Source organism: Phyllostomus hastatus, unplaced genomic scaffold (genome assembly GCF_019186645.2).
Source record: "Phyllostomus hastatus isolate PE091 unplaced genomic scaffold, TTU_PhHast_1.1 phas_scaffold_317, whole genome shotgun sequence".
NCBI classification, from domain to species: domain Eukaryota; kingdom Metazoa; phylum Chordata; class Mammalia; order Chiroptera; family Phyllostomidae; genus Phyllostomus; species Phyllostomus hastatus.
In genome coordinates this window covers 23,666,874-23,811,052 of record NW_025334023.1, presented here as the reverse complement: position 1 = coordinate 23,811,052, position 144,179 = coordinate 23,666,874, and positions in this window count along the sequence as shown.

The window sequence follows — 144,179 nt, the reverse complement described above, 5'->3', positions numbered from 1 at the left end:
AAATATATGGCACTCCAAACTCTGTCACAGCATCTGCTTACAAACTCTGTCACAGCATCTGCTTTGGGAGAACCTAATCTGTGACAGTTTTACCAGAAGCAGTTGAAAAATACAGGTGATACGGTTTTATAGCTAAATCACTAGCCACCTGGCTGGCAATAAAGGCTTCATCATCCATGGTAGTTGGAGTACAGGCTGTGCTCGGCCCAAGGTGGCAGTTCTGTCGCTAACCCCAGAGATAAATAATGATGGTGTATGGGTAGAAGGGAGTACATTAACTGACTTGTCAGGCATTTGAGACATTGATAAATATGATTAATAATTTCTAAAGAGAAAATGAGAATGTGAGGTAAAAAAAACTAACACCTGAAAACCATGAGTAAAAGCCTGAGGGTCACTTCGGTTGCACATAAAGAATCTCTAACCCCCTCAAAGGGAGGACAGAGAAAGCTGAAAACCAATAACAGAACTATAGTTAGACTTCAAAGACAGCTAAGCACCTAGCCAAAGTGAGTATATTGTGCCAAGATCAGAGCTCTGGTTAGTGAGAGACCCTAACACATGAGTCTTACGAACCTTCTGAGGCTGTAGATGTGGTTGGTCCATCTGTTGTAGGTAAGAGGTAGCACTTCCTCTAAACTAAAGCACAATGCAGAGGAATATTTTTGTTCTCACAAAGCAAGTCTCTTATGATTATTAGAATTTATGTGGCCAAATGAGTTAAACAGAAATCCTTCCTTTTTAGGTTAAATCTGTAAGCTATATGCCTTTACTACTGAAAACAGAATTATAGGGCATCATATTACACAGAAATCAATAGTAGATTTAATCCATTAACTTTTAAAATGACTATATCCACTATTGATTTTTTCACAATTAAGTAAATATAAAGTCACTTATTTTTTAATTTTCAATAAAATAATCAACTCTACAGTAAAAAATACAAATAAAAACTCCAGAGCATCCCCCTTCAGGAATTTCCCTATGTACTATTTTGCCCACTTGGCCTATAGATAGTGTTAAATCACACAACAACTTAAATGGGGACAAGCTGGGCCTGGGAAGAAAGAAATGGGCTGTACCATAAAGGTACTGTAACATTTAGTTGTCCTTCACCTGGCAGGAACCATAGGAGTACACATGAAACCTTATTCTTAGAGTGCTTAAGGAAGCTGGGACATAAAATTTGTTGACTTAGGAGCACTCTCCTAAAATCTAGCATTTAATAGTATGACTCATTATGAGCATGGCTTAGAGAAATGTGGAAAAAGCAATGTCTTTAACAAGTAAAGTTGTAACACAGATGGTAAAAGAAAAGATTCAAAGGCTGAGGGAAGTGGGCATAAGGAGTGTGACCAGAAGATCTGCTGGATGACTGTGCTTCATGGGAAGGCCTGGGAGACACACATTAATGAAGCCTACACTGAATGCCCTGGTGAGTGGGGCACCAGCATCACAGAATACACACTGTAGCTCTAAACTACTGGCCAGGGCTGAAAATAGGAAACCCTGTTGCAAAATTCAGATAGTTGATTGCAATGAAGATAAGAGAATCCCAAAATTATAGAGGCTAAGTGATGCTAATAAACTGTCAGAAGTCAAGGGGAAACAATGATAACAATGATGGGCAAGATTTCGGAGGCAGTCAAGGACGAATGATTCACAAAGAGTTATGAAAGTACTTCATAAACCACAATATCTTGGTCGTATAATAGATATGTATCTAACTTGTTTAGCAGAAGAAATCAAGAATGTGGTCTCATTCTCTCCTTTAAAAAGTCATTCAACATACAATATTATATGTCAATTATATCTCAGTAGAGATGGGGGCAAGCACCTACAAAATATAATAAGTGATGATCCTTTGATATACACCTAGATATGAGTCAGCTCAGCTTTTTTTTAAATCCTCACCTGAGGATATGTTTATTGATTTTAGAGATAGAGGAGGTGTGTTTGGGAGGGAGGGGAAAGAGAGAGTGCAAGAGAGACACATTTATGTGAGAGAGATAACCAGCAACCTAGGTATGTAGGGATCGAACCTGCAACCTTTTGGTGTAGGGGATGGTGTTCCAACCAACTGAGCCATCCAGCCAGGGCAAGTCAACTTAGCTTTTAAACCAGGAATCCTGCTTTAATATGCATACTGCATATTGACAAAGCAGTATGTCCTCAGGAAGGAAAATCCACTGAAAGAACACATGAAGACTTTAAGTTTCCAGTCTAATATGTAAGCAGTTAACTTGGCACTCCATCCTAAGAAGTAAATCTGAATAAACTTTTTTAAAAAGATATTTGACTATGGGATGCCAAATGATATATATCAAGAATTGTCCATCATGAGCTGAGTCCCGCCATAGATCATATAAAACCAGTAGTAATCCATTGTATGATGCAAACAGTGTAACCAGGGCAAAGGGGAAAAAAATAAGGAATAGACAGGACCAGAGGGCCTAAGTAAGCTGCGTAAGCACGTAGCTCAGATCTTCCTGACACTCACCACAGTTGCACAGACATCCATTTCTCAACTCACAGCAATGGCTGTATGGACAACCCTGCACCACCTACTGAAAGAGAAGGAAACAGTCCAAGATTGGTTTATGGATCGATGGGTTCCGTGGGTAAATACAAACTTAAAAGGGGGCAACTTCAAAACAGCCTCTGTTGCACAGGAGTGAAAGGGCAGCCAGAAGTAAGTGACTGATGCCTTCACCTCTCCTAGATATTTCTTAGGCACGCAGATCCCCTTGAGCATGTATGCAGCCTTTTATATCCCCAGGAATATGTCAGATATTTTCAAAATTGCCTATGGTTGTCTAGTTCATCAGGATTTCATTTTAAACTTTTAGCCAGGCACTTGTTTGCCCTAAATGATCACAGGACGCTGTGATATTGCTTACATATTGTATAAATCATGTTAATGCCCGAGAGGTGAGATTTTGTTTGTGTTTTGTTTTGTTTTAATCCCATTATGCTGTCTCTGAGTGAAATCAAATAACCACAAAACCCAGGATATAGAGATGTTTCCCAGGCCTTGCAAGTTTTAACAAATATGAACTGTTTTTAGCTCATGGTGCTTTCACTATCAAAGCAAGTTACTCTTCTCTGTTAGCTGCAAGGCCTTTTCATGGCAACCAGACCACAAAACTGCAGAAAGAGGTAGGGCAGGGATCTCCCAAATTAAAGTGCTGTGGACCCTGCTTTCTTACCCAGATGCAATAGTCTCTTTTGGTAGATGATTTAAATTGTTTCTGTGTCTTCAATTAATTAATAAAATTCTGACATGGTTAATTTCAATTTTTTGTGTGTGCAGTATTTTTATTACCTTTTGTGGGCAAGTTAATTCATCAAGGTCCTTAGTCTGACATTTCTAATGTCTATCTCATCATCTTTTTACTTTTAATTTGTTTGTGTCTTTATATATCAACTCATTTATTGCAGGAAGCATACACTTGGTTTTCTATTTTATAAATGTGACAATCTCATCCTTTTAATTAGGGTGTTCATTCCATTTATATTTCATATGAACACTGGTGTAGTTTGGATAATTCTAGTTTCTTTATATTTGTATTTCATTGGTCCCATTTTTATTCCCTTCTCTCCTTTTTCTTTAATAATTTGGATTGAGAGTACTTTATATGCTTACATTATATCTAATTGATTAGCTTATCTATATTGGCTTATTATATTAACTATAGCTCTATATTTTGTAATTTTTTAAATCTGCACCTGAGGATATGGTTATTGACTTAGAAAGAGAGGAAACAAGGTGGGGGCAGAGAGAGAGAGAGAGAGAGAAACAGTGAAGTGAGAGAGAAACATCGATTGGTTGCCTCCTGTACATGCCCCAACTGGGGATCAAACCCACAACGTAGGTATGTGCCCTGGCTGGGAACTGAACCCACAACTTTTTGGTGTATGGAACGACACTTCAACAAATTGAGCCCAGCCAGCTCTCTTTATTTTGTCATTTTAATTGTCATTTTAAAGTGGAGCCTAGTTAGCCCTTGAAGCCCTTTTCAGTAAGTACCTTTTTTCTCAGGGTCTACAAACTTTAATAATAGTCTACCTTATTATGATATTATGGCACTTTACATGTAGCACACATACTTACAATAGTATATTCATTATTCAGCTTATACTTTTATGACATGTAATAAATTCCATAATACTTTGTTTTTATTTTTGTTTAAAAAGTCAGTGATCTTTTTTTAATAGTTTATTTTTCATTGTAGTTTTTCTTTTCTTAAGATATTTTTATTGTTATTCTTACAGTTATCCAAATTTTCCCTCTTTGTCCTCCCCACACATCCTGCCCACCATTCCTACAGTCAGTCCCCACACTGTTGTCCATTTTCATGGGTCATTCATATATGATATTTTTACTAGTCCTTTCCCCTTCTTTCCACTATTATTCCTCTGCACCCTCCCCTCTGGTCACTTGTCAGTCTCCATGTTTCCATGCCTGTGGTTCTATTTTGCTCAATAGTTTACTTTGCTCATTAGATCCCCTTTGTAAGGAAGATCATATGGTATTTGTCTTTCCACCTGGCTTATTCCATTTAGCATAATATTCTCCAGTTCATCCATGCTATCACAAAAGATAGGAATTCTGTCTCTCTTTTCTTTCCTTCTTTCTTTCTTTTTCTTTCTTTCTTTCTTTCTTTCCTTTCTTTCTTTCTTTCTTTCCTTTCTTTCTTTCTTTCTGTCTTTCTTTCTTTCTTTCTTTCTTTCTTTCTTTCTTTCTTTCTTTCTTTCTTTCTTTCTTTCTTTCTTTCTTTCTTTCTTTCCTTTCTTTCTTTCTTTCTTTCTGTCTTTCTTTCTTTCTCTCTCTCTCTCCTTTCTTTCTCTTTCTGGTGCATAGTATTTCATTGTGTAAATGTACCACAGTTTTTGATCTATTCATTTACTGAAGGGCACTTAGATTGTTCCCAGCAGTCGGCTATTATAAATAGCACTGCTATGAACACAGGGGTGCATAAGTTTTTTGAATTGATGCTTTGGGATTCTTAGGGTATATTCCCAGCAGTGGAATCATTGGGTCAAAAGGCAGTTCCATTTTTAGTTTTTTGAGGAAATTCTGTACTGTTTTCCACAGTGGGTGCACCAGTCTGCATTCCCACTGACAGTGCCACTAATGTTTTCTTTTCTCCACTTCCTCACTGGCACCTGTTATTTGTAGATTTATTAATGATGGACATTCTGACCTGTGTGAGGTGGTATCTGATTGTAGTTTCAATTTTCATCTTTCTGATGGCTAGTGGTGCTGAGCATCTTTTCATATGTCTACGGGCCATCTGTATGTCCTCCTTGCAGAAGGGTCTATTCAGGTCCTTTGCCCATTTTTTAATTGGATTGTTTGTCTTCCTGGTGTTGAGTCATATAAGTCCTTTATATATTTTGGAGACCAAACCCTTGTCTGAGGTATCATTGGCAAATATGTTCTCCCATATGGTCAGTTCCCTTTTTATTTTGATGATGATTTCTTTAGCTGTGCAGAAGCTTTTAATTTGATATAGTCCTTTTTGTTAATTTCTTCCCTTATTTCCCTTGCCTTAGGAAATATATTGGCAAAAATATTGCTACATGGGGTATGTGAAATTTTACTGTCTCTGTTTTCCTCTAGAACTTTTATAGTGTCACAACTTGTATTTAAGTCTTTTATCCATTTTGAGTTTATTTTGGTGTATGTGTAAAATGGTGGTCTAGTATTTTTCTTTGTTTCATATATTTTTTCCAATACCATTTATTTCCCTATACTTTCTTCCACCTCTGCCCATTCCCCTTCCCACTGTAATTACCACACTGTTATCTGTGTCCATGAGTTTTTTTCTTTTATGCTCCATTCCTTCACCCCTCAACACCCTACTCCAGAAATGTCAGCCTGCTCTCTAGCTATGAGCCTGTCTCCATTTTGCTTTGTAGTTCAATTTATTCATTAGATTTGACATGTAAGTGATTTCATGGTAGTTGCCTTTCTCTGACTGGCTTATTTCACTTAGCATAATGTTCTCCAGGTCCATCCATGCTGTCCCAAAAGGCAAAAGTTTCTTCTTTTTTATAATCAAGTGACATTCCTTTGTGTAAATATCCCATAGTTGTTTTATCTGCTCATCTACTGATGGACACTTGGGCTGCTTCCAAATCTTGGCTATTGTAAGTAATGCTGAATGAACATAGGGGTGCTGATATGCTTTCAAATTAGGTTTTCACGTTTCTTTGGATAAATTTCTACAATTGTTGAGTCATAAGGCAGTTCCATTTTTAATTTTTTGAGGTAACTCCATACTCTTTTCTACAGTGGCTACACCAGTCCGCATTCCCACCAATAGTGCAAAAGGATTCCCATTCTCCACCTCCTAACCAGCACTTGTTTGTGGATTTTTTGATGATAGCCATTCTGACAATTATGAAGTGACATCTCATTCTGTGGTCTTTTAAAGACATTTATATGAGTAGAAAATATTCATATATTTATCATGTAGTTATTTCTGGTGCTCATCATTGCTTTGTGTAGAGCTCATGATTGCTTTGTGTAGAGTCACAGTTCTATCTGATATAATTTTTCCCACCTAAAGAACTTCTTCTAACATTTCTTTTCTATAGGCCCATATGCAATGAGTTCTTTCAGTTTTGGATATCTTTTTTTAAAAGATTTTATTTATTTATTTATAGAGAAGAAAGGGAGGGAGATAGACAGAGGGAGAGAAACATCAATGTGTGGTTGCTGGGGGTCATGGCCTGCAACCCAGGCATGTACCCTGACTGGGAATCAAACCTGCGACATTTTGGTTCTCAGCCTGCACTCAATCCATTGAGCTACACCAGCCAGGGCTCAGTTTTGGATATCTTAAAAATCCTTATAATTCATCTTTGGAAGATACTTTCTCTCAACACAGGATTCTAAGTTGACAATTTTTTGATGATTGTAAATGCTATTGTATCTTTAATTTTACTTTTCATGCATAGAAATACAAACAACTGTGGTGTGCTAATCATTTGTCCTGGAGAGTTGCTCAACATCCTTATGTGTTCTAGTTTTGTAGAATTTTGGGGGCTGCCTACATAGAATTTTATGTCACCTGCATATAGGAGATGTTTCATTTCTTGCTTTCCAATTAGAAAGTATTTTATTTCTTTTTCCTTCCTTTTTTGTACTGACTACAATTTCCAGCATATTGTTGAAAAAAAATGGTGAAAGTGGATATCTTTGTCTTGTTCCTGATCTTAGTGCAAAAATATCCAGTTAGTCACCATTATGGTTTTAACTGAGGGAGTTTTGTAGATGCAATTTGTACAGTAGGAAGAATTCCTCTCTAATTCTAATCTGCTATTTTTTTTTTTTTTAACTATGAGTGGGTATTAAATTGTGTTAAATGTTTTTGGGGGGTTTTTTGCATCAACTGTTATGAACATGTGATTTTTATTCTTTAACCTGCCTCTGTGGTAGATTAATCTCATTCAGGGTTCAACCAAAGAAGTAGAATCAGTAAGCTATATAGTTTTGTCAAATCAACTGATAGCATTGTATGCTGCTAATTTGTTTCATTCATTCACTGAAAATATATTAATACATTTTTCCATTGTGTTGTAAGCATTGAAGTAATAGTTAAAACAAGTTCTGTTTTCAGGATATAGTAACAGTGTAGTAAGTGCTAAGACAAAAATGTGTATGCAAAGCTATTATCACAGAATTTCTTCAATTGAGTTCCGAGAGACTTTTGAATCATAATCATCAAAGAGTTTGTTAAAAACTGCAGATTCATGACATCCACCAGTCTTTCAAGACATAGTATGTCTGACTTAGGAATCTCAATATTTAGTAAAAACTACTGACTGAGCTGTAGAACCAAGAGAAGATAACTTGTAAGTGAGAGAAGTTGCCAAATAACAAAGCCCCATTGAACTACTTGATGTATTTTTGATATCTTCAGTCTGGACCTGATGAGAAATGGGAAGCCACTAATGTAAGTTATTTCACTCTAAGACAAGTTTGCAAACATCTTGGCTAGTATGTACCCCTGCAACTCTATGAAGGATAATAAAATTGTGCTAATATTAAACAGATGAGTAGTTGAAAAAGAAACTCTACTTGTCAAAAGTAAGATGGCATCCTGGCATTTTCTCAAAGTCCTTCCCTCAAAAGTAGTATTTCCTTGTCTCTTTTTTATCGTGCATCTGCCAAGGTGTTTTCATTAGGATTTCCAATTCTGACAAGCTAAAGGATGGCTGAGAGCTTGCTGGCTTGAGGGTTGATGCTGAAACATTTTCACAGTGTGTCATCTATGTACCACAGTGCTGTTAATCTGAGCATTCCATGACCCTTCCTTCCTGAATTCGCAATAAGCACAAAGGGTCAGCAGAAAGCATCCCTGATGGGCTGATCCATCAGAAGTTCCTCAGGAGGGGAAGAAGCTATAGGAAAGGGAGCTGAAAGTTGCCAACATGCAATTATAACCTCTGAACAGGAATATGTCTGAAACACAGGATTCTCCCTCTTCATACATGTTGTTGCCGTGATGGGGGCCTTGGTGCAATGCATGGCTGGCAGCAGACTGCTCACTGGGGTAATCAGGAGAGAACCAACACTTTCAATGAAGCTCTATTTCCTTTAATGTGTTGTTTTTCACTTTCATTTATTTCCTGAGTTCCACCAGCTCATATTCACTTTCTTCTTCATATTATAACCTTCTCTTTGAAGGCCTAGAATTTATTTTTGTATTCTTGTTTAGGAAATACTACTGTTTCTTTTTTATTTTTTAAAATTGTGTTTTAAAATGTTCTGATCTTTTCTATAATTTACAGTGTATTATTTCAGAAACTTTTGTTACACAAATAATATTTCCTAAGCTACTTTCTTTATAATGTTACTGATTTTGAAGTGGGACTTTTCTTCTAATTCTGCTTTATTCTTTTTTGTGAAAAGTACTTGAAGGGAGGGGCAACAAAAATGAAATAGGGCCATCATGGCAGAGCTCCAATATTGGTGACCAAGATATGCAGGACTGAATTTCTGAGGCTTTTGTCATTTCACAGTTACATTCTTGTCAGTCACTCTTCTTTTTTTTTGTGAGTGCTACAGAACTCATAAGTAAGGGTGAATGTTTTGCAAACTTAACTGATTAAAAAATATACTGGTTTGCTAATTTATACCAGTGATGCATGCTAGGTCATCTCAGTCCAGAAATGCAGAAGATATTGAAAGTACAGAGTCAAGCACTATTACTTGCAAATATTCTGATACTTAGAATAACTATAAAATTCCTGTAGTGTCAATTATATTAATCTATTTTTCAATTTAATGAATATTTATTTTTAAATTATTGCTCACCCAGCATAAGCAGGATATAGATTTACTATGATAAAAATATAAGAATCATTTGATTGTATAAAAAGGGAATGTTTTAGAAAGTTTCATGAATTATCTGAAAAATAGAAATAAAAATATTTTAGCTTTTAACATTATCTTTAAAAAGTCAGCTCACACCCTGGCTGGTGTGGCTCAGTGGATTGAGTGCTGGCCTGTGAACCAATGCGTCGCAATTTCAATTCCTAGTCAGGGCACATGCCTGGGTTGTGGGCCAGGTCCGCAGTTGGGGGCATGTGAGAGGCAACCATACATTGATGTTTCTCTTCTTCTTTTTCTCCTTCCCTTCTCCTCTCTAAGAATAAATAAATACAATCTTATAAACAAATTAAAAATCAACTTTTGTTGAAACCAGAAAGAGAACACACAGCAAATAATCTGTCTCATATTTCAAGTTATTTCAGGGACAGAGGAAATAATCACAGACATAAGAAATTTTAAAAGAATCATATTTAGTAAAATACTAAAAGTTATATAAGTGAGTTTGAACAGCTGAACTAAATAAACACATTTTTGAAGATAAAGGACCTTGCCTAAGTCCATGTGGATGAAATTGAAAGTTTAAACAAATATTTTCCACATATATAAAACTGATAGCAAACCACTGGAAGAATAAGAAAATCACGAGTCCCAGGTTGTATATTATATTGGTGCAAAAATGTAAATGCAATATTAAACAAATGTAATTCAGCAGCACATGTAAAACAGAACGTGACATGACTAATTCAAGAAAGTAAGCACCATTTTATATTAAATAATAGATTGCTAAAATTCATCAGATTAATATACTAAAGGAAATTTTAATTGTGCATTGACAGTTTAAAATGGTATTTAATAATATTGAACATTATTTTGACATTATTTTTAATAATGTAGGCAACTATTTTTATTAAACAAATTATACATACAAATCTATAATTATGTTTGAATATTATCTATTCTATAAACTTTGTTTCATGTAATTCAAATTTTATGAATATTTTGAAGCAAATGATTAAGTTTCAAAAATGTTTTCTCCTATCAGAAGGGTATATGCCCTGGCTGGCGTAGCTCAGTGGATTGAGTGCGGCCTGCAAACCAAAGTGTCACAGGTTCAATTCCCAGTCAAGGCACATGCCTGGGTTGCAGGCCATGCCCCCCAGCAACCGCACATTGATGTTTCTCTCTCTCTCTCTTTCTCCCTCACTTCCCTCTCTATAAATAAATAAATAAAATCTTAAAAAAAAGAAGGGATTTCCTTAACTATGGAATGCTTTATAAAGATATAACTGGTCAGTCTAGCAATGTGCATAGAAAATAAATGTTTAATCTATGGATTTCCTGTGCATGGCTTTCAAAATAAAGTCATTTTAAACTATGCAACTATCTGAGTATAAAATGGAGATGTTTAAAGACCATTTTTTTTCTATTTAATGTAGCTATATACATTAATTAGGGAACCTCATGTTCAATGTGGGCAAGAGTACATCTAAAGCAGCAAGAAGGACAAATGAGCCGACAGTCCCTTATATCTCCCAGCTACAGCTGTGCCTTGGGGTTATGTGTAAACTTGAAATATTTAGTAAATCTTGCTACTTGGTAAGATCTCTGATTTGTGTATGTGATTTGAGCCTGTGTATTTAAATATGTCGCTATTAGAAAACTTTATTTTCCAAACAACATAAAGTGATATAAATTAAATACTCCTAAATAAGCTTTCAACATTAGCTTTTATATCTTGTGTTGATTTGGAAACCTATATTTGTGCTGATTGGGTTTAGTTTTCTTTTGAAAATTAGTAGTGTTAAGTAATGTACTTTTCTGTGAATCTCTCTTACATTTTGGTGATATCCATTTAATTTCACATTCTTTTCTATTTAACATTACATTAGTTTGGGCCTGTGTTGCATTTATTTATCCTGACTGTAAGCATTGAAATAGAAAAGAATTTCAATTGCTTCCTTTACTTGGTGGTCTGAAAAATGTATTAATGTGTATAAATGTGAAGATTAGAGTTTGAAAAACATGCTATAACCCTGAAGATATAATATATGTTGTCAATAGAACATTTGATTTGGGTGGTAAACACACAACACAACATACAGATGATGTATCATATAATTGTACACTTGAAACCTATATAATTTTAGTATACAATGTCACCCCAATAAGTTTAATATAATTTTAAAAAGTGAAAAAAAAACACGAAAAAGGAGATTTAGGCAGCCAGCCACATGTTTCCTAAGCTGAGTTTAGTAATTGGAATTACAATAAATTAATACAAAGCCTCAATTTGCTTATTACACATAAATGGAAGCTGCTACTTACATGTGGGCCTTATAATAATGGAACAAGGTATCAAGCACACAATAGGCAAGATTGACAAATACAAGGATGTTGATACTCTAAGCCAATTTGTAAATTCAATGCAATCCCAATGAAAATCTTAGAAAGCTATGATAAGATTTCTTTGGCTATTATAAGCTAATTTTGAAGTTCATATGAGAGACCAAACATCAAGAAATAGCCAGCTCTCTCCCAAAGGAGTAGAAGATGGGAGAATCTTCCCCTGCAAGGTGTCAAAATTTTTCAAAATTATAACATGAAGACAAGTATTAAAATTAGAGCAAAATAGAGAAACCTAGAAATTTAATTTACAATGAAGATGTTATTCCAGATTACTAAAACCAAGGGACTATTAGATAAAGGCTTCTAGGACAATTAGTTATCAGTATTAAAAAAACGATGTTTATCTCTACATCATGCCATGCAAATAAAACAATTTCACATGGAGCAAAGACATAAAGGTATAAAGCAAAAACTAAATTAGATTTTAAAAGTTCTCCTCACAAGATAGGATGGCTTCAATTAAAAAAATGGAAAATAGCAATTGTTGCAAAAATGTGAAGAAATTGGAAACAGTTGTATTTTGTTGGCACAATAAATTGAAAAAAGGTTCAGTCATTTTGGAAAATATCCTGGAAACTCCTCTAATGTTTAAACGTAGACTTATTATATGACCCAGCAAATCTACTGCTGGGTATATGTCCAAGTGAGTTGAAAATATAAGTCCACAAAAACTTCTGAGTATTTATAGAAGTATTATTCATAATAGCCAAAGAGTGGAAACAACACAATTGTCAATCAACTGATGACTAAACAAATGAGGTGCATCCTTACAGTAGAATATTTATTATTCAGTCAGAAAAAGAAATGAAATTCTGACGCATGCTACAATATGGATGAACCTTGAAAACATGCTAAATGAAAGAAGTGAGATACAAAGACCGTATATTGTACAATCCCATTTATATAAAATGTTTGGAATAAGCAAATCCACAGAGACAGAAAGTAGATTTGTGACTTCCTAAGTCTGTTCATGTGGATTGACTGATGATTCTTTTAGGAATGAACAAAATGTTCTAGAACTGTAGTGTGGTGGTGGTTGTGGTTCAGTACTATTTGCTGCTTTACCATCTAAAATGTTGGGGAGGGTGCGGCTCTAAAGGCATAACTGTAAGCCATCCACCCCGCTCTACTGCTGTGGATAGGATCACCTAGCCAAACAATGCTCTTTATCGCATGGATCAGGAAAATTTCCTGCTTATCCCTGAGGCACTGGTTTCAGTTCTTTTCCAGTTTCTGGAAATTTTTAAACAAATCAATCACATTCCTTTGTAGGAACCAAGAATCTCTCCACCCCCTTGATCTTACAAAGCCTGCCTCCCATAGTCCCTGCTTGCTCACTGTCCCTGAGTAAAGCTCCAGTGTGTCTGTGTGACATGCTGTGCCCTCCCCCAGAGCATGAGTGTGTGTGATTAATGAACTGATTTCAATCTCATCTGCCCAGGGTTAGGTGTCAGGTGCTTGGCCATCCCCATAACGCTAGGGTGGGACTTCCTCTGTAAACAGAGAGAGTAGGGTGAAAAACAGGCAACCAAAATATGGCTGTACCACATTGTGAATATACTAAAAATGACTGAATTTTATGTTCTAAAAGTGTAATTTTTATGGTATGTAAATTATAACTCAAGTAAAAAAGAAAACTGAGATATTCATACCATATATTATAGTAAGTTTATACATATAACACATTAAAAAAAAAACCTCTACAGATCATCAAGTAAAATTCCAATGGTCCAAGAGAAAAAAATGTGCAAAAATATACATGAGACATTTCACATAGGAGGAAAAATAGAAATAAAGAGTAATTGCCTGTAAAATACAGGTCAGGAGTTTTAGCCTAGTAGGTAATCAGGAGAATGAATTAAGGCAAATGAGATAATGACACTTCGTTAATTTGAAATTTTAAAAATCAGGTAAAACCAAATATTGGCAGAACTGAAGCAACAGTAACTCTTGTTAACTACTTGTGGAAAGACATTTTGGTAACAAATTTGGACAACAATTGTGCATAGACTGAAGTTAATACATATGTATCTTAAGTCCTGTGATTACACTTGTTTGGATCCTGCTCATGTGAGGTGACACCTATAGGAATGTTCATTGCAGAGTGTTTTCAACAGCAATAAGTATATAAAGGAAAACCAAACATGAGGACAATCAATAGGATACTTAATACATAATGATCCATTGACACCATGTAACACTATGGAATGGGTAAAGATTAATGACGCGATGCTACACAGAGCAACAGAAAGCATGCTAGTAGATTGAATGCTATTAATAAAAATCTGACAGGTTGAGTGCTAAGTCCACAGGTGCTTGTTTTGTTTTACAACTCATGTATGTCAAAGTATTTTCTTTGGTATATATCAAATTTAAATGATTATTCATAAAAGAGAGAGAAAATAACGTGCAAGCACTGAATATAAATCACTGGAGAAATTTTACTGAAAAAGGAAGCAGAGAGGAACATTTGTTAGAAGAGAATGTGAATTCAAGAGATTTTTTAAAAAGATAAAGATACTGGTACATGTTGTGGTATGATAGAAACAATAGAACAGAAAGAGAAAATTGATGATGCAGGAGCAAGAGAGATTAATTACTGGTTTCTTTTAGTGGAGTAGACTGAATGGGAAAATTTTATCCACTGAAATTCAAAGGAAAACTGGCATAATGACTAAAGCAGTTAGTTTAAAAGTCTGGTGGAAACCTGTGAATTCTCTTCTGATTTTGTTCTATCTGTGAACCTGAAAGCAAAGTCACCTGCTGATATCGAAGCAAGTGCAAGGAAATGCAAATTTGAGAATAACAATTGTGTGGAAGAAACAATTGTGTCAAGACAACAACTGTGTTGAGATTGTAGGCTAGTGAGTGGCTGGCACCAGTAAAGCACACAGCCCTGAGGCAACAAACACTACTTCACTTCTGTCAGCCTGATGGGGGACGATCTTCTCAGCCTTGTTCACTGACCACAATTCAGACTCAAAGTAACAATCTACTTTTTTCCTTTTGAAAAAAGTCAAGTATTTTACTAACAATAGTGTTTTACTAATTGGCAGATGCGCCATCTATAGGCCAGTCCAGCACTAGGTGCCAACATATGAATTACCCACTGGAGGCTGTAAACAAAGAGTTTTAAAGACAATTGTGGACACACACATGTTTAAATGAATGAGATTACAATGGGGAAGAAAAGGTGAACATATATGGAACGGAAACATAAGAAATCATGTACATGTTATCCATTTCTCTCTGCTCTTGTTTGCACTTGCAGGAACTGCAATGTGCTGCAAAGTTCCTCATGGTTCATGTGAGGCAGCATCAGATGTTTTTGATACATTATTATGAACAACCCTTGTCAGGTTTGTGTGGCAGCTGCCATTTATGCCCTCTTTTCATACCTCACTGCACTTCGTATGGGTCCCACTGCATTTACTAGGTATTAAGGGGGTTTTTTGGACGTTGCTTCTATGTTCTACTCCAGTCACAGTGCAAGTCTTTTTCTAGCTTAAGATGCTTTCACACATTGGAATCCTCAAGCTGCCGAAACTCTGAGTAACATATTGAGTTAGAAAGTATAACCTATATAAGTGCTGTATAGTTAGTGACATAATATCATCTTAATATATTAGGAATATCTTTCAGTTAGAATAATATATACGGTTGTTACTCGCTGTCTTGTGCACTTTCCCTTTTCTCAGGCTCCTACCTCTAGCCCATCGACCTACAACATATGGGATACACATGCACATACAGTTAGTCGCACACACATATTCCTCCATTAGATCCATATTTACTATCTTCGGAACACAGCTGTGGAAACACCTCACCCAGGAACAATGTTCAATAAAGAAATTGACCAATTAATCATATGCAGAAAAACAATGTGTGTCATTGAAAACATATTTAAAATAATTTAATATTTATTTTTCTCTCCATTATTTGTGAATTTTGTGATTTTTCAATACCAAAATAGATGTATCAGATTTTTTGAAAAAAGAATAAAAGAGACCCTCTTTAAAGGATCAAATGTCTATTACGAGATTCTCACATCTTTGGATCACAAAAACCTCTTCGCACTATTAAAAGTAACTGAGGCCCTGGCTGGTGTGGCTCAGTGGATAGAGTGCCAGCCTGCCCACCAACAGGTCATCAGTTCAATTCTCAATCAGGGCACGTGCCTGGGTTGTGGGTCAGGTATCCAGTTGAGGGCGTGTGAGAGGCAGCTGATCTATGTTTCTCTCACACATTGATGTTTTTCTCCCTCTCTTTCTCTCTCCTTTCTTCTCTCTCTAAAAGGAAATAAAATCTTAAAAAAAAACAAAAAATAAAATAAAAATTACTGAGAACCTAAAGACCTTTATTTTTAAAATGTGGGCTATAGCTATCAATATTTGCTATATTGGAACTTAAAACTGAGAAACTTTTAAAGTATCTAAACTTTTAAAATATCAAAACTGAGAAATTTTAAAAATAAAAACATTACATACTAACTTACATAATATATATTAAAATAATTATTTTTTTCAAGATAAAAATATAAAAAATGTAGCATCAATTTTTACATTTTTGCAAAACTCTTTGATTTTTGGTTTAATATAAGACAGCTGGACTTTCATAGCAACTTCTTAATTAAATCCATTCAATTATGCTGTTTCAGTTTAACTATATAAAGAAAATATAGCCACAGAGATATGCTAGAAAAAGAAGGAATATCTTGATGCATTTTTCATGGTATGATGGATATATTTCTTTGGTATTACACAAAAATTAGCAACTTTTTAAATAGTGTTTTCTTAAAAGTTAGTTAAAGTGTGGGTTTTGAAATCTTATTAATTCATTTAACATATGCCAAATTCAAAATGATAAAAATAATTTTCCAGCCCTGGCTGGTGAGCTCCATGGAGTGAATGCCAGCCTGCAAACCAAAGGGTTGCCAGTTTGATTCACAGTTGAGGCATGTGCCTGGGTTGTAGGCCAGGTCCCCAATAGGGGGTGTGCAAGAGGTAACGACATATTGCTGTTTCTCTCCCTCTCTTCCTCCCTCTCTTTCTCCCTCCCTTCCCTTCTTTATAAAATGAAATTAATAAAATCTTTAAAATATTATTTTCCAAAATTCTAATTTTCCCTCAAGAGCTTGAATTTTTATCATTGGTCAGTATTACTCTCAGTTGCTTTTCTTGAAAACACAGGTTCACTTCATTTCTTTTCAAAAGCTTTTCAGCTAAATACCAAAACGCAAATAACTATGGCTTATCAATCAGTCTTTCTTTAAAAATAAAAATGGTGTTACATGAAAAAAAACAAAACAGCTATTTCAGTTCACAACTCAAAGCAACATACCAAGCACTTGACCTGGAGGTGACACTGCATGTTGGTGCATAGCACGTCTCATGTTTCACACAGAATGTTCATGAGGAAGAGGTGTGCTCCAGGTCTCATGTTTGACACAATCAGTATGCTTTTTCTGCTTTATCAAGGGCATTCTTCATCAAAACTACTTTGTATTTGTTTATTTTATTTATTGTTTAAGTGATTGCTTCTGAGAAAGTGGAGGTAATGAATACACAGATAATATAGCTTGAGTCCACTTTCTTGATTCATGAAAAGGCACCAATAGTTTTACCATCTTTGTTTTTTCACCATCAAGGCAACAGCCAGCATGTGAAAAAAGCAAACAACTGGCTTAGTGTCGTAATAAAAAGTTGCCATTGCAGTCCCCTACAACTTTGAGACTGGCTAGAAGTCTGTGGGCCATACTATGAAAACCACTGGTCCAGTGTAAACACATTAAATGACCTTCTTTTTTTTCTTTTTCTTTTAAAGATTTTATTTATTTATTTTTAGAGAGGGAAGGGGGGGGAGATAGAGAGAGAGAGAGAAACATCAATGTGCGGTTGCTGGGGGTCATGACTTGCAGCCCAGGCATATCCCCTGACTGGGAATCGAACCTGCGACACTTTGGTTCGCAGCTGGTGCTCAATCCACTGAGCTATGCCAGCTAGGGCTAAATGACCTTCTTTGATAATAAACCCAGAAGAGATGTTTGCACTTTGACCAAATGATGAGGAGCTTGCACTATTTCCAGAAAGGAGACAGTGTAACAGGCCAGATATTTATAGTCAAATACATGTAGATTTGAATTCTCATCATGTGACTTAGTAGTTCTACAACTTTAGGCAAATTATTACATTCTGTTTGTTGTTGTTTTTTTCATCACTAAAATTTTTTAGGGATAGTGTAAGACTAAAATGTGACTACACACTAATGCACTCACATACACACAATACCTGGCATACAGAAAATGCTTGAAAGATAGGAGTTTCTATTATTTTTGTGGTTTCCAACAAGACATATGATTAATGACATTGCATATTTTTCATTCTTCTACCCCACATTTAGTAAGATCAATTACAGATGAATGCAACTTTCAGTAAAAGAGCCAATTTTAACATACGGGCCATGACAGGTGATTCATTCTAAAGATAATAGCACTGGAGAATTAATACAGTTAGGGTTATAGTATTCAACTGTTTTGAAAATAAGAATATGATTGCATTCCATCACTGTGCATTCTTTTTTGTGCATTATTTCAATAACTGACTTTCATGTGAGTCACTGTGATCCAAATCAGAGTAAAATGCCACAGGAGTTGGTTGAGGTAATTAGCATGTCTGACACCACAAAAGAATAATAAAGGAAATGGGCACTTGTTTCTTATTTTAGAAAAGTTCTTCACATTTAAAATGATTCAACTGTTGTAAGAATTCAAGGAAAATCAAATTTTTATCTTTGTTCTATATAAGATTTAAAGTGTGAAAATGAGAATAGCACAGATATATCAAGATTGGGCTTCCTTTTTTTTAGACCCATTTCAGTTGCTATTAGCATTAAAAGATTGCATGAGAAGATAAAGGATGTTCAAAGGGATAGTGAAAAGGCCATTAACTTGGGAGTCAGCCTGGATTCATGTTCTAGCTCTGTTCCTTGATCTATGTATAACTCCAGATAGTTCTTTAGCTCCCCTGAACCCTGATTTCCTCGACTGTAAGCAAAATATAAAATAATCACCTTATGGTGCATCTGAAGAAATAGATGAGATAAACTATTTAAAGCGAATAGCATCTTCATATGGAGTAAGTGTTCACTAAACAGTAATTTTTTTTTCTGCTTGTCATTGTAAAAATATTAAGGTTAGAAGGCTTCCTTTCCTAATGCATAACCCAAACTGTCCCTGGTTAAACACTCTCTCACAAAGTAGATTGTGGAATAAATATAAGGTTTCAATTCCATTTCAATAAGAATAAAGATCTTAGCAAAAGGTAAGTAGCTGTTTTCTTTTCTATAGACTTATAGAAATATAGAACTACGCTGTTAAGATTTTTAATTAAAAATTAATGCAATTAGCCTTATCTTTGAACATTATTGGTGTGAATCAAAACAGCAAGATGGTACCACTAAATATTCTGTTATAACCTGTTCCACCCCTACAGAGTGCTCATCCTTGCTCTTGGTTCCCATATATTAGTTCCCATTACCTTTTCCACGTGTCCTGTGATTTACTAAAATGTTTATTGTTCACTCTTCCCTGCTAGAATGTAACTAAGGAAAGAGATGTTGTTTGGAAGTGCCTGAGTATTTTGAATGAAATAGGTAGAAAAAATGTGTGGAACAGGATTATTGTTTCAAGACATTTCAGACTACTCTAACAATGTAACACAAACTGAGTGATTTATTTAAAAACAGATACACTGTTTATGGTTCCAGAGGTTGGAAGCTCCATATGGGGTTGAGGGAGAATGGTCCAGTTCTTGTTGAGGGCTCTCCTTCCAGGTTGCAGATGCCTGTTTTTGCCTTATATTATCCATGGCTACTAACAAAGAGAACTCTTTGGGATCTCTTTTATAAAGGCACTAATCACACTTATGAAGGCTCTACCTCGTTTTGTAATTACTCCCCGAAATTCTCATCTCCTAGTGCCATTAAAGTGTGGGTTCAGATTTCAACAAATAAGTTTGGGAGAGGAGGGCACAGACATTCAGTCCAAAACAATATTCTGCTTCATTTTAAATTAACGAAAGTATTCGTTCACTGTTATAAGGAAAATATTATAAAATATTATTCCAAAAACAATAAATATATTTCCCAACCATGATAATAAGAGCTATAATTTATTGCATCTTAATGAATTTATACTGATAAATATTATTGAACAGATTTTCTGAGCTAGGCAATATGCTTAACAGATATTGAATCATCTGATATCGAAGACATGTGAAGGTTATCAGAGTAAATTTATGATGTAAAACTTGTAGAATTCCTCGGCTGGCGTAGCTCAGTGGATTGAGTGCAGGCTGCGAACCAAAGTGTCGCAGGTTTGATTCCCAGCCAGGGTACATGCCTGGGTTGCAGGCCATAACCCCCAGCAACCGCACATTGATGTTTCTCTCTCTCTCTCTATCTCCCTCCCTTCCCTCTCTAAAAATAAATAAATAAAATCTTTAAAAAAAACTTGTAGAATTTTATTTTTTTCTATTCCATTTAGAATACGAAAAATCTAATTTTATTCCCACTTCTCAGTAATCACCTTCGTGGAGATTGGGGGCCGTGCCACAACTCTCTTGGGAGAGACTACCTGTCTTGCTCATGAAACTTTCCACAGCTATATAATATTTGAAAAAAATTCCCTTGTTATCTGAAATCACTTATATAGGTGAGCATCCATTTGGGAACAACATCCAGGTGAGGAATATTGAAGCTAAATAATATGGTAAACTGATATTACTCTAGGTATAAACTCACTTTATAACTGGGACTTAACCCACTGCTGCCTGCCAGGTTTTCTCTCCACCACCATCAGGGTGACGTCACAGTCCTTGAGGCACATCGCCTGGACCAGGGCTGGGTGCATTTCAACAACATGCTGAAAAGTTTTGGGCTTCATTTCTTTTACTCTTTCATTTTGCAAATAATTATTGAACATTTATTTAATAAATGCACTCTCTGGAAATGAAGGGAACAATAACAATATTCTGAATTTTAAGAACTTATATTCTAATAGGTAGACAACCCTATAACAATAACACTGATGTAGGATAATTACTCTAATAGGTTATATACAAGGGCAGAAACTTCAAACTTTATTGGAGGAGTAAGTAATATCTTCAAAAGATGTCTTTTCAGAAAAGAGATTCAAGTGACAATACTTAGATTTCAAAATACTAGTGAAGAGACAGCATTTCATAAAGAGGAGACAGTACATAATTAGGTATTCAAATTACACACACACACACACACACACACACACATACACACACACTCTGAAAGCATATAGGTAGTTCAGTTTTGTACTGTGGGAGATCAACCCAGACAGCAAGGTAAGGGTCAGACTATGAACATTATGTGACATAAGGGAAATGCGATTAGAAGGCTTTCAACAGTATGCTTGCTTCCTGGATAATTCACAAATACCTGACAAGAATATATAATTAAAGTCAATCATTTATAATAATAATTTTTAAAAATGTTGTGTGAGATGTTCCGTCATTTTAAGCCAAGTTAAGATTGAGTTAATTTATTTTGGGAAATGAAGCTTTGCTAATTAGGTTTAGCTCTCAGGCCTATGGCAAGTTGTCAGTATGGATTTTGGTGTGGAAGGCAAGGGACTCCTTGTTGTACTAGTCTGTGGGAAATCTTGCCTTAATTGCTGATTTGCAGAAAAGCACCAAAAGCTTCTTCCAGTCTTTGATGAACAATTAACAAAATGGTAGCTGACACAAAGCAAGCCAAATTTATAACATGCTAACATACAACTCCAGGTATTTTTCTATGAACAGAAACATCAAAATATTCTTAAACCACAGAGATAAAGTGCGACTGTCTGCTTAAACATGGATACTCACTTTGTGTTTTTCCTCTTTGATAGTGGTGTATAAAATTCTGAAGTGAATACTTGTCCACAAAGCTGTAGAGAGTATCAGAAATAATTTCTTTCCCTTTCTATACTCTTGCCCTCTGTTTCAGCCAGATGTTCTTAATTATCTCCATCTATAAACTTCAGTCAAGTTATTCCTGGATATTGACCATTTGCCTTCCCAAGAAGCAAATGATCTATAAAAATCCTTGACCTTAGTTACAAGTGTTTTATTTTCATTAACACTTTCCACATAATTCTACAATTCTTGAAGATGATTTGATTCTTGTGTGTTTACATACATTTTGAACTCTTTATTAGGTTTCTTCCAGGTTTGTGTCTATCAGGCTTTGGTTAGCCACTTTGAGTTTAGTTAATATTCTACTTTGAGTAGCTCATACTCTCCTAACCAAACTTTTTTATAATGGTTGCCTTATTTTTTCCAACTGTGAGAGTACTTTCTGAGGTCAAAGGATGTTCCAATGCCCTTAATTTACTATTCATTGCAAGATTAGAGTGACGGGCATCTTCACGTTTGTTTGCTTCCACCTGTAGGGGAGATAGTGTCAGTCAGGCTCTCTCACCAGCCTGGATAGGCAGTATTCCAGCAGCCTTGAGAATGGGTTTGCGTGCACAGAATCATGCTTTGCTATATATCTTGGCCCGTGCCGACTTTCTGTGCATTTAATACATAAGAGAGTTAGGGTTTCCCACTGTGTAATACTCAGTTTGCAATATGCGTGGATTTCCCCATGTAATCTTAAATAAAGACACATCAGGCATTCCCAAGGCTCCGGGAATTTTCTTCCATCTGCCCAAATCACAAGTGAACATGCCCAGACTTGACAGGCTACCAGACAATTGTTGCTCTAGGCAGGATTTGTTGCAGTATGGTTTGAATATGGAGGAGCCTTTGGGAACCCCAGAGGTGAGCCTGGATGGGTGGCCAGTCACTGGATGTGGTATCTGGTGGCAAGTCTCCTGGCAGTGTAGGCCCTGCCCCAGAATTGGCCCCATATTAGTGGCACACCAGACATGGTAGAGAAGGTCCTGTGGGTGGTCAGGGAGACCCTAGAAAAGCCAAGTTCACAGGCAGCCATGGGGGCCATAGGCTGGGTGTTACTTTCAGCTTTGCAAGCTGAGATGGAGACTCTGCTTTGCAATGCAGCGAAGTTACATGAACTCCAGGGAAGAGAGGAAGCCCTGGAGGCCCGGATCTGCACCTTGAAAGGACACCTCTGAACATTGAAGCAGCGATGATCCCCCTTCCCAGTTGTGGCAGATGAGTTGGAGGAGGGAGGCAGGGAGGAACCGAGTTCCCTGAGGGACTGCCCAGTGGTGTTACAGAAAATAAAGTCCCAACAGCACCTGGCACCTGGGGGAGATCCAGCTGGTCCTGCCGAGATGATTGAACACAAAACCTATCGTCCTTATGGACAAGCTGAACTGGTCGATCTTGTGAATCTGTTTCACCAGCTTCTCAGTGGCCATTAGCAGTGGCTCCTACGCCTTTGAGCACAGGGGTGGATAGCATCACATGCACTGATAATGAGATGGAAAAGTTAGCTTCCATCACAACTCACCCCTCTCTGTCCCAATGGCTGGACAATAGCCAGCGGCATAGTCGGGGACAGGGCTCACATTCACTGTTGGAGTAGTTCATGGCAGCTATTCACACAGTCTGGGCTGATGTGGGAGATGTGCCAGACACAGTGATCTAATGGCAGCCCTTCTCTGACTTAGTGCAAATCCTGTGGGAGTTGGGCATGCACCAGGCTATGTTCAATCCCAACACCCAGGGCCCTGATGATGAGTGATTTATGCAGGGATGTGGGATCTTGTGTTGCAACATGCCCAATCTGCCTCTTTCGGATCCCTCATGGCAATCTTGGCACCATTTTTCGGTAGCCACATTAATGACATCACCACAATAGTGGCAAGTTTGGAGGAGGTGGAGACTCACAGGCAGCAAAAACGAGTGTGACTGGTGTCCTGTACTTGCTTCCTCTGTCTTGCAGTCAAAAGCATCCCTGTGGGAGTGACCAGGACACAAATGTGGTCAGACCTTTTAGGGGATGGAGTAGATTGAACTAAGAGTGATAGGAAGCCAAATGCCTACTTATTAGAACTTTGAAAACAGCTGGAGGATGACTAGTGCTTCCTGTGGCCCCAGAAGAAGAAGGTGAAGAGGAGGAAGTCTGAGGATGTGACCCAAGAGGCCCATCCAGTCTGGCTGGAAGACCACCTGGCTGTGCCAACCTCCCAAGAAGAGGCAGGAGATCTCCTTTTGAATGGACATTTGAATGGGGGGAAGGCCAAGAGACCCATCTACAAGGGACAAGTGGGGGCCAGAGGCTACACATTGAAATGGTTATCCATTGGTCCCCTACAAATGTCCAGTGGGTCCTGGCTTTAGTAGACACAGGAGCTGAGTGTACCCTCCTGTATGGAAACCCTGAGAAGTTTCTGGGGCCTGAGGCCTCTATTGATGGTTATGGGGGACATAGTGTAAAGGTGAAGGCTGTGAAGCTCTCTCTGGGTATTAGGCATTTGCCCCACTGTGAGTACACTGTTTATGTGTCCCCTATACCTGGGTATATCCTGGGTTTTGATGTGCTCTAAGGACTATGGCTACACACCACTGCAGGAGGAGTTCTGTCTGCAGGTGAGAATGGTAAAACCTATTCTGTGGAGAGATGTCGAGCATCCCCCTGTACAGTTGCCACCTCCATGTTGGGTAATGGTGGTGAAGAAATATTGGTTGCCCAGGGAACATGAGGAAATTACAGCAACTATAGGAGAATTGGAAAAGGTGGAGGTAATTAGGGCCACTCACAGCCCCTTTAACTCTCCCGTGTGGTCAGTGAGGAAGCCTATGGCACATGGAGAATGATGGTAGATTACCGGGAACTCAATAAGGTCATTCCCTCAATACATTCAGAGGTCCTTTCTGTGGTAGACTTGATAGACTGGCTAACTAATGAGCTGGGAACTTACCACTTTGCAGCAGATCTAGCAAATGCCTTTTTCTCCATTGATATTGCTCTGCAGAGTCAAGATCAGTTTGCCCTCACATAGGAAGGCCAACAATGGACTTTTACAGTGCTCCCTCAAGGGTACTTGCACAGCGTGACCATCTGTCACAGGCTTGTGGCGGAGGACCTAGCTAAGTGCCCACAGCCTCTAGAGGCATGCCTATTCAATTACATTGATGACATCTTGCGAACCAGTGATTCCCTTACAGAATTAGAGAAAGCAAAGTCACAAGTGTTGTCACTCCTGAAATCATGTGGCTGGGCAGTCAATGAGGCCGAGCTGCAAGGGCCTGGATTGTCTTTTAAATTCTTGGGGGTTGTCTGGTTGGGTAAGACAAAAGTCATCCTGATGCGGTGATAGATAAAATTCAGGTGTATCCTACCCCTACTACTGTGAAATAGCTCCAGACATTTTGGGCCTGCTGGGGTACTGGAGAGTGCTTGTGTCCCACCTCACTCAAGTTGTTCACCCTTATATGCTTTAGTGAAAAAGGGAGCAAACTGGGACTAGACCCTAACCTCAGAACAAGAGTTCCAAGGAGCAAAGCTCATCATTAAATGTGCTTATACACTGCATGCTCTAGATCCTGCTAAACCCCATGAGCTAGATGTGCATGTGACACAGGAAAGCTTTGGGTGGGGTCTGTGGCAGCAATTAGAATGGTTAAATCAACCCTTGGGTTTCTGGTCCCAACTATGGAAGGGAGCAGAGGTACGGTACTCTCTGATTGAAAAGCAACTGGTTGCAGTGTATGTTGCCCTGTTGGCCATGGAGGCTATAACAGGAACTGCTCCAATGACAGTTAGGACCACATATCCCATTGCAGGGTGGGTCCGGCTCTGGATGGCCAAGCCTCACAATGGGATGGATCAGACATTGACATTGGCTAAGTTGGGGGCTTATCTGCAACAAAGGATTACTCTGTTGACTTAGCCCTCCAAGGACTGAGTTACAGGAAATGTTGGGCCCTGTTACCTATGTAGATGAAAAATCTACTGCTCCTGTCCCTGTAGAAGAAATGAAAGCTAGCTCCTTCCAGGAAGGGTGAGCACCTGTTCCCTCAGATGCATGGTACACTGATGGGTCCAGCAGGGGCCAGCCTGCTATGTGGACTGCTCTGGCAATTCAACCAGAACAGACACGATCTGGTTTGACAGTGGCATAGGTCAGAGTAGCCAATGGGCAGAACTGTGAGCCATGTGGCTCATGGCTGCCAATAAAGCCCTGCCCCTGACTATTTGCACAGATAGTGGGCAGTGTACAGGGGCTAAACTAACATTGTGGAACTCTACATGGCATGCAAATCAATGGATGGGACAATGCATAGGACATTATGGGAACAGGCCTTGTGGCAAGACCTCTGGGAATTAGGCCACCAGAAGCAAATCACTGTATATCATGTGACCTGAATGCACCCCTTCTTTCTCCTGAGAATGATGAGGCTGATACTCTAGCCAAGGTGTGCTTGCTGGAAACGGTGCCTACCGGTCCTTCAGGAACATAAATTGCCCAGTGGCTACACCATTGCCTCTTACATGCTGGACAGAACACCATGTGGTATACTATAAAAAAACTGAGGGTTACCTATCACCTTAGCAGGGGTACAGGATGCTTGTGATCTGCTCATAAAAGCATCCCTGGAGACCTGTGGGAACTTCTGATCAGGTGATGCAGGGACAAGAACCACTGACTTAGTGGAAGGTTGATGTAATCAGACCCCTCCCTAGTTCAGAGGGGTATAAATATGCAATCACATATGTGGACATGGCTATTGGACTTTTAGCTGCTTACTCTGCATAGCACCCAGATCAGAAAGCAGTAATTGCTGTGCTGGAGCATTTATGTGCTGTTTATGGGTGAGCCTTGATCATTGAAAGTGCTCAGGGGATGCATTTTACTGTGGTCTTGGTGCAACAGTGGGCCCAAGACCTGCAGTTTGATTGGAAGTTCCATGTGGCCTATCACCCCCAAGCTGTCCAGATGATTGAACAATACACTGGTGTCTTAAAGCAGGGCCTGTGAGCCATGGTTGCCACCCTATGTTGGGGGGCTGGACAAAATGCTTATGGACTGTCCTCTGGACTCTAAATGAGAGGAGTAGGAGAGGTGTCCCTGCTCCAGTGGAAGCACTGCTCCACTGGACTGCAGTTCCAATTCAGCTACAGGTATAGATAAAGGATGCTTTGTTGAAACCAGGCAGGGGGAAACAGGGAAATACTCTCTTGCTGCAACTGAGGGCCTAGAGAAAGGACAAACAGCCACTTGTATGTGGCCTTAGGTAATAAAAGTCCCCCACACGCACAGAGTGGCTCTTATTGCCCCTTAGAGAGAAGGGGTGGATAGAAACTTGCAAGTAGTGCCCTAGGTGATTGTGACCCCCAATCTTAAAGGTGACATACCCAGTGACAGAAGATGACAAAATGCTTTTTTGTGGCACCTTTGTGATTTCCCAATGGCCCATTATGAGTTTTCCACTGTCATTGCAAGTAGATGCTGAACCCCCAGTTAAGGCACCAAAAATATGGTATTTGCATTCAGGAAAGCCCCCTCTGCCAGCCACTGTCTTGTCAGCTGACCAGAAGCTTGCTTGTATATTGCCTGAGGGTTGTGACTTGCTTTTACTGGTGCCTATAACTGCTCTGTCTTTTTACCCCCGGGGTGCAAAGTAACACCTTAATGGACTGGGTTCATACCTATGCCTCAGCAGCTAACCAATCAGCATGCTGGGCCCACACTGAAATCCCCCCTGAGCATGTCTGCCAGCCTCCCATGGTGCCTCTCTCTTGTTTCTGTTTCAAACTGCACTTGGTTTCAGAACCAGTGGAACAGTGAACATCCCTTGGGGAATGTGACCTGGACTGATAGCTATGCTGGGGCGAAACACTGGTATGACCAACCCCAGCTGTTAAGCAGGGATTGGCTACTCCATGTGGGATGGCTCAGGGTGGCTCATGGCTGAGGCCGTGGGGCTGGCTGGGCCAGCTCACCTTTGTATTGAGAAACTCAAAGGACCAGCCCAGGTGGCCTGGACTCTCACAGGTCTGTGTCAGACTCAGACTCTGAAGCATGCCTGGGAGGTACAGAATGATGTGTGGGCTGCAGTTCTCATGGGGCTCTCTGGATATGTGGCTCACATGGGTGGCCTTACCTACCCGGAAAATGGACCGGCCATTGTACCTGGGGATGTCCCTATTTACTGCTTGAGTTCAGAAAACTCTGGCAATCTGCTCAACCAATAAGGAAGCATTTAAGGTGTGACACTGGGTAAAGCATACTCCCTGGTGGTATTACCCATTAGCTATTTTTTCTCCTCAAGTTGCTTCTATACTCACCAAAAATTGAGATAACTGCTTTGGCTTTACACACTGTTCATGTGTTGAATGCAACACATGATTCCTTAAGCCTCTTAAATGAGGAAGTGTATCAATTAAGAAAAGTAGCCTTGCAAAATCGTATGAATTTGGGTATGCTTACTGCATCACAAGGTGGGGGTGTGCCCTAGTAGGGGCTCAATGCTGTGTAAATATTCCTGATGTCCACCACAATGTTAGTTAAGCTCTATGGACATTAGCTACTGAGACCTGTGCCTGATAGGTGGTCCCCTGCAGGAATGATGGGCATCCCTAACCACTGAATGGCTGGGGGTCTTTGGGTCTGCTGTCTTGGGAAGCAGCACATACGTTTTGGTCGCTTGTTGCTGTAGCCTATACTGCTATTGTGGTATATGGGTGCAGGGCTCTGCCCTTCTCGCCAAGGGACCCTCATGGAAGACATCCTCCCATAGATTGTATGGTGAGGAACTCTGAAGGGGTGGATTGTAGGGAAAATGGAGTTGGCCAGGTTTCCTCACCAGGCCCGATAAGCAGTATTCCCCATAGTCTTGCAAATGGGCCTGCGTGCGCAGAATCATGCTTTGTTATATAATTATCTTGTCACCCTGCCAGCTTTGTGTTCGTTTAGTATATGAGGGAGTTGGGACTTCTCACAGTGTGACATGCAGCTTGCAGCATGAGTGGATCACCCCACCCTTGAATGAAGGCGAATTTTCCTCCAACTTCCCAAATCCTGAGTGAACCTGCCCAGCTTTGAAAGGCTACAAAACACCACCGAAGTGCAGTTTTGAACAGAAGCAAGTTTGGATTTGTATTTAAATCAGTTTAATCAAAGATGATTAAATCAGTCGGTTGAAACACTTAGGAAAATTGTTTATGAGTTAGAATTTGAGGAGGACTTCTCTGAGCATTTTGCATTTTATTCATGTAGAGGCAACCAAACCGGAGGATATATTTCCAGTGGGCTACCTCACTCTTATGCCTGCCACCCTAGACCTCTTCTCCCTCTCAGCATGCTGTCTCATCATCTAGGGCCTCTCAAAGCAGCTTGGCTTCTTCTCACAGCATGAAGGTCTCAGGGTGGTCTGTCTTCACACCTGACAGCCAGCTTCCCCATAAGGAGTATTCCAAAAGATCTAGGCATAGGCTGAAAAGTTCTTTATAAACTAGCTTTGAAAATGCCAAAGTTTTCCTTCCAATACTTTCTATTGATCAGTAAGACAAGCCCAGATTTAAGGGAAAGAAGAAATAGATTTCATCTCTAGTGGAGAAATGACATGCATATACTCAGGGGTAATATGTAGCCTGAAGGTCATAAACTAAATACATTGGTTAAAGAAAAGCTGTGAAACTACTTTGTCAAGACCTTTATTATTAGAAAATTAGAAAGAATAATAAAGGGAGTTGGGAGAGCTGTTTCTCTTGTCATTCCCTTATCCATTTTATAGGTATAAAAACTTCTGGATTCTTGGGTTGTGGTTTTACATGTAAGGTGATTAGTAATAACTATTCTGCCTTGACAACAAATAAAAAACTGAACAAAGTGAAAAATCAATAATTCTTCTTGGCTCCTTAAGGGAAGGGAGGACACAAGGAAACCAATGATCCCCAAGATTAAAGACAAGGAATCACAGCTTACCAAAACAGAGACTCACCAGCATAAACTGCCATGGGAATTGGTGCAGAGGTAGGAAAACCTGAATTATAATTGATGAATACTGGAGATCAAAGTGGGCAACTCTCAGAGTTAAAAACTCCAGGGGTCTTCAGTCATGAGGAGGACAAACAATACTAGGAGATTTAGCTCGAGGAGCTCCGCCAGGTTTCCAGTGTAAAGATCAGAGAAATATCTCCTTGGGCTTCTGACACAGGGAGGGAAAGTGAACCATTTTGAAATTCACCACAGCACTCTGCTCTTCTTAACAAGGTCTGCCCTCAGGAGACACTGGTTAACCAGAGCACACCTGCAGGTGTTATCAGAGGCTAACTGAGCTTCGGGAAGAGAAATACCAACTCCAAGCTTCTCTAGACATCCTGTTCCACCCAAGAGGAGAGAAAATAACTGAAAAGCATGTGTGAAGTTCAAAGTTGAGAAATACAAGCTCACTAAAAGACTGAGACCTAATCATAGGTGGATAAAATGCTTAGCCTCCCCCAACTCACACAGCATTACTACAGGCTCATTTACAAAGTTTTCTTTTACCCAGTATATTATGTCCAGATCTAAAAAAAAATCACATTTCTTAACAAAAATTTTTTTTTGAAGAGACACTCAGGGATATTAGAATTCTCAGAGTGGAAATTTAAAACAACTATCACTAATAATTTTTTTCCATTAGGATAAAAATTTATCTCTAGTGGATAAAATAGAGAACATACAAAACTGGACAATTTAAGCAGAGAGATAAAATCCTAAGAATTAAAAAAAATGCTATAAATAAACAGAGTAACAAAAACAAAGAATGTCTTTGATGGACTTACTAGTAAAGGTGTTGGCTGAGGAAAGAATATTTGAGATTGATGATATAACAATATAAATTTTGAAAACTGAAGAGCAAAGAGAACAAAGATTGAAAAAGAAAAAAGAATGGATTTTCCAAGGACTGTGAGGCAACTATAGAAGGTGTAACATATGTGTAATGGGAACGTCAGGATAAGAAAGGCAGGCACAAGAGAAAGATTTGGAACAATAATGACTGAAAATGTACCCAAAATAATGTCATGCACAGATCCAGAAAGCTGAGGCACCAAGCCAGTTAATGTTGAAACACTACACTGAGGCATATCATTTTCAAATTACAGAAAATCAAAGATAAAGAAAAAAATACTGAAATAAGCCAGAGGACAGAAAATGTCTACCTTTAGAAGAACAAAGGTAAGAATTATTTTCCACTTCTCCTAAGAAATCCTGCAAAAAAAAAAAAAGAACTTGAAATACTTATATCGAAAGGAAAAAAAAACACCCAACCCAAAATTCTTTACCTTGTAAAATTATCCTTCAACAAGATAGAGAAATAAAGGCTTTCATAGATGAATAGAAATTGAGAAAATTCATTGCTTGTAGATCTGCTTTGTAAGAAATGTTTTTAAAACACTCTTTACAGAGAAATAAAATGGCATGTCAGAAACTGACATCTACATAAAAACAGGAAGAACATCAAAGAGGAAATAACTGAGAGTAAAGCAAAGATGTATTTATTTTTCTTATTCTTAAGTGATTTAACACATAATTACTTGTTCAAAATAATAGCAATAGTGCATTTGATTATGTATGGTTATGTATTAAAATTCCAGAAATTCTTGAGGCAAAATAGTTACTGCATTGTGAGGAAATGAAAAAGTAAATGCAAATTGGAGTAATAGATGAATCAATGTTCTTGAATATGAAATATTTCATGTTAATAACAATATTTTTTAAAATCTAAAAGACTCAGAAAAGCCAACAAAATATTGAAAAAGAACAAGGTTTGAATAGTTACAATAGCCTACTTAAGACTTACTATAAAGCTACAGTAATCAAGAAAGTGTAGCATTGGTGAAAGAATAGGCAGATCAATGGAACAGAATAGAGTGATCAGAAATAATGCAACACAAATATAGTCAAGTGGTCTTTGAAAAAGAAACAAAAACAATTTAATGAATAAAGAATGGTCTTTTCAACAAATGGTTCTACAACAACTAGACAGACACGTGCAAAACAATAAACATAGACAGATACCTTATACCATTCACAAAATATGACTCAAAATAGATAACAGACTTAAACTTAAAACTCAAAACTATAACAGTCCTAGAAAAATCATAGAAAAAAATCTAGGTGACCTTGGGCTTGAGGATATTTCAGGTATTATATCAAAGGCATAGACATGAATAAACTGGATGATTTGAAGTTATATAATTAAAATTAAAATTTTTTTTCTATGAAAGACTATGTAAAAAGAATGAAAGGATAGGTCATGAACCTCAAGAAAATCTTTGCAAAACCCATAGAATGTACAATACAAAGACTAAACTCAAGTGTACATTATAGACTTTCATTAATAATAATGTACTAATATTGTCACCAATTACAAAAATGAAGTGTACTAATGGCAGATGTTAATAAGAGGAAAATTGTGTTAGGGTAAATAAGGGGTAAATAGGGTAAATATGGGAACTTGGTACATTCCACTCAATGTGTAATTAATTTTTTATTGAGAAAATATCTCTAACAAACAGGTAATTAGAAAATTACCCAATTTATATCAAGTTATGCAATGTTCTTCTAAATAACCCATTGATGAAAAAATAAATTAATCTAGACACAAATTAATCTATGAAAATATTTTTAAGTGAAATAAAAATTAATATATCAAAACTTTAGTATGGCTAAAACAGTGAAATAAATAACCATACATTATAATATTAAAAATAATAAAAACCAGAAAATCAATTACCTAAACTTTCATATGAAGAATCTTATAAAAATTTCAAAATTAAAGAAAATGATGAGGTGATAAAACAGTATTAGAAACTAGTAAAATAAATCTTATACCCACATTAAAACATGAAATTATTTCTTAGAATATGTTTATTGTTTTAGCATTTAAAAAATTATGTCTGTACCAAGTTTGTAACCAAGTCTGTATTACAGTTGTCCTGATATTCCCCTCTTAATCTTGCTCCACGCAGCACCCCCACTCCCTCAGGCAATCCCCCCACCATTGTTCATGTCCATGGGTCATGCTTGTAAGTTCTTTGGCTACGCCATTTCCTATACTATCCTTCACATCCCTATGGTTATTCTGTAAGTACCTATTTGGTCTTCTTAATCCCCTGGCCTCTTCACCCATTCTCCCCTTGCCTGCTCTCATCTGGCAGGCTTCCAGTAAAAGAGAAACTTCTTTTCTCTTGCTTTTAACAGTCTCTCCTTATCTTTAACCTTTGACCTTTTAATTATGACGTGTCTTGGAGTGGACATCTATGCATCCATTATAATTGGTACTCTTTACACTTCCTGGACTTGCATGTGTATTTCCTTCACCAAATTAGGGAAGTTTTCTTTCACTATTTTTTCAGATAGATTTCAAGTTTCTTGCTCTTCCTGTTCTCCCTCTGATACCCCTATGACACAAATGTTGAACCTCTTAAAGTTGTCCCAGAGGCTGTTTATTACTATATTCATTTTTTAAATTCTTTTTTCTTACTGTTGCATTGTGAAGTTTTTTGCTTCCTTATGTTCCAAATCATTTATATGATTCTCGACTTCATCCATTCAACTGTTGTTTCCCTGTAAATTGTTCTTTATTTTAAGTAGTGTATCCTCCATTTATGATTGGGTGTTTTTTATGCTGCTGAGGTCCTCATTAAGTTCCTTAAGCACTCTTATAAACAGTGTTTTGACCTCTGCACCTGACAGATTGCTTATCTTCATTTCATTTTGCTCTTTTTCTGGAGTTTTTATCTGTTCTTTCATTTAGGCCATGTTTCTTTGTCTCCTTGTTCTGATAGCCTCCCTGTGTTTGTTTCTATGTATTAAGTAGAGCTGCTTTGACTCCATGTCTTGTTAGAGTGGCCTAATGTAGTAGGTGTCCTGTAGGGTCCAGGGGCAGTCCCCTCTATCACCCAAGCTGTGTACTTAAGGTGCACCCTTTCTGTGGGCTGAGTACACCCTCCTCTTGTTGAGCTTTGGTTGTTGTTGGCAGACAAATGGGAGGGATTTACCCAGGCCAGTCAGCTGCAAGGACTGGCTATGACCACTGACCACCAACCTTCGCTTTCTGAAGGATTAGCTGTGGAGGGGCAGGATGGTGTTGCTCTGATATGGTCTGTAGCTGTCCACTCAGTATGTTGGCCCTTGTGTTTTCTGGGTAGTGTAGGCCAAAGTCAGCTACCACCTATTTTGCTTGGGGTACCATGCCTAAGCTGTAAAGCAAGCTGAGATGGCTGCTAGTTGTGCTGGGCTTGGAGATTCCCAGGTAAAGCCAAGCTGTGACTCTAATCTGTCTGCTAAGGCCCACTGAAGCCAGCTGTTGCTTATTTGATAAGGTTTAGGAGCCAAGATGAGCCATTCTTATGGAAAACAGCTTGGGTGGGCTGATTAAGTTGGGTAGGATAGGACCTTTGTTGATCACACAAGATAGGTCACACAGTGTTACCCAGGTTGATGGAGTTTCAGATATGTCACCAGCCTACTGGTTCTGTGGGGGGAGGGCTCAGCAAAGGGGCAATGGCCTCTGCCAACCCTAGTGCCAGACACTTCAGTCTCTTCCTGTATACCACTCGTGCCCTTCAAGATGCCTTCCCAGTGCTGGAGCTCAGAGGGAGTAAATCTGAGTAGGTGAATCCATGTGTGGGTTCCTCAAGAGGAATTGTTTGGGGCTCCAGCAGCCTCCTCCACTGACTCAATACCTGCTGGTTTCCGCAGCTAGAAGTTGTGGGGACTTATCTTCCTGACACTGGAATCCTGGGCTGGGGGGCCTGGTGTGGATCTGGGACTCCTCACTCTTGAGCTACCCCTTCTGAATTTTTATCCACACAGGTGTCTGCATCCTTCCTATCATTCTGGATGGATGTGGTGTCTTCAGTTTTGTAGTTATTCAATTCCATTCAGCTTGATTTCTGACATCTTTAATGGTGGTTGTTCTATATTTTCACTGTAATTTTGATGTGGTTGTGCAAAGGGGTGAGCCATGTCTGCCTATGTCACCATCTTGACTGGAAGCCCAGAGTCTCTTTTAGTGACTAAGCCTAACAGGTAGCTGGCAGGCAGAGGGAGGCAGAGGCAAAACTCTGGATACCTTAGGCCTTTTGAAGAACTTCCCCAAGGCTTGCTGGAAGCCAGCCCTGGTGTGCAGCTTGGTCCTTCCCATGCACATCCAAGCCCAGCAGAGGCAGCCACAAAGTATGGGTTATTTTATAGCTCCAAATAGGTTTCTCAGGGCCAGTGACAGGAAGTATCTGAATTGACCAGCACCAAAAGGCCTCAGAAACAACATACCCAGTGGCCAACTTCAGATAACATCAGAGCAGGATCCAATTACCTTAACAAGTAACATATCCAAAGGTAGATATTGTCAGGCACCAGAACCTGCTGAGGTGAATTCTGCCTCATGTGATCAGCACCTGCACAGCAGCTCATACACTGTGGTTAGGGTAATCTTCACGATAAGCCATCCTGAAAGTCAACCCTATGCAAAAATGGACCAATAGCAGTCACCACTAAATTACAACAGGACAACTTATATAATGCAAACAAGGGACATTCCTGGAGCACTACGTTCAGGTGATCAAGGAGACTGTGCCACCAGATCCTCAGGACACCTAATACATAAGGCCACCCTACCAAAATTGGGAGACACAGAAGATCTACCTAATACATGGAAACAAATACAAAAAGGTGGCCAAAATGGCAGACAAAGAAATATGCCCCAAAAGAAACAATGGGAGAAACTTCCACAAAAAGACCTAAATGCAACAGACAAGCAATCAACAACTGTGGAATTAAAAAATGATTATAAGAATGCTCAAACCAGTTAGTGAGAACTTCAACAGAATGAAAAAAAGACACAGAAGGCTTAAAAAAGAATCAGTCAGATATGAAGTATACAATATCTGAAATAAAGAATATACTAGAAGGAATCAACAGAATGTTAGATGAAGTAGAGGACAGAATCAGTTACTTGGAAGACAAGGTGGCAGAAAGCACCCAATTGGAGCAACAAAAAGAAAAAAATAATTTAAAAAATTAGGACAGTTTAAGGGACCTTTGGGGCAATATGAAGCATAACAACATCTGCACATGGTATTACCAGAAGAGAGGGAACAAGGGATTGAAAACTTACTTGAAGAAATAATGACAGAAAATTTCCCCAACCTGGTAAAGGAAAAAGACAAACAAGGTCAGGAAGTATAGAGAGTCCCAAACAAGATGAACCCAAAGGGGCCCACATCAAGACACATCATAATTAAAAAGGAAAGTTTAAAGACAAAGAGAGAATCCAAAAAGCAGCAAGAAAAACACAGTTACCTACAAGAGAGTTCCCGTTAGACTTTCAGTTGATTTCTCAGCAAAAATATTGCATGCCAGAGGAATTGGCATGGAATATTGAAAGTGATGAAAATCAAGGACCTACAACAAAGAATACTTTACCTAGCAAAACCATCATTTAAAAATAAAGGAGAAATAAATAGCCTCCTAGACAAGAAAAAGCTACAAGAGTTCATTACCACCAAAAGACTATTACAAGAAACATTAATAGGACTTCCAAAGAAGTAGAAATAAAAAAAGAGAAACATAATTATAGAGAATACATGACAACAAATACATACCTATCAATTATCATTTTAAACGTAAATAGCTTAAATGTGCCAATCAAAATACACAAGCTAGCTAAATGCTGAATAGATAACAAAACAAGACCCATATATATATGCTGTTTACAAGATGCCCACTTCAGAATAAAAGGCATAAAGAGACTAAAAGTCAAAGATGCAAAAATATATTTCATGCAATGGGACTTGAAAATAAAGCTTGGGTAGCAATACTTATAGCAGACAAAATAGACTTTAAAACAAAGGTTATAATGAGAAACAAAGAGAGGCACTACATAATGATAAAGGATTCAATATAACAAGAGGATATAACCCTTGTAAATGTTTATGTACCCAGCTTAGGAGCACCTAAATATATAGAACAAATTTTGATGGACATAAAAGGAAAGACAGAAATGAAGTCATAGTTGGGGATTTTAACATCTCATTGACATCAATGGATAGGTCTTCCAGACAGAATATCAACAAGAAAATGGCTACCTTATATGACAAACTAAATTACAAGGATTTCATTGATATCTTCAGAGCATTTCATCCTAAAGTAGCAGGATATACATTCTTTTCAAGTGCACATGGAATGTTTCCTTGGGTAGACTACATGTTAGGACACAAAACAGGTCTCAATTAATTTAAGAAGATTGAAACCATATCAAGCATCTTCTCTGACCATGTGTGAAACTCGAATTGAGTTACAAGAAAAAAACAGAAAAACAGTCAAACATGGATGTTATGAATGGGTTAATAATGAGATTAAAAAATAAATTAAAGGATACCTTTAAACAAATGAAAATGGGAACTCCACAACACAAAATCTATGAGACACAGGGAAAGCATTCTGAAAAGGAAATTCATAGCATTAGAGGCCTAACTCAAGTAACAATAACAAAAAAATCTCAAATAAACAATCTAACCTTACACTTTATGGAAATAGCAAAGAACAACAAACAAAATCCAAAGTGGGTAGAAGATAGTAAATAACAAAGATAGGCGCAGAAATAAATGAAACAGTCTTTAAAAAATACAGTACAAATATGAATGAAACCAAGAACTGGATCTTTGAAAAATCAAGATTAATAAACCTTTAATTAGACTTACCAACAACAAAAAGAGAGAGATGGTAAAAGGATTAAGCAACAAAACAAAACAAAAACAAAAACTCCTCATAGACACAGACAACAGTATGGTGATTACCAGAGGGAAAGGGGGAAGGGAGTAGAAGAGGGTTAAGAGGGCATAAATGGTGATGAAAGGAGACTTGACTTTGAGGGGGTGAACACAATACAACATACAGATGATATATTATAGAATTGTATACCTGAAACCTGTATACTTTTATTAAGCAGTGGCACCCCAGTAAATTCAATAAAATTTTTAATAAATAAATTGTGTTAGATTAAGAAAAGGGAGAACCTGCCCTGGCTGGCGTAGCTCAGTGGATTGAGTGCAGGCTGCGAACCAAAGTGTTGCAGGTTCGATTCCCAGCTAGGGTACATGCCTGGGTTGCAGGCCATAACCCCCAGCAACCGCACATTGATGTTTCTCTCTCGCTCTATCTCCCTCCCTTCCCTCTCTAAAAATAAATAAATAAAATCTTTAAAAAAAAGAAAAAAAAGAAAAGGGAGAACCTAAATAAGTTGACAGAAATGAAAAAGAAGTAACAAATTATACCTCAGAAATACAAAGGATTACAAGAAAATATTATGAACTGTATGCCTATGAATTGGATGATCTGAACAAAATGGATAAATTCCTAGAAATATACAATCTTCTAAAACTAAATCATGCTTAAAGAGAAAATCTTTTAAGACAGATTACAAGTAATGAAATCAAAGTGGTAATCAAAAACTTCCAGCAAACAAAACACCTGGAAGGGATAGCTTCACAGGTGAATTTAACTGAACATTCAAATGAGAACTAACACCTATGCTGAAACTATTCCAAAAAATACAAGAAAAGGGAAGACTTCCAAGCTCATTTTACAAGCCCAGCATTACCCCAATTCTAAAACCATGTAAAGACACTACAAAGAAGGAAAATTACAGGCCAATATCCCTGATAAACATAGATGCAAAAATCCTCAACAAAATATTAGCAAATCAAATCCAGCAATAGTTTAAAAAGATCATACACCACAATTGAGTGGGTTTAGTTTTCTGATGCAAGGTTCGTACAATATTTGCAAATCAATTAATGTGATATATCACATAAACAAAATGAATGATAAAAATCATATGATCATATCAATAGATGCCTAAAAAGTTTGACAAAATCCAACACCAATTTATAATAAAAACTCTCAGCACAGTGGGAACAAAATGAACATACCTCAACATAATAAAGGCCATATATGACAAACCCATAGCTAATATCATACTCAATAGGAACAAGACAGGGATGTCCACTTTCACCACTCTTATTCAACACAGTACTGGAAATCCTAGCCACAGCAATCAGACAAGAAGATATAAAAGGCATCCATATTGTAAAGGAAGAAAGAAACTATTGTTAATTGCAGATGACATGATACTGTCTATAGAAACCCTAAAGATTCTACTAAAACACTACTGTAACTTATAAATTCAGTCAAGTAGCAGTATACCAAATAAATATCCAGAAAACAGTTGCATTTTTTATACCAATAATCAACTGTTAGAAAGGAAAACTAAGAAAATAATCCCATTTATAATTGCATCAAAAAATAAGATACCCAGGAATAATTTTAACCAAGGAAGTAAAAGACCTGTTCTCAGAAAATTGTAAGACACTGGCCCTGGATGGTATGGCTTAGTGGGCTGAGCACTGGCCTGTGAACCCAAGCCTTGCCGGTTTGATTCCCAGTCAGAACACATGCCTGGGTTCTGGGTCCCAGTTGGAGGCAAGTGAGAGGCAACCATACATCAATGTTTCTCTCCCTCTCTTTCTCCCTCCCTTCTTTTTGTCTAAAATTAAATACATAAAATCTTTTTAAAAAAGAGAAAATTGTAAGACATTGAAGAAAGAAACAGAAGAAAATTCAAATAAATGGAAGCATATATTACACTCATGGGCAGGGAGAATTAACATTATTAAAATGTCCATGCTACCCAAAGCAATCTATAGGTTCATGGCAATTCCCATCAAAATATCAATGTTGTATTTCATAGAACAAGAACAAACACTCCAAAATTTATATGGATCTTAATAGCCACAGAAATCTTGAAAAAGAAGAATAAAGTTGAAGGGATCTCACTACCTGATATCAAAGTATACTCCAAGGCCAGAGCAATCCAAATAGCGTGGTACTGGTGTAAGCATAAAAGCAAACATATAGTTTAATGGAAAAGAGTAGAGAGCCCAGAAATAAACCCATGCCTTTATGATCAACTAATATTTGACAAACAAGGCAAGAACAAAAAATGGTATAAAGAAAGGTTATTCAATGGTGTTGGGAAATTGGGCAGGTATGTGCAAGAAAATGAAACTATACCATCTTCTTACACCATATACAAAAATAAACTTAAAATGTATTAAAGACTTAAATATTAAACTCAAAACCATAAAAATCTGAGAAGAAAACATAGGCAGTAAACACAGGCAGAAAACATAGGCAGTACTATTTTATGATTCTCCTCATCAAGGAAAACAAAATAAAAAATAAACAAATGGGACTACATCAAACTAAAAAGGTTTTGCACAGCAAAGCAAATTATAAACAAAATGAAAAGACAACCCACTGAATGCAAGAACATATTTGACTATGATATATCTGATAAGAGGTTAATATCCTAAACTTACAAAGAATCCATATAACTCAACACCAAAAACCAAACAAACAATTCCAATTAAAAATGGGCAGAGGACCTAAATAGACATTTCTCCAAAGAGAACATACATATGTTGAATGGATGTATGAAAAAGTGCTTACAGTCACTAATCACCAGAGAAATGCAAATTAAAACCACAATGAGATATTGTTGAACCACTATGCTATATACCTGAAACTAAGACAAAATAATAGTGAATGTAAACTGCAATTGAAAAAGTTTAAAAAATAAAATGTGGTATGTAAAATATTAAAAATTGATCTATCACACATAATTGAGAAAAAAACAAGCAAAAGAGTGGAAGAAGCTGACTTGATAAATCTTAAATCGAATAAAATCCATAGCAAATAAAGACTAAGATATTTATTTAATATGAATAGTAATAGTACTTACAAAGTATCTACAGTGAGTGCATATCATATTTATTTAAAGATTCTACCTTAAGATTTTGATGATAATAATGCCGTTGAATAGCAATTCTTCATATTGTATTAAATAACCTAGCCAGTGCCATAAAGACAAATAAAAAAAAGGATAGAAACATAGAAAAATAAATAAAAAGCTATTGCCAGAATGACTATGTAGTTCTTAAATTCAAAGGAATCCACAGCAAATTTTCAAATTTAACAAGTAATTTAAAAGGGCCTCTGCTCCAAGATATAGTCATAGAAATCAAATTTACTCTGCCATGTGAAACAAACAAAAATTGAAAATACATATGAGATACAACACTAAAGATGTGGTTGTGAAAATAGTAATTGATAAAATGATCTTCATTAAAATTAAAAACTTCTGCTCTGTGAAGGACAAGAATTTTGAAGATACTGGGTATCAAATAATAAGAGCCGGTGATCCCTTAGAGGTGGAAAACAAACTAGATGAGTTCTAGTTTCATGATTGTCCCAGTTGGCTGCACTGAGAGAATTTTCAGTTCTTTGGAGGGGAAACTAGAGTGGAGCAAAAATAACCGTGTGAGTTGTGTAATATTGCTGAGAGACGAGACCAGGTAGGCTAGAATTTGCAGAACTGAGTTAGAGAGGAGAGAGTTGCGCAGATTTCCTTTGACTACTCAGCAGCACGTTGGTGATCACGTGCTTCTCAGAAAAGAGCTCAAGAATATTTGACAGGAATTGAAAATCATCCACCACCATATAAGGTAAATACCACAATATTTGAAGCCTGTATGATTAATTGAATATATAAGTGTAGTCCAGTGTCCCCTATGGCTAGTGAGAAGTACCTGCAATAAATGGAGACTAGCACACCTGTGGGGCATGAGAACTGGGGAGGAATGCAGAAGGAGATCCAGAAAGAACAACAGAGAAGCCATTCACTCGCCAGTGCTTTAGTGCCGAAGAGCGGCTACTGATACCAGAACCAAACTTTCTAGTCTTCAAGGTGTATTGAATATAAATGTATAATAAAATGAATATAGTATTTATTTCAGTGAGTAGAACTTAGTCATTTTCAAGAAATCTTTTTGGTATTTTCATTAATTACCAACATGAAATATTTTATGCCTTGGTGTTTATTCAGATAATTTTTTTTAATCCTGGTGTGCATTGAGCCCACTGAAAAGTCAGGAAATAATACAATGAATAAGAAAAATATGGCACCTGGTCCCATAAGACCTAGAAAAGACTAACATTAGCATAGATCACAGATATTTAACTGAAATCATACAAAATCATTTATTACATCAGCCCAGAGACGTTGATGAGATACAGTTACACAGATGGGTGGAACCTTGTCATTTTTATAAACAAGTTCATAGGTCTCCAGTAGACAGCAGCAGGGCAGCCCTCCGGAAAAATCCTCTTAAGCACATGTATCTATCTGTATATATCACATGCAACAAATTCAGTTACAATGATATAAACTAGCAGTGGGTTAGCATTAAAAAACAAAAACAAAAGCTTAGCAGCTGTCTTTGCCTGTCAATATCATCCTTGGAGAGAGCTATCTAACAACAAAAAAGTTATATTGGGGCTTGGCTATTAGATGTAATGATGCTTTTTTACATGCTGAAATACCTGCTTGCAGAGAAGCAGTTTCTGAGTTGATATTTTTTCCACTGAGGATATAAACAACAGCTCGTTAATTCCTTTCTATAGAAACAAGAAACATGCTCAAGAAGAATGTTACCATCATTTAATCCTGTTGAAATTTTAATGAAATAAAATCTCTGCCACTATAGCAGAGTAGTAGCTAGAGGTTATTTTCTAAAAATGCATTTGAAGACAAATTACACAGGGGGAGAACTTGAACATTTTAATATGCCTATCATGTTTAGAAAGGAAACAGAATGCATTAAGGTTGTTACTGTGTTTTCCCATTCTTTGAGTGGACTAAGTACATGCCATTCCACTCTGACAGTGTGGAGGCTTCACTCCCCTTTGTGATTTGGATATTCATTTCTTGCTGTCATTGTGTGCTTTGTGAGTTTCTTGCCATGGGCTTGGAAATCTTTGCTAGGTCTTAGCTTTCTTTTCCAACACTTTCATATAGGCTGATAAATTGCATCAATATTTTGACATATCTTGGTCCATTTTCCTGCTAAAAATCTCAGTGTTAAATGATCTCTTATACCTATTCCAGTATTGAAAACCCTGTTCAAGTTTTACCACAACTTTATCACATTGCGATAAAGCCTTGCCACAATTTTGACAAGACAAAAGCAAACTGTAAGATGACTAATGTGGTCTACTACTTTAAGGTGAACAGGATGGATTTAGTGAAGTCCATTCACTTTGGCAAAGAGGTAAAAACCTGGGTAGTAATAAAAATTAATTTGTGGCAGATGTAGATACAGATCACAAAATCACTGTAATTTGACTTAAAATTTCACTTATAAAGACTCAATGGGGCATGTGAACAATACGATCTACTGAAATGACTGGGGTGATTAACATATAGATACAAGATAATGTATTATATTAACTATATTAAATACTGTTGCTATTGAAAAGCGATAAGTTGAGACTTCTTTGCCTCTTGTAATTTGGCCTTGATGACATTATTTCAACTTATATGGCAGGTTAAGGCAAAAGTAAATTTAACTCCCAAAACTCCTGTTCTGAAAATATCCAAATCAGCTGCTTGGTTACTCTTTCAGGGGAAATAACCTGGAAAATATTGGAGAGCATGTATGCGCCAAAAAGTAAACAACTGAAATCAGGGGAAACAGATAGTAAATACAGTCAAACCAGATCAATGAAGTGAACCTGGAGGACATTATGTGAAGTGAGATAATCCAGATGCAGAAAACTAAATATTGTGTGATCTCATCTATATATGGAATCAAAAATAGTCCAACTCGCAGAAGCAGGAAACAGAGTGGTAGCTGCCAGGGGCTGGGGGATAAGCAAATGAAGAGATGTTAGTTAAAAAGCACAAAGTTTCAGTCACCCAAGGTGAATATGTTCTGCAGAGCTGATGTACAGCCATGTGACGATAGTTAACAATACTGAATTGCATACTTGAAATTTGCAAGGATAAATCTTAAGCATTTCCAGCATACCTGCACAGAAAAGAAAAGAATGGTAACAACATGGGCTGATGGCTATGTTATTAGCTTGTGGTAATCATTTCAAAATGTACATACATATCAAAACATCAAGTTATACACCTTAAATTATATACATTTTTACTTGTCAGTTATACCTCAATAAAACTGAAAAATACTCAATTTTAGGTCTGTCCCTCAAGATATGTGTACATGTATTTATATGTAATTCATTAGGAGGAGTTTCCACTGAAGAAAATCTTTTTGTTAAGATTAAAAGGGTAATGTAAAACAAACTGATTACTCTGTCTCATATGCTTACTAAATTTGGGTCTTTTTACCTGGGTGAAGCCATCTGAGCAGCAAACACAGCAGCATGACATCTAGGTCTTTGCACTCACTCGATTCCTGGAACAGCGCCAGCAGCAGGGGCTGTTTGAGAGGCAGCACGGTCTCACACACTACACAGCCCAGTGTCCATTTTTCAGGAAAAATTACTGTTCTCCGTGTTGCTGTTTCAATGAGCATATCCACAGAGAAAACTCTCCACCTTCACAACATTCTTCTCTGAAGACAAAAAATAATTTAATTCAGAAAGAACTACATCATGCTTTGTTGCTCGTGACTAGAGAGAACACAGTACAATATTTCTAAACTTTACCGAAAGACAAAGGAACTTGGATACTCTCAGGTCATAAAATGTGATGGTGTTCCAAATTTTTGGAAACTTCTCCTTCTAAAGTCACAGAATATTGCTACCTTCTTGGTGACCATACCATAACACAGTGTCCCAGTTTTTGTTTTTAATGTACATCTAAATAGTTTTTTTTATCATGTGGAAAAATGAAAAGGTACTATTGGAGTAGCCACCCGAGATGCTACTGAGTTAAGTGAATTTGGTGTTGTTTATTCCAGATTGCTTCCTTGTTCATATTGGAAAATATATATATATATATACATGCATACACACATATATATGTACATATATATGCACATATACATATATACATATACATTTAATTTTTAAAAGGTTTCATTTATTTATATTTAGAGAGGGGGAAGGGAGAGAGAAAGAGAGGGAGAGAAACATCAACGTGTGGTTGTCTCTCATGTGGCCCCCACTGGGCACCTGGCCTGCAACCCAGACATGTGCCCTACCTGGGAATTGAACCGGGTACTCTGTGGTTCACAGCCCATGCTGAATCAACTAAGCTGCAACTGCCAGGGCTGGAACATGTATTTTTATACTACAGAGGTTTCAGGTTAATTCATGCAAATTCATTATCAATTCTGCATTGGTATTGGAGAAAGTTTACTTGACAAATAGCCAGTGGCAATTTGGTTCGGATTAAATGAAGAGAAAGCATAAAATGTTAAAGAGGGTATCTGTCCTTATTATGTAGCATAGGAGATCAATCTTCACAAATAAATAGACTGGGAATTACAGAATGAAGGGCCCCCAACAGTGCTTAACTATCAGAAGATACATCAGTGAGGAGAAAATAGTCAGCAGTGCTAAATTCACAAAATTTTATATTTTGTCATTACATGAGATTATCAGACCTCCGAATTCTATGGTCCTTGGATTGTTTGCTTGTTTAATTCCAAAAACATTTCAAACTCCTTCAAGATAATGGTGCATCTAAGGAGATGTTTACATAAGAGCCAACAGAAAAGACCAGTTTGTTTTTCCAGTATCAAAGTTCTTAATTGTCTTCTCTGAAAGGTTCGTTCATTCAATAATAAAACGAACACAAACCAGTTGAGAGACTGACAGTAACAAAGATGTGTTTTGCCTCCCTAACACATAGTTTGCAGTGAATACACCACTTAGTCTTCTTAATCTGTAAACCTTGAATGGATTATAAGAGTTATTTGTGCACTAGTGCTTCTCCAGTGTCTGCCCAGGCAGCCCAGCGTGCAATGCTTACTCTGGCTGCACACTGCTGGATTCATTTCTCTCCACAGTGACTATAGAGGCAAGTCACTTAATATTTTATACCACAGTTTCCTCACATGTAAAGTCTAGAAAATCATAGTACTTGTCTTTTGGGTTTATTATTCGGTTAAATAAAGTCATGCTTCTTTTTTAAAATAAAGCAATACTTCTAAAGTATTAGAATAGTACTGTTCATGGCAAGAACTCAATAACTATCCACTATTACTCCTGGGCTTCTGAAAAGGCTGTGCCATCTATCAGCCATTCCTCTTCACAAACATATTCTACCCTCTACATAGTATTTGTAAACTAACACATACCAAGTGAAACATAGTTGCCATTTATTTAGCACTTTGAATGTATCAGATGTCTCAGACACTAGGGTTATTGTACTTTCAATAATCCTGCAGCACAGGAATGTTTATATTTTGAAGATTTTCAAAGTGAGGCATTAAAAACCAGTGCTTCCTTCAGCGTCACAGAGCTAATAAACACCACTGTCTCTGATGGAAATAGAAGTTTAAAATGGAAGTTTAAGTCTAGATATTGCCATTACAACCACCTGTATGACTTCACATAAATTGTTAAAATCTACAAACCTCAGTTCAACCATGTAAAACAGGATTATTACAACAAAGTGTATTTTAAATACTAATAACATGTGCACCACCTATATGAAATTTACTATATTATAATGTACTCTATTGCAATACATAATGTGTTGTAATTGGATAAAACAGTATTGCTTTCTACTTCTATCCAAAATTGATTTAAATAATGAGCATGTCTTGCTAGTTTAAATACTCCAACTTAAATATATTGTCAAGTCAAACAGTACTGTGAACTTGACCACACACACCCACCTCTGTTGCTTTTACTTGAAAAATAATTTTCAGTCTTTCATGGATGTTTATTTAGATAGCACTTACAGACCACTTACCAAGTCCCAGACACTACTGTAATAATTCATAAATATTAACTCCTGTAAGTCTTATAACAAGCTTGTGAGAGAAGCACTGCTATGCTTCCCATTGGGCAGGCAGTGAAATGAGGGACAGAGAGCTTAAATAATTTTCTCAGGGGCCCGTGGTTAGAAATTGGCAGAGCCCAGGTTCAGATCCTGGAACTCTCACTCCAGAGTCTCACTGTTGACAGCTCTGCTGGGGAAGTTCTCAAATACTCCTTTTCCAGTGGAGGAAATGACATTTTATCAGACTTGTAGCACAGTTCACCTGCATATACTCTTTTGTGTCCTGTACAAATTTACTAAAGATGTGATGAAGAGTGAACCATCAGTGGTTTTTATTGCTCATTATTGCCTCAGATTTTTTTTAGTGCAGCTCATGACTACTTAACTGAACTTAAGAAAGGGCTTAACTGAGAAGCTAAGAAACTGTATACTTTTTAATTGTATAGGCTGAACAACTGGTACATGAAAGAAGAAAAGCCATTTTCAAAATGATTTAGTTTTGTAAGCAACTGTTTGATTAAAATCACTATGCATGTTCCAAATGAGTTATGTTTTTTCCAGTATTTGATATGCATGATTATAATCAATTATTAGCTAAACCTGTAAGAAAGATGAGTAGTATTCCAACACAGTTTTGTCAAAGATACATTATCGATTCCGAATGAACTCTACAAAGCATAAATATGCTATGAAATTGGATATAAAGCACATTTACATGATTCCTATAGATATTCTCCCTAAATTTTAATTTCAAATTCTTCTTCTCTCAGGGAAAGAAAGTAATAAAACCTATTGGTTATTGTAGCAAAATGCACAATAATTTTTCATTAAAGATTATTAAGTCTCATTGGTTGGGTGCAAGATGGATGTTAAGTGCAAATTTTAATACTGTCTCTAGAGAAGAAAAATACTGGGAGACTTTATGTGCTCATTTCTGTCTTTCCATCCAGATTTGCCAGGCAAACTTTCCTGTTGTCAACAGCCACTACACTCCTAAAAAGTGCCAGCTAAATGACACTATGTATTTAAACTACTTTAGGGAATGCATAAAAACAGAAAATGATGTAGAGTACAAGCAGGTAAATTCATGGCATCTATGAATTCAGCTTTCTACCATGTCCTCTTTGAAGGGGAATCCATGAGGCAAACATTTATTTTTTTCTATATTTACTGGAGACAAATTGTATACAGTACCATCTCTTTATGAAAAATTGGGATCCACCAGTGGTTTGATGAGCTTTTTATGGAAGCTGCTTCTCACACTGTTAGCTCCTTTACTTTTTGTTCTTGCTAAACTATTAAATGGCATAGCTCTTTCACATTTCTAGAGTGTTCCATAAACCATCTGCTTTTCCTTACCAAAATATGGACACATAAATACTTTTTTAGCTTTTGCATCTAATTTGCTTCTTTTATTTTAAATCTCTGAGGACCAATATAAATTTCGTGTTAGCCACCAAATATTCAGAGATCTTCTGAAATCGGATGACATTTAGCAACAGTAGTTACGTTTCTGAATCCTCATTCTGCTTCAGTTAAAAAAGGGGAAGATCATGCTAAGTTATTACATTTTGCCAAATTCTTCTTTAAACTAACATGTAAAGAGGTCATGACAACTTTAGGAAACTTTGTTATGAAAACTGAAGTAAAGGAAAGAAGTGTTGTGGAGAATAAAACAAATAAAATAAAATCTAGAGTTTGGGGGGGTGAAATAATCAGATCTCAGTGGTTGCAGAAATGCCATCACATATAATTTGTTGACGTGTTGATAAACAAATAACTGCCATTTTCGTGCCTTGCATAGGCATGCATTTGTGACTACTGATAAAAATCCTTCTTCACTTAGCCACCCAATAAACATCAACCACTGAATGACAAAAAATATTAATTTCATAAACATGAATTGCATGAATTCTACAGTTGAATCAGGTACATAGACCTATAATTTTCATTGTATGGATAAATTTGTCTAATTAAAAACATGCCATACTTTGGCTGTTGTATTTTTATGGGCTCCAAAATAATGCTCTCAAAGAGTATTTTCCCAAAATATTTAAGGTTATATATTTTCAGGTGATTAGGACGTTCAACCAGTCCTGTGATTTCTCTCTACTTTTAAATGACAAATTTTACATCTTCTTTTGTTTCTTTGGTTATTGAGTAACCTCTTGGCCACAAACATAAACTTAATGAAGAATTTTTAGCTTCCCAAAGAGGTTCATCTACTTTCAAAGAGTTATGTGTTCAGGGTGCACTCTGCAGTTCTAAAATTGCTACTTTTACCCTCTTATGCCATCAAGGGATAAACTAATTTCCAACTCAATAGAAATATTTGTGGTGGCTTAACTGTTTCCTGCTAAAAATTCAGACCAAACTGCCTTTAAACCTTGTATCTCAAGAAAGATGTTGATGACCTAAGAATTTCTTTCAAAACTATACCCACTTTTTAAAATCGTGTTTAATAAAAACAGACATTTTACTTGAATAGTTTCATTGGTGGTGGTGGAGGAACAATTACTCCATCATATGAATTACACAACCTGCTTTCCATGGCTTCTGCACTCAGAGGCTGAAGCTCCAGGGAGAAATCATGTCTCATTGAACTCACATGAGGAATGGGCACTCTTAAATTTTCTTGTGAATTTATCCCATGATGATGTGCAAGTGATCCTGTAATTTAAAATTAATTCTGGCTTTTATACACATGATTTCTTTAGCTCAACACAAAATTGTCAGAGATGACAGGAAACAATTAGGCTTATATTTTTGATAATATGTCATTGGAAATGTTTTGCCAAGAAGAAACAAACCAAGAAAAATATCTACAGTGTGACCAATATGTATGTTCTTTGAATTATATTTTGAATTCTTTTAAAGAAATCATTCGATGTTGATGTTAATTTTCCTTAGAGAAGTATTGAAAACCAAACTCCTATAAAATTATTAAATGACTTCCAGTTGGATGATAATTAAATATGGTATGCAAATCTTTTAAAAAATATTTGATAACTGACAGATTATAAAGGCAGGTCATTCATTACCTATTGAAGTACTGTCAGGGTATAATATATCAAATGATGTCCACTTCAAGAAGTACAGAACAAAGATACATATTCTTGGAGAATATTTTGAACTATCATAATTTACTTAAATATCTAGGTGTGGGGTAGTGTGTATTAGTAGTAAGATCAAAAAAATGTTTTTTGCCCCCGTTGTTGGCAAATTCTAACTTGGAGACAAAGTTAAAAAAACTCAACTTTAGTATATATTGAGGTAATACACTAGCTAGGAACTAGAGTATAGCAACACAGACAACTATGTTTATGACTCCATTGTGACTCTATTTTTACTCCAGTCATGATTTAAGTAGGGCTGTCCAACACATGGCCTGCCGGCTGCATGTGACTCAGGATCACTATGAATTCAGCCCAACACAAAACCTTACATTTACATAAAACATTATGAGATTTTTTTGTGATTATGTGCCCCAATATGTTTAATTCGTGGCCTAAGACAACTCTTCCTGCAGTGTGGCCCAGAAACGCCAAAATGTTGGACACCCTTGAATGAAACCTACTTAAATGTTGCCTTTGTCACTTATCAGTGATCAGTGACTCTAATCAAATTGCTTAACTTTATGTTGGGCTTTATATCTGCCCTGCCTGGTGTCAGGAAACTGTAACCCCCCGTAACTTAGGCTGAGTGAGAGACCTCCGAACCAGGAGCCACTAAGGAGACAAAACTTATTTCCCTGGCATGAACGTTTCCTGTTTTGTGCCGGCCCCCAATGTTTGATCAGTTAGCCAATGACGGGTAAGATTTCCCATGGGGGGGGAATCACCTAAGACAGGCATGATCACGAGGAGGCCTCAGGGAAGAGGCTGTGGAAATGAAGGGGTGATGAACATTAACCCCTGCCCCCTCGGCTTTGTCAAAGCCTGAGTCCTTGTTCTAAGCTGTGAGAATTCCAAGTCTCCTGGCTGCCTTTGTCTCCTCTGTTGACTCAGGCCTGCGGAAATAACAGGAGTGGTGCAGCCCAGACCAGAGTCGGTGGACCCCCAGGTAATCAGGCCTGGGACGTAGAATATGCAAGATGCTATGAGATCTGCTTGCTGGAGGATGCTATTGAATTAGAATTTGAAGGCACAGGCAGGAAACAAGACTAGCCTTTTAGGTCTTTTAGTGATAAAACCCCAAAGTTTGTCCAGAATTCCAGCGGGAGTTCTGTCAGACCCTTTGAAAATTACCTATTCCTTTTTGATCTTCCCTGCCAGACTGTTAATCCACAAACTGTGTCTGTATTCTTAATAAAAACCTGCTTGGGTGGGAAAATGGGGTGCTCTCCACTAGAGAGGGTGGCCTTTTGTCCCTATTTCCCCACAGGACCTGGTTGTCTCTGTGTATGTTTTTCTCATGTTTCGACAAGCCATCTGCAGCATTCTGTGGTCACTGCAGGCCAGTGGTCATGTCAACTTTATGTACTCAGTCACATCATCTGGATAGTAGGGATCACAGTGCTTAATCAGTTTGTGAATATGAAGAGAAGAAATGTATGTGAAATATGAAATGCAATATGAAACATACTCATATGAAATATGCACTCAGTAAAGTTATAAAGTTTGGTTGAATCAACATATATCAGGTCAGAAATTTTTCTCTGTCTTTTTCTCTTCTTCCATAATCTAGCAATGTAAAGTCTAGGTTTATGAGAACAAACACAAAAAAACAAATGACAACAAAATAAACCTGGTGCTTATTGGACATACTGATATTATAATAAAGAAGAAAAAAGAAAATAAGCTTCATTCTCATTTACTAAAAATTTTAAGCAATTTTATCTGTAAAGGTAACTCAAAACTATTTTGTAGAAAAAAATAAAGTATAAAGAACATTATAATAGGTGTATTACAAATGTAGTGTACTATAACAAATAGTCATGAAAGGAATCTAGTCTATACTAGTGGAAGTTCACAATGCTTCACAATGGAGATCACATTTGAATGGAGCTTTTAAATATGAATAGGCTTTTAACTATCAAAAAAGCGAGAATTCCACTAAGGGAGAGTATCATGAGCAAAGTTATGAAAGTACATGAATGGACTTACCACTTTCAAAAAGTATGACATGTGGATAAAACTTAGGTTCGATGGGACAGAGTGACAGGCAACAAACCAACCAAGTAAATAAGATGCCAGCATTTGCATACATCAATATGGTATATAGGTACAGAAATATTCAAAAGAACATTTAACAGTTAAGTTAATGAATCACTATTGTTTTTATAACCAAGGAGTCACAATAACTCCAATATTCATCTTTACATTTGCTAATTAATGCATTCAAAGGGTTGATATCCATCTTTATAAATCTATGGGCGTGTATATAAACACAAATTGGCATATGCAAAATGATAGTCATTATTTTATTTATTTTTATTTTTCAATAGAATTTTTAAAAATATTTTATTTATTTTTAGACAGAGGGGAATAGAGAAAGAGAGGGAGAGAAACATCAGTGTGTGGTTGCCTCTTGTGCACCCCCTGCTGGGGACCTGGCCCAAAACTTAGGCATGTGTCCTGACTGGGAATTGAACTGGGGACTCTTTGGTTCACAGGCTGGTACTTAATCCACTGAGCCACACCTGCCAGAGTTTATAGTCATTATTTTCAATAACTGATGTTTAAGACATCTGCTAGGATTCCAGTCTGATTTGTCACTTGGTGTATTTGAATAAACCATCTGCAAACTTAACTTTATGTCAATACATATACTAAACTACATTCCATTTATAGTCAGATAGCAAATAGTAGAAAGTTAAAAATATAATTAGGTGATATCAGGTTTTAATATTAGAATTAATGAAAAGCAATAAGTCAAATAGAATGTAAAGGTAAGGCACTCCTGCTTAGGACTATGCACTTGGGATCCAAAATTCAGATCAGGGTCAAAATATCTTTATGCTCATATTTCTCAATGGAAATTATATTTCTAAAAATTCAAAGAGGAAGAAACATTAAATCAAAAGAAAACAAATTAGTTCTAAGGGAAATAAAAAGAAGTATTTTAGTGGCATCTATTATAAAGTAAATATGAGTTCATTTAAGTGGAACAGTTTATATACAAGTTTGCTTACATGCAGTATCTTATATGTCTATAATCATACATTATCGATCAGCTCGGCTTCTCATCTCACTCATTAGTCTAAACTATCACCCCCACTTCTTTCCTGAACCTGACAAATCTAGTTCACCTTGGATCTCCTGTCCTTCCTGAAACCATAGCTCTATGTAATACATTCCTTGTACTGTCAGAAACAGTTGGCCCACCAAGACAAAACATGACAGGGAGTATAAGATTGAAGTAAAATGTTCTCTTCATTTTTTGTTTGATAGTTTGTTCTACATTTATATTTTCTGCTTTCCTTAGAGCTCACTAACATATAAGTATACCTTAGGGCTCTGGAGATAAATACAAAAATATTATATTTTAAGTAAATGCATGCAATCGAGGTTTGAAGAAGATACTAAAAATAGTTTTGAATGAGTAGAATCATGTGTTAATGCTTATTTTATTGCTATAGTTTTCTGTTTAAAATTTCATGGCTCTGATATCCTATTTTATTTTTCTTATATCTAGATGAATACTCACAGTAAGTTGTGCATACATGTACACACATATCTGAGCTCATATATGAAAATATATATTTACATATGTAAATATGTCACACAGAAACCCATCTCTCCATCAAATGCACACACACTCACTTCTTAAAATATATAAGCCTAATAGGCCCCTACTGAAAAATATAAACACATAGCTCCAGAAAATATTTCTCCAAACAGCCATGGCCTTTGAATACGTATACACAAACACAATACACGCACAACTCTCCAGAAGCCCCAAATGTACCCACAATACAAATATGCAAACACAGAACCGTATATTATGTCCCAAATATTCATATAATGCCACACTAGCTGCATATACAAAACCCCAAACCCTCAAATTCTCACACAGAATTAACTCTTCCATCTCACAGACTACACAATCACACAAACACCACCTCAAATCAAACAAACACCACACGGCACCAGCATATACAAGATCCACCCATTGTGTAAAAGTCACAAACCTGCCCTCTACAAACTAAAATCTACATAGACAGCTCCTTAAAATCACAAAAAGAAATACACATAACCATGCAACATGCCCTGAGTATACAATGACCCTTCTACATTCCCAAATACAAAACAAAGAGATCATACATCCACGCTGATGAACACAGCACTTTTTGGATATGCAGATAATCCTTCTAAACCAGCCATTAGTGAAATCCTCAAATACACTGGGGAAAAAGATGTAAATATGCACCCTCCAAACACAAAATTACAAACACCTGACCTCCAAAATTTCAACACCCTCACCTACAACAATACATCTTACTCTCACAAAAACACAGTCATGACCTCCCCCTAATCACAAATATCCACAGACAAAACCAACTCACACATTTCGATACACACATATCAGATTCCCACCAACCAATCAAATACTCACAAACCCCGTCTGTGCTCACAATTCCATGATCTGTCAACATACTTCATTCAGCCAAGTCACTCACTTCATTAACAAGAGTTCAGTTTGAACGGGATTGCTGGCGGAGATTTTCATGTAAAACTATCAGGACATGAAAGCTTCGCTCACTTCTACTCATGTTCAATGACTTGAGCTACTTCTTGCTGAACAGGACCATCCTTTTCAAATTCAGAAGAATGAAACTGCCTTGCAGCTCTTGTGTTATTCAGAATGCTGGAGACACAGGATGACTCTTAGAGGTTAACAGCTCACATGCATTATTAGACCCCAGTGTAGGCCCAGCAATCACTGAACCCCCGCTTGCAGCCAGTTCTCCTGGTGCCAATTCCCTGGTAAACACAACCAGAAGTGAGCTGCGTGTGGGTGGGTGGGGGCATGCACACGTCTAGACCTAAGTGCAAACAGCCCATCGCGTTAACAGTAAAGAGGAGTGACACACAAGGGGTGAAGAGTCCAAGCATCCCTTAGCCCCTTGTTTACATAACCCACTCTAGAGGCCTCCATGCCAGCCTGAAAAGCTGTTGGGCACCCTCCCTCCCCATTAGCACACGCGTGCCCACCACAGCCTACTGGCCACAACGGACTCTGCTAGCCGTTGCAGGATGGAGCCCCACTCCCAGTGCGCATTGGTGCTTACGACCTGCCGACCTGCCTACCTGCCGCAAGGCTGGGGAGCGGGGGAAGGTACCAGGCTGTCTCTGGAGGAGGAGAAAGAAATACAGTGTGGGGACTCCCTGCAGAGCTTCTCCAGCAAAGCTTCCTTATCCAGAACCTCCGTGGGGGGCCCCTGGTCTGAACCACCAGGACGTGTAAATGAGCACTTAGGTTGTTAAAGTTGCAACTGTGAAATTCATGAACTTCGAAATAGTCCTCGCTCCCGAAAGAGTGTTGGAGAGTTCTCCCTGAAGCACATATCCTCAAACTGGGGCTGGTGCCTTCATGCACTTTGGACTGCATTTCCATGGTTTCTAAAAACAGTAGGTCCTTTCTCCCACAAGTCTGAATGTTTCAGTAAACATTCAGAAATTTAGTCCTGGGAAACACTCTAAGAGATGCTTTCCCCTGATTCCACTCAGACTATTTCCAAACACACTAACTGTATTAGAATATTTTTCTTAGTGTATTTAATTAGTACATGGAGGTTTTTCAATAAATGCTGACTCACAGATATTTCTATTGCAAGGTTGCTGTTATAATATTGATCAAGATTTGACTGTCTGGACTAGTTTCTCTTCACACAGCAGGTAGTATGGGAATAATTTCACCCTCTCCTTCCTCCTTTTTTGTGTTATATGGCAGAACTTGTGTCATATTGGAGTCTTTTTCAGTGAATGTTTGCTGTGTGGAGCAGTCCTTCACCTTGCCATCAGTACGAATTCTGCTGTTACAGCAGGAAGTGAAGCTTGTCTCCAGAGAGATTTGCTTGCACTCCTCCCAAGTTGTCACCGCTTGTCTCCCCTGACCAATCTCCCAACAATCCTCTCCTTTCACAGCACAAACCACAAATGCTCGTTCATGCCATTTTGACAGTGACAATATACTGGCATTTATATATATTGTGAAAATAAGAATCAAACAGGGTTTTTAAGGGGTGCTGCCATGATTCACATGCAGATGGAACCACATGTGATGATGAGCTTAGATTCAAAAGAACAGAGCTGTATGTGTGAGGCAGACAGGAAACTTGGAAGCCAGTGAGCAGGGCTTCCAGGCTCAGCCTTGCAAGCTGGAGCTTAGGTGGATGAGGTTTCTGTCAATGGGGTTTCTGTCAATGGGGATGGACATGGTGGACAGAATTCTGGCTTTGTTTCACAGTGCACATCCATCTCATGTGCAGTACAACTTTAACACCTAGGAAAATCAGGACCTTAGGATGTTAAGTCCCAGTAACACATGGAAACAGATTTCCTTCTTAGCCACACTGAGCCTAGATGTTCGTGCTGTGTGATGGCTCTCACAAACTCCCAGTCCTCCAAAGAGAATGCCTTTTTCACGTGAGCGTGCTGTAATGTTTTGTGGGAGCCAAGATGCACACTTGAGCCTCTACTCTGAGTTATCCTTCTTATAAGGGGAGTAGCTAATAATAGCCAGGTAAGTTACTTCTCTGGTAGAGTTGTCAGGTAGAATACAGGAAACCAGATAAATGTAAATTTCAGCAAATTCACGGTAAAGGTGTGTCCCAAGTATTGCATGGCATAGGATTATCCTAAAAACTAATTCATTGTGTATCTGAAATTCAAATTTAATTGGCTGTCCATTATTTGCTAAATCTAGCCACCTATTCTTTAATGTACTTTGAGTTTTAAGGGACTGAAGAACTTGTTTCAGGCGTCTAGCTTCCAGAAACAAAGAGAGGAGCCACCTTATCTGTAGGAAGACAATTGATTATGGTATATACTAAGGAATATTGCATGTAAAGTAAATATATTGGGACATATTTTAATTTTTAACCAGGGAAAAAAGTTGAGAGCATTTTTATAAAATAAAAATAGCTTGCATTTGTTTTTAGTTCCACAATCCATCTCTGGAAAGCACTAAAGGAGCCAGGTAGCACTGGCATCCCATGGGAAAGAGGACTGTGCTGCCGGGGAAAGAGGCAGGAGAAAGACTCATCACTGCATTTCCCATTTCGCACAATTTTCCTGTGAGCTATGCAAATATATTGTTTGTTTAAAATATTAAAAAATTAAACATTGAACAACATATTACTCTGAGAAACAAAAAGTAGTGATTTCTTGCTGAGTAGGCTACAGGGCCTCCCTTGCCGGTCTGAGACAAAGGAGATTCTTGGTGAGGCTGGGCTGGCTGCCCCCTGCAGAGCTGCCAGCACTGGATGGTACTGGGGCCTCGGGACTGCGTCCTAGAGAGAGATTGCACACCACTGCCTCATGGGCTGGATCCGCTGAGTCAACCCTAGTTTCAGACGCTGGTTCTGCATGGCCTTAAGAATCCATTATTTTTTCAGGTCATATGTTTGACTTTTGTTCTGGAAGTGTAGCCTGTGTTGAAGTAAGTCAAGAGTCAGATAGGAAGCAGGTTGAGGGACCCAAAGTTAGGTTGATGGATCAAGAACTGAAATAAGGGGAACATCAAGGAAAGCCTTTGTGCTGTGAATCGAAACAAAACAATGTATAAATTGCCTGAAGAGGCACACACCAGTTGTGTTACCACTTAAATTTGAAAGGAACTTCTGGTTCTCGCCTACCTGCAGAGCCTGCCAGCCATGGAATGCCTCCCCACTCCCACCCCCCATGCCACCTGCCCTCCGCCCCTCCCCCGAGGCAGAATGTCTGGAGCCCTACATTCTGCTGTTTAAATTCAAACTCCTCCTTCCACTGGATGCTGAGCATCTGTTGGAGCAGGGCACTCTTTGGATCCTGGACTTGCTTTTTCTCGTTGTGGAGGCTCCTGGGCAGTGGAGGTCAGCGGCTCAGCCTGCAGGGATGGCTTCAGAAGGAGGTGAGCCTGTAGGTTGGGGAGGTGTTTTAGAGACAGTACTATCTCTGAAAATTTAGGATTAAAATATGACAGTCCCACTGGGGAAACATAGTTTGGACTGAAGTAAAGGAAGGAGAGAGCACTCGACCTCCACGGACCTGTCACCAGGGAAGGCGGGGAGCTGGTGGAAACTGGTGAGGGCACTGGGCAGGAGGGCTGCTGAGAAGTGGTCAGGATGGCTCCGGGGAAGTGCCTGGGTGTACAGAAGGGATGGCTGCAGGCACACTGGTTCTTTCTGGAGGAAAGACAAGCCACCTCAACCTGTGTGTGCAGGGAGCAGTGGGTGTGTCATGGTGGTGGCAAGTAGGAGAGGGTTACGGGAAAGCCTTGTCTTCTGTCCTGCTCTTCAGGAACCTGGAACCTACCCCACAGTATCTTTCTAAGGGATCTGAACTAACTATATTAGAGCTAATGGGGGCAGTGGGGAGAGGTGGTCTTAGCCATGAAGTCCTCCAGTGTGTCAGTCTGTGGCCAGGTTGCCAATGAAATGTCATCCCAAGAGCAAGGTTGGGAGGTGTGCCAACTGCTGCAGCCCAGGGCTTCCCCACTCCTTCCAGCCCAGAGCTCACTTCTCCTGAGTCCAGGGAGCTGCTTGCTGTCTTGGGTTCCACAGGGACAGGGCAGCTGGGTAACTTTCACCAAGATAGGGCTCAATTCCCTGACTTGTCCTGAATTGCTCCCTCTCTGTGGAAACTCAGTTCTTCAGACCTGCCTCCTCCCACTGTGTATGTCATGGCGCATCCCTTGCCCTGTCTTTTTCCTTTGAGATGAAAAGTTTGCTCACAGTCCACATCACTGCTTCATAGACAGAAAACAGATGTGGAGTGTGGTTGGTTTTCTCATGGAACATCTGTAAAGGCAGATGGTTTTTAAAGAGTGCACAGGGAATAGCACTGAAGCAGGAAGATGATCTTTCATATCATTAGTAAATATCTAAGGACACCTCTCCTGAGTAATTAGAGGCACTTGGTCAACTTTTGTAACCTCTGTCCCACCTCCCTATCAATGGACCCAACATAAAGTCTGCTAAGAACCTGGCTGGATGGGGTAGGTGAAGACCTTAGAGAACTGGTGGTTTTGCGTGTCCTCACAGTTGACTCTTTTGAATGTTCCCCTCTGACCTCTCTCTTCCTAAGATCACATGGCCTCAGAGGGCCTGGCTCAGCTGCATCATGCTAACATCCCCCTACACTGCCCTCACCATCACATGCTCAGGAGGTGGAAGCTGCAGCCTCTCACACACCCTCCTCTTCCCTCTCTGCCCCAGCTCGAATTCCCAGGAAGGTGGTACCCAAGGCCCAGGGCACCTGCGGCCCCCAGTGGCCCCTGGAGACCAAGGCATTCAAGGATATTCCCCCTGGGGCCTTGAAAGGGTACATGGACATCATGGACAAGCTGGTGCAGCTGGCCCTCTCAGCTCCGGGGCCATCAGATGGAGAATCAGAAGAGGACAGAAAGGAGTCGCAGCAGGAAGAGGGTGGGACCTACCTGGACCCTGGTCTTCTGAGCTACATTGACAAGCTCTGTTCCCAGGAAGACTTTGTTATCAAGGTGGGCTGGCTCAGAGCTCTGGTATCTACAGGATTCTAGAGGGTGACACCCCAGGCCCCAGACCAAGGTTCTGCCCAGGCAGATGAGATTGAGCTCTGTTCTTTGTTCCTGGGCTGGGTGTGTGCGTGTGAATGTGTGTGACAGTGTGCATGTTGTATGTGTGGTATGTGTGGTATGTGCTATCTGTGTGTATATGTGGGTGTGCCCTTGCATTTTATGTATATATGTTCCTATGTGTGTGTCTGTAGCTGATGACCATGAGTTGTAAAACACTCACCTTGTAGGAGAGGATAAGGTGGGTCTTTGCTTTTCCAATTTTCCTGCAGGTCATACTGACTCACAGGTCACTCCCTGCTAGGGGTGCTCACAGCATCTTCCTTCTGTCCCAGGTGGAGGAGGTCATTCACCCCCGGTTTCTGGCACAGTTGCTTTCCCCAGAAGCACAGTTGGATGTCTTGGCCCTAGCTGAGGACTTGTTGGAGCAGGAGAAACGACTCACTGCTGTCCAGGTGAGCCATGGAAGGGAGGGACCCCAGTGAGTTACAGGACAGGGTGGCCCTAGGTTAGACAGAAAAGGAAGGACCCCTGGTAAACCATGGGAGAGAGTAGTCAGGTAAACCAGGGAAAAGAGCAACTCAGGACAAAGGCTCACATGATTCTGTCCAGCCCACCCCTGCCTGTAGGCATGGCATGCCAAGGGGTCAGCTCTGGGGTAGGTGCAGTATAGGATGATAAGAAATAGAGGGTGACAGGAAGGAGAGGGTGACAGGAAGGAGAGTGTGACAGGAAGGAGAGGGTGATATAGGAAGGAGAGTGTGACAGGAAGGAGAGTGTGACAGGAAGGAGAGTGTGACAGGAAGGAAGGGGGGATATAGGAAGGAGAGGGTGACAGGAAGGAGAGGGTGACAGGAAGGAGAGGGTGATATAGTAAGGAGAGGGTGATAGGAAGGAGAGAGTGACAGGAAAGAGAGGGTGACAGGAAGGACAGGGTGATATAGGAAGGAGAGGTGACAGGAAGGAAAGGATGGGAGGGAAGAACACAAAGCTGGTAATATGGCAGGGGAGGACAGCAGGAGAGCCACATGTGTGTTTTGGATTCAAGTCATAGTGTCATCCCTTTCCTACTTCCCCCCAGTGCCATTGTCCCCTCACCCAAATACTTCGTCCTCTCATGGATGTGCAGAGCCAGTCACTGTCCCCTTTTCCTCCCAGCTGGTAGAGGAACGACTCTTGGCCTCAAAGGAGGAGAAGGGTGTGCAGGCACCCCTCATTCGTGGTGCACCCCAATTGGATTCAAGTCCTTCTGAATCTGCAGCCAGCCAGGAGTCCCAGAAGTATGACCGTGGCCCCCAGCAGGGTGTCAATGACAAAGCCTACCCACCAGAGACTGACCTTAAGGACTGCCAAAGCCACGGTCAAGCAGACGCTTACCTGTCTAAGCCCAAAGCTTTTGCTGTCTCTTCAGGCCATCAGGAGTGCCCACCATTGCAGGCTCAATGCCCCCACTTTCCTCCCCAGGGTCCCAGGCACACTTACTTTCCACTGGGGCCCAGGGCTGCCTCCATTCCCAGAGAGACCTCTCCTGTTAGGGAGACTTGCAGGCCAGTGGGCAGGTCCAGTGAGAATGAGGAGGACCTGCCCAGCCTGTCCTTCCTCTGGGCCTCTCCCAACAGCTTGCTGCCCCCTGAGCTCTCTCTGGATCTTGTCCCTGCCTCAGGCCTTGCCTGCCCTGGAGTTCAGGGGCCCCAGGGAGCTGCCCTGTCCCAGCGTCAGAAGAGAAAGTGTGACCAGTCTGTCACAGGGAGTTGGAGGAAGCGGCACTGCAGCCAGTATGGAGCAGTGGGGTGTCCCTCCCACTGCCGGACCCTGGGGGGCCCAGCCAAGATGTGACCCGGCTGTCCCCCAGAGGAGCCACAGGCTCTTCTCATCCCAGGTCTGATCCTGACTGCTCTACTGACATGGGTGGCAGGGAGAGAGAGCAGGACCATAACAGTGGGGGTAGGCCTAGGGTAGGAGCAGCTCCTCTGTGGCATTGTGTGTCAGTTATGAATAAAGATGGTTCTGTTTGAAAATGCTCTAGTGGCCGTTGTCTCCATACTTGTGTCTGTGCTGCAGCTCGGAGACGGGGCCTGAGAGGGAGGAAGGGTGCGGGAGGTCACAGAATCTATGGATTCACAGGTGACTCTTCAGTCCCTGCTTCCAGATCGACAGGAATTCCTTCAGAGCAAGGACTGCTCCTGGGAGCACACAGCTCTGTATCCCCAGCGAGTCCTCCCATCACTTCTACTCCCAAGGCCAGCCTGGGTGAGGGGCCTCCTGGAAGCCATCAGACAAGAGGCTGAGCTATTCTCAGCTCCTGTAAGTTTTCCCCTCCGGATGGGGAGGAGAAGGCTTGGCCTCAGGGGGCTGGCTGTCTGCCTCTGTGCCTCATCCAGGAGAAGCATCCTCCAGTCTCAGGGGGATGACTGAACGTGGAAGGTGGTGGAGGAAGTGAGGCTGGAACAAAGAGGTGACAAGAGAATAATGAGCACCTGCTAAAGGTGTGTATGTGGGAAATGACCAGAGTGGGGAATATACCAAGTCCCTCTGGGATTTCCTTGTGGGAGAATCTTGTCCAACTGAGGGACAAGGACCCATCTGCTTTGGCTGGGGGACTGGGCTCAGGGACAATGAGGCTTAAAGGACACCCTACAACTACTGTTTCTTCTCACAACCATGGCTGGACTCTTGTGTGAATAGATGTGGACACAAATTTATATTCGCATGGAAAACAGCTCCCACTAATGAACTGTGACCCAGTTGCACAAGCACAGCACAACCAGCAGGGGTTGTAGGGGCAAGGTGTGAGTGACTCCGGGACTGGTGGGATCTGGAGGTCCAGGCTGGGGGAGGGGTTCTCAGTCACCCTGCTGTGGGCACTGGTACAGAGTCCATAGTCAACATGGGGGGTCCAAAACCCAGATATAAGAGGGAGAGGAGAAATCCATGAGGGATGGGAGAGGAGCCAGAAAGGAGAAGCCCTGTCTCCAGAACTGCCTTGCCCCAGCACCAGTCAGATGCTCTGACCCCATGTGGCCATGCCCTGGCCTTGATCCCCTTCCCTCCCAGGCAATGCCACTTACCCATGTTTAAGTTCCAATTTTTTCCCTGGGCACAGGTCATGTTGGGAAGGCTGGACGTCTCCAAGCATAGCCCCAGCTCCACCCAGCATGCAAAGCTGTGGCCCAGGGTGGCGGTCCGGCAGCAGCGATGGGCGGGGCTAAAGCTTTCCATTTCAAAAAGTGACCCTCTACTGCCCCTGCCCCTCAAAAAAGCTTAGGTGAGAATACGCTCACATCAGGGCCCTCACCTGCCACATAATTGCAGGTCAGCCCACAGGCCCTCCTTTGCAGCCTGCCCTCCTCCCATGTGGTGGGCAGCAGCACCCATATTGCCCAGCCTTCCTGGGCACTTTCTGAAGGAGACTTCTCATCTTGGCTGTGCTTTTCCCAACTGCTGTCCCATCCCTGTATATCTGGGCATTAACACAGAAACGGGCTCAGAGGTCAGTGTGTGTTGTGGGGTGGTCCAGAAGCTGTGATCCATTATGGGTGAGTCACGTGCCCACCCAGTGTGCCCCTACCTAGGGTGGCAGGCACTGGTTGCAAATGTGGTGGGTGACATGAGCCTGGATCCTCCATTCACCAGTGTGAATTCGCCCTGTGACTTCTCTGCTTTCAGGGTCTTCGTGGTGAAACAGAGGAACACAGCCCCCTCTCAGCATTGCTGGGAACACTGAGTGGGTTGTGTTGGAAGGGAAATTACTGGCACCTCCCCTGTGTGTGCTGGGCCCTCACTCACCACCATCAGGTTCACACTGGCCCGTGGGTGTCTCTGCATGTGTCCTCACTCACCTGGCGGTCTGTGCCTTTGAGTCCTTGTTTGGATGAATGGTTTGCAGGGGGAGACAAAACCCCTGCTGCCCACAACTCTGAGGCCTGTGAATCCTGAAATCTCCCTAGAACCTGCACAGTGGAGCCAATTGGAGATTTCCTGCTGCTTCAGCCCTGAGTCCAACTCCACTGGCTACATGGAATCTTGCAGAGAGTTGCACATCAGTCTTTGGAAAATACTAGGGTAGGTCCAATAGGAAGAAAAGGGAAAGAAAGTTTTCACATTTTCATTATAGCCGGTCTTTACTACAGAAAAACAGACTTGAAATGGCAGTTTGCAGGGACAGTGTATAAGGCAGGAATCAAGATAGAGTTACTAGTGACTGAAGTAGAATCTGTGAAAACAACAACATCATCCCATCAAACCTCCATGGAAATCATAATATGCTCAAACAGGGAAGGCGACCTGTGTGCTCGGCGATTTCTGCTGCTCCACTTCCTTGCAGCTCATTGGGTCTCCACAGAGAGCCTGGGAGAGAGTCTCGTTTCTGTTTTTCCATAAGGAAAGTGGAAAGTGGGCTCAGGGAGACCAGGGACTGAGCACAGGCCACACACACTAGGAACTGTAGCAAACCAGTCAGCACTGTACATGTTTGGCTTCAGAGCTTTCCTTCTCCATCACTATGAATAAATTCCTTCAAAGAAGCCACAGCCCCCTGGGAAAATTCCAGCAATACAGAAGCAAGAATCATCACCACCCTCATGGCTCTGAAGTGGCATCTCATCATGGGATGAGATTTTGAGCACTTCCTCATGTGTTTACAGGCCATGTGCATACCTTCTTTGGAGAAATGTGTATTCACCCTTTACCAATTTTTAGTTAGTTTATTTGTGTCTTAAAATTGTCATAAGAATTCTTTAAATATTTTAGAAAACACAATGTGTCCAGAGATATGATTTGCACAAAATTCTCCCATTTTACAGGTTGTCCATTACTTTCTTGAAAGTGTCTTTGGAAGAAAAAAGTCTTAACTTTTGATGAAGTCCAAATTATTTATTTTTTTGGTGCTTTTGTTTTTAGTGTCATATCTACAAATCTGTTGACAACCCTTTCATGAAAATGTGTGCCTGTGATTCTTCCTTTTTTAAACCACCTCTTTAAGTTTATACACTTCAGTATTGCTAAATGGATTTATGTTGCTCTGCAGCAGATCTCTAAACATTTTTCATCTTTCAACACTGAAACTCTACACATTTGCCACTTATTCTCCCACCTTCTCGCCTAGACCTGAACAACCACCTTTCTACTTTCTGTTTTTATAACTTTGACTACTTTAGCTTCTTCATATGATTAGAATCACATGGTATTTGTCCTTTTGTGACTTGCTTATTTCATTCAGTATAATGTTCCAGAGGTTCTCCACATTGTAGCATGTGACATGGTTTCCGTCTCTTCAAGGCTCATAATATTCCATCTCATGTGCAGTCCCGTTTTATTTATCTGTTCATCTGCTGATGGGTGTTTGGGTTTCTCCTGGCTATTGTGAAACATGCAGCAATGAATGTGGGTGTGCAAGTATCTTTTTGAGATCCTGCTTTGAATTCCTTTGGATATATATCCAGAAGTGGGTTGTGGCATCACATGATAGTTGTATTTTTAATTTGTAATACAATTCCAACTTGGTGTATACCCACATTATAAAAGTGCTCATGCCTTTATTATAGCTATAGATAATTAAAATTTTGTATAATGATAATTTTGCTGGTTACATGTAGTATCATATTGTAACAAAATTGATATATTTTAGATATTAGTTAATTTTTGAATGATTCATAATTTTGCATTGTGTGCATATATTAAAAATAATTTATCAGTATATTGTTATTGAACTGTTATAAATTATAATGTTACAGGATAATCAATTCTAGATGCCAAGTTTTTCCTTTCAAGGGCTTTGAAAAATTACTCCCTCTAATGTGCTTTTTGTAATTAATTGCTATAGAAAATTATGCCATCACTTTAATAACCCTTTCTTTATAGGATATCGTCTTCTTTGCTAATTGATTTTAAGATGGTCTTTTGTTTATTGAGTTCTATAGCTTTAAGAGGTGTGGTTAGTTTCAGGGTAAAAACTCTCCATGTGATCTTTTTTGCTTCACTAACTGATAATGCACATTGCTCCTCAATTCTAGAACACAATGTTGCTTCCTTTGTCCTCTTTTGTCTCTACTTCTGGAAGCCCAAATATATTTATATTATACTATTGTAATAAGATAACATCAATGATGATAACAATAATGATGGTAAATCACTATTTTAATGATGGTAAATAAACACAATAATGAAGATAATATGAACTTTAGAAAACTATAAAACATTTTTAAACATGTTCTCACTTTTCAGGTCAAAGTTCATATAGCTAATGCTGATTGATCACTGCTTACAATGATAATCAAATTTACAAGATAAAATTCTACATGAGGATTCAAAATGGGAATCATCAAAAAAAATTATTTTGAAAATATCAGTTTGTACTCTCACTTGGAATATGTTCTGCTGTGAGACACCAGGCAATACTAAGAAAAATTGGGCACCTTAACATTTTTCATTCATTTTTCCAAAGAGAAAAATGAGTAGAAATTTATTTTTAAGGTTGATACTGATTGCTAAAGTTATTACATGTCTGTTCAGTCAAACCCTTGTATTTCAGGTCATTCCAGACTCCAATTCTAAAAGTGTTTTTTTTTTTTTATGTATCAAATGCAGTCTGCCTCCTTATTAATTGCATCATATCCAACTGAATAATACAGAAGTCATTATTTTTATTGAATTAGGTGCCTGCTTTCTCAGAAAACTAGGCTATAATGCTATGCCTGCCTAAGAGAATAAGCAAAAGGAAATCTGAATCCTGTGTGTAGTTTTTTCACTAACTCAGACCAAATTCTTTGTAGATACTCACTAGCTTCAGTAAACAAATTGTCCCAGAAATTCCTATTTCCCTTTTTTATTCCCTATTCTCTCCTAATTTTTCTTCAGAGCAACACATTTCAATTTTTCTTTTTAAAAGATTTTATTTATTTATTTTTAGAGAGAGAAGAAGGGAGGGAGAAAGAGAGAGAGGGAAACATCAATGTGTGGTTGCCTCTCACATGTCCCCCACTGGGCACTGGACAACAAACCAGGCATGTGCCCTGACTGGGAATTGAACTGGTGACCATTTGGTTGGCAGGCTGACACTCAATCCACTGAGCCACACCAGCTGGTCGATGTTCCTTTCTCTTCCTTTTTTTTCCCTTGAAAACTTTCTTATGTAATCAATAATTAAGAAAATATAGATCTCAACTCTGTTAGTACAATGTAAACTCTCTGACACTTACACTTTGAGTTAATAAAATATAAGGCTCTCGAATTTTATTCTGGTGAATTTACTCTTAAGTAAAGTCTTGGGATGGATAGTGGCATTCTCCATCAGCTATTTGGAATATAAAGGCCTCTGAATTCATGCCTGGTGAGATTTGGTATAAACTGAATTTTGACAACTGTACTCTCAATTGTAAAATTGCTTAGAAATGTGAAAATTCAAGGAAATATTCAGTTTAAGATTTACAAACCCCAAAGATAACTTTTAGGAGGTGTTTATATTTCTAGATCAGCCCTGTTCAATAGAAATATAATCCATGTAACATACATAATTTAAAATTTTCTGGTAATCACATTTAAAAAGTAAAATTAAAGAGGTTAAATTAATTTTTAAGCTATATTTTACTTCTCTTGATATAACAAAATTTTGTCATTCCAACAATTTTAAAAAGATTTATTGAGATATTTTATCTTTCTTTTTTCATACTACATATTTTAATCTTTGAAATGTAATATGTTTTTACACTTCAGATCATGCCTCAATTCACACATTTTCAATAATTAAAATAAAATTCTACAAAAATGATAAGTTGTATTTATCAGAAAAATGTGTACTTCTTTGCTTTATAAATTTAAAATTAAATTAATTAAATGTTAGACTTCTTATTTGCACCAGCCTCATTTCATTTCAGGTATGCATGCAAGTGGCTGGGGGGTTCCATGTTAGACAATATGGCTATCGATGTTTTCAGTTGCAGCCCTAAGGTCAGGGAGATGTCTCCTGGATGGGCTCTGCCTCACGAATATGCTTCCTGAAAGGGCAGGCCTGCAAGAACTCTGCCCTTTGTACTCCCAAGCTTAGTTTCGGGCCCAGTTGTTACTGTCCTCAAATTCATAATTAGAATCAGGTGGCTTAAATTTTTATTTTGCACTGGGCCTTGCAAATTATATATCTGGTCTTCTTCCCAGCATGTCTGGTGCCCTTGCACCTCACCTAGCAATGAAATCTAACAATCTACTACATAAAGATATGTAATTTTTTATGAAAACTACTTCAATAAGCACTCAGTTCAGCTTTTAGGCAAATGGAACTGAGAAGCATAAATTCCAAAGAGATTAGCCTGTAAAGATGGTGCTTTTAAAAGAGTAGTTTAACATGCAGAGAAAGAATAATTCATTGAGAAGGAATTCTCCATTTAGGAAAAGAGAACGCTAAAAATATTTTAGCCAATAAGAGCCCAATACCATTCTCTCTTCTTCTTGCTCTTGCTCTGTCTTTCGCACCGTATCTCTTCGCTTCTCCCCCAACCCCCAATTTCTCCCTCCACCTTCTTCCTTCTCCTCTTCCTCCTCCTCCAAGTGACAGTAATAAAAATTTAGAAATTGGTATTCTATTTTTTGTCTTTCTGAATTGCCTTTCTTTTCCATGTCTACTTGTATAGTATTCTGGATTTTTATCTGAAAGAGCATTTTAATAATATTTTCTTGCTGATCTTTATGATTTTTGAGAGGGTTTCTAATTTTTTTCAAATTAAGTTATTGTTTGGATCTTACAGAATTCTATCAATGAAGGTCAAACATTCCCTAGGGCAATTGTGGATTTTTACTTTCACATTTTGACATCCCTGTCAAAGCTATTAATTTGTGTGTTTATATAAGGATTTTCCCGTAGCGATCTTTCACCTTATGGCATCTCCAGTATTCAAAATTTCTCAGTATGCCCAGCTACCTTGTCTGACATAAAAACAAGTTCATCTCTCTCTCTCTCTCAATAAATATATATTTAAATTATTTAAAGAATTATATATATTCTTTTAAATTTTTCATTGAAAACTGTTAGATTTAATATAAAATTAGCAGAGGAAGCCTTTTAAAGGACTTCTTAATTGCAAATGTCATTCTTTTGTTCACACAATAACAAGTGAAACAAATACAACAAAGTTGAGTCAGCCTAAAAACTGATGTGGCAAGAAATCTATTAAAATCTACCTTTGGAAATAAATTAATTAAGTGACCTAATAATAACATAATCCTTCCCATTTCTACCATTTATTAATAACTCAACCAATTATTAACTTGATTGCTACGAATTGTAAATTTTGCTAATGTGAAGAACCTATAGTTTATGTTGGCATTCTGCAAGTATAACCATCTATATCCAACATAAACAGTAATAACATACTGTAGACCTCATTAATAGATAGAAATGATAAATCCTTCATTGAACTGCTTTTATTTCTTAATGTGGCATATAACAGTGAAGGGAAGAACTGGAAGGAAAAGAAGAAAGAAAACTATTTGTAACTATTTATAATAATAAACATGTAATTTAAACATTTTTATGTACCACAAATTATTTAAAGTCTATGCATATTATTTATTTTTCTTCAAAACAACCCTCTGATGTAAAAATAATTATTATTCTAATTTTATAATGATTAGCTTTAGTAATGTCAAAATTACGTGACTTACTCAAATTTCCACAGTCAATAAATGGTAGAAATGGCACTTTGAAAGAAAAAATGTTTATGTAGTTAGTCATTACTGCTTTAGAAACCCTTGGGGCCACATACATTTTGAAATTCTGAATTTTCTATTTTTTTAAAAGGTGGTATTATTCGTATGCCATGTAGTTATTACAGAATAATACATTATAATTAAATACACTAATAGCTGTTATAGCAAAATATCAATACTACCATTCAGTTCAAAAATAAAGAATATAAATCTTATTTTATATTAGATTTTGTCATCAAATGAGTTTTTGAAGCAAACAGAAATTCTTTTTTTGTTGTTGTTCAGATACTTCTTTTGCATTTTTAAAATACAAATTGATGATTGTGGACCTGTACTGACTGTACTCTAACAAGGTATAAAGTTTAGTGGTAGGGCAGCTTAAATTTTAAAAGGGAGTTAGGGCAGATGACACATACATGATGCCAAAATATATGCTCTGTACTCAGTAGCATGTTTCATAACTACAAAGAAATTGTATATGATCGCTTCTGTATAATCAGTAGATGTGGAATGATACAGAATTATTATATTACATTTGGGGTGTACAGTATAAAGGAAGACTGAACAAACCAATTAAGATATCTTGTCTAATATGCTAACAGCAGGAGCTGAGGAGGAAATCATTTGAGGCAGAATCGATCCATGGGCTCTGACAGTCCTAATCCAGGGATGACAGACATGAACAATGGGAACTGACAGTAGAAACAGCCCTGAGAACAAGAAGGTCCAATACCTTGCGTACACTCATCACATAAATGGAATTTGTTCAGCTATATGTCTCTGCAGATAGAGTGGATCAAGTGTTTACTTAGAGATCGTGTACTTGTATGTATTTGTTTTTTCCTTATTTGGTAATACTATTCTACAACATCATGAATTATGCTCAGAATACAATGAAATCTCTAAATATTTGAAAGTATTCTTAACTACATAATCAATAATGATGTATTTTCACAGTACAATGATTTAGTTATTTATATAAAAATGCATGTTTAAATATTTATGCTCACCATAACTCTTATTAAGAATAAAAAATATTTATATATTTTAAATAAATTTAAAAACATGCAGTTAAAGAATGAAAATAATATAAAGTCACATAAATTCCTACAAATAGGGTATTGGTAAACACATAACATAATAACACCAGTGAATACTAGGATATCATCAACAGTTTTAGAGAATATAGATAGCATGGATAATTTCCATATGAAATTAGAAACTATATATATTTGCTGGGAGTATTGATTATTAAGATGAAGTACTGGCTGTGGCTCAGTGGATTGAGTACTACCTGCAAACCAAAGAGCTGCTGGTTCGATTCCCAGTCAGAACACATGCCTGGGTTGTGGGCCAGGTCCTCATAAGGGGTGCAAGAAGCTCAAGCACACATTGATGTTTTTCTCCATCTCTTCCTTCCTCCCTTCTCCCCTCCCTAAAAACAAATAAATTAAATATTTAAAAAGAAAGAAAGAAACATCACTATTAAAAAAGATGAAGAAAAACAGATGAATTTGAATCCCTTACTTTAAGCCTTTTATAAAAATCAGGTTCAGTCATATGAAATTTTTAGACTGAAAGACAATAGTTTAGAACCTCTTAAGAATATTTTGACAGTGGACAAGATACTAGGCTAATATACATATGTTATATACTTATATATACTGAGTCTAATCAAGGGATTGATTTTATATAATACATAAAATACATAAACATATACATTCATGAAGTATATTATAGTTTATAAATATCACAGACTAATCCATGTATGCAAATAATACAACAGATACCAATGTAAAAACAATCTATCTTGCTAAATAAAATACACATAAAATTATTCAAATTACATTTGTGCCATTCTTGTAAAATATCAATAAGTAGGAAAATAAATGTGTCCTACCAGATACATAAACTTATAAGTGTTTTCTAATAAGGATAGCTAAAACAAAAGTGTGTCAAGAAAATCCTGATTCATGTCCAACCATGCACTTTAGAGAAATTGATACATGGCAAAGGTGGTATTACAGATTAATTGGAAATCTGTGCATGAATTAAATACATAAGAAATAGTGTTAGGAAAATTAATTATCAAAATGAAGAAAGTAAAGGAAATTTGAATTTTTAACTTAAGCCATTTATAAAAATCAATTAGTCATATGAAATCTTTAGATTGATAGACAATAGATTAAAATCTCTGAAACCATTTTTGATATGTCAAAATGAATTAGTTCATACCAGACTAACTTGCTCATAGGAGAATTGTAATGTGGATAAAATCCATGTAATAGGAATGTGTAAAACATGAAGACACTGAAGAAAAACAAAAGTGTGCAAGATTTGAGGGCTACCATCACTGGAAGATGGACAATATACTTTCACATCTATTTTTTTCTCTGACAGCACTTTTTTCCAAATCCCAGCAGAAAACGAAAAGCAATTGAAGTAGAAAGCAGCAATATACTGGGCTGAGGAAATATAGAAAAGAGTTTGGGGATTATAAAATGGCTGGAATTAAGAGACAAAATTCTGGAGAAGACCTAAATGCGGACAAGTTCCAAAATGCTGCACACAGAACCCCTACCAGCTATTAAGTTCAGCATATACAGAGTGAGTATCCATAAAGCAGAGTAGTAAAACCCAGCTGGGAAGCCAAAAGTGTTGAGTACTAATTTCTGCATTTTGAGGGCAGAAAATGTTCAACCTCTGATAAAGAGACACAGACTTTGTGGTACATTGGCTTTCATTTGAGACTCCATAAAGGACTATCCCTAGAAGTAATGACCAGGCCCTAGAAGTAGGACCACGATTCTAGAACTAAGAGCAAAACAAAGGCTAAATCCAAATTATAAACCTCTTTGGAAAAAGATAATTCATCTAATGTCTCTCTCCATCTCTCTCTCTCTTCCTCTCTCTCTCTTCCCTTCTCTGCCCCCCTTCTCCCTCTTCCACAATATCCAACAACAAAAGAATTATAACTTTTCAAAAAAGACCAAATATTAAAAAGTAAGTAATAAAATATAGATAATAAACAGAACATTTCTATAGCTATTTAAATAAAGATATCTTATAGGGACATTCAATCAGTATAATCAATTGTAATTATAATGTGAGATTTTAGCTTCCCTTTGCTAACAAAGATAATACACAATGAACAAGTGGGCTTTAAAACTCAGGACCATAAGTTCAGTAAACCATGTTTATAAAAAGGAGAATTTGTAAAACAAAAGAAAAATACTATATCAAGAGATGTAGAAAAATATTTGGCAATATTCAATAGACTTCCATCCTAAAAATTTTTCACAAAGCAATAGAAAGAAACCTAGTGTGATTGAGGCATCTAAATATAACCTGCAGCTAATATTATACTTAGAATTGAGAGAATCAATGTTTTTCTACTAAATTTTGGAAGAAGAAAACTTACCCTCCTCTCTCTTTTTTTTCTTTTTAACACAGCTGGGCTGAAAGTCCCAGCCAATACAGTTGAGGCAATAGAAGTAAAGAATTGTGTGCAGATTGGGAAGGAAAAACAATAACCTTAATAAATATACAAAAATAACTAATATTTAAATAATATAAAATATGTATACAAAAAAGTTGATTTCTCTCCATACTGCCATAAAAATGAAATATCAATGTTTAAAGAATTATTTGAAAAATCAAGATATTTAAAATATTTAGAATAAATTTAAAGAATCGGCAAGACTTTTATAAAAACTAAAAAATATAGAAAGAAAATTTACCTATAATTTAAATAAATAGAAATGTAGACCTTTTCATTATTTGCAAGATTCAATGTAGTCAAGATATAAATTGCCTCGAATTAATATACAAATATAATAGTAAAAGTCAACATTTTTGTAACTGACAAACTGAGTCTAAAACTTGTATTGCAAATGAAAGAAACTTGATGATGAACAAATTCAATTAAAAAAACAATTTTGAGGGAAAAACAAATTTGAAGGAGTCACAACACTTTATTTCGAGTCTTACTGTACAGCTACAAAAATGAAAAAAACATGGTATTTGCATACAAATAAATAAATGAATAGATGGAACATAATATAAAGCCCAAATATGGAAGTATGAAGCATACATTAAATTTATTTTCTGAAAAAACTAAAAGGCAGAAATCTGTACTTGAACAACAATAAATTTAAAAAAAGAAAAAAATTCCAGGTAATATCATAAGGGAGACAGAAGACATAGAGAGGAGGGGAAGAGGAGGAGAGAAAGAGAGAGAAATTGATGTGAGAAAGAAACATTGGTTTGCATCCTGTACATGCCTGAACCCATGGGGGGGGTGGTTATGGGGTTGAACCCATAACCTAGGTATGTGCCCTGACCAGGGATTGAACCAGCAACCTTTTGGTTTATGGGATGACTCTCCAACCAACTAAGCCACCCAGCCATGGCTGGATATCTCTATTAAAAAATACCAAATATTTTATAAATTTATACACAATATTGAATTTGAGAGAGATTATATAGAAAATGTAAAAGCTAAAATAATACATCTAGAAATAACAGAGAATGTCTTTATAACACTGAAGTAAAGTTTTCTTAGAAGAACAAAAAAATTCAAAAAATAAAATATTTATAAATGGAACTTAATTAAAATTACATAATTGCATTCTTCAAAATACCTCCTTATGAAAACTAAAAGACAAATATTACACATTTGGGAAAAATATACTGCACATATATCTGAGAAAAGAGTACACATATATCTATGAAAGTATTTGTTTTCAGAATACATAAAAAACTTAGAAGTTCATAATAGATAAATAACCAATTAAAATGCAAAAATAATACAAGAAACTCAAAAATAAGCTATAAAATTGTCTAAATGTGTATGAAAAGATGGTCAACATAATTATTCTTCATAAATTCAAATTAATACCACATAAATCCCACAAGAATAGCCCAAATTAAAAATGCGGTAATACTATGTATTAGTGAGGATGTGGAGAACTTTAATTGTTATAAAGTTCTGGTCAGACTATAAAATAGTATAATTGCACTGGAAAATAATTTTTGTAGTTTCTTATAATGATAATCATATACCCAATATATTACCTACCAATTCTATTAATATTTAAATATATTAATAAATATATGAAATAACTTATATTTAAGTATTTGATACAATTTTAGTAGTAGATTATATTGTATTTTAATAAATTAGCACAAACACAATATGTAATATAAATATTAATAAATATACAATATATTTTTTTATAAAATTCTGATGCCAGAATTTTTATAGTCAAATCTAGAAACAACTCATGTTAATTAATAAGAGTACATTTTAAAACTATGATATAGTCATACATTAAAATACTACTCAGCAATTGAAAATGATGAATTTGAGTCATACAATAACATTAATGAAATCCTAAAACATTTTTCTGAGAAAAAGAAACTAGAACAAAAAAAAGTTGGGCTATATGGTTTTATTCATGTGCAATTCTGGAACAAGCCAGATGTCTATAATAACAGGAAGCAGATCAAGATCAGTAGTTGTCTGAGGTGGTAGTGAGGGCAGGTGTATAAGACTGGATAAAAAGAAAAACAATAAATATTTTGTTGAATAAAAATAGTCTGTACTTTCATTGAAATAATAGTTATATGAGTATATATATTCATCAGTACTCAGTGACCAGTTCTTTTAAGCTATGTGAAATTTTATTAGTAAAGCCGATTAAAATAAATTTAAATTACTCATTAGTACTTCATACTTTTCATTCAATGGTTGAACATTAAAAATGGAAGATAGCATCAAAACGTATGTTGTAAGTGTGCCATATTTTTAAGTCTATTTGTTTCTTGACCTCTATTGTGACCTCTTTTAATTTCTGTGGATTATAGCTCTTTTAATTGTTATTTTATTAATTATATATATGTTGAGATTAGGAAGAAGCCTATTACTGTAATTTTTTTTAGTTCTTAAATTGTACATATTCTTTTACTTTCTGTATTCATTCATAAAACACTAATTTAACCCTGTTGATAAACTAAGACAGTCACATTATGTACTATTTAAATATGCTCTTATAGCCCTGGCTGGTGTGGCTCAGTGGATTGAGTGCTGGCCTGTGAACCAGAGGGTCACTGGTTCGATTTCCAGTCAGGGTTTATGCCTGGGTTGCTGGTTAGGTCAGGTCCCCAGTATGGGGAGCACACACTGATGTTTCTCTCCCTTTCTTTTTCCCTCCCTTTCCCTCTGTCTAAAATAAATAAATAAACTCTTTAAAAAATTTTTTCAAATGTTTTAAAAATTATGCTCATAATTATATCCTCAAGGAAAGAATAAATCAAAGTATTATCCAAGTTTAATTAAAGGCACTAAATTTCAGATAATATTGCATTGAGCCAACATTAAACAATATTTTCTACTTTTCAATCAATGCATAAACTGTAAAACGTTCTTCATCAATCTTCTGCAGGAAAAAATTATCATGAAAGTCAAAGTACTTACTTGTAGGGAAAAAAGGCAGAAAAACCCAGCATATGTCAAAATTTTGTTAGTTTTATTTAAACAAATTTACACAAGCAAAATTAGTTTTTATAGGAAAAATCTCCTAGTTAGTCTCTTCCACAGTCAAAGACTTGAGGAGAACAAATTAACAGAAGGAGTATATTGCCTTGGTGCATTTCTCTAAATGTCTTTGCACTGGCAATTGAATTCAGAGATCATGCAAGGAGTGAGTTCCTAAATTATAGCCAGTTGTTAGAAGGGGCTCATTATATGATGTTAGGAAAACAATTTAGTGTATATCTCTTTATTGCTAGTATATCTTTCCTAATATTGCATATGTTAGAAACATTATTGCTGATCATAATGAGTATGTCTGCAGTGTGCTAGAGACTTATAGAATGCACAAGCATATGTGTGGTATCATCGTGTGGAAATGTTTAAAAAAAGAGATGGAGAGACAGACAAATTTACAGATTTTTGAAGACTGTAAGTCACACCTACAACAATCAAATGTCAACAAAATCAGAGTAAAGTGGAAATTGAATAAACTCAATTTCTTGAGTTTGAGTTCAAAGCTTGACTATACTTTATGAAATAAGTGAAGACTAATTGTCATGGGTATTCCTTAGTTTGGTATAAATACATTTGTGTGTGTGAATTAAGTGTATACATAGATGTTTCCATCTATAAATATGCATGTCTTTGTTTTCTTTTTCTTTCTTCTCTTATTCCCTTATGCAACATAAGATAAATTGATGTTATAGTATTTAAGTATTCTTAATTTTGTATCATAGTACTTAATCTATGAAGTATCAAGGAGAAGAGTAAACATCACTTAGGACTTAACTTCATCTTCTGAGGGTTAGCTCATTTTCAGTTGTACATAGGATAGTTGTATAATGGTAGGTTAAATCATGACCTTGTTTTTATTTGAATATTAAGTATATTTTGAGATATACATATAAGTGTCAAATGGACAAGGAGTGGATTTGTGATGGTTAATTTTGTGTGTTAACCTGACTGGAAAATGAAGTACTCCAAAATATGGTTAAATATTATTTCTGAATATGACTCTGAGGGTGTTTCCAGAAGAGATTAGCATTTGAACTGTGGACTGAGAGAAGTGATTGCCCTCCCAATGTGTGTATCATCTAATCCACTGAGGACCTGAGTGAAACAAAAAGGCAGAGGAAAGTCACATTTGCCCTCTCTTGACCACTGAGCTGGGTGGTTAATATTCTCCTGCCTCAGGCACTTACTGTTCTCAGGTCTTCAGACTCAGACTGGAATTGATACTGTCACCTCTCCTGCTCTCAGGTCTTCAACTACACTGCCAGCCCTGGGTTTCCTGCTTGCACACAGCAGAGTACAGGATTTCTCAGCCTTAAATCACAGAATCTGATATCTTATAATAAATCTTTTTATACAAATGCATATATAAGAGGAACCCCCAAAACCTGATTTATAAAAAAATGTGCATTTACTCTTATACCTTTAAATTTCAGTCACCTTCAAAGTACTCTCCATTTGATGCAATACACCTATCAAGACATTTTTTCCACTGCTCAAAACAGTTTTTGAACTTGTCTATTTTGATGCCTTTAAGCCCTTCTATCGTTGTTTGTTTCGCCTCTTCCTACAGGCAAAAAATTTCCCTTTGAGGACTTTTTCATCTGGGGAAACAAAAAAAGTCACTTGAGGCAAGATTGGATGAATGAAGAGGGTGGGTCAAGGAGGTCATGCCTTTTTTGGTCAAAAACTGCTGAATACAGCCAGCCAGTGTGGGTGGGTGCACTTGCTCCTAAATCACCCATCATGAAATGGGCAAACTTGATGAGTCTTCAAAAAAAAATTCACCGAAGTTTATTGCAGCCTCTCACAGCAATGCCATCTGATGCACTGATACAGAGGGGTTCCTAGAACACTCACCTACCAGGGAAAGCCTGTACTACAAGGGCCCTACCCTCCAGAAGATAATTCCATTTTTTCTCCCCCCTCATAGGTGTGTATGTGTGTATATATGTATGTATGTATGATTGCATGTATGTATATTCTGTTTTTCTGGAAAAGCCCACCCAATATGACTCTTAAAATCAATGCCTCCAGGGAAAGAGAGAGAAGCAGAATTGAGGAAGGAAAGGAAACAGGGCTGAGCAAAAAGAGAAACTGTGCTGCAGTATGGTCATACAATTAGTCAGTGTATTCTGTAGAGTGCTGTAAAAGTGGGATTACTGTCAGAATTGTTACAGTTTGGGATAGGAGGTTGGACCTTTACACTACTACACTGACAAGTCTTGAATGTAACCTTTTCGGGAAGCCCAACCTTTCCAAAGGTGACTGACTATCTTTTCAGCCAAGGGCAAGTCCCTAGGAGGTCTGGCTGTCAGCCTATAAACTGCCTAGAGCACCTATGATAGGTACCTAAATCTGGAGTTTAAACTACCACCTGGTTACTCTGTGTTTCTCAGGCCAGTGGACCAGAAGACAAGGCAATAAATTATTCTACTGGCAAAGGAAATCAACTAGGGTTATCATGGACAGCTTGGATTGCCAGTACACAGTGGACACATATGAATTTGAGTTTGTGCCATTTTTTTGCTTCCATGCATAGTGAAAATGGTGAATGGCCAATTCCAAAAAACATAGAGTTACAAGGACAAGACAACAAGGACTCAGATCTCACAGGCACTAAGGTTTATATCATATAACCAGGGAAACCAATTTTTCTAGTTGCAGCTCTTTTGAGAGTGATGAGAAACTAGAAGAGATAGTAGAGAAGGAAGATGATAACTATCGAGGACAGTTGCAGTGGTGGGATGTACAGTATACTTCTATGATTCTTGTGTTAAATCTTGTGTAGAGATTGCAACCCTTAAAGTAATTGGCACAAGAATATTTGTATAGACAGTGTGAACAGGTCAGCACTGGGGAAGTGGTGGACTGCTTCAGGCACATCTGACATCTCCAATCACATTTTTCTTACCCCACTTCTGGTTTCAGGCACCTTGAAATAGACTGTTCCCTTGGAGGCTTAACTTCACGTTGGCATGACAGCTTCTTATCCCTTCAGTGTGTGCTTCATCTTTGCCTCCAGATCTTGGGCTCTGGAGACCCTAGAGAGGGTTGCAGAACTTGCACATAGAACTTGCAGAGGTACTAGTGCTCCAACTGCCCAGATTCCACAGTGGGGAATGCAAGGTAATGCACAAATGTTCCCACCTCCCATTATTTAGTTGAACAATTCTTAGAGGCATTCTTTCTATATGCAGGAGGTTCCAGAGGAATTGAACCTTGCAACCCATAGACCCATTTGAATAATAGCTTTTGACATTAAGACTTATATTATGAATCTCATGACAAAAATGTCTGTGAGTTTGTCAACCCTAGTAACAACATGAAAGCTGTGTTTGCATGGGTTCCCAGACTAAATCCAATTGTATTGCCTTGATACATTGGAGAATTCTGAGATTTCTGCTGCTTCAATGTAAATTTTTTTCTCTATTTCTAATGTGAGAATTTCATTTCCTCAATTATTTCCTTGGTCTTTTCTCCAATATTCTGCCCTTTGGCTTAAGTCTGTTATTGAAGGGAGACAGCACTTTGAAGACTGACTTCTTTTGAAGGCAAAACACTTCTGGTATTTTGAAATACTTCACTCCATGTTCTGAACTCTCACCATTTCTGTATTCCCTACATTGCAAAGAACACTCATTGAGTTCAAAGAAAGCTCTACTACATGGATGAAGAAAAGCAGCATGCACTAGGGAATGAAAATCAAGCAGATATACCAGCTACTCTCATTTTCCTATTCTTTCTCTTCTTTCGATTTCAATGAAAGCTGTTCCATCCAGTGAAAACCACACATGAAAAATGGAACACCCTAAAAAAATAAGAACATTCCCTGGAAATTTTAAATCTGTTTGAAAAAAATAAAAAAAGTTGTGCCATTTAGGATCATTTCATTTAATTAGAAATAAAAATCACATATTTATTTATTGATACCTTTCAGATCATATACATTTTTAGATATTTAATGAAAATATATAGAAAACATTGCTGATAAAACTTAAAAGGGAGTTTTACATAAATATTTTGGTAATTTCTATAGTAAACATTCTATTACTATGATTATTTTAACTTCCACAAGTAGTGTTTAATTTTATCTCATTATATAAATTTAGGGCACTTGAATAATTTATATAATCTCATTTGAGATCATCTTTTTCAGTATGAATGTTGAGTCTTTCAGAAAGTCTCCTACTTCTGTTAGGTAGCAAGCAGCCAGGAATGGGCAGCCAGAGGAGAAATAAAGGCAGGGCCCTCACCATTACAATCTAACAAAGAACTTAATACAAGACTCTAGAAGCAAAAGAATACATGTCTCACCAGTTAACCCAGCAGTCCTGAGTTCACTTTTAATAAAATTGCCTGGGCGCCCAAGCATCACAAGCAAAATAGCATGGAAGGAGGGCAGAGTCCTTGAGACTGTGCTGAGAAAAGGGGCTTCTATAACAATCTCACTAAGACTGCTGGTGTTCTGAAAGTCACAAGTGAGAATTGCACAGGAGGGGGGACTAGGCTGGGGAAGGGGGCCTCTTAATAATTCCACTAAGACAAAGAGCTTTTACTAACTGAGAAAGAAAGCATTTGTAGCTGTACATTGTACCCACAGGGAAGAAGAAGGGGAATGTAGAAGTCAGGATAATTTGGTTTGCCTCTGATTGGAGGTCTGATGATTATATTTGCTGTTGCATTATTTTTTGTATTTTTTTCTTTAAACAGAATTATTAAGGTATAACTGATTTCCAAAATATCACACATATTTAAAATGTATAGCTGATGAGTTTGGGCATCTGCAAGCACCCATGATATCACCATCACTATCAGGGTGTTAAATATAAGTGTAAATATAAATATAAGTAAAATTTCCCAAAGTTCCCAGGTGTCTCTGTTTTTTTTTCTGTTTGACTTTGTATTTTTATGGTAAGAACATTTAACATAAGATCTACCCTCCTAACAAATTTTGAGGTTTATAATACTATATTGTTAACAATAGTTCTCCTTCTGGATATATAAATAAATTAAATGAAATCAGGATCTCAAAGAGACATCTGCACTGTCATGTTCATTACAGCATTATTTACAATAGCCAAGATATGGAAACAACCCAAGTGTCCATTGATGTATGAGTGGATAAAGAAAATATGGTATATATATCTAATAAAATATTATTTAGTCTTAAAAAAAGAAATACTGTCATTTGTGACAACATAGAGGAAGCCAGAGGACATTATGCCAAACAAAATAAACTAGTCAGAGAAGTACAAACAATGAATGTATCATCCTACATCTCTAAGGTATCTAAAATAATAAAACTCACTGAAACAGAAAATACAATGCTGGTTGCCAGGGGTTGGAGGTGGGAGAAATGGAGCTGTTCAAGGGGTATGAGGTCTCAGTTATACTAGATGAGTAAGTCTTGCATTTAGAATAGTTGAATCATCTTGAGAGTGCAAACAGACAAGGAACACAAAAAGGACAATATAGCAGATAAAAATTAGAATATCTTTCAAATCTTTGGCTCCAGCATGGTTCTTTGATTCTAATTTATAGATGACGAATGAAAGCTAAGCCTATCTGATTGCCTCTTACAGGAGTTAAACATTAAAGGGAGATACATACAGACACTCAGAACCATTGGGTCCTGTCTTTACTGATGCTTTCTAGAGACACCAATAACTTTCTTGTTGGTCACCACTATTAAAATATGTTTATAAGGGCAAGATTTTTCCCCTGTGTTTAGGCTACTATATCTCCCGCACTTAAAACAGTACCTGGGCCATAGCAGGCTTTTAAGAAATTTGTGCAGAGTGAATGAATGACTGAATAAACACATAGGGTGGGTTTAGCTGCTGATAGTAAAGGGAGCTTGTAAGAAGTTAAGAGTTTTACAGCCTCCTTTCTAATGCTCCCATGATTCAAAACAAATTGTTCCCAAGCCATTTTTGTGCCAAAAGTATATTTCAGATAAAAATTAAATGCCTAAACATTTAACAATGGGATATAAGACTCTCTACTGCAAGTATTTTTCCACACAATGATACCTCTTCATAGATTCGACCTGATTTTATGGTCTTATGAATTTAATATCTATCAAAATAAGTATTCAGCAACCTAAGAGAAAAAAGCAAAACCCAACACTTAAATTATGCCTGCATAGACAATAACACTCACAAGAATAATGTATTTATTCAAAATTACTTCATAGAAAATATTTTTTGTTTAAAGCAAAGAAGCATTTGTTACATGGTTAAATCAATATTGAAATGTGTTTTTAAAGCCATATATTAGATAACTGTAATACAGCTAATGAAATTCTATAACATGAACTTTCTCTGCCTTGTAGCAATATATTATTTAAGGTCCATGGAAACTAAGTGTTTTAATGCACATAGTGCTGTTGATCATTATAGGTTTTTGACATCTTAAAAACAGGTTGTGTTTACATCATGCAGATATAGAGATAAACAAACACCAAAAGTCTCTTCTGAAATACAAGATTTCATTTTACAGGTGTTTATTATGAACAGCAAGCTTTTTGCAAATGATTAGATTCAGGCTGAAATGGCACTGAATGACTTTTGCTTGAGTTTGTAGGGCTGTTAAAATTGTTGACAGCTTTTTTTCCCCACAAAAAGTACAATGGCATTCAAGGAGATGACAGGATACATTGTCCCTTTTTTATATCCTTAAGTTCTGTTGCTAACTGTGTAAGTGTAAGAGCAAGGAAAATTTGAAAAATGTTATACCTTATTCTTAACTTCTACTTCTTCATGTCCACCCTAGATTTCCAACTTCGGTCTCATTACCCAATCCAGAGTTGTCTTCAGCCTCCATCCTAAGCATAAGAGCAGACTATTGTGTTCCCCACCCTCCCGGTCCAGGCAAAATGCCAGCAACCAAACATTCATGTCTGTCATATGAGGTCTGTCCAGAAAAATCAAACCATTGTTAATATGACAAGAATGGTTTGCACGACATCAATGTAACTTGGCAGCCAAGGATAGCAGACTGTAAAGTGCATGTGTGAATAATGATGATGTCACTGTACTAATCAATGGAGATGGTAAACGTCCTTGTGTGAGCATGTATGCTGTTTGTCCATTGCATTCAAAATGACTGAACAAGCAGAGTAATGCGTCTACATCAAATTTTGCATTAAGCTTGAATGATGCAGACACCAGCCTGAGGTGTCTGCATTATTATGGATGAAATGAGACATTCACACAGACTACCCAGTCTGGTGGAGGAAAAGGGACAGCACGGCTTTTCTCTCAAGGGGAGCAAAAATCACGGCCTCTGCCATGTCAGGCCTTTATTTCTATCTCTGAACATTACATGATGGTCCTCATTTACTATGCACAGGTTTGCTTTAGGTGGTTATCTTTTACAGAAAACAAAGGAGCCAATGCTGCTAACCACATCACAGAAGAGGGATATTTGCAAATGAAAAGGCAAAAGTGGTTGAACTGGTCACACTCATCCCTGGAAGGGTTAGCATGGATTTTAGGAAGTTACATGGCAGTAAATGTCCTCAATTCAGGGTGAGGGAGTTTTTTTAGCAAGAACAAGACTCAAAGCAGCCTAGGCACATTACGGGCCTGATTCCCCATGGGAGAACTTATCTGTGGGCACGGGTCCTGTGCATCTCCGAGTGGGAGCTGAGCCCATGCTATGCAGAATGGTCTCCTACACTTAAATATTTCTCCACAGAAAACTATTCAGACAATACAGAAGGCTGCTGCTATGGGCTACTTGGTGATTAGCAACTTCATCACAATAGTGCGTCCACTCATGCATAATGTCTCATGTAGAGATTTTTGGTGAAACACCAAATCACCCAGGTGACTCAGCCCCTCCACAGCCCAGATTTGGCACCCTGTGACTTCTGGCTTTTCCCAAAACTAAAATCACCTTTGAAAAGGGAAGGATTTCAGACTGCCGATGAGATTCAGGAAAATATGATGGGGCAGGAGATGGTGATTGGGAGAACTGTGTGAGGTTCCAAGATGCCTACTTTGAAGGAGACTGAGATGTCATTGTCCTGTGTGCAATGTTTTTTGTATCTTATATCTTCTTCAATAAATGCGTTTATTTTTCATAGTCCATGGCTGGATACCTTCTGGACAGACCTGGTATACCACCTTGTAGGCTACTTTCTATGGGTTTGGAGTAAATGATTACTTTATATAAAGGTGTTAATTTAACTTAATATTGATAAAATTTCACTTCAGGAATAAGGAAACATCTATTAGATAATGAGCTATAGGGAACATGGTCCAACATTAGAATATTGTGTTATTTCAAAGGAATGTCATATCAACTTGAGGGGATAAAATTAATTTGTACAGCAACATGATTTTACTTAGGAGTGCAAAATATTCCTTTAAATACTAGGTACCTAAAGTTTATAAATGGGCTCAAGAAAAAGTAAAGTTATTTTCTGGAATAACCTTCCCAGTCTTCCTGTTACAAAATAACATACACATAACTAGAATGTTGCTGCTGAACATTACATTGCAGCTGTATAGGTGCAATCTATAAAAATTGACACTGCTAAATATAAATACTACAATAATATTGCAGGTAATCTTTGAGGTATACAGAGACTTTTCAAAGGTTATCACTTTAGAAAAATGCCAGTGAGATTCAATACATGAAGATAGTAGATAAAAATGAAATATCTACAGAAAGTTTGTGAGTCTGTCTTTAGTGAGGTTCTTCAGTAGAGATGTTGACTATTATGGAAAGAAGAGAATTAGAACTTGGACATAATTATCTCATTTATTTCTTACCATAATTCTTTGACATTGGGATAATAATCCCTCTGTGTCTCACATGAAGAACTGAGGTTGAGGAAATTCAAATAATATATGCAAGATTCCAGAACTAGCAAGCAGTAGTATCCAAATTTAATGACAAAAGTGTTGCAGGTTCTGTGGTGTGTAAAAAAAAATAAAATAATACAAATTAAAAATATATATGTACTTGATTTAAAAAATCATAGGAAAATATCAAGACATTTAGAAATTTTAGACCTGTGGAATTAGATAAGAATTCACTCAAATTATAACTTCATATTTTACTACATACATAATTTTGACCATATTATTTACACATTTTTACATTTAATTAATTAATTAATTTTATTTTATTGTTGTTCAAATGCAGTTATCTGCCTTTTCTCCCCACTGCTCACCCCCACCCCAGACATCCCCACCTCTGTCCCCTGATTCCATTCCCCTTTGGTTTGTCCATGTGTCCATTATAGTTGTTCCTGAAAACCCTTTACCCTTTTCCCCCTACTAAACCATCCCACCTCTCCTCTGGTTACTGTCTGTTTGTCCTTAATTTCAATGTCTGTGGTTATATTTTGCTTGCTTGTTTGTTTTGTTGATTAGGTTCCACTTAAAGGTCAGATCATATGGTATTTGTCCCTCACCGCCTGGCTTATTTCACTTAGCGTAATGCTCTCCAGTTCTATCCATGCTGTCACAAAGTGTAGGAGTTCCTTCTTTCTTTCTGCTGTGTAGTATTCCATCCTGTAAATGTACCATAGTTTTTTTATCCATTCATTTATTGATGGGTGCTTAGGTTGCTTCCAGCACTTGGCTATCATAAATTGTGCTGCTATGAAGATTGGAGTGCATAGGTCCTTTTGGATTGGTGTTTCAGAGTTCTTAGGATATTGTCCCAAAAGTGGAATACTGGGTCCACTAAGATCAGGAACAAGACAAGGATGCCCACTTTCACCACTACTATTTAACATAGCATTGGAAGTCCTAGCCACAGCAATCAGACAAGAAAAAGAAATAAAAGGCATCTGAATTGGAAAGGAGAAAGCAAAACTGTCATGGTTTGCAGATGGCATGATAGTGTGCATAGACAATTCTATAGACTCCACCAAAAAACTACTTGACTGAACAAATAAATTTGATAAAACAGCAGGATACAAAGTCAATATTCAGAAATCAAAGGTATTTTTGTATATCAACAATGAAACATCAGAAACAGAAATCAGGGGAAAAAATCCATTTGATACAGCAACAAGAAAAATAAAGTACTTAGGAATAAACCTAATCAATGAAGTAAAAGACTTGTACTCAGAAAAGTACACCACACTGAAAAAAGACATTAAGGGAGACACAAATAAATGGAAGCATGTACTGTGTTCATAGATTGAAAGAATCAACATCATCAAAATGTCCATACTATCCAAAGCAATTTACAGATTCAATGCAATACCTATTAAAGTATCAATGGAATATTTCACAGATATAGAACAAACACTTCAAGAATTTATATAAAACCATAAAAGACTGAGAATAGCAGCAGCAATTTTGAGAAAGAAGAGCAAAGTAGGAGGGATCACAATACCTGGTATCAAACTGTATTACAAGGTCACTGAAATCAAAACAGCCTGATACTGGCATAAGAACAGACACACAGACCAATGAAACAGAATAAAGAGACCAGAAATGAACCTGAGTCTCTATGGTCAATTAATATTTGACAAAGAGCAGCCACATAAAATGGAGTAAAAATAGCTTCTTCAAAAAATGGTGTTGGGAGAGCTGGATAGCTATGTGTAAAAAAGTGAAACTTGATCACCAACTTACACCATAAACAAAAATAAATTCAAGGTGGATAAAAGACTTAAATATGAGTTATGACACCATAAAAGTCCTTCAGGAGAACACAGGCAGGAACATCTCAGATATTGCACACAGCAATATTTTCACTGATATGTCCCCTAGAGCAAGGGACATAAAAGAAAGAATAAGCAAAAGGGATCTCATCAAAATAAATTTCTGTATGGTTAAAGAAAATAGCATTAAAATGAAAAAAGAACCAACTGTCTGGGAAAACATATTTGTCAATGATACCTCAGGCAAGGGTTTGATCTCGAAAGTATATAAAGAACTCACATTGACTCCATCTAGGAAGACAAAAACCCAATTGAATAATGAGCAAAAGACTTGAACAAACACTTCTCCAAGGAGGACATACAAGTGGTCCAGAGACATATGAAAAGATGCTCAGCATCACTAGCCATCAGAGAGATGAAAATTAAAATCATAGTTAGATACCACTTCACACCAGTGATAATGGGCATCAAAAACAAATCAACAAACAACAAGTGTTGCAGAAGATGTGGCGAAAAGGGAACCCTAGTGCACTGTTGGTGGGATTGCAGAAAACAAAATATGATATTTTTCTATATACAATATATTGAAACAAAGTGTTTTATTAACTATTCACCAAGTGGCTGTCTTCCATGAATTATAATATTACCATACCCGTGCTCAACTTTCTGTTCCTGGGTTCCCATTAGTTTTAACTTTTAGGGTAGATGAATCAGTCAGTGGTTGATTATTCTAATTGTTTTTATTTGTTACTTTTATTAATGCAGTACTTACTGTGATTCAACATTTATTGATAATCTGCCATATGATATGTATGTGACAGATTTTAATTTCCTTCTATTTTTGATGTTTTCTGTCTTTTTGTTATTAAAACAAAACCCTGTATTACAAAACACTGTAGTTTTCTGATTGGTCTCTAAAACTATAGTCAGTGATGTGTTATGAAAATAGCTTTAGAATAGGAGCTAGGAGACTGGACTTCTAGCAAATAATTAGCCATATACTTACATAGGTATTTGTTGAGCTATACGAATAATTCAATTTGTCTTTATTTTTTTCATTTATAAATTGAGGAAGCTAACTTGGATGATTCCTACTATTAATTCTATTTCTAGCATTTTGTCTACTTTATGACTAAAACCCGTCATTGTGTGATGCAAGCATTAAACATCTATAGAAAAACAAAGTCTATTTACACAATAATTTGCCCATTTATTAATTTTTGTAATTATTTAGTTTGTTATTTTAGTATGTTGTGACTGTTACTCAGTTGATGTTACAGTATAATACTGTTTTTTGGAGATTATTATAGTCTAAGACTGATATTTATTTCTATAAATATCCATTTAAGTATACATTTTAACAGTGTATTGGAGCAGGGTAATCACCAGAGGGAGTCATATAAATCTTTCCTCATTTTGAAGTCTAAAGGAAATAATAAAAGACTTTGCTCTTCTCCTTCCCATATTGCAAAGAAAATTTGAACACAACTGAATACAGTAGACAGAATACAGTTGATCTTCTGAGCACAGGTAAGATGCTTAGATGCTGTGCACCATTACAAGAGTTGTATCTCCAAATTCCATCATAATAATAACACTGACCTATCATGATGGCTTAAGTATTGGAAATAACATATTTGCAAAATTTTTGACATAGTGTTGTTCCATAAAAGAAAACATTAAAATCAACTCAAAATGTGGAATATACCTCAAAATTAGGTAATAATGGCCAATGGCAATAGAATATTAATCAATTAAAGCAAAAACTAGAGAAGAAACTTGTTTGAAAAGGATATACTAACATCCATTAGTATACATTGTATATATGTACCACATCTTCCTTTTTCAATCATCTATTGAAGAACACTTCTATTTTCTCCATGTCTTGGCCACCATAAATAATGCTCTAATGAACATAAGGGTGCATATACCTTTGCAAATAAATACTACTCAGCCATAACAAAAGATGAAATGCTTCCATTTGAGACAATACGGATATCTTAAGAATATCATGCTAAGCAAGTAAGTCAGAAAAAGCTAAGAACCACATAATTTCACTCATATGTGTGATATAAAACTGAAACTCATAGACACTGACAATAGTGTAGTGGTTACCAGAGGGGGTGTGGGAGTGAGATGTAATAAAGTGTAAAAGGGCCAAATATATGGTGTGGAAAGACAATTTGACTTTGGGTGATGAGTACATAATTCAATATACAGATCATGTATCACAGAAATGTGCATTTGAAACCTACATGATTTTATTAACCAATGTCACCCCAATAAATTTAAGTAAAATAAGTAAAATAAAAAGAAATAAAGATAATGTCAGCTGAAGCAAATAATGAGTAAATTGAAAATTCATGCTACCTGGAATCATTTTTTCCTTTAAAAATATTATTTAAACATCCTCTAAATAAATAAGCTCAAATGACTTTATTTTATTTAGTGAGCATTCTTATATTTTATAATGGATATAATCACTGAAATTTTACTTAATATACTAAGTAAACTTGAGAATGTTTTATATATCAGCTATGCATTTTCTCTCTGACACCTTAGACTTTCTCTACTTGAAGCTTCTTGATTTTTTTCCCAAATATATTTCCATGTATTTGATGAGACAATGTCCATCCCCTCCCAATTCCAGAGCATAAGACCTGCACTGCCATGCTTGTTCTCCAAAGTTCTTTTATCTATTTACTATGGCACATGACTTCACAGTGTAGTTGTCTCTCTAATGAACTCAAAGTAAAGGAGGGTGAGAAGGGGACCAGAGACCTAAACTGTGTTTCATATTATTCTCTCTCTAGAATCATTTATTTTGAAAGATACACAGTAAACACTTGATATAGGCCCTTTTAATGGCATTGTGATTAAGATAACATAGTTTAGAATTTATTATTTTTTTTTACTAATAATGATTGCAGTATTTTATTAGTAGGAAAAATTGGAGTGGAATAAAAATAATATGCTGACATTAGGAAAAACAGAACTTTTGTAACCTTTCCTCTGTTCATGCACATGTCCTAATGTGTTCATCTTATAAGAACAACAGTCATGTTAGACTAGGGCCCACCCATAGGACCTTAGTTTAACTTACCCCTTTAAAGACACTCTTGCTAAATCCAGTCAAGCTCTGAGATATTGGGCAGGAAGGATTTCAAAACTTGTGTTTTAGATGAATTCAATTTAGCTTATAACACCTAGTTAGCAGTTAGTTTCTATTAGAACAAAGTTCAATTTTTTAAATTCTGTAACAACTATATGTTTATTAAAAATTTTAGACCTAATTTTGTAAACAGAATTTCAGAAAAACAAAATATAAGCAATGCACAGTGGACAAGGAGGAACTCTAATATCAAGTTTAGAGGATACATGGAGCACAGATCTGTATGGGTACTACAACAGGAAAAATGTTGAAATTAAAATAATAAGGGTAGTTGAATTTTCATATGTTAAAATACAATATAAAGACACTGTAATTAAAGTAGTTTGGCATTATCACATACATGAAAGAAAATGATTAACAGAATAGAATAAATAATCCCAAAATAGAGATCTTACAATATATTGGCATTTAATATTAGCTTTCACACTTGGGAGAAAACATATGCACTTCAAAAATTATTGGAACGAATGACATACATTTAGAAAAAAATAAACATCAACTACTTTTCTTCACAATCTAAATAAAATTAAATGCATTTCATTTGCATTAAGTAAATTAAAAAATCTACACACAAAGAGAAATCACAAAGTTAAAAAGTAACTTGTACAAAAGACTTCTGAGCCTATGGACTTGTTATACATTAAGAGTCTAAGATCTTTGGAGTTATTGTCATAAGAACAACAACGTGTGTGTGTGTATGTGTGTATGTTTGCCAGGTTACCACACTTCATTGTGCAGATAAATCTGTACTCCCTCCACCTGAATGAGTATTAAGCATATAAAAGGGAGTACCTGCTTACTTTTATTATATATACCAAAGATTGGTTACAATGTTCATTACAGCCATTGGATACCTCATAATCTGTCAATGTGTCTTTCCATTCTCAATTAAAAGGACATGGTTTAAACATTTGCCCAATATTAGTGTTAATAAATCTTGGAGTTTGACTTAAGGAGTTTGATTTTAGGGTTAACTATTTGGTGACAAAGATAGATTTTCTTGAAAAAGTCTACAGTTTCTGAGGTTGGATAGGAAATGTAGACTATTGCTTTTTTGCTGAAGTACCAACCTTGTGTCGATGTGGAATGGTCAGAATGTGCCTGGTGTTCCAAGTGGCTATTTGCCAATTGAAAGCATTCTGAAAAGAAAAGTGGTTATTGTACATTCTTTTCTTTAATCACAAAAAAACCAAAACAAAACATAGGGCTTTTGAAGCAGGCCTCATAACAAAAAAAAAAAAAGGAAAGAAAAAGAAATTTGCTGACCACCCACACACATTTTGTCTACTTGACTTAGAAACCTGTAAGATCACTTTTTGATTTTCCTCTTCTCTCTTTTTTAAACATTTTGTCTTTGCTTTGTGCTATAATTCTGTGTTTGTGGGGGAAAATAATTCTGGCTAGAAAATTAGTGCCCCCCTTTGGAATAGTCAGCCACCATGTAGTGGCCCAGAAGGCAGTTGAGCAGCATTCACATTGGTGGTTAAGTAATGAAAGAGCCAGAGGTGGTTTGGATCAAAGCTATGGGTGTAGAAAAGGCACTGGAGATGAAAACAAAATGAAAAATATAAAGCATCAAACAGCACAGATCACTTTTCTGGAGGAAAAACAGCAACAGTATATGGCAATGTTCACAGAGCCCAGACTTTATGTTAAACAGATGGAAGTTAAAACCCCATCAGCTTGCTGTTGCTTGCTCTGTAACCTTGAGCCATTTATTCAATTTTGGTAACTTCTGTTTTGTCATTGGTAAATGAAATGAATCATGTCATAATGTTTGGAGTTGTTAATAGCATAAGACATATATATTGCTGAAACCAACATATGGATATATTAGACTTTGAAACACATACCAGTTTCTATTTTCACTGCTATTAGAATCATTATTTTTAGTGTAAAAAGTAACTCATAAGGATGAATAACATTAGTCATTGTTTAAAACTGTCACTACACTTTTATGACCTTTTTACCAAAGGATGTTATACACAATGAAGAAGAATCTCCATATAATAAAATATCTAGTGGTATGTAAAGATAAATTAATCATAAAGTGTCACTCACCTGAATTACCAAATTAAAAAAAAAGGCCGAAAAGTATACATTATTCTGGCAAGTTTTTTCCTTTAATATGGAAACATTGCAAGATCTCAGATGCCTTGTCGTCATTAAAACAACATGAATTCTCATTCCACTATGAAAGCATTGAAGTGTTAGTTAAAATAATTTTTTTGTAATGCTGCAAATTAACAAGTTTGCTTTCCTAAAAGTTTTTTTATTTAGAAAATATACATATATTAGAAAAAAATCTTTTTACATAAGAATACCTGAGCAAAGATAACAAAGAATGTTTTTGTAAAACTATAGAGAAATCTCACAGTGACACAGGAACACTCACCACGCACACACACTAACATATAAACTATGATTGTCAGCATTCCTTCATGCGTTCTCATTTGCTTGTGTCAAAAGATGAATCAAATAAGCAGCAGAAGTTAAATATTCTTTTTCCAGAAGTCACTGAAAACATGCATCTGTAAAAATTAAACCTTACTATTCTGATAAATCAACCCTCCATGTTGAATAATTAGCATTTCTTAATATTGACATATTCTGATAACAAATGTTAATTATGTTGAACATTATTAGGTATTGAACATGTAGTATGTCATGATACATACATTTGACTCATACTCATGTGTCTCCAAAAGAACCTATGGCCTGTCCTACTGTAACATGCTCCCATTCCATTCACTTTGTTCCCACCGTTTCTGTGGCCTGGGACCTGACGCTGGGTTTCTGCCTGCTCTCTGCTGTCTGAAAATTTGATTTGATATGCTTACTTTTTCCCAATGTGAAAAATGCTTAAATCAATAAAAGTTCCTAGTATCCAGCAAAATGTTAAAATAAAATCTTCTGTTTAATAATGTTACTTAGTTACCTACCTATATAGATTCTCTGCTTTATTACTAAGCTACGGAATTCTGCAGTCCTGTCTTTGATGCTTATAGAGATCAACTCTGGGATCTGCTGCCAATATATTCTTATGTTCACTTACTGTCTTCCTGACTGAATTTCTGTACATTTCTGTTTTCAGACATGTCTGTGGCAACATTTCACTTGACTCTAGAATTGTGAATTTCTTTTGTTAGTGTTCCAGGTCCCATTACATGTTCAAGTTCTCTCATAGCATAAAATGCTTTCCTGACTCTATTTTTCTGCCTAACTACTATCTAGGCTCTCTCCTCTCTACATCATCCAGTCTTTCAACAAGGTAGACTGCAATTTCTCATGTCTATAGTAACTCTATATCCTGGGTTGGATAACAAAGTTCTGATTATATCTGTTTACCTGTTGAAGTTGTTGTCAACTCTTGCCATTACTCTTGAAGTATTCTTACAGAGATGGGAAATTTTATTCTTGCCTTACTCATTTAATGCATTCCATAAACAATAATTGCTAGTCTTCATTTTACCAAATTCCTCTTCATTGGGCACCATTACCATCCCCCTCCTTCACAAACCTCTGATCTCCCGGAGTCCATGATTTCACATTATCCTTATCCCTCTACCCTTCTTGTCATTTGTTCTAGTCCCCACTTGATCACACTATGTCTTTTCCTTGCCCTAAAATATTAATATTGCTTGAGATTCTTTTTATCAATGCTTTTGTGCATATTTTCCTAAGATGACTCCAACACATCCCTCATTCCTCTTACCACCCATATGTAGATGATTCCCAGATTAATTAATATCTCAACATGCTTCCCTACTCCACCTTTCCTCCAGTAAATTTATAGGACTATGTAGTATATATCTGTTCATATCCTTTGAATGATAATATTGTACAGGGGTATTGATATAATTTCATCACTAGTCTTTCTTTCTTCAGATTTAACGCAATAAAAATTGTCTTCTAACTAAAATGAAAGCATTTCATTCCTGCTTAAAATGTTTCAGTATTTTTAAAATTATTGCTTTTAAAAAGATTTTATTTATTTTCTTTTTAGACAGAGGGGAAGGGAGGGAGAAAGAGAGGGAGAGAAATGTCAGTGTGTGGTTGCCTCTTATGTGCCCCCTCCTGGGGACCTGGCCCACAACCCAGGCATGTGCCCTGACTGGGAACTTAACTGACAACCCTTTGGTTCACAGGCTGGGGCTCAATCCACTGAGCCACACCAGCCAGGGCTAAAATTATTTATGAATTCTGAATTCTTATAATGGCAAATAAGATACTGTATTATAAGACCCTTACTTCATCAGCCTTCTTTTATATCGCCACATTTTACTTAAAATTTTGTCTGATAACAGAGAACTACTTACATCTCACCACATACTCTTAGTGTTTTCTGATTTCTGTTAATTTATTCCTGGTTTCCTCCTTCCTAGACTGGTAACAATATAGCCAATGCTTACTTAACCCTTAGTATTAAGCCCAGATGGCACATACTCAAGAGCCATCCTAAGCTCTTCAGGATGAATTAGATGCTTTTATAATTCACCTTCTCTTCAATAAAACCCCCAAGGTGTAATCACCCCATGACCATGCCCCAAACATAGTATGCATGCATGTTCATTAGTAGGCTCACTGTATTTTCTGTATCTGTTTCTTCAATGGAAGTAAGAAAGTTCTCCCAGGAAGATGTCACATCTCTTCTGTTCCCCCCCCAGCACCACAGGACACACCTTTTAATTACGAATAGAAATCAGTCTTCTATTTTGTGCTAATATAAGAAACAGTGACTCTAGTGTCAGCAGAATTAACTTAATAATAGAATATATATTCTCAAGTATTATGAAAAATATAAAGAATTCATAATATTGAAAAAATTCCCCAAATACAATATGTTCCAGAAATCTCTAATTATGTTGAATGTTATGTGGAGGATTGTTTCATTTAAATGTGCAAACAATATGCTATTTTCACATTGGGTTGGCCACAAAGTTTGTTTTTTTTTGTGTGTAAGATGGTTCTAATACTGCTTAGTTGTCTTTAACTTCATTTGAAACAATTTTGTTAGATTGTATTGTGACACTTGTTACATCAGTGTGTATTTTTAAAAAAACTTATCAAAATTGGTGAATTTTTGTGTAGTCATTTTAATAGTGAAGATGGAAGAAAATATGAAACATTTCTGGTATATTATACTTTATTATTTTAAGAAAGGTAAAAATGCAAAAAAATTGTGCAGTGATGGAGAAGGTGTAGTGACTGATTCAACATGTCAAAAGTGTTTTGCAAAGTTTCTTTCTGGAGATTTCTTACTGGATGATGCTCTACTATCTGGTAGACCAGCTGAACTTCATAATGATTAAATATAGACATCAGTTGAGAACAATCAACATTTTACCACTCAGAAGATAGCCGACATACTCAAAATATCCAAATCAATGGTTATTGGTTTGGATGAAAAATATGTCTTTCATTTTACAGTAAAAACTAAACACTAACTGGACTTTTTGACCAACCCAATGCATGAAGATATGACCTAATATTTATATTACATATGAGTTTAGAATTTTATAAAGCGATAATGAATTTGCATTCATTTAAGCCAGTAAAAAGATAACTTCTTCTGATTTGTGTAGCCCTTAACTTAACTTAAGTTTTGGTCATATCTACAATGAGTTTTTTGTTGGAAAAGACTTTATATATTTTTAAAGGTTTTATTTATTTATTTTTAGAGAGGGGGAAGGGAAAGAGAAAAAGAGGGAGAGAAACATCAATGTGTGGTTTAGTCTCATGCATCCCCTATTGGGGACCTAGTCCGCAACCCAGGCATGTACCCTGACTGGGAATCGAACTGGTGATCCTTTAGCTCCCAAGCCAGCACTCAATATATTGAGCTGCACCAGCCAGGCCAGTTTTTACTTATTTTTCACTATAAAACTTTCTACAAAATATGTTATTATGCTTAAAAGTTTTCTTTACTCCAAGAACAAATATCACAATTTTTAAATACACTACTTTGGGTGAAGAATGTGGAGTTTGGATAAGTGGAATAAAATAACACATTAAAATGATTATGGCTACTTTACTCCCTAGAGAGGAAAATGCCTTCAATGTATCAGATATACTTCTTTGTTGTAATTAGCTATTTTTTTCTTAAAATGTTTGAAAGCAGTTTCATCATCATTTAAATATAATTTAATGTTAATATTTATATACACGTGTAAAAAGTACACTAAATCAAGGTCTATAAGGTACTTTTGTGAGGGTATCTGAATTCATACTGGGATTTTATATGTTCTTAATGGCAAATGTATTGTTTTTATTACTAGAAATAAGAGTGATTTGGATCCATGTTTCTGTTCACTGCTATGTTCTGTTACTAGAGTCATCAGAATACCTAATATTAAAGTTCTGGTATATACATGAATTTTCTTGTATTGTTTTGTTTAATTATTAAAGTATTTGATAAATTCAGACCTCATTGTTTTAGTAAGCAATAAAATGCTTATTAATTCTTTAATATAAGTTGGGTTATTTTGGAAAGACTAAAGAAGGGAGGTGGTAGTTGACCATAAAATGATTTCTTGATAAAAATTAAGTAACACCTACAAGTTACTTGATTTGTATTATACTCTACCAGTTTTATTTAGCAGAGTGTACAGGACCAGGTAACACTAGCTAAGGAGCCCTGGGTGTGTAGGCTCCTGGGTGTGTATGCTCACTGAGTGTTAGGTAAACAGTAACAAGTGAGGCTAACTGAGCACTGGAATATTTCTGTAGCCTCTTGAACTACTTTAACCCAGATGTCCACAATATTTTCTCCTATAAAAGGATTGGAACAGGAAAAGGAAAGATATTGTTAGTTGTTTATTCATGGACTTTACACTTGCTACTCGCTTTACAGAGTAGATGATTTAGGAAGTAGATGATTTGAACTTTTAGGATTGTCTATCATATCGAATGACACCTAAATTTTTCAGTTATTCAGGTTAAAAACCTTGGAGGCGTTTCTGACTCTTTTCTCATAATCACTTATCTAAAACCAACCGCTCAATATTCAGAATCAAATTTATAATCAAGTTACTTAACATCACTTCCACTGCTGCCACCCAAGCCAAAACCAGCAAAATCTCTCGCTTAGATTATTGCAGTATCTTCTGGAATGTCCCACATCTCTGCACTTGCCCCATCCTCTTCTGTCTTTTTCCAACACAGTGGCCAGGGTGATCCTTTTAACACACAGTTTAGATCATGGCATGTGGTGCTCAAAAACTGTCCAATTTACTCTGAGCCAAATAGTGACACATAAATTTCTTACAATGTCCTACAAGGCCTGTATCAATTTTCTACCGCTACATAAAATGCAGTAGGCTTAAAAGTACAAAGTTCCCTGGGCTAGCAGTCTGGATACAAGCTTACCTGAGTGCTTTGTTTCAGGTCTCAAGGGGCTGCAGTCCTGCAGCTGACTCGACTGTAGTCTCAGTCCCTCTTCCAAGCTCCTTTAGGTTGTTGGCAGAATTCACTTCTGATTTTCTGGTATTTGTGGACTGAGGTTTTTGTTTTCTTTCTGGCCATTAGAAGCAGGTCACTCTGGGCACCTAGAGGTCATCTGCTACTCCTTGTCATGTGAGTCATAATAATTGTGAGTTTAATAATTGTGTGTGCAATTTCATATACATAATCACTCTGTGATCATAAGATTGACATCAATTATCTTTGCCATTTCTATAATGAGAAGCAAGTGGCAGGTCCTGCCAACATGCAAGGAGAGGGGGTTCATACAGAACATAGACACAGAGGCCCTGTAGGGTCTGTCCACAACAAGGCCCTCCATGCTGTCACCACTCACGGCTTCTCTGGCCATCTTTCATGCTCCCTCTTGCCCACAATGCTCCAGATAGTTTGGCTTTCTTGCTGTTTCTTAACTTGCTAAGCAAACAACTTCTTCCGAGCCTTCATGCTCATGCCTCTGCTGTGGAAAAGCTCTCTCTGAGTAAAGGAATCGACATGGCAGGCACTTGTACTGCCTTTACATGTGTCCTCAAATGTAAGCTGATCAGGAAGGACAACCCTGACCACCCAATAGAATGCAGATTCCCCCACCCTCCCACTCTGTATCCCTGCAATATGTTTCTTCATAGACTATGTCACCACTGACATTTTATTTATTTTTAACTTGTTTGTTCTCTATCTTTTTTCCACATTGTCATGAGAGCACAACATTTTTGTTTATCATTCATTTCTAGTGCCAAGAACAGAGCCTGCTGTGCATTTATTGAGGAAGATTTCAATAAATTAGTATACAATGAATTAATGGGTTATTTTTCTATGTTCTGAGTAGGGACTGAATTGGATCAAAATAAAGATGTCATTTCTGAGAGGAAATAGTGTTTCAACAAATAGTTTATAACATGAAAAATATCTTACTTTTAGTTATTTGATATTTGCATTGTCTGTGATTTTGATTGAGGCATTCAACTGTACCTTCTTTATGTAGACTTATTCACTGTGCATATAATCTGGTAGCAAGACCTATGCTGAAAAGAAAACAGGAAAACTACTGTTCTTGATGATCTACTCACAAAACTTTTCATGGGTCCTTCCACAAGACAAGGATTTAATAAAACTTCCCTGAAATAAATAGGGCCAAAGGAGTCTGTGATTTGCAGCTCTGCTGTCTGTGATCTTCAATCAGCTGGACATGATACAAAGTGGTCACATGAAGCTGTGGACTAGCCTTACTTTTGATCACATTGATTATTAAACAGTAGTTTAAGCACATTAAACACATTGATTATTAAAGTAGTTATTAATATAGACCATTACTTTGAAAATGTTGCAACATTATTAAAAGTGTTACTATATTTTGTCCATTAACTTGAATTCAATTACAGTGGTTTGCCAGTCTTGCAGACTTAGATTTATAGTGATTTCATTTTCATGAAAATCCTGTAGTTCATGAGAAAACACTATCAAGCATACATATACAAATATACACATCCAAACCAAATAAGACTTGGGGTCCCAAAGGGTAAGAATATTATGCTAATAAGGCAAAAAAATTCAATGCATGCTTTGGCAATAATAGGGAATCAAGAAAGAAATAATTGGGATCAAGTTTATGAATACAGAGGAGATTAAATCAAACTATAAATTCAAGGTGGGTCAAGATATTAAAATATGCTGCCAAGATATATTTCCTAGAGAAAATGAAGATTTGTATCCATATTAAAATTATCCATACAAAGGAATATAATAATAATGAAAAAGAGACATGATTATGAGTTTGACTTAATTATAGGTTACATCAAAGCCAACTTCCCATATGAAGAAAGAGGATGAGTGCTGCATTTTCCTCAGATTAGCAAAAAAGGGAGAAAAACAGTTCACATTACAATAATTTCAGCACAATCTTCTGATAATAGGGTTACTGTAAGTACTCAGCAAGATACCTGATGGTCTGTTTAATTTAGTGTACTTCTCAAAATTGGCTATTATGGAATGAAAACCCAATATACCATTTAAATCTGTTCTGTGTAAAAAAAAATCTAAACTTAATATTTAAAAGTATTCTCCTTGGGAAAAGTCACTGTCATATTGTAGAGGTTTTTAAATTGCTTCAAGATTTTGAAGAAAGATTTGGCAGTAGCTATCCAAATCTTTTATGGACATACTCTTACACCAATGATTGCACTGGTTTTGATATTCCCCACAAACTCAATGAAGGTATGTTACATATTGTTTCTTATAGCATTGATTAATTTAAAAAAAGCTAATATCAAACTGAATGACTATCAACTTGGAGAAGGTTTGAATAAAATGTGATACATGCAGACTATCAAATATTATACAATATTTCTAGTAATAAGGTAAAACTCCATGTGCTGATATGGAAATTTTTATTATGTGGTAAAAACAAGCATGATGCAATATAATTCAGTATAATATAATCACACTTTTTAAAATTTTTATTTATTGGTTTGAGAGAGAGAGAGACATCAAGCTGTTGTTCCATTAATTTATACATTCATTGGTTGCTTCCTATACGTTCTCTGACAAGAGACTGAATCTACAGTCTTGGCATATTGAGATGATGCTCTAACCCAATGAGCTACCCAGCCAGGGCTAATTATACTTCTATATACTTAACATATGTGCATATATATATAAAGATTTGCAGATGAAAGGAGGTGAAGAGATTAGCCAAAGAACATGTATGCATAACCCATAGAGACAGCAGTGTGGTGATGGCCAGAGGGAAGGGGGGCAGTGACGGCAGGCAGTGGGGACTGGATGAAGGTGGGCAAAAGGTGGGGGCAATGGGGATATTTGTAATAGTGTCAACAGTTAAAGTTAAAAATGAAGTAAATATATATATGTGTATATACATATGTATATGTGTGTGTGTGTGTGTGTGTGTGTGTGTACACACTTTCTCCAGAGTAGGTCCAGCCATTATTAACATAATGAGAATGATTTACATAGCATTGATGTAACTTGGCAGCCAAGAAGAGTGGACTGGAATGTGCATGTGTGACCAATGGCCACTTCACTGTACTAGTTAGTAGGGGTAATAGATGCTGTTCAGTGAGCATGTGCACTGTGTGGCTGTTGCATTCAAAATGATTGAGTGAGTAGAACAATGAATCTGTATCAAATTTTGTGTTAAGTTTGAACCTTTCTTTGTGGAAGCTATTTGGATAATTCAGAAGGCTGCAGATATGGGCAACTGATGATTGGCAGCTTCATTATGACAATGCACCCACTCATGTATCACATCTCATGCAGAGTTTTTTGGTAAAACATCAAATAACCCAGGTAACTCAGCTCCTCTATAGCCCAAATTTGGTGACCTCTAACTTCTGGCTTTTCCCAAAATTAAAATAATAATTGAAAAGGAAGAGATTTCAGACTGTCAATGAGATTCAGGAAAATATGATGGGGCAGCTGATGGTGACTGGGAAAACTGTGTGAGGTTCTTAGGTGCCTACTTTGAAGGGGACTGAGGCATCATTGTCCTATGTACAATATTTCTTGTATCTTGTACCTTCTGCAGTAAATGTCTTTTTTTTCATATTACATAACTTGATACCTTCTGGACAGACCTCATATACTTGGGTCTTGTTTTTTGATCCATTCTGGTAATCTCTTCTACTTCATGTATTTAAATCATTGGTGTTTAAAGTGAATGTTGACATGATTGGAATAAAATTTACCATATTTGTTACTGTTTTCTATTTTTACCACCTTTGTTCCTTGTTCTTATTTTTGTGTTCCCCTTTTTTCTCTCTTTTGTGAAATTAACCTGAAATAACAATTCAAAAGAATTTACCCACCCCTGTGTTCATAGCAGTGCTATTTAAAATGGTGAGGATTTGGAAACTGCCTAAATGCCCATCAGGAAATGAGTGGATAAAAAAACTGTAGTGCATTTGCACAATGGAATACTACACAGAAGATAGAAAGAAGGAATTCCTATCTTTTGCGACAGCATGGATGGAACTGGAGACTATTATGCTAAGTGAAATAAGCCAGTCGGTGAATGACATATACCATATAATCTCACTTTTAAGATAAATATAATGAAAAAACAAAAAAAACTAATGAGCAAAATAGAATTAGAGGCATGGAATCATGGAAAATATTGACAGCTGCAGGAGGGAGAAGGAGGTGGGGACTGATTGAAAGAAAGTGAAGAGGTTACTCAAAGGACATATATGAAGGACCCATGGACATGGACATTGGTGTGGAGATGGACTATGGAAGTGGGGAGTTGGGCTAGTCAGAAGGAGCACAGAGGGAAAAATTGGGACAACTGTAATAGTATAAACAATAAAATGTTAAAAAAATATTTTCTCTAACTGCCTGAAAAAGAAAATTTAATAATTTTATAGGTGAGATCATATGATATAAAAGCAATCAAAATATAACCAGAGACATAGAAATAAAGAACAAATTGACAGCAACAAGAGGGGAGAGGAGAGGGGGATAACAGGGGAAAGAAGGGGAATGATCATCAAGGAACATGTACAAATGACTCATGGGCAAACCAAAGGGGGGTAAGATTGAGGGTGGGAAGTGGGGGTCGTTAGGGCAGGGGAGAGTGGTGGGGGCAAAAAGGAGACAACTGTACTTGAACAACAATAAAAAAGATTTAATAATTTTAATTTACCTCTATAATATAAAAATAAATCTGACTAAAAATAATCTTTTCAAATTTGTAAACATATCAGGGAGATTATAGAAAAGGAACCATGAAAGACAGGGATATATCAGGGAACACCTGTGAAAAACCTGACTGCTCAGAATTTTGCAAAATCAGTGTGGACTGTTTCATACAGAATTAAATAAAGATATAATAAAATATTGTCTAACTTGTGTTTACTTGTCTTACAATTTTAAAAAGCAGCCAAAAACAAAAATATGAATATATGGTACTTCAAAAATGTGAGGGAGTTGGTTTATTCACTCACTTGGCAAAAGATTATTAAGGGCCTAATAACATAAGAAGTACTTCTCTTACAGTAGGTATAATTTAAGGATGTAAAGGCTCTCATAAAACCATTTCTCTAAATATGTTCACTTCTGTAATTAACGAAATGGAGAAGAGAAGAAAGGGCTGAGAGAGAGTGAGTTGAGGTGGAGGAAGGGCAAAGCACTACTCAAAATTACAAAATCAATAAGCAACAGGAGATGGCTGAGGAGGGTGGGGGAGAAACACTGAAGTTAGGGTCCAGAAATTTGTGTTTTAATCGATCTCCCATATGATTCTGATGTATGCAAATGTTTGAGAAAGACTGATTGAAATTAAAGAGAAAAACCAATAAAAATGTTGGCAAATTTAAATGACTTCCCCAACTTTGACAAAAAACATATTAAAGTAATAGTGATCTGAAGGAAAAGCACAGGTGGGAAAAAAGTAGAAATTACATACTTCAGCACACTTTGTGTCAAAAAAAAATCCCTGTTTTCTCAAAGATAAAAGAATTAGAGGATTTTAATATATATACTTGTCAGTGGAAAATCTCATTATAATAAATGATTACATAAAGAAGAAGAGTTAGGAGAAGAATAGAGAAACATTTGTTAACTGCATGCGACGTGCCAGATATTCGCAGGCATTATCCCTTGAGTCTTTGCAACCCTCTAGTTAATGGATGAGGACAGTGATACCTGCTCACCTAAAGTTAGGGTACCTCTGAATACAATCTTATGGTAACTCGATATATTAATATATGAAATTTTATACCATCACCTGACTTTCATGATTATCAAATAGCTTATATCTGGAAATAAAATATTATAGAATGCTTTTCCAGATACTGTGATATAAATTGGAGATGTTGATCATTAATTTTTAAAAATATATTTTATTGATTATGCTATTACAGTTGTCCTATTTATTTCTCCCCTTTACTTTTCTTTGCCCTGCACCCCTCTTTCCTCCAGTATTTCCCCTCTTAGTTCATGTCCATGTAAGTCCTTTGGCTTCTCCATTTCCTATATTATTCTTAAACTCCCACTGCCTATTTTGTATCTATCAATTATGCTTCTTATTTCCTGTAACTTTTTCCCCATACTCCTCCTTCCCCCACCTGGTTGATAAGCCTCCATGTGATCTCAGTTTTAGTGACTCTGTTCCTGTTCTAGTTGTTTGCTTAATTTTTGTTTTTTGTTTTCAAAGTTCAGCTGTTGCTAGTTGTGGGTTTGTTGTTATTTTACCATTCATATTTTTGATCTTCTTTTTCTTAGATAATTCCCTTTAGTATTTTGTATAATAAGGGCTTGGTGATGATGAACCCCAGATAAGATGACCTTATCTGGGAAGCACTCATTCTGTCCTTCCATTCTAACTGAGAGCTTTGATGGATAGAGTAGTCTTGTATGTAGCTCCTTGCCTTTCATGATTATGAATACTGCTTTCCAGCCCCTTCTTGCCCTCAAGGTTTCTTTTGAGAAATCAGCTGATAGTCTTATGAGAACTCCTTTATAGGTAACTTCTCCTTTTCTCTTGCTGCTTTTAAGATTCTCTCCTGATCTTTAATCTTGGGTAATGTAATTATCATGTGTCTTGGTGTGTTCCTCTTTGGGTCCAACTTCTTTGGGAGTCCCTGAGATTCCTGGACTTATATGTCTACTTCTTTCTCCATATTAGGGAAGTTTTCCTTCATTATCTATTCAAAGAAGTTTTCAATTTCTTGCTCTTCCTCTTCTCCTACTGGCACCCCTATGATTCAGATGTTGGAATGCTTAAAGTTGTCCCAGAGGTTCCTATGCATCTCCTCATTTTTTTTTTTTTAATTCTTGTTTCTTCATTCTGTTCTGGTTAAATGTTTGGATCTTCCTTCTGTTCCAAATCATTTATTTGAGTCCTGGTTTCCTACCCTTCACCGTTGGTTCCCTGTATATTTTCCTTTATTTCACTTTGTATAGCCTTCACTTCTTCCTTTATTTTGTGGCTGTACTCAGTCATGTCTGTGAGCATCCTGATTACCAGTGGTTTGAACTCTGCATCAGACACATTGTCTATCTGATCATCAGTTAGTTATTTTTCTAGAGTGTTGATCTGTTTGTTCATTTGCGCCATATTTCTTTGTTTTGGCATACCTGTTATGTAGCAAGAGGTTGATCCTTAAGTATTGGCCAGGTTAGGGCAACCCTCTTCCCTGCATTGTAGTGCTGTATGTTGGGAAGGGATCAGAGACAGAACAATGCCACCTTATCGTCTCTTGCCCCACTTTTAATCACTTCCTCCATCACCCAAAAGCAAATTGTGCCCTTCTGGTGCTCATTCCTGGGAGGGTAGGCTTGTGTACAATTCTAGGATCTCGTGGACCCCTCCAACAGACTCTTTTGTGAGACTTGCAGCTTATTCCACCATTCCAACTGCTGCAGATATTTACAGCCAGAGATTTTGAAACTTTCTTTACCTAGCACTGGAACCTTGGGTTGTGCAGTCTGTCTCACTCCCCACTTGTTCTTCCAAGTTTATCTCCACATGAATGTGGGATTGCCCATTCTGCCAGCTGTTGCCTTGCTTGCCCAGTTGGTCTGCTGCTGCCTTGCCTAGTGTCCTCTCTGCCCTGTCTGTCTTTGACCTTCCCACCAGTCTGGATGAATATTTCAATAATTCCTTGGTTGTTGGACTTCCATGAAGTTTGATTTTCTAGCAGTTCTAGTTGTTTTTTGTTTTTAAATTGGTTGTATCTTTATTTTGGTCATGTGAGAAAATGAAGCATATCTACCTATGCCTCCATCTTGGCCTGGATCCATTATTAATATTAAGTAAAAATCCATATGACACTACTTGAAGTCGCCCAAATTTGGATATTAATATTTACTCATTAGTTCCCAGTCTGCAGCAGGTTTTTACAGATCATTTCATTAATTACATACTAATACGACTTCCACATTTGTCACACCTGATTGCTTTAGATTCCATCTATAGAATTTTGGTGGGATTTACTGTATTTAAAATTTTCTTGAAAGCAATTCACAAAAACTCAATGTAAATTAATTGAAGTGAAAGGAGAATCTACTGAGACCGTGAAAAACTCAGGGTAGTAAGATCAGTGGAAAAAGCTATATCTTAAATCCTATTCTCCCAGAGGCAGATCATGAGCCAAGGATTTCAGTGTAAGTGATTTATGAAAAAGGACTTCCAAAGAAAAATGAATTAGAAGGTGGGAAAAGGACATTGAACCAGTTCATCAAAAGTTTAATTTCAGACGAAGCCCAGAATCAGTCTGGTCCTTCAGGGTGCTGTGAAGTGTAAGTTCTAACTCAGAGTTTGTTTCTCATCTATGAAAATAATTGAGCTTCTGTATACTCACATCACTCAGGCATTTATTACACCAAGGTTATGTACTTTTAAATGTTTTGTTCAAGCTATCCAAATGGTCAGGAGTGTCCAGAGGCCAAAGACAATTCTCTGAAGAAGGGCACAACTCTGAGTGATTAGCAGCATGAACTGGTTAAAAAAAAAGGATCTGATTGGAAACCAATAATGTCAGCTAAAGAGACATGTGCAGCTGAGCCTTAAGAACAACTGGGAATTTTTGGTTGAATACTTTGAGTGTCTCCCCTTTCCATGTTGTGTGCCAGATTTTGTATTCTTCGCTTATAGAATATCTTCTTTGTACAGCATAAAAAACATTACTCCTGTGTTTTATATATTTCAGGTTCAGTTGATGGAGAGATACAAACTCTGTTAATCCCAGAAATCCCAAGGAAGGATACATTGACTTTGTTTTTCAAATGTCCATCTTTGACTTACCATTCAACTGAAGGTCAAGAGGTGGCATGATGTATAACAATATGCCAACTCCCTCCAGAATGATTAGAGTACATATGAGCAGAGAGGGAGTTCCCAGAAGAAAGAGTTGATGCTGAGCAGTCAGTCCTATGGTTCTGAACTCCATTACCATGTGTAACCTATATAGACTTGACTTGCTGATGGGACCTCCCCCTATATAGCTGCTTTTTGATACCTAAAATGAGAGAGAAAATATAATTAAAAGTAACAATAAAGACAATTTTAGAAGTAATAGCATAATAAATGTTAATAGGAGGGAACCTGAATCTATATAATGCCACAGGTTATGAAAGATAATTATACTTTTTATTGTCTCAAAATAATATAAACGTGTATATACAAGCCCAGTAGATATTAATATTTTCAAAAAATTCCCTTCATTTAAGTTTTGAAATATTCTACTTTCTGGCATGTAAAATAGCTTGTTAAAAATTACGAATGCCTGTTTGCATGCTTAATTATCAAGAGAAATTTTTAAAAGGCTCATTTTTGTTCTCTCAGTGGAAAGCAAGGGTTCAAATTGCTTTTACTATAAGAAAGTAATGAAATGTAATTTCCACTCCAGTGAAAATAACCAGTGTCTTTCAAAGGCATACATATTTGTAATTGAAAGAACACTGTCACATTTTTTCATGACTTGAAAACCTCTTGTAAAGTTTTTATATTTGTAAAATTTGAAGGATAGCACTCTTCTGTGAAACCAAACTGGTTTATTCTATACTATTCTAAGCAAAATCTATCACTTAAACCATGCTCAGACAGTGACTGACAATTCAAATTGCCTTTCATAACTTAGATCAGTTGCAAAATAGAAGTAAAATCAGAAACATATTTTGCAAAGTGAAAAATGTTTTCATTATAATGTTTTTTTCCTATGGCACTTCAAAAAAGAAAACCAACTATTCCAGCACTTTAATATAAAGTGTTACAAATATTAAATGATATACAATAGCTAGTAGACTCTATTCTGTATATTATATTCAATGAATTAATAATATAGCACTTATATTCTATCATAATCAAACAGTGGAAGGTAACTGTCTATGAGTAAAAGTCTATCTAAGTACATCTTCTGTGTGTTTCAGAAGTTTAGTTAAGTGGGGAAGTCTGCTCATGACTATGCTTTTTATAATTTGATTTATGTAGCAAGTTTGCTCTTAAGACACTATTATGTTTTATTCTTTATAAGATGTAACTTTAAATATTTCTTATTAGAAATAGCCTCATAACCACACACATGTCTTCTCCAATATAAATAAAACTCAGGAAAACCAATGACTTGAATCTGTGGATTTCTGTGAACAACCAATCTGTAGATCCCATGAATAACCAGTAAGTTATATTATAAATGAACTTTATTTTTTAGGACAGTTTTAAATATATAGAAAATTGCAGAGAGTTTCCATATATCCTGCACTTTGTTTCCCTGTTATTAGAATTATTACTTAAGTTTTTCCAAATAATATTCTTTCCTCAGATATAGAACTAACTTTCAATCCTTGGGGTTACACATCTGAGTTTTCTCCCAGCCTTAACCTGTTTTTTATTTTGTCCTCAAATACCCATAACTTATCAGTATCTGAGTGGTTGTTAATTGTTCTTCTAAGTCAACACTTAAAGACTCATGTCTAACATTTATTGAGATCCAATGTACTTTACATTTAGTAATTAAGAATAAAAAATCCATTTGACAAATCAAGGATCTGAAGCTTAGTAGAAACTTCTGATAAGTACAAATGGAAGAATTTCTTCTTTTCATTTCAAATTTCAAATTTATATTCTTTCCATTACAACCTGGTGCTTCAGCATTATTATGTATTCTATACCACAATTATTACTATACAATAGAATGTAGCCATTGCTAGGACAAGAAGTGCAGACATTATAAAATGGAAATGAATGTTAACTTTAGAGACACTACTTGTATAGTAGTACCAATCTTTGCACTAACCCATTTAGTAATAAGGGGCTAGTTATGTAACCTCTTACTGTAATGCCTATGTTCTTTCTTAACACCTAATTTAAAAAAAAATCCATAAGCTCCCTGGCCAGGGATCAAATCTGCAACCTTTTGATGTATGGGACAACGCTCCAATCAACTGAGCCACCTGGTCAGGGAGTAACACTTGATTTTTTAAATGGAAGTTGGAAAATATTTTAACAATGGCCAGATAATAAATATTACAGGCTTTCAGGGGCAGATAATACTTTTCATAATCCCTGAACTCTGCCATGTAAGCAGAAAAGCAGTCATAGAAAACATGTAAACAAACAGATGAAGTTTTGTGCCAACAAAAATCTTATTTCCTGAAATACATTATGGACCAGATATGGTCCCTGGGCCATAGTTTGCCTGCCCCTGCTTTAAATGATGGTGTTAGGCTAAATGAATTTTCAAATTGCATGATTTTAAATAAATCAATCTGGCATATTATAGTACAGAGTAGATATGTGGAATATATTAATATTCTCTCAAATGTTGCTCTACAGAAGAGTAGTTAAGAGTGAGTTCTCTGGATCAAGAGTTGCCTGGGTTTAAATTCTATACCCTCCACTTATAAGTTATATAATCATTTGAATATATGTTAACTCTCAGTTTTTTCAAAGCTCAGTAGGGAATTATGACAGTTTTAAAGCAAGCCTGTAAACGCTTTGGCACTTATTCTATTGAGAAGTGTGATCTATGTCTCTTACTCTTGACTTTGAACTGCCTGTCAAGATGCACTTGTGTCCAATAGAATGCAACAAAAGTGTTGCTTTGTCTGCCAAGGCTGAGTCAGAAAAGGCCATAGAATTTCTACCTAGTTTTTTCTATGTGCCCTGAGGGAAGCCAGCCTACATGAATTCACTTATGTCAAGAACATGAGACCTGTATGAATTCACTTTTGTCAGCAACAGCCCTAGTTGAGCTCCTAGCCAGCAGCCAGCATGAATTGCCAGCCATGTTGGAAACCCAGTTAGTTCAGGCATCAGATGATTGTAGTCCCAACTGTTATCTGACTACAAATTCATGAAGTTCTTGAAGCAAGAATTATTCAAATGAGTCCTTACAAAGTTCCTAACCCACAAAATTGTGAACAAAATAAAATAATTGCCTTTTCACAACATTAAGTTTTGGGAATTTTTTATGAAGATGCAGCAACCAAAAAATGTTGTATAATTAATACTTTTTCTTATGCTTCTTAAAAAAATTCAAATGAGCTAATATGTGTAAAAATGCTTAGAACAGCCTGAGTAAGTCTTGTATAGAGTATTCACCTGTGCAAACAATGTTAGCTATTATTAATATATTGGTCAATTCTGGCTTCCTAATAGAATGGGAAGCAGTCAATTTTGAGGATAAAATTTAAATCAATAAAAATTACTAAAGTAATGAGTAATATGTAATGGAATGTCTTATTCATCAGGCACAGTGCCTAGGGCCCATGATATTTGGGACACACAAAAATGATTTAATTTTAATCTCTTTTAATATCAAAAATAAAAATTTATAATAATAGTAGTAAATGCATGATAATCAATACAGTCTGTATTAAATTATACCTTCTACCAATGTGGTCATAACATTTAAAATATTTTTATATAATGTTTTATAATATTTTATAAAGCAATGAGACTGCAAAGTCAAAAGTCCCTAGAGCTAACTAAAGTCATAATGTGTCTCTGAATATGCATACATTAATCTAAGTTCATAGTACTCTTTTAGAAAGTATAGCCTTTTCCTCTGAAAATTCTGATTATAAATGTATAATTTTTTTGAAAACTCACCTGCCTATTTAGGTCCTTCTTCAGTTCCTCATTAAGCTAACCCTTTGTTATAGTAATTCATATATACAAAATAAACTGAAATTCTATAGATTTAAAGTGAAATCCTGATCAAATGAGAAGGCATAAAAAAGGACCTTAGGAGAAGCATTTAAGATTAACTACATATTATTGTAAAAAGATGCCAGACTTCTTGGTGTCATATTCTAAATCAACTCATAATTTCATGCTTAGGGTCAGTTTCACTCAACGTATTTTCATCTTTAAAATTACAAAGTAAGATGATCTCTATGAACTGTTAGAATTTTATATCTTTTCATTGACTCAGGTGTATTTGGACATGAGGGGTTTCAAATATTGATAATATATTCTAACCTATTCTGTGAAAGACAATGTCCAAATGAGAAGATAAGCCTCACACACAAAATACAGCATTTTCAAAAGACACATCTGATAAATGATTATTCAAAGTATATTTAAAAAGACCTTTTAAAACTCAACAATAAGAAAATAGAAACCCAGTTAAAAAATGAGCTAAGGACCTTAACAGATACCTCATTTAAGAGAATATACAGATGGAGACTTCCAGCCAAGATGGAGGCATAGGTAGATATACTTTGCTTCCTCACACAACCAAAAGAAAGATAATAACAAATTTAAAAACAAATTATAACCAGAACTGCCAGAAAATGTAACTGTATAAAAGTCTGATGAATAAGGAGTTGAAGAAGAAACACTCATTCAGACTGGTAGGAGGGGAAGAGACAGCAGACAGAGTGGAGAGGATGCAGCTGGAGGACCAGGCAGTCTCAGATTTGTGAGCAGATAACTGGGAGAAACAACTGGGGAGTGAGACAGACTATGTAACCCGGGGTTCTAGCATGGGGAAATAAAGCCTCAAAACCTCTGACTATAAAAATCTGTGGGATTTGCAGTGGTGGGAGAAACTTCCAGCCACAAAGGAGAGTTTCTTGGAGATATGCACCAGGTCCTAGAATGCACAAAAACCCACCAACCTGGAAATCAGCATCATAAGAGACTAATTTGCTTGTAGGTAGCAGGAGAACTGACTGAAAGCCAGCCGAGAGCCAAGCAAGTGGCATTGTTCCTCCTCTGACCCCTCCCACACTTATAGCACCACAAGGCAGCCACGGGGGTGGCCCCACACTGGTGAATACTTAAGGATTTACCCCTTACAGTGAAACAGTTGCCAAGACAAATAAGCATGGCCCAAATGAAAGAACAGATCAAAGCTCCAAAAATGGAACTAAGCAATGGAGAGATAGCCAACCTATCAGATGCAGAGTTCAAAACACTGGAAACCAGGATGCTCACAGAAATGGTTGACTATGGTTGCAAAATAGAGGAAAAAGTGAAGGCTATGCAAAGTGAAATAAAGAAAAATATACAGGGAATCAATAGTGAAGGGAAGGAAACCTGGACTCAAATAAAACATTTGGAACAGAAGGATGAAATAAACATTCAATCAGAGCACAATGAAGAAACAAGAGCTCAAAAAAGTGAGGAGAGGATTAGGAACCTCCAGGACAACTTTAAACATGACCACATCCAAATCATAGGGGTACCAGAAAGAGAAGAAGAGCAAGAAATTGAAAACTTATTTGAACAAATAATGAAGGAGAACTTCCCCAATCTGGCAAAGGAAATAGACTTTTAGAAAGTCCTGGAAGCTCAGAAGGTCCCAAATTAAGTTGGACCAAGGAAGCACTCACTAAGGCACATGATAATTGCATTACCCAATATGAAAGATAAGTGGCAAATTTAAAAGCAGCAAAAGAAGGGAGAAAATTGCCTGAAAAAGAGTTGCCATTAGACTATCAGCTGATTTCTCAAAAGAAACCTTGCAGGCAAGAAGGGGCTGGAAAACAGTATTCAAAGTCATGAAAGGCAAGGAGCTATATCCAAGATTACTCTATCCATCAATGCTCTCATTTAGAATGAAAGGACAGATAAAGTGCTTCCCAGATAAGGTCAAGTTAAAGGGGTTCATCATTACCAAGCCCTTATTATATGAAATGTTAAAGGGACTTATCTATGAAAAAGAAGATGATCAAAAATATGAACAGTAAAATGACAACAAACTCACAACTATCAACAACTGAACTTAAAAAAAAATAAAAACAAACTAAGCAAACAACTAGAAAAGAAACAGAATCACAGAAATGGGGATCACATACAGGGTTATCAGCAGGGAGGGGAAGGGGGAGAATGAGGAAAAAAGTATAGGGAATAAGAAGTATAATTGGTAGGTACAAAATAGACAGGGGGAGGTTAAGAATAGTATAGGAAATGAAAAAGCCAAATAACTGATAAGTATGAGCCACAAATATGAACTAAGTGGGGGAATGTGGCTGGAGGGGTACAGGACAGAGGGGAATAAAGGGGGGAATGGGACAACTATAATAGCATAATCAATAAAATATATTTAAAAAAGAAAATATGCAGATGACAGGAAAAATATAAAAATGCTCAATATCATATGGCATGAAGGAAATGCAAATTAAAACAACAGTGAGATAACACTACTCACCTACTAGAAAATCTGGTATACTGACAACACTGCATGCTAATAAGGATGCACAGCAATAGGAACTATCATTCATTACTGTGGGGATGCAAAATAGTATAGCCACTTCAGAAAATTGGCAATTTCTTACAAAACAAAACATACTTTTACTATATGATCTAGCAATTAAGCTCCTAGGTATTTACCCAAAGGATTTGGAAACTTATTTCCACATATAAACATGCACATGGATGTTTATAGCCACTTTCATAATTTCTAAAACCCAGAAGCAACCAAAATGTCCTTCAGTAAGTTAATGGATAAACTATGGTACATCCAGATGATGGGATATTATTCAGTGCTTATATCAGTGCTAAAAAGGAATTAACTTTGCAGCCATGAGAAGACACAGAAGAAAAGTAAATCCATGTTATTAAGTAAAAAAGCTAATCTGAAAAGGCTGCTTACTGTTCGATTCTAACTATATGAAATTCTGGAAAGGCAAGACTATAGACAATAAAAAGGTAAGTGCAAAATAGAACCAGAGACATGGAAATAAAGAACAAACTGACAGTAACCAGTGGGGAGACAGGAAGCAGATAATGAGGGAAAGAAGGGGAAGGGTCAAGTTAAGGAACAGGTATGTATAAAGTATCCATGGACATGGACAATATTGGAAGGGATGATTGAATGTGGGAGGCTGGGGGTGGGTAGGGCAGGGGAGAGTGATGGGGGAAAATGGGATAACTATAATTGAACAACAATAAAAATTTTTAAAAGAGAAAAAATGTATGTGGTTGCTAGAACTAAGCATGGGGTATGAATAGGTGGAGCACAGAGGATATTCAGAGCATTGAAAACACTGCTCAGAATACCATAATGATGGATGTATGTCATTATACATTTATCTGAACCCATAGAATATATAATGCTAAGAGTGAACCATAATGTAAACTGTGAATTTTGGGTGATTTTGAAATATCCATGTAGGTTCATTAATTGTAAACACTGTACCACTCTGAGGCGGACATTAACAATAGGTGAGGTTATGTGTGTTTAGGGATAGAGGGTACATGAGATGTCTCTGTACCTTTTCCTCAATTTTGCTGTGAACTTTAAACTGCTCTAAAAAATAAAGTCTTAATTTAAAAAATCTTTTAAGACAACAAAATATATTTAGACCATTTTTGGTACCTTTAGTCTGCAGTTAACATAAGAGGATATTCCTGTCTCATTTTGTCAGCATTGCATGTTGCATCAGCTCTTAGCACTTTCAGATTGTAAGTGAGCTCTGTGATACTTTTGCAGAATGAAATATTGTCCATCATTTGTCTTTTCTTCTGAGTTGACTTTAAATTAATTTAAAAAAAGGAAATGTGTTTCGGAGACTTGAAAACACTCAGTACATCCATTTATTAAGAACAGGTAATGATGAAAAAAAGCCCAAAACATTTAGTTTTAAATGAGAACATTTCAGCTAATTGATGTAGTATTAACCCCAGTAACATTTATCTAAATTTAGAAAAGAATCCTGATTTAGAAATCTCCAAAAATAAACTACAGTTTGCTTTAGTTAACCCACCTTTATTATTGTCAAAATATCTGCTGTGAGAAAATATTCAAAGAAGTCCCTGCCAATGTCCTTACAGACTAGTTTCCGAAGGAAGAATCTGTACGCCGTATGCTAGCATGTGCATGAAAGTTCATGGGACTGACAAAAGGATCAGGTTCTGATACCAATTCTGTAACTTAATAATTGATGAGCTGTTAGCAAATATTTTATCCCCCTGAGCTTTTCTAAATTAAAATAATTAACTCTGCCCCATCTGCTGCCACATGTGTTTATGTGGGGAAAGGAGGGGATATTACACAGGAAACATTTACATGGTAATGTAACAGAGCAGGTTTGGTAATTGTAGTAATAATAACAGTAGTGTTAGTAGTAAGAAATAAGGTATACAAATCTGGCTGACAGCATGTTACAGAAAATTTGTAATGTGAAAAAACATTTACAGTATGTTTTTACATTCAAAAGCAACATTAATAAAGGATGCACTGCAAATAGAAAGCATACCAGTCCCAGGAATTGGAAAAAAAATATGAAAGGACTCTTAAAGAGCTTTTACTCTAAAAAAGAATCTACTTATAAATAAATTTAAGTTCCTATAAGAATTTCAATGTAGAAAACAAATTCCCATATTATTAGATTCCATAACTTAATATTCTAAAATTAAAGGAGTGATTCATTGTATTGATTTTTGTTTTTTAAGGATATTTAAAATTCTGTCATTTCACATTAGAGAAAAAATTTTAATATCTCAAAGGGAATAATATCATTACCTTAAAATGAAGGATGATCTTTGCCATGATAAACTATTTTCAATTTAGTAATGTATACACAATCATTGATTTTATTCATTCTTTTTCTACCACAGAATTTTCAAAACCTATGCACAGGAAAATACAACTCATACATTGAAGCCTGGAATATCTAAAAAGTTTAAAATACAGTGACTTTATAAAATGACACATGGTCAATTTATTCAATAAATTAAGCCTAGACATATTTTAAGAAAGGCTTCACAGAGAGGTTACTCACAAGCTGAATTCTGGAATGTAAAAGATAATAGAGGGTGAATTAAATGTAGAAAAGTATAAACTGGTACACAGTCACTAAATGTTTGGCTTTTGAGTCAGGAATTAGGTCAAATACTGACACTGCTCTTTAACTTTGGTTGCCACCCCACCTCCTAAACATAAATTTGCTTATCTATAAAGTGGAATTTTAAAATATGGATTTCTTAGATTATGTAGATTGTGATTACATAAGAAGATTCATGCAAAAAGCTTAGCATATGTAGCACAAAGTACCAAAATATTAATAGTTCCTCTTTAGCATTATTTTTACTAGTATTACTAATTATTATTTTATGTAATTAGAGTGAAATGTGCAGCAAGATATATGAAAGGTTGAATTTCTAATAGGTATGTTCCAGGAAACAGAGCATAATTTATGTCATATTAAGGCCCTAGACACATGGGTTAGCCAGCCTGCACTTTGTTCTTAGAAAGCTCTTTTTGATACTACTGCAGAGAACAATCTGGAAGAAGCAAGAATCACATCACAAATAAAAGTTTGGAGACTGTTTCAATAGTCCAGGTGATACCGTGCGATGGTATACTATGGAGAAAGTGGCTATGAAAAGAAGATAATGATAATGGTTATAGAATATTCAGAAAACAGGGAATGTGGGCAATCAGCATGTATTTGGGTGTTTGTGAAGGAGACAGAATAGTTTAAGATGCACCCTAGCTTTATAATTCATTCTATATACCTTGATATAAACATTTCTAGGTACTTGGAATGAACTAATTGGGGTATACTGAGAATGCATTTTTTTAAAAAAAAATAATGAATGTCTTTGATCTATGATATTCAAAGCATTAACTTGTGGTGGCTGAACTAGTCCACAGGGTGGTAGAAATTAGGTCTAAATGTCTATTTGGTCCTTCCATGAAATTAAAATGTCAGGTGGCAAAAACATGCAGTACTTGCATTGTATTTCAAAGTTTTAAAGGAGAGGGTATTGGCTTAGTCAACAATTATTATGTGAAGTTTAGCAATCTAAATGAATAGTTTTGTGATAAAGCCAACCCCTGTCAAAAAATAAATGCAAGCACTGCTCAAAGTAAAATGCTGGGAGGACTCACTGACAGGGAGAAATGTGCTAAAAGGCAGATTTAGTTAAGAAAATGATTAATGGAAGCTTCAAGTTCTGGTCTGGAAATAACTTTTTAGCTGTGCAGATAGATAGCAATGTTAACTGTAAAAAAGAAAAGGTCTTTGCATTTAAACTTGACTTTTATATAATATTTTGTGTTTGTTCATTCAAGCAATGAATTATAGCTTTAGTAATAGAGCAAAAAGACTAAAATAAACATATAATAGCTATTTGTTGGGTTGTTCATATAATATTGCTGTCAGGAAGGTCACTGGAAATTTGACATTATAATAGACAATATGTAAGATCCAAGAAGCTTAATCTATCTTGTCTTAAAAGCATGAGTGGGAGAGTAAGCTTAAAATGTTAACAGAAATCTCAGTTCCTAAAATAATTTCAAAACTCACTTCACAGTTAAAGATTTTAAAATTTTCTTAATATTACATTTTTTGATCCATATGTATCAGTGTGCTATCATTGACTGAAGAGACTATTGATCCTTGGATAGGAAATAATTCTTAGCATTGGCACTATTATGCTCAATAGTCTTATTAGGACGATAGAACAATAAAGGATTCTAATTCGCTCATTTTAATTAATACACAGAAGAGATATCTGAGGTTAACAAAACATCTTTTCTGACATTTCAACCAGATAGAGTTTCAATAAAGAATGAACCAAATACTCTGGATATACCTGGATCAAGGTGTGGCATATACTGCAAAGGACAATGGGGAACTCTGCCTTCTATGTTCAATAATTGGCAAAGCTACTAAATCTATTTTTAAGTAGGAAATTTGTCACTTAAAGGGTAAAATGACTTGACCTAGTTAAAGAATTGCCAATTTCAGGTCCTCTGTCCATTTTTGAATCAGCTTGTTGTTTTTTTTCTTAGTTGTAGAAGTTGCTTATATATTCTGGATATTAACTCCTTATCAGATATATGATTTCCAAATATTTTCTTCCACTGACCATAGATTTTACAAAAGCTGTTCTTTTTATCACTTTATCTATCCCCAGTGGCTGTCATACATTACACCATTTATTCCTATGCTTTCAATTATACATGTTTATATTCTTTAATTTATGAGAATTAAAATTGAAAATAAAAACATCACATATTAATTATTTCTTAGTTATAAAATTTTTTATTTACAGCTTTGTTTTTTTGTATTTTCCAAATTTTATGTATTAAAATATACATTTGTGCATCAGAGAAAGTTATTAACCCTCCCCACAAAACATTCAGATTAGAGAAAAAAAATTACATAAAGAAGTTAAATAGAATTTGAAGTTACTGCGAGACTTCACTTAGATGTTTTACCTGTCCAGTTTGTGGAACCTCTTTAATATTCCTGAGACTATAAGAATTAGACATAATGTTTAGTGTTTTGCATAAATTTATATTAATCTTCGCAACAGCCTTTGGTAGCAGCTGCTATTATTATAGTATTATTTTGTAGGTGGAAAACTGTCTTAAAGAGATTAAGTAGCAAACACACAAATGATAATCAGCGCTAGGCTCAAATGTTGAAATTCCTATTAGAGAGTTTCCCTCCTAGTACTACTCTAAACTTTACTGTCTTAAAATGAAATTTGCTCTATTGTGTTATCAGTGGTGATCACAATTTTTAATTCAATAAGAGCATCTGTGAACCAAGTCTCAGATTAAACATTCTTCATCACAAAACAAGCAGGCTAAGCAGTAAGAACTAAATGATTATATCCTGCAAAAGACATAAGTAAATTAGAGTTAAGCAAAGTATCAATGACCTGACAACTGTGTATACTTAATTAAAAGAAAACTTCCAAATGATTATCACTTATTTTAAAATGATTTTCTTTTAACTGTAAAAATATTATTGATTTATAATGTTGAACTAAATATTATACATAAGTAAAAATAAGTCATTCAAATGGACACCAGAAAAGCAAATAAATACAGATCATCAACACTTTGGTTAAGTTATACATTTTTCTGAACAAAAGCAGAAAAGGAAATATAGACCTACATATTGTTATCATTGTCCAAACAACAAAATATACCAATTATTTTTGAAAGGATATTCTTCTTAGTGACACCAATTCTAGCACGTATTGATTATACAGATTTTAATACAGGGCTCATTAAGTAACATAATTAGCAACTGCTTTCATTTGGGTTTTGCAGAGGATAGATGGACAGCATTAATGTTTCCCCTTTGGAAAAATAGAAGTGTTTATAATTAAGTCTATGTACACTGACAGTATTTATATACTAGTCCTAAGTGTTATAATCTAGAAAAACCCAGATATACTACACTAAAAAAATAGTTTAAATAACGTGGAAGAATTTCAACTTGTGTTTTCAATAAGTATCCATTCATCCTCAGACTACAGTGGATATATCCTAAAAAGTCAACTTACTACATTTAACTCTCTTTACAATGGACAAGAGTTTCTTGGTAGGACCCAAGTATCTCCAAAATATCAAATATTTTTATTGAGATTTTTGTGAGTGTGGATTATAGTCAGTTAATAATTTTATTTAACAGTTGATAAAGTACTACTACAAATGTTAACTGAAGGAAAAAATCATATTTTCATAGCAAGATATGGAAATCATACATTTGATATCAGGTTGTAAAAATTTAAGACAGAAATAATTTAAAAATTAAGAGAGAAACATTTGTTTTTACACGAGTGAATATACCAGCCATTTAAAAAAACAAGTCTGAGTCTTCATAAGCATGTGGACTAACATTGTATTGATATCCAACAGTTACACCAAATTAAAGAGAGGTGTTGTGGTCCCAAAATAGGATAGGTGTTATTAATAAGTTAATATAATCATAAAGGAATCACAAAATCTATAAATGTATCGATAATTAAACATTGATAGTATTAAATATAACACCATTTTTGCACGTGTTATATTAATATCTCCATTTCAAATAGTAACAATATTTGAATATCATGGCTACAAAAATCATGAAATAACCCTCCTTTAAATATAAGAATTAAGTTCTGGAACCCTCTATGGTAGTAACTTTTTTAATTAAAGAAATGAAAGCCTTATAAGAAATAAAAAACTAAGTCTTTAAAGGTGGCCAATAAGCCTGTGAATGCCATTATAAATATGTTGTTCTTGTATTTAAGAAAGAAAAGCCAAGTCTTAGCTGATATAGGAAATTAGTGGTCATCTTTATTTCTTTATGTCACTGTAGAAATACTGGCATTCTAATGTTAAATGAACTAAATAAAAGTTGCCACATAATTAATTTAAATGTAATTATTCAATTCAGTGTGTTAGATTTAGATACACATCTTCACATATTACCAGAACAGTACTTCTGGCTTTTATTCGGGATGTAGAAAACTAAAAGGAGCATCATTCCTACCAATTAACCAATACCATCACTCAGAGAATGCTAAAGAATCAGTAAACTCATAACTCTTCTTGCACCCACCAAGGAGCTAAGATTACAGCCCAATGAACTAACTCAAAATCTATGAAAGACAATCAGTTTTAGGACAGATGAAGCTCAGAGCACTTTCTTATTGGGACAGACACTGCTGGACACCAGTAAGAATTCAGCTAAACTTCTTAACAAGTACTTTTAAGTGGAGTATGGGCTAGTGACAAAATATGAAACTTTGGGAAAGAAGATGCAAACACAAGGAAAATTCAGATGCATTTACAGTTATCTTCAGGGACCTCTTCAAATGCCCAACAAAACACTGGCTACAGTGCTGAGAAAGCATCCCTTGCAGTATAAGGCCTAGAAGAAGTGGCCAGCAACCAGTGAAGTAATAATTTCTTTTTTTTTAATTTTTATTTTAATCATTGTTCAAGTACAGTTTTCTCCCTTTTACTCCCATTCCAGCCCACCCACCCAACCCTCCCCACTTCCCTCCCATTACCACCCTCCCCCTAGCTTTTGACCATGTGTCCTTTAAATTTGTTCCTGTAAACCCTTCCCATTCTCCCCTGAAATTGCCTCTTCTTTCCCCTCTGTTCACTGTGAGTCTGTACCCTATTTCAGTGTCTTTGGTTATATTTTGCTTGTTTCTTTAATAATTTCCACTATCTCTACTATAAAATGAAAGACTTGCCCTTCTGTAGAAGAAGCACAAAGAATGTATTTCCCACATGAAAACCCATTGCAGTGGGGAAAGGAATAGGATATAAAACTAAAATAAAACCAGAATTCTTGAGAAGATGGCAGCGAGATAGGTGGGAGCAGAGTCTACTGCCCCCTGCGCATGAGTGGAACACCTTGTGAATTCCTAAGGAACAGAGTGAATAGTCAACAATATCCCAACATATATGAAGGTTGGGGGCCACAACAGTAGAGGACATTGAAAAATCAGACAGTGGGGGCTGTGAATACCAGTATACCTGCTGGAAGAAGAAACCCACCAACAAAGGAACCACCAACAGATAATAACCAAAAAAGGTGAAAGAGTGAGCAGAAGCCACACTAACCTTCACCCAGGACCAGTTTGGAATTACAACAAAATGGAGGAGAAATTACCCACAACAAACAACTGAACAAGAGTGAGAGAAAAGCCTCAAAACCTCATACAAACAGAAGAACCAGCTTCAACACAACCTATCCACACCTGCACAACAGAATACAAGATGTGGTGGATGGAATGACCATCATTTAACCAGCTGGAAGGAAAAAGCCACTGAAAAAAGACCCAACAACAATCAAAACATCAAGACATACAGAGAGCCAACATAAACAACAGCCCAAGACCAGTGATCTCAGTAGATCAAGGAGACTGCACCACTGAATCTCACAGGTCTTCTACCATACAAGTTTACACCATAAACCCAGGGAGTCAGAACAGATCACTTTAAGAAACAGAGGCTAACAAGAAGGGTATCAGAAACAATGAGAAGACAAAGAAACAATCCCCAAATGGAGAGAAAGGAGGAAGTCTCAGAAAGAATGCTAAATGAAATAGAGGCAAGTGAACTCTCAGATATTGATGTCAAATCAATGGTTATCAGGAAGCTCAGTGAGATCACAGAGAATTACAAAACTACAGAGAAATTACAGTGAACTCACTGCAAACTATATCAACATAAAAAAGTAAATAGAGTCTATCAACAAGGGCCAAATGAAAATGAAGAATAAAATTTCTTAACTGAAGAACACAGTAAAAGGAATCAAAAGCAAGCTAGATGAAGCATAGGATTGAATAAGTGAGCTGGATGACAAGGTAGGAAAAAACACCCAGAAAAAGCAAGAAAAGGAAAGGAGACTCAGAAAGAATGAAGAGGTGGTAAGGGAAATACAAGAAAACATGAAATGGAATAATATCCTTATAATCAGATGCCAGAAGGAGAAGAAGAGCAAGGGACAGAAAACCAGTTTGAAAAAGTAATGATGAAAAACTTCCCTAATTTGAGGAGAGAAAAAGTCACACACAAATCCATGAAACAAAGAGTGTCCCAATCAAGAGGAACCCGAAGAGGCCTACTTCAAGATACATCATAATTAAAATGGCAAAATTCCAAGACAAAGAGAGAATCTTGAAGGCAGCAAGGGAAAAACAGGAAGTAACACACAAGGGAGCTGCAGTAAGACTAGCAGCTGACTTCTCAATGGAAATGCTCCAAGCCAGAAGGGAATGGCAAGGAGTATTCCAAGTAATGAAAGTCAGAGGTCTGCGACCAAGACTACTTTATCCAGCAAAGCTCTCAATCAAAATGGAAGGCCAAATAAGGAGCTTTCCAGACAAGAGAAGCCTCAAAGAATTCACCTCCTCCAAAACAACTCTCTAAGAGATGCTAAAGGGTCTGCTTTAAGAAAAGGAAGAAAAAGAGTGAGAGAGAGAGGAACATAGATATGAAAAAATGGCAATGAATAACTACCTATCAATAATAACCTTAGGCCTGGCTGGTGTGGGTCAGTAGATTGAGTGCCAGACTCTGAAGCAAAGGGTTGCCAGTTTGATTCCCAGTCTAGGGCTCATGCCTGGGTTGCAGTCCAGATCCCCAGTAGGGGGCGCACGAGAGATAACTGCACATTGATGTTCCTCTCCCTTTCTTTCTCCCTCCCTTCCCTCTCTCTAAAAATAAATAATCTTAAAAAATAGTAACCTTAAACATAAATTCATTAAATGCTCCAATCAAAGGACATAGAATAGATGAATGGATAAGAACGTATGACCCACACATATGCTGCCTACAAGAGACCCACCTCAGGACAAAAGGCCTACACAGACTGAAAGCGAAGGACTGGAAACAAATATTCCAAGCAAATGGACAGGAAAAAAAGCCGGGGTAGCAATAGTCATATCAGACAAATAGACTTAAAAAAAAAAGAGCCATGAAAAGAGACCCAGAAGGTCGCTTCATAATACTTAAGGGAAGAATCTACCAAGAAGACATAAACATTGTAAATACATATGTACCCAACATAGGAGCATCCAAATACATAACGAAAATCTTGGAGGACTTCAAGAAAGATATTGACAGCAACACAATTATAGTGGAGTATTTTAACACCCTACTGTCAAAAATGGACAGATCTTCCAAACAAAATATCAACAAAGATATTGTGGCATTGAACAATGGTCTTGATGAAATGGACTTAACTGATACATACAGGGCCTTTCATCCCAAAGAAGCAAAATACAAATTCTTTCAAATGCACACAGAACATTTTCAAAGATAGAGCACATGATAGGGCACAAAACAAGCCTCAACAATTCAAGAAAATTGAAATCATATCAATCATTTTCTCCAACCACAAGGGACTGAAACTAGAAACCAACCTCAAGGTAAAAACTGCAAAACACTCAAACTCAAGGAGATTGAATAGCATGCTATTAAACAATAAATGGGTCAAGAATGAGATTAAGGAGGACATCAAAATGTTTCCAGAAACAAATGAAAATGAACTCACAACAACCCAAAACTTCTGGGACACAGCGAAAGGTATCCAAGAGGGAAGTTCATGGCGATACAGGCCTACCTAAAAGAATATAGAAACATTTCAAATAGACAACCTAACCCTATGTCTGCTAGAGCTCGAGGAACAACCACCAGCAAAGCCCAGAGCAAGTAGAAGGGAGGAAATAACCAAGATCACAGCAGAATTAAATGACATAGAGACTAAATGCGCAATTCTAAGAATCAATGAATCCAGGAGCTGGTTTTTTGAAAAGATAAACAAAATCAATGAGCCTTTAAGCAGACTCATCAAGAAAAAAAGAGAGAGGACCCAAATAACCACAATCAGAAATGAAAGAGGAGAGATTACAACTGTTACCACAGAAATACAATGTATTGTAAGAAATTGCTATGAAGAACTATATGCCAAGAAATTTGAAAACCTAGGGGAAATGGACAAATTTCTAGAAACATGTAATCTTCCAAAACTGAATGAAGAAGAAAGCAGAGAGCCTGAACAGACCAATAACAGATGATGAAATTGAAGCAGTAATAAAAAAAATCCTGACACAAAAATGCCCTGGACCTGATGGTTTCACAGAAGATATTACAAAGCATTTAAGGATGAGCTAACGACTATCCCTCACAGTTATTCAAAAAAATCCATAAAGATGAAAGACTCCCAAACTCTTTTTTGAAGTGAGCATCATCCTAATTCCAAAACCAGATAAAAACATAACAAAGAAAAAAAACTTTAGGACAACATCACTAATGCTCACTATGTTCATCACTGATGAACATAGATGCTAAAATGCTCAACAAAACATTGGCAAACTGCATGCAGCAATACATTAAAAAGGTCACATGCTATGATCAAGTAGGACTCATCCCAGGGATGAAAGGATGGTAACAATATCCACAAATCAATAAACGTGACACATCACATAACAAAAGATAAAAATCACATGATCAAAGCAATAGATGTAGAAAAAGCTTTTGCTAAGGTACAGCACCCATTTATGATAAAAATATTTAGCACAGTGGGAATAAAGGAAGCATTCCTCAACATAATAAAGGCCATGTACGAGAGACTTACAGCCAACATCATGCACAATAGGCAAAACTTAGAGCTTTCCCACTAAGATCAGGAACAAGACAAGGCCCGTTTTCACCACTATTATTCAACATAGTATTGGAAGTCCTAGCCACAGCAATCAGACAAGAAAAAGAAATAAAAGGCATCTGAACTGGAAAGGAGGAAGCAAAACTGTCATTATTTGCAGATGACATGATAGTGTACATAGAAAATCCTATAGGCTCCACCAAAAAAATACTTGACTGAACAAATAAATTTGATAAAACAGCAGGATACAAAGTCAATATTCAGAAATCAAAGGCATTTTTGTATATCAACAATGAAACATCAGAGACAGAAATCAGGAAAAAAATCCCATTTGATACAGCAACAAGAAAAATAAAGTACTTAGGAATAAGCCTAATCAACGAAGTTAAAGACTTGTACTCAGAAAAGTACAACATTGAAGAAAGAAACTAAGGGAGACACAAATAAATGGAAGCATGGACCATGCTTATGGATTGGAAGAATCAACATCATCAAAATGTCCATACTACCCAAAGCAATTTACAGATTCAATGCAATACCTATTAAAGTACCAATGACATATTTCACAGATATAGAACATTTCAGAAATTTACATATATATGGAAGCACAAATGACCCCAAATAGCTGTAGTAATTTTGAGACAGAAGAACAAAGTAGGAGGGATCACAATACTTGATATCAAACTGTATTACAAGGCCACTATGATCAAAATATCCTGGTACTGACATAAGAACAGACACATAGACAAATGGAACAGAATAGAGAGCCCAGAAATAAACCTAAGTCTCTATGGTCATTTAATATTTGACAAAGGGAGAAGAAATATAAAATAGAGTAAAAATAGACTTTTCAACAAATGATGTTGAGAGATCTGGACAGCTACACACAAAAACATGAAACTCGATCAACAACTTACACACCATACATAAAAATAAATTCAAAGCTGATAAAAGACTTAAATATAAGTCACGACACCATGGAAGTCCTAGAGGAAAACATTGGCAGGAAAATCCCTGACATCCCATGCAGCAATATTCTCACTGATATGTCCCCTAAAGCAAGGGACATAAAGGAAAGAATAAACAAATGGGTCCTCATCAAATTAAAAATCTTCTGTATGGAAAAAGAAAACAGCATTAAAATGAAAAGAAAACCAACTATATGGGAAAACATATTTGCCAATGATACCTCAAAGAAGGATTTGATCTCCAAAATACATAAAGAACTCATGCAACTCCACTCCAGGAAGACAAACAACCCAATTAAAATATGGGCAAAAGACTTGAACAGACACTTTTCCAAGGAGGACATACAAAAGATCCAGAGACATATGAAAAGATGCTCAGTATCACTAACCATCAGAGAGATGCATATTAAAACCACAATGAAATACCAGTTTACACCGCTGAGAATGACAATCATAAACAAATCAACAAACAAGTGTTGGAGAGTACGTGGAGAAAAAGAAGACCTAGTGCACTATTGGTGGGAATGTAGACTGGTACAGCCACTGTGGAAAACAGTATGGAATTCCCTCAGAAAACTAAAAATTGAACTGTCTTTTGACCCAGCAATTTCTCTGCTTGGATCATATCCTAAGAACCCTGAAACACCAATCCAAAAAACCTATGCACCCCAATTTTCTTAGCAGCACAGTTTACAATAGCTAAGTGCTGTAAACAGCCTAAGTGCTCATCAGTAAATGAATGGATCAAAATGGTACTATGGTACATTTATGCAATGTAATACTATGCAGCAGAGAGAAAGAAGGAGCTCCTACCCTTTGTGACAGCATGGATGGAATGAAGAGCATTATGCTAAGTGAAATAAGCCAGGTGGTGAGGGACAAATACCATATGATCTCACCTCAACTGGAACCTAATCAACAAAAGAAAAAAGTAAGCAAAAGATAACCAGAGAGACTGAAATTAAAAATAGTCTGACAGTATCCAGAGGGGAGGTGGTAAAGCGTTTTCAGGAACGACTATAAAGGACATATGTACAAAACCAAGGGCAGGAATTTGGAATCAAGGGAGGGAGGTGCATTTGGCTGGGGTGGGGGGATGGTGGTGGTAAATGCAGACAATTGCAATCGAAGAACAATAAAATAATTTATTTCTTTTCTTTTCTTTCTTTTCTTTTTTTAAATTTTATTTTAATTGTTGTTGCAGTACAATTTTCTATCTTTTACTCCCATCCCAACCCACCCACCCAGCCCTCCCCTCCTCCCTCCCATTTCCACCCGCCCCTAGTTTTTATCTGTGTGTCCTTTATACTCATTCCTGTAAACCCTTCCCCTTTTCCCCTGAATTTTCCAAAAATAATTTAAATAAATAAGTAAATAAAATGATACAAAACATAATAAAAAATACTTCTCTTGGGGGTGGGGCAGTAATTCATGCTAGGTCTGGACATATAGGTGGGGGGTGCTAGAGGATCACAGGATCATTATGATATTCTCTTTTTTTAAGATTTTATTTATTTTTAGAGAGGGAAGGGAGGGAGAAAGAGAGAGAGAGAGAGAAACATCAATGTGTGGTTGCCAGGGGTCATGGCCTGCAACCCAGGCACGTACCCCTGATTGGGAATCAAACCTGCGATACTTTGGTTGGCAGCCCGCACTCAATCTGAGCTATGCCAGCCAGGGCTTCATTGTGATATTCTTAATTGCACATAGATTATCTCCTCTCCAACCACTGGGTCTGTCTATATCCAGGGCAAGTGGTCTCCTAAGACTCAGGCTTATTCAAAAGAAAGAAAGCCCCTTTCCAGATGCCAGCCTTATCCACATCCAAGTCAATAAACACTGAGTAATAGGTCACAGCTCTCTACTTCTGATACAAGGACAAGAACATGGAGAAAGACCCTCACTGAAGAATAACACCAAGGAAAGACCCGAAGTTGAGTGTGGGGTAGACACTGAGGATGTGGAGGGGGCACACCTCTAACAAACCACTCTGAATATGGAGTAACACTAGATACATTTGAAGACTGTGGTACACAGACATATTCAAACCTAGCTCAGCTCTGTGCCAGGACTGACTCAACATCTCCCCTTGATATACATGCACAGACTTAACTAGAGACAACTAAAGTTAGTGTGAGTTAAATTTCTTCTGATATTCAGGAAGTATAGAGACATAAAATCTTTTTCACTTGATTTTTATAGTATAAGAAGCTCATAGTTGAGGAGTGGAAAACTGTTATGGTTTCGACAATAGAAAAATCAGGTAGTGCATTATTCTTAATGTATATTTAATTTTTTGTGAAATTCTACCAAATATGAAGCTGGGATTGCTAACATTGGTACCATTTTTCTCCTATGAATATATACTATCTCCTTAATAAACTTAAAATAATTATCACATAATGAGTATCAGTGTGTGACTATTTTAAAAGTTGATATATAAAACTAAAAATAAATCTAATGGCACAGAAAAGATTTATATGTGCAGATCAGGATTAACTTTATTGGATAATGGTAGTTCTTATACAGATCATCTGTTTGTGCTGGCTTCACTGATGTACATATGCACAAAAAATCTCTATATATACACTTGTCTTATATACACTATCTAGGGGACACAATAAGAATATATAGCAGCATGCTAATATACTCAAGAATTGGGTGGAATATCATTATAAGTGTAAAAAAACCCCTTCTCACCCTGTTTAGACTAACTCTTTTATCATAAAACTAATATTTATTGTCTTTCCTAGTGACTGAATTCCTACTTTGTAGAAGTCATATAGTAGGAAACACACACAGAGAGATGCACGTTATTCATCATGATCATATAATCATTATCTTATACCATATGGAAAAACACTGAGAGAAGTGTGCACAAGGTGCTTTGAAAGCATAAAAATCAATCCAGCCCTGGGTTGAGGGTAAAATAATAAGACAGTAAGTTGTTTGAGATTTCCTATTCAGGATGTATGTTAAGCTGTAACTTGATTTCTGAAAAGTACCTATTCAGAAAAAAAAAACACTCAATTTTCACTTTTCTCAAGCAGATCCAATAGAAAGGGAGAGAAAGATGTACATTCACATGTAGTTTCCCAAGGGCAGTTCATAAGAACAGAAGAATAATGCACTTGCTCCTCACTTTGATTCATGAACTTAGATTCAAGACTGAGATGGACACTGAATGGTATTTGGGCATTGAATATAATTAAAATGGAACAAAATATATCAAATTGTTTCACTCAGAAAAATTAAGTATATTTTGTGAAAACTTTTTATTCAGTGTATGTGTGTGTCTTCAGGCAAGGGAAACAAAAAATAAAAAAATAAGACCACATCATAATAAAAAGATTTTTGCACAGAAAGGAAACCATCAACAAAGCAAAAGACAATCACTGAATAGGAGAACATATTCACTGTTATATCTGATAAGGAGTTAATATCCAAAATTTATAAAGAAATTATAAAACTCAATATCAAAAAACCTCAAACAATCCAATTAAAAAATAGGCAAAAGACCTAAATAGACACTTCTCCAAAGAGTACATACAGATGGCCAATATGTAAGGATGCTCAATGTCACTAATCATCATATAAATGCAAATTCAAACCACAAGGAGATATCATCTCATATGGGTCAGAATGGCTATCATCAATATATCAATAAACAACAAGTACTAGTGAGGATGTAGAGAAAGGAGAAAACTAGTGCACTATTGGGGGGATGCAGATTTGTGCAGCCACTGTGGAAAGCAGTCATGGAGTTACCTCAAAAAGTTAAAAATGGAACTGCCTTATAATCCGGAAATTCTACTTCTGGGAATATGTCCAAAGAAACCCAAAACATTAATTGAAAAGACTGTAAGAATTATACTCATTGCAGTGTTATTTACAATTGTCAAGATTTGGAAGCAGCCCGAGTATCCATCAGTAGATAAATGGATAAAACTACCATGGGACATTTGAACAGTGGAATACTATGCTGCCATAAAAAATAAAATGTTACCCTTTGTGGCAACATGGATGGATCCGGAGAACACTATGCTAAGTGAAATAAGCCAGACTGAGAAAGACAAATGCCGTATAATTTCACTCATATGTGGAATCTAATGAATAAACTGAACTAACAAGCAAAATAGAGGATAGAGAGACTCATAGATAATAGGTTGAAAGTTTTGGGGTGTGGTGGAGTTAGGGGGTAGAGGAATTGAGCAAAAAAGAAAAAGAACTCATGGACATGGACAACAGTGTGGTGATTGGAGGTTTAAGAGATGTGGGTAGAGGTGGAAGAAGATATATAAGAGTGATAAATGGTAATGGAAAAATACACTAAAATAAATTTAAAAAACAGATATAAATGTATTTCTTACTAGATTTTCATTTTAGAAAGTTTGAAAACTGTTGTCTCAACCCACCTTTGCTTCAGGTTCCAGGTATTGGAAAAATTTTCCAGTAGAGGTTCTTCTTGAGTCAGATGTTTTCCACCTGTCAGCACAGCAGTAAATCAAAGATGAGGAAGTCGGCACCAGCCAACTTATGGTCCCCTTTGCTTCAAGATTATGTATTAGCATTACCATAATAAAACAAACAAAAAATCTCCAGATTCCAAAGTAACTTATTAAAAATCACCAACAACAATACAGTGATCTGTTGCCTTTGCATCCTATGTATCTATTTGTTTTGGCTACTTCTCAAGTGAAAGAGTAGCTGAAAACAGGCAAATATCTAGTGTTTCTGTATCTGTTCTCTGTACAGCTTCATAATGTAATTATTGAAAGGCTCAAACTGACATCATCAAGGAAGCAATATTTTGTATCTGGTTAAGAAAATTTAAAAAAATTTCCTTTGTATAGGATTATGTTCACAAAATATACACGCATTCCTCCTTCCAAAATATTATTTAATATCCTCAGCATAGAAAATTAAAACAAAATGATAAATCAACTCACTTTCTCTACAAAGAAAACAAGAAAATAAGTATGTTAATATTTACTGTTTATTAAGCAGAACACATGCTATTCTTATTCTCACCATAACCCTGCACTAATGAGATTATTAGTCCTGTTTGAAAGGTGAAGATACCCAGGCTTAGAATGTTAAATATGCAATACAGAGTCAAGCACTTACTATGTGTCAGTAAAAGCATTCTAACTTAGATTTAACTGACTCCAACCCCATGATGGCATGCTGTCTGTCTAGTGTATTTCCTTTTTTAAGGTAATTATTTATGTAAGATGACTGTTTGCTATTAATATTAATGTCTATTAATAAAAGGTGTTTAAGGTGTCATATGAATAATTACATTTGTATAAGTTTTGTTTTTACCTTAAGGGAGAACAATGAAGTGCATTTTTTTCTATGCTTATATTTAATTAGAAAAAAATCCTCTGATGCAGTATGCTTTGATTACTTTCTGAGAAACACTATATAATCCCTTGCCACAAAATATTACAATGTAGACCACCACAGCCAGGCTCAGGAACTTGCTCCAAGGTTAGGCCAGATCTCCTTGCCCGGTGCTTCTAGACCCATCCTCACTGTAGATGCCACAACTCTTGCTTCTTGGATTAGATTTAGATGAATGTTTTTCCCGTGTTCTGTTTTCCAAAGTGCAGTAAAAAAAGAAAGTAATCTTCCAATAATACAATTTAACCACCCTCTCTTCTCATACTGCTTTTTGCTTAATGTTTATTGAAGCAAGATATGCAACTATAGGAGGAAATACATGCCTTCCTGGTTTTACTGGTAAATCTCCCAGATCCCTTTATTTATAATGTGTTAGGTGATAGAGGAGAGATTCCCTAGACTCTTTATTTTTATCAGCACAAGCCAATTTCATACATAATGAAAACAGTTTACTTCCTTCTGTTTTTTAAGTAAGCACTTGCTCTGTCTACCTCACTGAAGTTGACAGCAATCACTTCTTAAATGGATGAAAAGTGCTTTCGGACAATTTCAAATATTTTCCACATGGCTTTTGAGCAATTATGCATAATTCTGCGCTTTCCCACACATAACTAAAATTATACTTGTGTTTGTTATATGCACTAAGTGTGTAAATATACACAGCACTACCCACTACCAGTGGAAATCAATTTTAAGCCTTAAAACAGGAAGAAGGTTACAGTGGATAGGCACTAAGATTAATGTTTCGATACCTGTGTTTTCAATATATTTCAGTTAAGCAATGTTTTGGAACCTTTTCTTCAAACTGAATTACAGTTCAGTTGGAAGTTAAAAACAGCTGTTAATAAAAATATATTTGTTTTAGTTTTTAAAAAAATTTTTCAGATTCCATATATGTGTTCCCACTTGCTAACAAAAATGGTAGAATTAAGATCAGAGAAAGAATCATCTCTGTGTTACTCCATTCCATTTACTATTAGGGATGGGATTAAAAATCAAAATTCCAAAGACTTTGCCAGATCTTTTGTATGTCAAATAGTTAAATGGATAGTAAATGGATGTATCTTTACTAAAGTATATTAATCATTAGATATGCAAAGATAGATAGTGAGCCAAGAAGAAAACAGATGCCATATTTTCTTTATAAGAGAAGTTACCAAAGGTATTATCTCAAGGAAGAGGAGATAAGTGAGAGAGAATAAGGTGAAAAGGAGAAAGTGAGAACAAGGCTTTGGAACATGGGAAAAAGAGAAGTTTACAGCGAAGGGAGCAGGAATAAACAAAAGACATTTAAGTTTATTGTTTTATAACTTTTATCTTCAAAGCTTTAATAACTTAACCAAATACAAGCCTATGTTTCTTCTTCAGAATTATTGCAGGACAGAGAGAAGGAACCAAACATAAGATGTGAGCTACAGTAAAATTTAACAACTGTTAGTTATTTGAGAGAACAGTAACTAGGAGACATATAAACTTTCTGAGAATTCTGGAAGATACAGAGGTAGAGATGCTCTGGGGTTTCTGCTATGTCATATGTGAATTTAAGCAATTTTTGCTTAACTAAAATTGAATGCATAAGTTTTGTGGAACTGTGAGTTTCCAGGCCACTGTTGGTTATATGCACTTAACAATACCCATCACAATACCCAGTACAGTTTCTTGTGCAGTTCAAATAATACATTATATATGAATCTATGCAGGTCATACACAAATATATTTATAAAGCCATCCAAATAGCATAAAGACTCAAGACTATAGTGAATGAAGAAAAGAAATTAACAAATATGTTTTATCACAAAACATATTCTAAGAAACATATTCTTTCTTGGCATTCTATGAATTTCATAATAGATTTACTGGTTTATTCTTTTGCATTGTAAACCATTTTTTATATATATATGCAAACAGACTCATGCATAAACATATAAATACTCAGAACTTAAAAATGATTTTAACCTTATCTTCTCACCTCAGATTAAAGAACAATAATAACCGTAATATAGATATAGCATCATTGTCAAGTGTGGCAAGGAGAGTCTTACTCTTGTGGTGGGACTGTTTTAAAATTTTGTTTTTTGTACTTTGGAGCATCTTATAAATGTTTGACAATGATGAGAAAGATAAATTACTCTTTATTAAAGGTATATCCCACAATTATAAATGAGGTTAAATATTAAACTCTTCTGCTTATCTCTCTAATAGGAAAGCTTATATATTAACATTAATGGAAATAGAGGAAAGAATCACAGTGGTTAAAGTAAGACAGCTCTATGTAGGAAAAACCAAAAATCTGTGTAGTGTCTATTCTACCTTAAAGATGCTTCTGATCTAGTTGAAAACAACACTTATTTTTCCAACTCCCACTGCACTCTTTATTTCTATGAGAGGCAGCAAAGTGTGATGGCTAAGAATGTGGCCTCTGGCACCTACTACATATAGCCTATTGAAATAAGCAAGATAATGATTTATTCTTTGCTTGACATAATGTCTGAAATTATATACTGACTTAACTTTTAGTGACTATGTATTTAGAACTAGACTTTGAGATTAGGGAATATGCATGTTTTATTCATTTCTATATTTTCTGCACTTAGTACAATATAAGATATCTTTATTGATGGACTTTTAAAGTTTCTTTTAAATTGGAAGTTCTTTATATGGAATTTTCAATATTATGCATTCCACAATTAAAATATTTTATAATTGACTCTTGATTTATGTAGCAAGTGTGTGTTCTCTAAAGTAATCCAATATTACTGAGTCTTTTCAATTCATAGTTTAATGTTATTTTTATAACTTATTTTTTACAATGTGCCAAATAATTTCTATATTTAAGCATTTAAGAATTGGGTCATGGCTTTCAATTTGTTATTTTTAATTCTTTTAAATCAAAGATGATAATATATTCACTTAAGCACTCTAGAAAAATACTATATACTGATAAAAACTCTTTAAGAAAAAATGAAATTAAATGCATCTAAATAATTTTAAATATTCATAGCTATTTAACTTATCAAACTTTACAAGTTCTGACAAGAATTCTCATTCTATGATTGAACAATTTTAAAACAAAGGAAATAAATATTTGAGAGTTATGGTAGCACTCAAGAAACTAACTATGTAATTAAATATAAGTGGGAAATGATTTCAGATAAATTATAATCTCCTTGAAGGTGTCTTCTAGTTTTTCTTAAATCTCAGAATAGTGGCACAGAGTGGGTTATTAATAAATCATTACGTAGCAATTAAAGGTGATTATCATAACTACTCATGCTTACAAACATTAAAAGTGAGATAAATCAAGTAGTCAGAAGAAAGGTTAAAAGCCTTTTGAGACATAAAATGTATTTATCAACACAGTTCTGTAAATGTTCTCTCATTGCTCCTCTGACAAAATAATAAACTATCAAATTAAAATAAAGTCCTCAAAGACTGGAATTCAATATCCTACTCTTTCTAAATGGCCTGATCCTATTTGTGTAAACTCATTTATGGAAGAAATTTGTACACATTGATCAAAGAAAATTATTAGACACACATAAACACACCTTGACAATACCTTGCAAATGTGTTCCAGACACTTTCTTAAGTATTTTGTGTGTATCTACCCATTAATTTACATTATAAACATATAATTCAATATATTCTTTTTTAAAATTGTTGTGCAGCTACAGTTGTCCTGCTTTTTTTTCCTGTTGCTCTCCCCTGCCTTGTCCCTCCTCACTCCCTTCTTCATTCCCCCCATTGTCCTTGCCCATGAGTCCTTTATTCATGATCCTTGACTTGCCCCTTCCCCTTCCTTCTCCTGTTATCTTCCTCCTTTCCACTGGTCATGGTCAGTTTGCTCTTTATTCCCATGCATCTGATTCTATTTTGGTTGCTTGTTTGTTTTGTTGATTAGGTTCTACTTGTAAGTGAGGTCATATGGTATTTGTCTTTCACTGCTTGGCTTATTTCACTTAGCATGATACTCTCTAGTTCCATCTATGCTATTGCAAAGGGTAGGAGTTCCTTCTTTTTCTCTTCTCTGTAGTATTGTGTAGATGTACTACATTGTGTAGATGTACTACAGTTTTTTGATTCACTCATTTACTGATGGGCACTTGGGCTGTATCCAGCACTTGACTATTGCAGATAGCACTGCTATGAACATAAGGGTGCACAGGTTCTTTTGAATCGGTGTTTCAGGGTCCCTAGGGTGTAATTCCAGCAGTGGGATCACTGGATCAAAATGTAGTTCCATTTTAGTTGTTTGAAGAAACTTCATACTGTTTTCCACAGTGGCTGCACCAGTCTGCATTCCCACCAACAGTATACTAGGTTCCCCTTTTCTCCACAACCTCACCAGCACTTGTTTGTTGCTTGGTTTATGATGACCATTCTGGCCAGTGTGAGGTGGCATCTCACTGTGGTATTATTTTGCATCTCTCTGATGGCTAGTGATGTTGAACTTTTTTTTTCATGTGTCTATGGGCCCTCTGTAAGCTGTCTTTAGAGAAGTGTCTCTTTGGGTCCCCCCCATTCTCTAATTGCGTTGTTTCTCTTTCTGGTGTGTAGTCATGTGAATTCTTTATATATTCTGGAGATCAAACCCTTGTCTGAGATATCATGACTCAATACTTACTTATAGCCTTATTTTTCATATGAAGAGACTGAGACACAGGAGGGTACTTTAACTTAGTTCACATAAAACATAAATAATAATATTAAAACAATTAATTAACTTTAAAAAAAACTTTAAATCCACCTACCTGGCTCTGGAATTTTAGTTCTAAATTACTTGGATACCAAAGGAAGCTCCATAGTGTATCCTTTGTGTCCCTTACACTCCCCCGTAACTCTTTCACATTACACAGGAAACAAATATGAACTAGCTGTGAACAAAATTTCACTAATTAAATAAATAACTTTATTAAATACAAATGTTTTACATGAATAATAAGCAGATTTAATGACTAAATGAAGATGCTGGTAAATTAGGATTTTATGGCAAGCATGGTCTTTTTACTCTATTTTTTCAATTAATTTCTTTGTTGCATGGTGAACTTAGGTAAAGAAACCTTCAATTACTTCTTTAAGGGAAGATTAAGAAACACTTCCAAATAAAATTGTTAAGCTCATGTAAAAATTACAAAAAAAAACCCCTTTAAAAGTGTTTTTATTTGTCCTGATGCAAGATACTGCTCTTGGTTTTCTGCTTAAAAAAAAGACATGCATACTCCCCTCTTCAGCTTACCTTCTGTGATATAAAATTTAAACTATGATAGTAGTAATAATAAAAACAATAATTATAATAGTAATTTGGTAACATTACAGTTGATAGGATGTTAATAACTATAGCAGATGATGGTGGTGTCTAGCAAACCCCTTTGCCTTTATCACTTAAATGCACACTGCCCAAAATTATTTTACTAGGACACATTTCTTTGTCTGAAGTCTTTCTCCAGTTGAAATATACTTTTCCTTCTAGGGCATCAAGGCAGAATGTGGGGATTCAATGCCACCTGAGAGCAGGCATCACCTGGATAATGGAAGCTGTTGCTTCCATTCTCATTCTCTCAATTTGCAGGCAGGGTAGAGCTCTAGTGTATGTTCTACTCAAGTACTCCTCTGCACACAGAAATAATTAGCTCAATAATGAACTAATATTTCTCTCCTGTTTGTCCAGCCTCTCACTCTCTCCTCTATCTTTCACTTTCCAAATTAACTGCTTGCTCTGAAATACTTGTTTCTGGGACTGCTTCTGAAAGAACTTCTATGATCATTTTTAGGTTAACCTGAAAAACACAAACATTCAACTTAGATTTGGATTATTAAAGTTAAATGGAAGAGTATGTCCCAAGTGTTTCTAACTGTTTGGGCAGATCTGTAATTATATAATGATGAAGTGTATTTACTATACTAAATGCCTCAATTCAAAGTCTTACTTTGACATGGCAAGAGTGACAATTTCCATAATAATTTGTTAAAATAAATTATTTTTTCTTTCTTTTAAGTACAAATTTTAGAAATACACATTGAACTTAATTAAAAATATTCCATGTTGTTTATACTCCCATTTCAAAGTTTTTTTGTGAGGAACTCATTAATATGTGTACATGGGTCTAGTAATAGTTCATTCCATTTTTTGGTTTGTTGTATTTTGATCTATGGAATTTTATTTATTAATTATAAATTGCAAAAATATGCCTTGTTGGTAATCAGAAAGCCATGGTATTAATATCCTTTACATTCATCACAATACCAATAGATATAAGTGGAAATGAGATTGTCTAGAAAATTTAGCAAAAACAGGAGACAACTAGTGTTTTGTTATATATGTCCAATTGCTCAAGTAATCAAAACTTGTGCAGCATAGTGGCATTAATGATATATCTTTAAACTCCTTAAAATGCACTTATAGTGACAAGATTAAAAAACATGTTAAGGCTCAGCAGAAATGTATATTATACATGTATGCATAGACATATACACATGTATGTGTATATTTTTCTTTTAAATTTTTAGCATGTATTTTTTGTTTCCTTTTTTTAAGATTTTATTTATTTATTTTTAGAGAGGGAAAAGAGGGAGATAGAGAGAGAGAGAAAAACATCAATGTGTGGTTGCTGGGGGTCATGGCCTGCAACCCAGGCATGTACCCTGACTGGGAATTGAACCTGCGATGCTTTGGTTCGCAGCCCAAGCTCAATCCACTGAGCTACACCAGCCAGGGACATTTTTTGTTTCTTAAAAGGAATTTTAGGTGTTCTTAAAAATTGCTCTGAATTTACAGAGTTTCCATATACTCCATTTTTCCTACTCCACAGTTTCTCTCATAATTAATATCTTGCAATAATGACACATATTTATTACAATTAATGAACCAATATTAATACATATTCCTAACTAAAATGCACAGTTGACATTAAGATTTGCTACTTGTGCCCTGGCTGGGTGCCTCAGTTGGTTACAGCATTGTCCCATGCACCGAAAATTTCGATCCCCTGTCAGGACACATATGTAGCTTTTGTCTTCCTCTTTAAACATATCCTCAAGAGAGGATTAAAACAAAAGATTTACTGTTTATGTTGTACATTTCTCTGAGTTTTGACAAATAGATATGTTATGTATCTACCATTAGAGTATCATACATAATAGTTTTTCTGCTGTAAATATTCCCTGGCTCCATCTATCCATCCATTATTTTTTCAACAAAGAAAATTCTAATTTAAGTTTTTTATGTCCAAGAAGTTCTGTTAGTGCCTTGTATCATCAAATTAACCTAAAATGACAGGAGATGAAACTGTGTGGCAATTTGCTCCATTTTGTGGTACTGATGTTGATAAATATTTGATATAAGTTCTTGAAATATTCTTTGGGAAATAATTTCCTAAAGAAAGGCATGTGATTACTGTATGTAGAATTTTTCAAAATATATAAAAATTCAGCCACAGACAGGAAGAAAAAAATCTGTAGTGAAGTTACTCCTGGATGAAGCATTTAAAGCATGTCAACAACATGAGATTCTATGGCCAAGTGCTCAAATCCACGGTACTCTTAAAAGGTTAAACAGGTTTATTTATTGCAGACCATTCACAAGCTTTAACAAAATAATTTTCACCATCAATGCCAAATAAATAAGTGTAATATGCAACAATTCCCAACCAAATTTTTCCTGTTGGCCTTTCTTTGCTGCTTAACCATTTTTCTTGGTACTACTATTTCACAGGACACCTTTTTAAATCACCGTATTAGGAAATTGTTAGTTTTGATATGCATTTCTATGACCACTGCTCCTCCCAAATAACACAAGGATTGTCATCAAACAAATAGCTACCCAGTGGCAGGCTAGATAGGCAATATACATAGTCTATTGAATCCTTACACAGCCTAACTAAATAAGTATCTATTTTATAGGCTAGGATATTGAGGCTATAACTATATTTAACTTGTTTGAAACACACACACACACACACACACACACACACAGTGTGTTTTATTGTGATAAAATCAATATAACATAAAATTTACCATTTTTACTATTTTTAAGTTTATAATTCAATTATGTTAGTACATTTACAATGTTCTGTAAACATCACTTCTACTTGCAGAAATTTTTCTTCATCCCAAAGAGAAACTCTGTACCTATTAAACAATAATACCACATTTCTCTTTTGGCCAAACCCCTGGTATCCTCTATTTTCATTTCTGTCTCTATGCATTTGCATGTTGTAGTTAATTAATTTAATTGGAATTATACACTATTTGTCTATTTTGTCTTGTTTATGTCACTTAGCATAAAGTTTTTAAGATTCATTCATGTTGTACCATGAATTCCATTCCTATTTATTTCTGAATACTATTTCGTTATATGGATGCACATTCAATACAGAGTGTGAAAGGCCTAGGTAATTTGTTTAATTTATCGAAGTCTGATTAGGTAGTATATGTGATAGAAAGGGAGAGAGTATATAACTACTGGAAATGAAGGAGAAAAAATAATCATATCTTTATTATATTCAAAGTATAAAAGCACATTTTCTAAAATAGATGGATTTTTATAGCTAAACATTGATTTTGTTTTTCTCATAAAAATGATTATAATTACCTTGAAGTTATAACATCTTTATATTTTTCTACTTAAACTATCATGGCTTTTACATTAAAAATTAAAATTCATAAATATTAGTTCAAAGGACTAGTTGAAATCTAAACCATAAAATTTGTAAGAAAATGCAATGTGTCTGTCTGATGTACCATTGTATCTCTATTCATAGCAAAACTATGCACAATTTCGACATACAAAAGAGTATCTTGAATGCATAAATGAATGAATAATGGTTCATTCTCAACATCTTTGTGACTTTAATATAACTGCAAATGTACAGAAAAGTTACAAGAATAGTACAAACAAGTCCTAGAGCTCTTTAACTAGATCAACAATTAATGTTACCTGATTTTTTTTTTATTGTTCAAGTATGGTTATTCTCCATTTTTCCCCCACCATTCTCCCCTGCCCCACCCACCCCCACCTCCTATCCTGGATCCTACCCACTTTGGATTTGTCCACGTGTCCTTTATACATGTTTTTTGATCACTCTTCCCCTTCTTTCCCCTGTTATACTCCCCCTCCCCTCTAGTTACTGTCAGTTTGTTCTTTATTTCAATGTCTGGTTATATTTTGTTTGCTTGCTTGTTTTGTTGATTAGGTTCTGCTTATAGGTGAGGTCCCTGATTTATTTTATCATTTGTTTTGCACTCTCGCTGTTTCTCCTTTCTCTCCATTTCTTCTTGATCCATCTGAGCATAAAGTATGGACATTGTGTCATTTTATTCTCTACACTTCAATATTTATTTTTTATAACAAAGAGGTTCTGTTTCATAACTGCAGTACAATGAGCAAAACTAGAGATTTACAATTGTTATGATACTCTTATCTAATCCAATTTATAAGAGTAAATTTCTCTAATTTTCTCAATAATGTTTATAACGATTATATTTTTTCAGCCCACAATTCTATCTAGATTCCCACATTGCATTTAAATATCATGTCTCTTTAGTGCCCACAATCTGACATATTTTCTCAGCTTATCTTTGTCTTCCATGATCTATAATATTTGAAGAATAAAGACCACTTATTTTGTCAAATATCTTCCCAATCTGATTGGTTTCATCTTTCCTCATTATAGTCAGAATATACAACTTTGACAAGCTTTAATTCTCTAGTCCATTATTTTCAATGATGCCTTACTAAAGCAAAGTTTTTATCCTCTTCTCTTTTATTCTCCTGGCAAAATCTCAATCCTAATTAAAACTGCTTTTCTGCCTACTGCATGCCTTTATATAGCTGACATTTAAAAAAATATCTCACACATTATTCCTAGAATCCTTTAATCTCAGGCTTCATATATGTATGGCATTTTTTTATTATGTTATACTATTTTATATATTAAGATAAACAAATTGTTTTTCTACAGCTGCACTAACCAGTAGGGTAGTCATTAACCATATGTGGGTATTGACCACTTGAAATGTGGCTGGAGAGATTGAGAAACTGAATTTTAAATTTTGTGTAATTTTAATTATTTTGATTTTAAATTAAAAAAACTGATCACTCAAAAATTTTAAGTATGCTTATAAAAACTCAATTATGAAAATCTACATTTTGACCATAACTTCTATTAAATACAAATAAAAAATTAAGCTGTCTCATGAAATATTAGGATTTGAACAGAGATGTGTGGTAATTGTAAAATATACACCAGATTTGAAAGACATAGTATAAAAAAAGGTTATGTTCAATATCTCATTGATTTTTTGTGTCTAGATTGCATGTTAAAATTATATTTTGGATAAGTCAATATAAATAAAACATATCATAAAATTCATTTCACCTATTTGTTTTTACTTGTTTTTTTAATGCAGTACCAGTGCATTTTTTAAATTTACTTATTTTATTTTTTGGAACCATATTTTCTTTTTTTATCCTTATTATATATTTTTCCCATTAAAGTCCCCTTTTACCTACTCTCCCTCAGCAATCACCACACTGTTGTTCATGAGTCCTTTTCCTATTTGCTCAATCCCACCACCCTCTAGTATGTCCTGCCATCACTAGCTGTAATCTGTTTTCCATGTATGAGTCTGTCTCTGTTTTGCTTGTTAGTTCAGTTTGTTCATTAGATTTCACAAATAAATGAAATCACATGGTATTTGACTTTCTGTGATTGGCTTATTTCACTTAACATAATATTCTCTGATTACATCCACACTGTTGCAAAGGGTAAAATTTTCTTTTTTACAGCTGAGTAGAATCTCATTGTGTAAATGTCACATGGTTGTTTTATCCACTCATCAATTGATGGATGCTTGGGCTGCTTCCATCTCTTGGCAATTGTAAATAACATTGCAATGAACATAGGGGTGCTCATGTTCCTTCGAATTAGTGTCTTGGGTTCCTCTGGATGTATTCCCAGAAGCAGGATCACTGGATAAAAAGGTAGATACATTTTTAATTTTTTGAGGTATCTCCATAGTGGCTGTGCCAATCTGCATTCCCACCAACAGTGCAGAAGCATCCTCCTTTCTCCACATCCTCACCAGCACTCAATGTTTTTTGATTTATTGAGGATAGGCATTTTGACAGGTGTGAGATGGTATCTCATTTTGCTTTTAATTTGCATTTCTCTGATGATTTGTGAGGTTGAACATCTTTACATATGTCTATTGGCCATCTGTATGTCCTCATTGGAAGAGTATGTATTCATATCCTTTGTCCATTTTTTAATAGTTTAATTTTTGGTGTTGAGTTTTGTAAGTACTTTATAAATTTTGGATATGAACCCCTTATCAGAAGTATTGGCAAATATGTTCTCTCATTCTGTGGGTTGTCTTTTTATTTTGTTGATGATTTCCTTTGCTGTGCAAAAACTTTTAAGTTTGATGAAGCCCCATTTGTTTATTTGTTTGTTTGTTTGTTTCCCTTGCCTGGGGAGATATAGCCAATACAATTTTTTTCCAGGCAATATCTGGGATTTTGCTGCCTATATTTTCTTCTACTATTTTTGTTTTGGGTCAAACAACTAAGTATTTGATCCATTTTGAATGTTTTCTTGTATGTGGTGTAAGAATGTGGTCTAGTTTTATTTTTCTGCATGTATCTGTCCAGTTTTCCCAACATCATTTATTGAATAAACTATCGCTAGCACATTGTGTGAGCTTGTTTCCTCTGTTGAATATTAATTGACTATAAAAGTGTGCATTTATTTGTGGTCTTTCTATTCTGTTCCATTGATCTATGTGTCTGTTTTTATGCCAGTAACAGGCAGTTTTTATTACTATGGCCTTGTAGTGTAGTTTGACACTAGGTAGTGTGATTCCTTCAACTTTGTTCTTCTTTCTCAGGATCACTGTTGCTATGCAGGGCCTTTTCTGGTTCCGAATACAGTTTTGAAATATTTGTTCTAGTTCTGTGAAATATGTTGTTGCAATCTTGGTAGAAATTGTATTGAATCTATAGATTGTTTTGGGTAGTATGGACATTTTAATGATGCTAATTCTTCCTATCCATGAACATGGTATTGTGCTTCCACTTATTTACATTTTGTACAATTTCTTTCTTTATTATCTTATAATTTTCTGAGTGTAGGTCTTTTACACCCTGCTTAGATTTATTCAGAGGTATTTTATTCTTTTTGAAGCAATTGTGAATGGGATTGTTTTCTGAATTTCCCTTTCTGTTAGTTTGTAATTGGCATATAAAAATGCAACTGATACCTGTATATTAATTTTGTATCCTGCTACTTTGATGAATTCATTTATCTGTTCTAGTAGTTTCTTGGTGGAATCTTTAGGGTTCTCTATAAATGATATCACATAATCTGCAAATAAAGATAGCTTTACTTCTTCTTTTCCAATTTGGATGCCTTTTTTTTCTCTTCTTGTCTGATTGCTGTGGCTAGGGCTTCCAGTACTATGCTGAATAAGAGAGGTGAAAGTGGACATCCCTGTCTTGTTCATAATCTTAAGAACACTTGTAGTTTTTCTCTGTTGTATATGATACTAGAAGTGGGTTTTTCATTTGTGGCATTTATTAGATTTAGGTATGCTCCTTCTATTCTCACTTTGCTGAGAGTTTTTTTTTTATCATAAATGGGTGATAGATTTTATCAAAAGCTTTTCCTGCATCTATTGATATAATCATGTGGTTTTTATCCTCCATTTTGTTTGTGTGGTGAATCACATTTATTTATTTACAAATGTTGTACCATCCTTGCATTCTTGGAATAAATCCCATTTCATCATGGTATATAATCTTTTTCATGCATTGTTGTATTCAGTTTGCTAAAATTGTTTTGAAGATTTTAGAATCCATGTTCATCCATGATATTGGCCTATAATTTTCTTTCTTTGTTGTGTCTTTACCTGGTTTTGGAATTAGAATAATGCTAGCCTCATACACTGAGTTTGGGAGCCTACTCACCTCTTGAATTTTTAAAAGTAGTTTGAGAATGAGACGTGTTAGCTCTTCTTGGAATGTTTGTAGAATTCACCTGTGAAGCCATATGGTCCAGGGCTTTTGTTTGTTGCCAGTTTATTTATTTATTTTTTTATTACTGCTTCAATTATAATAGGTATACTCTGTCTATTTAGAGTCTCTGGTTCTTCCTGATTTATTTAGGGAAGACTGTATACTTCTAGGAATTTATCTATTTTGTCCAAGTTAGCCAGTTTGTTGGCACACAATTATTCATATTTTCTTATAATCTTTTGTATTTCTTTGGTCTCAGTTGTTATTTCTCCTCTTTCACTTCTGTTTTATTTATTTGAGTCTTTTCTCTCTTTTTCTTCTTGAGTCTGGTTAAAGGTTTGTCAAGCTTGTTTATATTTTCAAAGAACCATCTCTTGAATTCATTGATATTTTGTATCACTTTTTTAGGTTTTATTTCATTTATTTCTGCTCAAATCTTATTTATTTCTTTCCTTCTACTCACTTTTGGCTTTGTTTGTTTTTCCTTTTCAAGTTTCTTTTTTTTAAGATTTTATTTATTTATTTTTAGGGAGGGAAGGGTGGGGAGAGAGAGAGAGAGAGAGAGAGAGGGAGAGAAACATCAATGTGCGGTTGCTGGGGGTTATGGCCTGCAACCCAGGAATGTACCCTGGCTGGGAATCGAACCTGGGACACTTTGGTTCCCAGCCCGCGCTCAATCCACTGAGCTATGCCAGCCAGGGCTTCAAGTTTCTTTAAGTGTGAAGTTAGATTGTTTATTTGAGTTTTTTCTTATTTTATGAGATAATCCTGAAATGCTATGAATTTTCCTCTTAGGATCGCTTTCCTAGTGTACCCCAGATTTTGGATTGTTATGTCCTCATTTTCACTTGTTTGAAGGTGTCTTTTGATTTCTTCCTTGATTTTGTTGTTGACCCATTCATTGTTTAATAACATGTTATTTAGCTTCCATATCTTTCCATATATTCCAATGTTCTTCTTATGATTGATTTCTAGTTTCATAGCATTTTGGTCAGAGAATATGCTTGCTATGATTTCAATCTTCTTAAACTTATTGAAATTTGTTTTGTTTCCTAGCATGTGGTCTGTCCTAGAAAACATTCCATGTGCACTTGAAAAGTATGTATAGTCTGCTTATTTGGGATGGAAATACTCTGGAGATATGGATTAAATCCACTTGATCTAGTGTGTCATTTAAAACTGCT